This window comes from Calypte anna, chromosome 2 (genome assembly GCF_003957555.1).
Source record: "Calypte anna isolate BGI_N300 chromosome 2, bCalAnn1_v1.p, whole genome shotgun sequence".
NCBI classification, from domain to species: Eukaryota; Metazoa; Chordata; class Aves; order Apodiformes; family Trochilidae; genus Calypte; species Calypte anna.
The window spans coordinates 21,874,573-21,980,340 of record NC_044245.1 but is presented as its reverse complement, the minus strand read 5'-3'; the positions used below and the strand labels follow the sequence as shown (position 1 = coordinate 21,980,340).

Below are 105,768 nucleotides of genomic sequence, written 5' to 3'. Positions count from 1 at the left end.
CAATAGCTTGGATTAGCAAAATTCATAGATAAAGGATCCATTGTATCTTACAAAGAATTAAGAATATAGTTTGCAATTTTAAAATTAATTTGCAAACTTTGAAACTACAGGGTAATCTGGAAATCTAGTTTCATTTAAAAAATGTCTCCCTCTTTTTCCCCCCCTTCAGTAATTCAAATCAATGGCAAGCAATTTGAGAAAAACAACTTACATAAATTCTGCTGTATTACCTGATCAAGAACAATACCTATTGCACTACTACAGAGATGAGAAAAATCTTTAAGACTAGAAAGCTGTTATTACATTGTCTTTGTTTCCTCTTTTTCACTCTCCTTGAGATCTTGCCAAGAAGCACACGATGCAAGCTTCCCATGGCACTAAACCCACTATCCTTAGTCCCCATCTTTCTAGAAAGACCAATGAAACAATAAATTTCTTGTATAATGTTTGATTACCTGTAACTCAGGTCACTCAAAAGCATTCAGTGAATTTCCTCAACATTTACAAATTGCTAAGTATGCCTGATTTGGATTATCAGCTTACATTTGTTATTCACATGCAACTTCAAGAATTAGTAAGAGTGTTTCAGTGTGATTCTTCAGTGTGATTCAGACATCTCCGATGTGCCATGATAGTAATGCAAAATCTAACATTGAGTCACCCCGAGAAGAGCTGTTGAGAAGTTAAATTATGCTATTTGAGGTCCTATGCAACACACACAGATGTAAAGCTGGCTCTTTAGGTAAAATATGTATTTGCCTATCAAGACTGGCATTAAGGATTCTGTTCTGCAGGAGCTGATAGATATTAAAAAGCACTGCAGAAAAGCACCGTGGCTGGAGTAGGGCCAGGCCATTGCAAGGAGAAACAAAGGTCATGGCAGTTCAGTAGGTAATTGATTTCCAAGTGTTTCATTTTAAAATGAAACAGTCATAAGCATCAGATTATAAGTCCTGTACCTGACCAAGACCTTTAAATAATTCAAGACTAAAATAGAAAATCTGTAAATTCCTCTGGGGGAAAAAGAAGTCTGAATGAAAACTGACAGAATTTGTGAATTAAACAGGTAACTATGAAAAGAAAAATAAAGCAGCTTATTTGTAAATTTTGAACTAGCAGTCTTCATTGCAAGTCATTTTATGGAACATAATTTAAGTGCAGACAACACAAAGCTCTTCCTTCTCGTGTGTATCTCAAGATGGTGTTAAGCCTGGACTTGTCATCTCTGTTGTGGGACTTGCAAGATATTCACTTGATTTCAGACTTGTGAGAGATTTGTAGCTTGCTACTGAAGTCAGAGAGCCACAAAGACCAAGCAATGATGGAGTGTCTTCTTTCCCTGTTAAGAATGAGAATTAAACTAATTATTTTCACAGCACAAGATGACCTGACCACAAAAAATGGAAGAATAGACTCCTACACTATTAAGAATTACATATTACTGCTTCAGCAGACACATAATTTATAAACACAATCAGGAAGACATAATTTATGCCATACTTTCCCTGTCCAGGTAGTAAAGAGATTCCTTCCCATGCATCACAGGCTGGGCTATGGGCAGTCTCTTACAGGGGAAGATTCAGAGGCTCCACTGACCACACACAGAACAGAAGTTACTAATGCAAGCACTGCTTTTAGTTGATTTTATTATATATAAATGGAAGTGACATTGCTAACACAACGTCAGTACCAGAGATTTAATTTTGAATCCCTCAGAAAAGAGTAGAATTAACTGGAGTCAGAATAAATTTATTAAAAATAAACACATTCTGTTTTTTAATCCTTGGTGATTTGAATGAAGTACTCCAGGCTCCAAACACTGGAGAAAAGAGTGCAAGAGTGCAAGATCCAAATATACTTGACAGTAAACATCTCTATAGGTATAAGAGACTGCATTGGACAATTTTTCTATATATGTCTTCCCTTCTCAAAATATCCATTAAAGTTATTTTGTGTCAACTATACTATATACTATTCCACTCTAATGAATTTAATCTACAAGCATCTCCCTAGTTCATCCTTCTGTTTCACCTGCAGAAAAGAAAAGATGACCTTAAACTACATATTAAAATCAACTTTAAAAGGTCACAGGCCCAAGATTTCATTGATAACAGTCCACCCATGAATAGAAAATTTAAATAACATCTATGAAGAAGTATTTCTTAAAATTGTGTTTCCTGTTCGTGACATAAAAGATTTTATCTCATGAGAAGGATGTAAGAGAAAACCAATAGCATCCTGTCCAACAATTCATTAAGAAAAAAGAGAGAGGTAGTTCTCTTGCAACATTTATGGCTCTTATTAGCAATTTCCAGTAGATTCTAGGTCTCTCCTCTACTGAGCTATTTTGAAATGACTGAACAGTGTTTCCTAAAGAATGAACTAGATTAGCTCTTTTAAAAAGTCTTCACTTTTAGAAAAATCTTTATTCCCATAAAAACTACCCTTAAAAGACTACATTCAATTTGAGGGCACAGAATACACAAGGAGCAATATAACGCTGGGCACAGTTTTTGATTTCAACAAGTGTGAATAGAAAATTCCATTAGAGCTTAAGTACTGATGAACCACAGGAATTTAAATATGAGATGTTATGCTGCCTTTAGAGTCTTGAAATAATAACCTAAAATGTTATCATCAGTGGTTTTGCCACACTTTTTACATAAGATAATTTACACACTAATATACAGAAGATAAAACAAAGCATAACTTGAAACAATATAGTAAAGAAACATTTGAAATTAGAACTGCATAAGAGCTCTCTTCACAATAGCCGTGCTTGTTCTATTTTACTTTCTCTAAGCTGACTTGAAATAATTTACATTTTAATGCTGTTCATGATCTTTAAAATGTTCTAAATTTTACAGCCTTGGTATCTGAAAAACAAGAAATTTTACAGTTATGAACTGCTCTGTGCTATGAAGTCTATTTAAAGTTAACACTTCATCATATACAAAAGGGATTTCATACTGCAATTTATGTTTTGTACCCATACTATTTTTTCAGAAGTCTTCCAACATTTTTTCTGCTTTTCACAACTGCCCAGAAGATGGAGCAGCTGAACTATGACAGGCGTACAGACTGTGAAAGGATGTTGTGTGTTTGTATGCCATTCATATGCACCTGCAGGATGGGCAAGGGATCAGACCCAGCCAGCACGGTTTTTAGGAAGGGCAGGTCATGCCTGACCAACCTGATCTCCTTTTATGATCAGGTGACCCGACTGGTGGATGAGGGGAGGGCTGTGGATGTGGTCTACCTAGACTTCAGCAAAGCCTTTGACACCGTCTCCCACAGCATCCTCCTGGAAAAACTGTCAGCCCGCAGCTTGGACAGGAGCACCCTGTGCTGGGTTAGGAACTGGCTGGAGGGCCGGGCCCAGAGAGTGGTGCTGAACGGGGCTGCATCCAGTTGGCGGCCGGTCACTAGTGGTGTCCCCCAGGGATCAGTGTTGGGCCCAGTTCTGTTCAACATCTTCATTGATGATTTAGATGAGGGGATTGAGTCCATCATCAGCAAATTCGCAGACGACACTAAGCTGGGGGGAGTGTTGATCAACTAGAAGGCAGGAGGGCTCTGCAGAGGGACCTGGACAGACTGGAGAGTTGGGCTGATTCCAACGGGATGAGGTTTAACACGGCCAAGTGCCGGGTCCTGCACTTTGGCCACAACAACCCCATGCAGCGCTACAGGCTGGGGACAGAGTGGCTGGAGAGCAGCCAGGCAGAAAAGGACCTGGGAGTCTGGATCGACAAGAAGCTGAACATGAGCCAGCAGTGTGCCCAGGTGGCCAAGAAAGCCAATGGCATCCTGGCCTGTATCCGGAACAGCATTGCCAGCAGGTCCAAGGAAGTGATTCTGCCCCTGTACTCAGCCCTCGTGAGGCCACACCTTGAGTACTGTGTCCAGTTCTGGGCCCCCCAGTTCAGGAAGGATATCGAGGTCCTGGAGCAGGTCCAAAGGAGGGCAACCAGGCTGGTGAAGGGACTCGAGCATAGACCCTACGAGGAGAGGCTGAGAGAACTGGGGTTGTTCAGCCTAAAGAAGAGGAGGCTCAGGGGAGACCTCATCGCTCTCTACAACTACCTGAAAGGAGGGTGTAGCCAGGTGGGGGTTGGGCTCTTTTACCAAACGACTTTCAACAAGACAAGAGGGCATGGACTTAAGTTGTGCCAGGGGAAGTTTAGGTTAGATATTAGAAAGAATTTCTTTACGGAAAGAGTGATCCGTCATTGGAATGGGCTGCCCACTGAAGTGGTGGATTCTCCGTCCCTGGAGATATTTAAAAGAAGACTGGATGTGGCACTCAGTGCCATGGTCTAGCAACCGCAACGGTGGTTCAAGGGTTGGACTCGATGATCTCTGAGGTCCCTTCCAACCCAGCCAATTCTATGATTCTATGATATGCTGATTCCTATCATGATGCTCTCTATTTTAACAGAAACACCCTCAGGCTGCACCTCCCGAGATAAGTGTTGAATGTATGATGTAAGAATGACAGTGGAAGCTGCAAAACCAGTGCACCTTTAATTTTTCTTTTTAAGAAACTAAAAAAGGAAATTTCAAGAACTCTGGACCTGTCTCTGGTTCTGTGACGGAAAGCAGGCAACATATTTGAAGCTTAGCTCTAAATACAACATGAAGTCTTATAATTATTGGGTGGACCTCTTTATAAACCCAAACTTATTTGAAGCATAGTCCTTAGGGAAAGTAAAAAAAGATTACATAAAAATGAAAAAATATGCTGTTCAATGTATATTTTGTTCACATTGAAAATTCACCACATTCACAGTGCTATGAATAACAAAATAAAATGAAGCCATTGGGCTGGCACTGTACCTTCATTTAACAAATTCATTCCATCCTGCTTCCCATCCTGGGAGTGACCTGGATCCAGAGAGGACTGGGAAAGACTAACTTCTGCTGACAGTTGATCCAGACTTTGAAAACTTTTTCTGCAAAGCAATTAATACTGAATAGCAACACATTTAAAGATCTAATCAGATAGCTCCAATTGTCCTTAAAAAGTTTTCTAAAAAATAGTGGGCAGTTTAAGAGCTGAAAAATTAACTTTTGTTATTGTTCTTTTTCCCTAAGCCACTGTTTTTGCCTAAGGCAATAATTTTCCTTTTTTTTTATTAATCCAAAGGGCAGAAATTTTTGTGATTTTTTTTTTCTGCCAGCTGATCCTTGTGCATTGTAGTAGGTAATTCCAATACAGTCCCTCTCAGAGTACACTATGGGTAATGTATAATTTTGAGTTTTCCTGTTCCTCCAAAGGTGAATTAAAATAAATATTCAACTTACTCATCCCATTGTTGATTGTGCTTTCTGTAGAGCAGAGTGTCCAAGGCAACAGCATTGACATCCAGAGCTCCTGGGGAAGGCCACTGATTGGTGAGGTGAGTAGTTAATTCTTGCCTTGATCTCAAGTCATTATTCTTTAACACAGTCCTGTGAATACAAAAAGCATTAAATCTCAGTCTATTAAATGCAATTCTTTCAGGTACAGAAAGTAAAACAAGTAGATGTTCTATATAGAATAACCAAAAGACTGCAATTTTCATACAGTATCTTAAACTCTTCATTTTTTCCTAGGGGAAACAACTATGAGAATGCATAGTTTTACTGTCCAATTTTTTTTTTTTTTTTCCAGTCTGCACACCCACTTCACCAGTACTTTCACAGAATGAATTACAAACCAGATACATTGATTGTATTACATGCTTTCAAGTAAAATGTAACACCTTACGGTTTCCAGAAATTTAGATTTTTAAATTACAGAAAATGTATTAACTGACTACCTCACGTGTTCAAATTGGGTTTTGCCTCATATTCCCATGAAGCAGACCAATTTTCTAAAATTCTAAGAACAAGGAAGCCAATATGCCAATATTGGAAATCATCTGCCAAAAGTCACAAAGAAATAAGGAAAGTACATGGTTCTTCAGGCTCCAAAATCAGCTTTTTCCACTAGTGCAAGGCAACCTCCAGCCTACTCTTATACTCCTGTGGAATAACTCTAGAAACAAAAGTAATACTGCTTGTTATCTGTAATCCCAGAAATCCTTCCATTCAAAAATCCTAGGCAATAGTAGAATGCTGCTTTACAACAACTTTGACTGTGGCCTGGTGGAGTTATTGTCCTGGATCTCCACACTGAATTTATTCAGGAGTTCAAAGCCAAATGCCCTCCTGTCATCACAGAACCACAGAAACAGTCAGGTTGGAAAGGACCTCTGAGATCATCAACTCCAACCCTTAATCCACTACCAATGTGGTTTCCAGACCATGGCACTGAGTGCCACATCAGTCTCTTTTTTATCTTTATTATCTGAAATGCCAAACAAAAGAGAAAATTAAAATTCATGGTATACATATATTTATGTGAATTCATAAATAACATTGTCAACAGGTCTGTTTTTACAATACAGTTCTTATTCTGAACTGTTTAGACAAAAACCTTAGTAAGGACAAATACCACCACCCAAAGAGCCACAATTTACCACAGAATGAGGTAGGACAATAGCGAGTTCATTGGGAATTTTTTAGTAGCTGAGTTTGAAAGGACACAGATGCACAGCAATTTTGTAAGAGAAAGTGGTGGAAACACTACTAAAATGAGCAAAACTATTTTCAAGAAACCTTTCTCAAGATGATGAATTCCCCAAGCATACCTACAACAAACTTTTTCTACCCTAGGACTGCCCTCCCCCCACATCCCTCCTCCCTAAGGGGTTTGTAGGAATAATCACTGAGATACACTTTGGAATGTCATGCTGATAACCTAAAGCTCTCAATTATTTCAAATACTTTGTATGGTATTCACTTCTCCATGTCATTTCTCTAATCCCAGGGATACATGGAGCATTAAACAAGTCTGTTAAAGCCATGTTGATTTGAGTACAGCAAAACAGCAACCCAGCAAGTTCTTACGAGGTTAGTCAGTGAGACTATGTTGCCTCCTTATTCAGAAAGACTCCTTGTATGTTCTCATAGAACTTCTGTGACAGGACACAGTTTCTATTAGCAACTATACACACAGTCACTGAATGCAAATTCATGTCCATATAACACATTCCCATTTGGACAACTCCTGTATGTTATCACTACACAACTCAGCAGCAGTGCAAGTTATTATTAAATAAAACTGTTGAGCAAAGATGAGAATACCACACATCTACAGACAAGTTGCTAAGAATGGAATTTTGGCATTTTACATAGGTTTCAAAACTTGAGTCTTTTTGCACAAATCTTTATGCTATAGTAACCTGAAATTTCACCGTTTCTGTGTGGCAAAGAAATTCTAAAACAAAGCCTTGCCAAACTGCTGCAGGAATTTTAGCATAACAACTTTTAATCAACGTTTCAGTAGATCACTACTCAACCACTCAACCATACTCAGGAAGAAAATCAGGCACAAGCAGGAAACAGAACTAGCTATTCTCTTCTTAAATCTGCTATGCTTTTATTTTGAATCCTTAAAAAATGTAAAAATAACTTCAAATATAAAAAATCAGTACAAACACAGTATCCAGTACATATAAAATAGAACTCTAGACAATAGGAAGCTAGACGAAATGTTCATAGCAGGTGGTAGTAGTCACCACCCATTTTTTCAGCCTTGTAGATTATTTAGCTATGTGCTCTATTGCAGCTATTTTTTAAGTATCATGAGATTCCACTGCAGCAAAGACTAAAGGCGATGCTTGCAAACAGCAATTCTCTCAGGATAAACAAAGACAGTATCAATTTATGCATATTCTTCTTTTAAGAGTCAAACTATTAAACTGCACAGACTCATACAATTATTTAGGTTGGAAAAGACCCCTAAAATCATTGCATCAAATCGTTAACCTAACACTGCCAAATCCACCACTAAGCCATGTCCCTGTGTGCCACATCTACACAGCATACACCATCCTCAGACTCTTAATCACTGAGGCAAAAATGATCCTGCTATTCAAAAATGGGAAGAAAAAAAAAATTTGAGACAAATGCATTTACTATAGGTGTTTAGAAATGAAGGAAATATGACCAGTTTTTAAAGAATAAAAGCAGGCAGATACCAAAACACTCAATGTGAAAACATGCTGCACAAGATTATTGAGTGCTGTCCTGTTCTTGGTCAGAAAAGAGGAGCTCTTTCTAGAAAGTAAGAGCTATCAAAAGATTTTTTTATCCAAGGCAGACTGAATTTCTACAGTAGCACTCTTGTTCCTCAGAACACAACCACTGTAAGTAGGGTTGGTCAACTCTAGGCTGCTTTCCTCTAGGTGTTTACTCTCAGGCTTTTTAACTAGAAGAAGAATATTACTATTAAAAGTTATTTATCTGGTAGTATATCAAAGTAAGTTTGGCATAGAAAAGCTTTCAGAAGAAGAAATGATTTAAGAATGATGCAAGATAAAGTTTGTAGACAATATGTTAAGCCATGTAATATATGAGTAAAAGCAAGGATATTCCAAAAAGGGAAAACAAAAGCTAAGAGAGAGAGAGAAGTGCTTACTATAGAGAGAAATTAAAAAATAAGGAAATACAGCCAAGTCTGAGTGAAAACAAGGGAATGAGCATATTACAACAAGCTGTAATAGTGATAAAAACAATGGCTTCTACCAGTAATCTCAGGAAGCTAGTTGGTACATGGAGAATAAAACTGATCTTAAGAGATTGTATGTATTATTTTTTGTTAAAGAAAGGCACATGTGCAATATGGCTGAATAGGGCATCCTGGGCTAACATGGTGAGACTATGGAGAGTAAAAATTTGTGTAAAGCAGGTAAAATACATAATATTTTATTATAAGAGCAACAGGGTTAAACCGATTGGTGATACATCACCTAATCAAGGCAAAAAAAATCTTGGTTATGTGGAAACCTGTGAACTTTCCCCTCCATCCACTAACTGGTCTCTTGTCTATCCACAATCATTTCCATCTCTTTATAGTAATTTTGGCAAAAAGTATCAGAAGCTCGTTTGTGATCTACAGAAAGAAAATACATGTTTTTCTCTTGCTGCCAACATTTTTACCCTGAGCAATCCTCACCCCAATAAATATTTTTAAGGTAACTTTGTATCATGTTTAGAGCTCTGAAAAACATCACAAAAAATCAAGAAATAATGAAGGGGCGACAGGCAGGCAAAGAGTACTTCTAATTCCTTTGGAGGTGATTGCTGACTTGCTATTTTCATACTGAAGAGGGGTGAGGCAAACCCAGCAAAATGCTTTTTGTGATTTATTACAGGAAACAGGCATTGGTGATACTGGAGACAATATTTTCAAAACTTGGCTTTTAAAGTGATCAAATATCCTTTGTTACTTCACAGCATAGATTTTTCCATTGTGCCCATATATAAGGGAAGTATAAGATACACAGTCTCACCAGGTTAGATCAGGATACTTTGTTTCAGTTACATTTTAATCATGGTGGGGTTTTAAAGAAAAACTCCATACAAATTCCAAATGCAGCTGCAACTAATAACCTGAAAAACAAGCAGCCAAAGAAATGAGAACATAATAGTAGAATACATCATTAAAAAAGAACAAATATTTCGCTTACATCAGGAACTGCTATTTAAATTCATCTCCTCTTAGCAGACAAAAAGTATTCAGTGAAAACATCCTGCTAATGAATTCCTGCCTCTTAAAAATGAATGCTGATGATTCATTAACTAATGAACACTAACTGATACCCAAGTTAGGAATAAGTGTCTGCTTGGAGTGCAGATACATACTCCCCTCCAGGCCTGTAAATTTACTTAGGTGAATTCAAGAATATCAGCAACAACCAGAGTATTAATATCAGGCTTATAAAGCTATTGTCAGAAACATCTCTGCCTGGTTTTGACTTTCAGGGTTTTAACTGTGTATTTAAGAAGGGAAAAGTGAGATAAGTGAAATCTTCCAGTAAACATCCTTCTTCACTACTGTTCACTGGCCCTGTCTTTGCCAGGTATTCACCAGAATATTTACTTCCTAATTTCCTTAACTTTTATTATTTTAGTTCATATGTTTATTTAATGGTTTATTATTTAGAAGTTACTTATTAAGCACAAGCAGAATATAATTAATTATGATACACATGCAACAGTAAAATACAAATGACAAATTACTGCTCATTTCCATCCCTACTCCACAGCATGCTGCCCCTACAGTGTTGGCACAATCACGTAGAAGCCACTCTGAAAATGGAGCAACAAAATGATCGTTGGTTTTTTTTCTTCCTTTTTTTTTTAGATTTTAGAAATTTATTTAATTTATAAGGCAATCCCTCAAGTAGTTCTGTTTGCAATAGCATCGTTTTTGGCAGCTCAGCTGCCAAAGGATAAGAAATTACTCCTTTGAATTAACACATCTAAGACTTCTGCATTTTTAAAGTGTAACTTGATTCACTCCTTTGCAGTGGGAAATGGGGACAAATGACAACCTGGATGTGGGGTTTCTGCATGTAAAACAGATACTCTCTAAAAAGGTGATTATCTTTGGCCACTCACTATACAGGAACTATGTTACCTCTGGGAATTTAAGAATAAGTAAGTAAGTTTTAATCTCAAATTCAGTCCAAGCTAATACTGAAAAATCCTATCTTGGTGACCACAGAAAATTTCTGGTCTCGTTTTGGCAAGATTGAATTTTTCCAGTTTCCCTTGGATAAAATCCAGATGCATTCCATTAGAAGGCTATTCTAAAAGGCCCATTTACAGAAATTTTTTTTGTTTAATAAAGTCAGTTCTGTTTCCAATTATACCTATGAAAAACCAGTAATTTCTTACCTGCAAGTTTAATTTCTCCAAATCCAGGAAATGCCAGTCCAGTTGGCAATTTGCCCTCCTACCAGCAGATGAAGACAGGAAATAAACCAAACAGACTAATTCCCTAAAAAAGGGAATTGTATCAGATGAGTGCTCCAGTTCAAGAACTACCTGAGTAGTGAAAAGTGAAAATAAAAGCTTAAAAAAAATAAAAGAACATTGTAATAAGAAAGAACAAGCTTTTAAAAACTTTATTTAGGACAGGAAATATGGAATGCAAACTCAAATTGATAGCATACATGAATATAACTGAAATCTGTAAGAGCAACTCTAAAATAAAAGGGAACTATCAGACTGTCAGTACTTCAGCAAGACAGGGAGCTGTCTGGACTGGTATGTCATTGGACTTTGAGAAATTAGATCAGCAGGTATGAAAAGTTGGTACTTACCAGCAAATTTTGCAATGTATCACCTCTCTCTGGTTTGTGCCCTGTGCCCAGACACAGCATTGCCCAATTTAGATGCCAGAGCAGTTAGATCCCAGCAGACTTTCTAATGGCAGCTGCTGCAGTGAAAAAAAAACAGGTATGTCCTACTGCACCGCATTGCCTTACTCTGACTGACCACCTCATCTTCATGTGTCACAGCAAAGGCTTGAGTAGTGCCACAAAACAGATCTCCTTGAAGCTTCTTCAGCAACCTTTTTGTCCTCCTTTATGATCTCCTAGAGATCTTGAAATATATTTTCCAGTAAAAAAACGACTGTCATCAATTTTATACAGCTTTTGATCTCCTTGACCTTGGGAGCAACCTGGATAAACCAGTTTTGGCAGAAACACCAGAAGCTTGATACTTAAATTCCAGTCCAATTACGCTGGAGATTTTACTTCAGAATACAGACATCCAGAATGGATCAAAACACACTGCAGTATGTTAACTTTATGGGTGCTCACTGAAATACTACTGCAATGCATGACCAACACTCTTCACGTCCTTGGAAAAATAACCACACCTGATTCTTCTGGAGGAGGAGAACAGCCACAACGCAGCCAGTTTCCCCATATAGTGCATCTTGACTGAAAAAAAGAAAAATACTGAATATGATTTACAACAAAACAGTTGAATAAAATAACTCAGTTGTTCAATCAGCAGATCCTTTCTGCTGGAAAATGGAGGACTCTGAGCAAGCAGCTATTCTTTGACAGCTTATGAAACTTGCTTTTAGTAAACGTCCTCTCAAACTGAGCTTGTCATTCGGGGCTTGTTTTTATTTGTTACCACATCAGTTGTGTAAATACAAATTACCTGTCTATAGCTGAAGGCCTTCTGAAAGAACATTTCTATGGGGGTGGAGGGCAGGGGAAGAAAAATAAAGATCTTCCTTCAGAACAGATCAAAAAAACTTTACCAAAACCAGTGGTGGTCTTCATAATTTGCCATTTTAATATGCTTCCCTTAGGTCCACTAAAAAAAGGCAGTACAAACCACAAAATGGTAAATTGGGTAGACTTTGAGTTGACAGAACAACCACTTTTTAAAACTTCCACTCGCATATTAAGCCACCACGAGTCTGAGCAGAGATATCCCAACATTATAGCCGTAAGATGGCTCTTCTATCCATATGCTTGTCTTGGCAGATACTTGTCTGTAAGCCTCCTTTCTAATGCAATTTTCTAATTACAAAAAACTGAATATGGGAATGTTGACTTGGAATGACTGAATAATTTGATGGGTTAAAATAAAATAAAAAAAAAAAAAAAGGAAAAGAAAAAACAGCAAGCCACAAGAAATGTGAGTTCTTCCTAATAGCTGAATTGGAATTAATAAAACTGCCAAATTCTGCAAACAGTAAGACAGAGCTTCAAAGTCTAAAGCATTTGCAGGATGAACTGGATTTCAGAGAAAGACAAGCTGAATCCTAAATTCAGTGCAAATTCAGCACAAATACAGTAATTAAAAAAACTCAAAACATCTCAGTGGCTCTGACTTGTAAATCACCTTTCTTTAGGTAAAACTATTTGTATTTTAGAAAAACTTTTAATTTTGTTTTGAAAGTATGAAATGGATTTCTCTATTCCTTCTTAACTGAATGAAGCTCCATTGTCAATTGATTTACTGAAGCCAAATAAAACTTAAGTCTAGGATAATTTTAATATCCGTTTGCTGTCTGAAGAGTCTTTGTCTGCTACAGTGTAGCAGTGATAAAGTAGCATCTCTGCAAGCACAGAGCTAGCTTCTCACCATTTTAACCTAGCCCTATTTTTTCTAGCCTCAAAAAATATGGTTATATTTTTACTATTTGTCATTAAAGTCCATTTAGTTCGGTACTGAACTCCACATAACTCTCATTAAAAATATTAGAAGAATGTAAAAATAACTTTTTAATTCTTTGAATTTATGTACAAGCTTTATCAAATACTAGCTTTTCCCAACAGTACCTTTCTGAATATAGAAGCAAATGTACAGTGTATGAATACAAAGGATAAGAAATGAAGGAAGAAAAATTGGGACTCTCTGAAGCAAATTATATTACAAGTTTATTTATCTAAATCAGTAAAGCACAGAGATCAAATTCAGTCTCTATTATCAGAGTCCAGGAGTTAATGATTATCCACCATGACTGTACTCTACTTTTTTTGATGTTCTCCATCTTGTCCATTTTCATTAAGTATCAAGTTATTCCAACACTTTTATGAAAACAAAGCCTCAGCTTCACCCATTTTAGATGTAATTCTCTTTGTGGAATTACAAGATGAAGACATTGATGTTTGTTTTGTCATTGATGATGTTTTGTCACAATTCAGGCACTTTCTGAATTTACAGAGGAAGAAACTCCATAATCCATACAAGATGCTTGCCTACTGGGAATGCACATCATTTGCTATTGCACTGCATCAAGGCCCTCAAAGATACAATACAAGATACAATACGGTACAAAGATACAATTCAAATAATTCATTATTATTATTTGAAAGGCCTTATTCCTCCCTCCTCCCAACCTTATAAATTCTACACTGAATAAAGATACTGAAATTTGGAATGAATGAAACACTAATGTCCAAATAACTTCTTGCGTGCTACTTAAATGCAAAGCCTTTATCCACACAGGTGTAGCCATGGGAGAAAAGAGAAAGCACACCACTTTAAAAACAGACTTTAGTATTAAATATTAAAGACTCACAGAAGGGTATACATTGCCATGCTTATGTCAATTAAAAAAAAAAAAAATTGCTGTGAATATACCAACACACCTGACTTTATGACTTTGTCCTTGAAGACATCACTAACTTCAGAAGTTTAACTTTTTAAAAGTTTAATATTTATTTTAATATAAACCTTTTTAACCTCTTTTTTTAAAGTTCAGAATGATATACTAAAGCATGGGGTTTAAACATAAATCCCTCCAAATCTACTGCATCTTGGAGATTAAGACATTTTGTTCAGGCTATCAATCCAGGACCTTTGGGTTTCCCGCTGTGACCTAAACCCATGCAGTCCCTCGAAGACCAGTGTATCCTTCATCATCTTGGAGGCTTGGCTGCAATTTTGTTTAATTCTGCATAATTTTTTTTTTTTTTTGCTCTGCCTCACTACATGCTCCACTCCACATTGCAGGAGTCTGTCTGTCTGGGTACTACACCCAGATGAACTTTTTCCTGGTTTACTTTTAAGCAAAAAGGAAACTCCCGTGTCCTCACAGGTTTCCACCTCAGTGGAAACAGACCAGACTAAAATACTACGGATTTAAAACTGTTGCTGCAAACTTGAGGGAAAGCAAGGACATGGAGGAAGAATTACACACAAAAAAGCATGGCTAAAATGAATTACAGTTTGATAGCAAGGATCCATGAAAGCTTTAAAAGGAAAGAAGGATTAGCATTCTGAGGTTTGACATTCTAGGAAAGAAATCCACCAAGAAGATCAAACATTAAATTTTAATCTCCCAGTTCCTTTCAGTGACAAAATAAAGCAGCTACAACAGATTTGATTTACTGCATTTTTGCAGTTGAGGCATTCGAGTTTCTTCAAATTGAAAAAAATAGTAAAAAAAAAAAAAAGCCTTACAAGTCAACTATTTGAGAAAGAAGGTAAGAGTGCTAAAGAGAGAGAATTACAAAGGCAAGAAACTCACATCTAACATTTATCTCAGAAGACACAGAACCCAGGCTAAACTTGAAAGCCTCTGCTCAGACCCTTCTGCTTCAGTTTCCTTGAACAAATTTTTCTCTGCTTTGTACCTGACAGCACAGTTGTAGCCTACATCCTCTACAAGGAGGAGTTTGCTGTGACTTCATCTATGAGTTGCTCCTGCCTGATCTTGGGCAGAATATTTTTGGCAGCACTCTGAAGGTTCTAGAGCTTTTACAAAGAGAATCTTGACAAAGCAAGGAAAAGTACAGATACTCTTTTCAGAAGCAAGGTTTTCAATCAAATGGGGCATAGTCAATCTTTGGAAAGGAATTACCATTGCAACAAAGAATACAGTAAATCTTCCTTTAAGTACTCCATAATAGATCTGATATGGCATGCTGTATTTGAAACAGAGAAGCTTATTTTGCCTGGACTTAAACATGTATGAATTTCCTTTAGCTCTCACAGAACTATTGTGGCTGTGTTCAGGTGCTGCTGAGAGCGAGCTGATGGGCTAATCCAAAAGGCGAATGCAGATTAACTCTATCAAGTGCTAACACAGGGAAAATGAGGTGTGTGGCCAGAGCAGTCCAACAGTCAATGCCTGGAAAAGTGTGAAATGACCAGCTGTATATAACACAGGAGGGGAAAAATACACAGAACATTTACTGTAATAAAAGGGTCACTGAAACAGTCTCTCAGGGTTGCAACTAAATTGTCACTTCCTGTGTTCACAAAGACATTTGTATAATCCAGACAGGAACTCCAGTATTGCTGGATCTATCAGACAGCAGTATTCAAATACTAAGAATGAAGTACAAGTGCTGTTTTGGCTTGAAAAGACTGACTGATTCTGAAGCAGCAGCCAGACAAATTAAATAAACGTAGCTTTCAGCTTTGCTAAAACATACAAAAAATTCTTAACTATACCAACTTAACTATAACTTAACTATACCAACAAGCTGAATACAGTATAAGTCATGAATATCCCTACAATTTAATTTGAGTCTTATTTGTGCCATAACCAAAGACAGAATTCCAAACACTGAGAAATTTTCTTGACTTTCCTTCCTTCCACTTACCACTCCATGAAACACCAGGGCAAGACAAGGTTACAGGAAGAAAACAGCTTTTGTGTTGTTAATAATTGGGGGGGGAAAAAAGTGTTTATTTCATCTTCATATCATCCTTTTAAATTTCTATTTTTGTGTTTGCTTTATAATGCACATAATATAGCAGTAAGTAGTACACATAATTTATTAATAAATGAATATACCTATACCTGATGGGATGTGCTTAGAACTTTTTTACTGGGAGGGTGCACAATCAAATATCTTTCTACTCCAAAAGATGTTCAGTGCTTCTTTGTAGGACATTAGAGGAGGAAGCAATGGCTGCCTCTGTGGGCTTTGAATACTCAGGGATACAGTTCCTTGATAATTTAAGATCACTCTCCCATCAATGAATGTTACAAAATTCAGACTGTTTTCTTCAGTTAGACACACCATGGATCAATGGCTTCTCTTGGCCTTCCTCTCATGAGCTGTTATTTTTAAGCACTTAGAAGAAGCTGTTAGTTTGAAGAACTAAGGCCTTAAGAACTGCCCCACCCTCACTATATAAATACACCATTTCTATAGAAGAATGGATTCAAAAGCACCATTCTCTAATGTTCAACCACAGCCATGTCCCAGTGATGGCAAACACCTCTGAAGAAAGCAACCAAAAGCCAGAACATGCCTCATCATTTATATTGATCATACATATTACACTTGACACATTACAAGGCAATTAGTCCATCTCGAGATGCTGAAGTGTGATCAAAGAGGAAGCTGTTTTTAGAACAGAACGGAACCAGTTGGAAGGGACTTAAACCAATCCTGTAGTCCAACTACTTGACCAACTCAGGGCTGACCAAGTCAAAGGATGCTGTTAAGGGCATTATCCAAATGCTTCTTAAACACTGACAGGCTTGAGGCATTGTCCACCTCTCTAGGATGGCTGTTGCAGTCTTTGGACACCCTTTCAGTACAGAAATGTTTTCTAATGTCTCGTCTGAACCTTCTGCCTGATCACCTGTACATTAGTTTAATTATTTCTGACTGATGAACAGATTGCTGTTTCACTTTTCTAACATGATTTGCCATCACATACCTGACAGCAAAATGAGACCTCCAGTCCTCAGATAGGTGAACATACAACAGAGTAATCCAATTAAATTGAGACAAAAAGTGTTAAAGAGTGAGAAACTAATTTGATAAATTGTCAGACTCACTATTTTCCACAAACTAGTATTGAGATCCACAAAATAACTTTTAAGTAACCTGAAAACTGTGTTGTTCTCAGGATGCTCAAGCATGTAAGAAAAAACTAAGAATACTGAAAATTGTAGAACAGTAAGTTTTGCATAGCAGCTGTAAAACAAAAATTATTTCCACATTTCTCCAATCTCCTATTTCCATAGTTATTTCATGCTTTACAGCAAACTATTTTATTAAATGTAAATATGGAAAAGTTTTTCTATAGTAAATTCAACATATAACCTGAAGGCCTTATTGATAATTAGTGTTAGCTGGTTTCCAAGTCAGCAACAATACAACCTATACTGTCAGATCTCTATTCTCCACTCCCACTTTTTTCTGGAGGAAGGCAAACCTAGACATAGATTCTGCCCAAATCCATTGAAAATATACATAAAAACATTTTGACTTTGGAATCAGCAAATACTTACTTAACACAAATTTGAAACAGTAGAACTTGCTACCTTAACAACAACAGCCAGAGGAATAGAAAAGTATCATTAAAAAGACAATGTACAATGTTTATTTATAATAGTTTCCATTACACAGCAAAAGATTCTAAATGAGATCTCAGAGTTTTACAAACAGTAATGTAATATGACTTGGGCAGAGTTACAATCCCAAACTTGCTCTTAGCTGCTGGTAAAGAATTCAGAAAGATTACAGAATACATTCATTATTTCAAAATGCTAGTAGTGGTAGGGGAGCAAAACACTAAAATTTGGAATTACATGAACATTCTAAAACAGTGGGACCATAAAAAGCAATTGGCCAAAACTCATGCTTTATTACAGTTACATTAGTGATACAACATATGCTGCTGCCAGGTTAGAATTAAATAAATAAGGAAAAAAAAGCCAAGTATGTAAGAATAATTAAAAGATTTTAACTATGACTCGTCTTCACCATCAGAAACCTGCCAGAAATATTTCTTCCCTTCCCTCTCCCCAGTAAGGAACTATAAGTTCCTAATACACTTTAGGAAGTGTTTATCTGACAGTCCTGCTACACTCAGAGCAGTAACAATGCAAAATTATACCTCTCTCTCCAAGTACTTAAGTGTCCAGGTTTCTGACTGCAGTGTCTCAAACAGCTATACAAGAACGCACTGCCAAGATACAACAAAAACTGCTCCACAATTTGAGTCTTTACAGAGGACAGCAAACAAACCCCAAAGACATATCTTTAGACCAGTCTGGCTGCATATAACTCACCTAAAAATTAAAAGGAGGTCTGAACATTCAAAATTTCCAATTATCAGAGTGGGTTTACATTAACTCAGACCCCTCCCCTACCCCCCCCCCCGCCCAAAAAAAATAAGGGAGGCTAATGAAATGTAACATGAATCATTAACTGCATCAGTAAGTTCAGAAAAGAACTCAAGAACAGAAAAACAGGTCTCTCTCAAAAGCTTACATGCCACTGAAAGCAACAAAAAGAAGAAAAAAGAAAAAAGAAAAAAAGAAAAAAAGAGAAAAAGAGAAAAGAGAAAAAAGAGAAAAGAGAAAGAGAAAAGAGAAAAAAGAGAAAAGAGAAAAGAGAAAAGAGAAAAGAGAAAAGAGAAAAGAGAAAAGAGAAAGAGAGAAAAGAGAGAAAGAGAGAAAAGAGAGAAAAGAGAGAAAGAGAGAAAAGAGAGAAAAGAGAGAAAAGAGAGAAAAGAGAGAAAAGAGAGAAAAGAGAGAAAAGAGAGAAAAGAGAGAAAAGAGAGAAAAGAGAGAAAAGAGAGAAAAGAGAGAAAAGAGAGAAAAGAGAAAAGAGAAAAGAAACAAGGAAAAAGAAACAAGGAAAAAGAAACAAGGAAAAAGAAACAAGGAAAAAGGAAAAAGAAAAAAAAAGAAACAAGGAAAAAGAAACAAGGAAAAAGAAAAAAAAGAAACAAGGAAAAGAAACAAGGAAAAAGAAACAAGGAAAAAGAAACAAGAAAAAAAAGGAAAAAGGAAAAAAGGAAAAAGGAAAAAGGAAAAAGGAAAAAGGAAAAAGGAAAAAGGAAAAAGGAAAAAGGAAAAAGGAAAAAGGATAAAGGAAAAAGAATAAAGGAAAAAGAATAAAGGAAAAAGAATAAAGGAAAAAGAAAAAAGGAAAAGAAAAAGAAAAAAAAAAGAGAAAAGAGAAAAGAGAAAAGAGAAAAGAGAAAAGAAAAAAGAGAAAAGAAAAAGAGAAAAGAAAAAAGAGAAAAGAAAAAAGAGAAAAGAGAAAAGAGAAAAGAAAAAAGAGAAAAGAAAAAAGAGAAAAGAGAAAAGAAAAAAGAGAAAAGAAAAAAGAGAAAAAAGAAAAAAGAAAAAAGAAAAAAGAAAAAGAAAAAAAAGAAAAAAGAAAAAGAAAAAAGAAAAAGAAAAAAGAAAAGAGAAAAAAAAGAAAAAAAGAAAAAAAAGAAGAAAAAAAAGAAGAAAAAAGAAGAAAAAAAGAAAAAAGAAAAAAGAAAAAAAAAAGCCTTAAATAAACTTTTTTTTTCCCTTTAACTCTGAAATTAACATAACTACAATGCAAATGCTGTATTCCTGAGGATTTTCATAAAATCCATTTCAAGCACTGGCAATAAAAGGACCTACCACAAGACAGAGATCAGAAGGGGGAAAAAATTGAAAGGAAAAAAAAATACATCTTTCTTTCCAAGCTAGAAATACTTTCTACTGCATAGAAAAGATCCATCCAAATGTTGTCTCTGTGAGACATTAAGCAGAGTGAACCAAAATACCCCAAAGTCTACATTATATTCTCTTCAACCTGGACTGATTCAAAGGCCACAGATGACTTCCATTTTACTTCAGAGCCCAGACCATACAAATTAATCCAGTAATAAGGTAAAATAATTTATTTTGTAATTGTTATGAACAGAATGGAACATACAGTTACTGCAGATGCATACAAAAGCAGTCTTGTGGCAATTTATCATCATATAGTGAGCCATCCATCGCTATGAGTTTTAAGCATTACCAGAGGGGTTTCTGCAGTAGCTCTCTGCCCAACAAACAGGGCTGGGAGAATAAACTATGTAAGGATCATAAGATACTCAAATATTCATACTGGTAGTCATTTATGCTATTGAAAAATTAAGCCCTTTCTTGCTGTCTTATCTTTTTGCCTTGAATTGAAGAAAAGGTGACTAGCAAACTCCTTCATCAGCTTGAGTATTTTTAGGACTACTGGGTAAACTTCTATTGTGTCTGAGCCCCACATAAACAAAACAGAATCTCTACCAGCAAAATAATTATTTATTTATTCTCTCCTGCCTAATATTTTAAAAAGTGTTCAAAAGGAAGTTACTTCTTATTTATTTTTTAAATGGTTGCCAAGAGATCATACAATGGTTTGGGCTGGAAGGGACATTAAAGATCATCTAGTTCCATCCTCCTTGCACAAGGGGCACACCTCCCACTAGATCAGGTTGCTCAAGGCCCCATCCAATCTGGCCTTGAACACTCCCAGGGAGGGGGCAGCCACAGCTTTCCTGGGAAGCCTATTCCAATGTAAAAGAATTTCTACCTAATGTCTAACTTAATCTACCCTCTTTCAGTTTAACAGCATTACCCATTGTCCTATCACTTCATGGCCTTGTAAAAAGTCCCTTCCCAGCTTTTCTGTAGGGCCCCTTCAAATACTGGAAAGCCATTATAAGGTCTACTCAGAGCCTTCTCCCCAAAACAACTCTCTCAGCCTGTCTTCATAGGAAAGGTTCTCCAGCTCCCTGATCACCTTTGTGGCTTTCCTCTGGACTCACATCAACAGCTTTGTACTCATTCCTATGCTGGCAGCTGCAGGAGCAGACAGAGTACTCCAGGTGGGGTCTCATGAGAGCAGAGTAGAAGGGGAGAATCACCTTCCTCAACCTGCTTGGCCATGCTTCTTTTGCTGCAGCCAAAGATACAGTTGGCTTTCTGGGTAACAAACACATGCTGATGGCTCATGTTGAGCTCCTCGTCAGCCAACACACCCAAGTTCTTGTCCTCAGGACAGACCTCAATCAATTCTCTACCAAACCTGTATTTGTGCTTGGGATTTCCCTCACCCAGGTTCAGGACCTTGCACTTGGCCTTGTTGAACTTCATGAGGTTGGCATGGGCCCACCTCCCAAGCCTGTCAAGGCTTCTCTGGATGGCCTTCCTCCCCTTCAATGTGTCAGCTACACATCACAGCCTGGTGTTGGGCATGGCAAATTTGCAGAGGGTGCACTCTGTCCCACTGTCCATGTAGTTATAAAGAACATTTTATTGAAATGTCTTTAAAAATTAAGCAACTTTACTGTAAGCTGTTTCAGATCTCAAAAAAAAAAAAAAAAAAGATAAAAAAATCTAAACAAAAAAACCCCCCTCAGAATAATTCTCTTACACTACTGATTTTTAGGGGAGTAACTCTTAAAGATGAGACTTGTCAGGGAAAAAAAAAAAACAACTAAAAGACAAATTAATTTAAGAAGTTTGACTCATCTCCTCGGGACCAGAAGGTTTTCATATTGTATAGTTAAATAAATTAAGTAAATTAAGTAACACCACTCTAATGTTTCTCCATTATATGAACTTACAACTGGTCTTGCAGTTCCACAATGATATATTCCAGCTGTTCCTTCTCCATTTTATGGGCTAGATCCATATCTTCAATTCTTTGTAACATCAGTTTATTCTGTGAGACAGATTCAGATAGCTGGTTTTCTCTGAGTTGTACCAATTCTTCAAGATAACCCTGGAAATATAAATGTTAGAAAGTCTTAAAGAACATACTATCAAAAACTTTTTCATTACATACATTCACATTTTTCTGGTTTAAGTAGTGTAGACTTTGGTTTTATTGTACGTATTTTTATTTTTTAAGCAGAATAGTAAGTTGACTTAAGAGTAGTATGATATTTCCTAATAGGTACCATGAAAATCATATACTTATTTATATTACTACAGGGGAATAGAATAATGGATGAAATATTGAGACAGCATGAACCACTAGTCCATTTTTTAAAAGCAACACAGAACGGCCACTAGTACAAGAAAAAGATCAGAACTCTACATCTTAACAGATAGAGGTTGTTTGCTATTCCACAAGAACAACAACAGTAGGATGTTTTCATCTGTAAAGAAAGGAATCCAGACATAAAAAAAATACATCGTTTTAAAGTTTCTTCAAAAACTGCAATACTACATCACAACTAAAATGATAAAGTTACTGAAAAAAAATACTCGTCTAGGGTAAAGCATAAGGTATGACAACTGGTGAATGGCACACTGGACATTTACAACTGGAACATGCATGTGCATTTATGTAATTGTTTTTCCAAATGATTCTACAGAATATATAGGGCAGCCCTAATCACACTCCAACTACTTGGTGGTTTACAAAAATCCACAATGTGAGTATGTAACAGCAGCTGTGATGGCAGGCTGGTCACAAAGTACATTCACAAATTACACACCTAGTTACAATACTAAGTAGGGCTCTTATGTCAGATGCTAGTAGCTTCTTATGCATTCTTACTCAAAAATGGATAGAGCAAGTCAATATTGCAAAAAATCTTCCATATTTCTTGAAGAATGTGAAAAAATGTGTAACTCTTTCATAGGTTCTGTCCTGGTTTCAGAGGACTAGGATAAAAATTGCCTGCAGCTATACTGACCTGAGATTGCCTGGGACCCCACCAGCTGCTGCCAGAAGTACTATCTTACCACAACTATTCTGTGATTCCATGATTACATATGGTTCTGTTCACTGGATCTATTTTAGTCCCAGTACAAGTTCCAAGGAAACTTCAGAGCTTTTCAGTATGCCTAGTTCTGCCTCATCAAATGTTACTGTTATTTTGAACGTTAAGGTTCTCCTTGTGGCATTTTGAAAAATGATTCATTAGGAAACATGCCTCCCAGAAACATCAAACAAACATTTGACAAAAAGATTATAGATATGAAGCACCACTATTAGAAAAAGAAAACTATGAACAATACCTACCTGTACCTATAATAACATGGAAATGCATCATCCCATCAGTAAAAGGCATATTAAACTCCAGTATAAATAGTACTCAGAATTTAGGAGTTTAGTACAGAAAGGTGAGCAGTTTACACCATCCCAAAAGGGGGAAGGGATAACTTCCACATCAGTAACAAATGTATGAATTATGACTCATTAATCTGGACAAGAAACAATTTGGAAAAGACAAACTTATCTTTCTAGAGTGGCCTAGAGAGGGCAGGAAGAAAGCGGTTGTTCATTATTATTTAAAATACAAGAGCAAGGCAGCATGAAGTGAAGCCAGCAGAAGACAGAAAAGGAGGCAGCTATTCACACGACAGATGGTAGATATGCAGAACACTTTGCAAAAAAAGTATTTTAATGCTAAAAATTTAGAGGGAGTCAAGTGGGTATTTTATAAGTATTAGGAAGACAGGTTCATCAAAGGTTACTAAACAGAGAGCCTTATCAACTTCAGGAAGTCCTTAAGCTGATATATGTTGGCAAAGAACATATCAGAGGAAAAACAGTGCACATATATATTTGCTTTGTTTTTATTCTTCCCTCCACATCCACTTTGGGCAAGTATCCAAGACAGGATAGTAGTATCTTACTAGGCCCAGGATTCATGGTCTAAAAGGGCGTATCATTGTTGATGCAATAAATCAAAGCTAGGATTTATCTTGCTAAGATAATACTTGACCCTATACTATCGTTCAAACAACTCAGAAGATACAGACAGCTTTATCTTATCGTTTGTCATATTGAAACCCTGGTAAGCTTCAATGGCTGCACATTCTTCAGAAGCACAAAAGGAATTCATAACTTGTTTGTGCAACGTGAATTACGTTAGAGCAAAAGAAGGAATATCAGACTCACTATGACAATTACTAAAAAGAAACTATTTTCAACCTGCTGCTCTTCTGATCACAAACAGACACTTTTCCAACACACAGGATGTCAGAAAGCCCCTTTGGTTGAAAGAAAGTACTCTGTCTACGATTAATTTTGATTACTGTACTGTGACCCCTTTCTTTTTCTGTCCACTGTTTCTTCTGCATCTATCAAGTCTTCCCTATTCTCTCTGCCACTAGCTAATTGCATTGTTCTCTGTAGCTGTATTACACTTTTATGAAAAAAACCTGATAAGCACTTCACTTTTAAAAAAGTATACTTCACCTTAACTTATGGTATTTTGGATGGTAGAAAGAAAACCTACCTTTGGTTTTGTTAATAGTGCCCAATATGCCACATTAATTATTAAAATTGAATCAAAAAACACTTCCCCCCCCCCTTTCCCATTCTAGATTGAAGCAGGTCTTAAAAGTATGTATTTTCTAAAAAAACATTTCAGTATCTCTAGAGAAAATAGCTCTATTTTCATTCCTAGATGGATTACTTTGCTGATAATTTTTGTTTTCTATAAGACTAAATGTTAAATTTTAACATCACTATCATTACAAAACCCTTCAACTGGCAGTCTAACTACATCATTAAAATTCTGTGGCCTCTAAGGAAGAGGAAAATCACGTGGGCAGTCATGTTCACTTCAGCATTGGAACCTAACAGCTTCATAGACACACTGCCAATAACCCTGAAATTAGAAAAAGGAGCTAAAGCTTCTGCTTGCAAAATCTCCTAAGTGATACTGCTATTATTGTTATTTTCTTCCCCCTCTCTTCAAACCCCATTTCCCACAAATTAATGAGCAAAGATGCTGAGCTACTCTGAGGATTGTAACATACAAGATCATTTACATACAGCTAAATAATTTTCAATATATTCTTTTGCCTTTACTTAAAAGTGTATGTTGCCAGTTGGCTGGTCATCAGCTTTGGCTCCATCACCCCCCCATTTTTACCTTCTGTTCCAATGCAAGCCGATACTTCTGTTCTACCCTTTTGCATTTGTTGTACCAACTGTTTTCATCTGTGATGAAAGGAGGGCCAATGTTCTCTGGAGTGCTGCCTTCACTGCTACTACTGCCCAGCGTTCTTAGCTCTTCTTCATCACTGCTGATGCTGTCAGAACTGAAGGATCATATTTATTACCCAAATGAAAAGCTGTGGTTTTTAAAATGCAAATTCCCTTTGAAATTAAAGCATCACAGTTCTTGAAGCTATCTAAAGGCCTGTAAGCCAAAAAGAATCAAAATGTTGGGATAGCATAGATCACCAAATACAACTTCTATTTCAAGTTTTTATTTGTAGAGACACCTAAAGAATAGACAAAAATTTAGTTGTGATCTTAGTCAAATTTTCTTAGGCAAGTCAGGCAACTGTATGTGGGACACTCTCCTGGAATACAAAGGGCATCATCATGCTTTGCATATGTATCATTACAATGTGCTACCTAAGGAAAGGGTGACTTAATCTTTCCTTCACAAATGCAAAGCAAAAACCAGTATCTGAAAACCAATCATATTGGTTTCTAAAAACACATAAAAATAAATAAAAAAGCTATTGCCATTACACTAAAGCATGATAACTTTAAAGGAGAATGTACCTAGTTGTAGCTAAGATCATGGATCTTATTTCCCAGAACACCTCTCCCTACACAGTATGCAGATTCACTGTTGCAATGTATGTATTCTGCCAGAGAATTCAGACACCTCTCTCAAATACAAGAATTTTAATTTAATCCAACGCCCAATTGAAATCTGTCCTTACAGATATGCTTAAGGCATTAACAGCATTCACTACTTTTACAGTAGCAGTTCTTGCAAGGCCATGATTCTGCTGTGATGCAAATTCTATTTTAACTGGACCATGCAATTTGTCATGAACATGTAAGCTAATAAGAACTTCAAGAGTATAACAAGGATATCTCATGTTCACTTGTACAACTCCAAGACTAGTCCTAATTCCCCACTGCCTTCTTCATTTTGGCAAACATAAAAACAGAATATATCCCATTAATTTCCACACTTTTTAGAGATGCCAAATTGTTACCTGACCTGCTAGTGCTCATTCTTGTTATTATGATATAGTAGATCTGAGGAGCAAAATGTAGCTGGAAGGTCAGATTTTATATGCAACTGCTCCTGATTTTCTATTATGTGCTTACTGCTCATTTGCATACTGCTTATCTGTCACATCTTACCACTTACCAGGGCATACATAATTTTTATTTACAAAATACTAATAAGTTTATAGTTATACAGAAAATGCCCAAGAGAAAGGACAACTTAGTCTGGTGATGTTCAAAAGAAAAAAAGAAAACATTTCCTCCTGACCTGTGATTCTAATCCAAGTAAACAAAGTTAGCATTACTCACTCTGATGAACAATTTAATAATTCCACCAGTCTTAAGGAGCGAGGTGGTTGAGTGCACAGTTTTATATTTCAATGTGAATATTATTTTGAATGTGAACTGGAAAGTTAGAGGCCCAGTAGAAGTAAAACTTTGCCAATTAAATAAAATCTTACAAGCAATTGAGATGTAAAGACAAGGAGTACCTTGGGATGAACTTCAAATATGGCGTATAATCTATGACAGCTGGATAGCTGCCATCCAGTCTCTCACCCTTCAGACAAAAACTGATAAAAGAGAAACAACACTAAGATTAGAACAAGTAAATTAAATGACAGTGACAGCTGATTTTACAAATATTAAATTTGATTTTTCTTAATTTTTTGTAGTAAGAAAGTCCTAAAGTATTTAATACTGAAATCCTACTCAGCTGAGCTAGACTGTTTTAATATTAAATGAGAGTCACTTTAAATGAGAGCACACCATAATGACAACTCCAACAAACAGAAATTCTACATAATCAAGAAACAGATCAGGGCAAGTGCTATAAATCCTATTTTTTTAATATTCGCTTTTATTCTGAAAATACACATGAACTTCAAGGGAACAACAGGGAAAAGAAAGCTGAAGCAAGAGAAAAAAGAGTTATGGACTAGCTTGGAATCTTTAGTATTTAAGCCCAGTTAAAGTGTTTGCAGTGTGCCAATGTAACTTTATACTTACATGAAGTAAAAAATTAGTTTTAAAAATATTTCAGAATCTTTCTCCTTTCAAATACTTTCTGGTGTAGTGCTGCAGGAAGATGAAGAGCTCTAATGAAACTAACTTTCAGAAAATGCTCTTAAATGGCTGTACCTTTATAAAGGTCTCATATACACTGTATTCTTTTTGTACTGGATAAAGAAAGATTGTATTAGATCATGTTTAACTGTCATGGAAATGACAAAATTAGTTATGATTCCACAAGACTCATATTCCTCACTCCTCCTATCTCTGTCATAAAAAAACAAATTCTAGCAAGAGACAGTTTTTGGTAACTTAATTGCAAAGTTACAGTTTTGACACTGCAGTCACTTAAGCAGTATTTGGGAGTACATCTGAAGGTATTGATCCCTAAGATAAGCAAACGAAACAATACAAAACACCCCTACAAACCAGATTCTGTTCTCATCTGGATTCTTCCATCTCCTCCCCAAAGTCCTATTTACAATTCCACAAAGATAAGTGAGTAAACACTTAAAAGAAACTGTTTAAACTTAAAAAAAAAAAAAAAAAGAAAAAAAAGAAGTAAAAAATATCAGGCAAAGAATGGTTTCAGTTTCCCAGCTGTTCAAACCACAATACTATGAATTATATATGGCACAATTGAAATGCTCATGTAGTACTATATTCCTATTTTTGTCCAGAATATTTCTAGGCTCTTAAAAGCTGCAATGACAAGAAACTTAGATGTCTCCAACAAAAGCCAATCGTTCCTAAGCTCTCACATCAGTAATATGTACCACTGAGGCTTACGGAAGGCAAACAGTCAACTGATGATTATTTATGGGAGGATTTACATACTGCAGACCTACTTTTGCTATGCTTCTTATTCATGTATAGCTATAGTACTTCTAAATACAGTGCTAATACAGAAGCAGTTTAATTTCACATAGTGTAAAAGGCTTAAACTAATAAAATCTGGTAAGATTTGAATTTGCTGTACACCAAGCTAACTCTCTTATCATCCAGTTGCACAGGCAGATAACTAAATGCTCACTGCCACCAGACAGTACTCAATCCTTTTTAGTCCTCCTCTCTAAGCCTTACGGTCCCACCACCTAAGCCACTAATAGGGTGCTTCTGTGAACCAACCTAGCCAGCAACAAAAGAATTATCCTGTCCTCATTCTAGGTATTTTTTTTCACTCTCTAACAAGTTAAACTGGCTAATAGAGGAGTCCAATAAGCTTCAAAACTACTTTAAGGGTATGTAACCAGGAGTAAATTTCCAAAGGTCTTTTGGTAACAATCACTCTACATCCAGTGAGTCTATGAGCTGTTTTCTGCCAGTTTCTCTCTTTAATTGGTTTGTGACAAGCATTAATGTGGCTGCAGGGAATTTGTTAACAGTGTACTGCCAGGAGACTTGAGATAAGCACTACCACTCCCCAGTGAAATCACTCCCCTGTGGCTCTGTATGAGACTAAGAGAGCCCAGTCAGGCATATCAACAGGTCCATATACCAGCCAGGTTTGATCTTTTCATAGGCATGCTAGTCTTTATACCTTGCTGATGGTTTTTTTTTGGTTTGGGTTTTCATTGGTGTTCATTTGTTTGGGAGTTTTTTGTTTGTTTTGTTAAATATATTTATACACACACACATATATAAACATCTTGGCATATGCATATATACAAACATACACACCAAGATGTTTTTCCTGTTATCTAGGGTGTGCTTCCAACTTTATTACCCCAGAACACAATTAATAATGTAACAAAGCACACAAAAGCCTAGCTAAAGGTTGCAAGATAAATTCATGTAGCCTGATACTTTGCAGTTCAGCTGTACTTAACTATAACACAAATATGAAACAGTCATTTGCAGGTTAAGCTTTTAAACTTTGGAAGTGCTAAAGTTAGTGACCCACACTTGTACATACACAGTTATACTGCTATCACTGAATACCAGGGCACAACCATGTACTCAGTCATACACCTTTCCTAACAGTTTAAACAAAGCTTGGAAAAATTCAATTGTCTGTAAGTTTTACTTAATAGTTTTGATTTCTCTTCTGCAATTATACTTCCACTTCTTTCAGTGTTCTGATACCTGAAAGATGCTCTTATCATGCAGCTATGTAAACTATAGCATAATTCTGTCCTTGTCTAGAATAGCCATTCAAGATCTCTCTGTCCCACCCCTTCCTTCCCTCACACATTTTGTCTCTCAAACTATCAAGTACTTCTAAAAGTGTTTTTCATTTTGCATTAGTTTCTCTGAGAATTTTTCATGAAGTATGCAAATATATACCTGAAATCAATTGCATTGAGTCCCAACAGCATACCAGCAAGCATATTTGCTTCTTCACCAAGAACAACTGCTCCATCTTCATAAAATCTCCTTCAAAAAAAAATAGTTAAGTTAATAACATTTTCTCTCAAATAATTACGTTTTTCACAGTTACACAAAACTGAAAAAGTCCACTTTAATTAAAAACAAGTCATATGAACGCCAGTGGCTTCCTACTTCAGTTCAAATAAAGCAAACCAATAAACTGCACAGCACAGACCACCACAATCTTAGAGCACATAAAAATTTAGACATGGGCAAAAAGAATTTATATTAGCCCTAAGAAATAATAAAACAGAGTGAACAAAATGCAAAGAAAATTCTGAAGTTATCTTATGCTTTACTGCTGAAAGGTCACTAGAATTCACCTGAGCAAGCATTACATGAGGAGAAAGGGAAACCAAGAGCTGTCCAGAATCAAAGGCAAGGCTGAAAGGTCACTTAAAAGCAACTGAGAGGCACAGACTATCTGTAGATTCTAGAATGTACAACTGCAAGAAGGTGCCAGGCTATTTAATGCAATCTGTCTTTCAGACAAATATCAGCAAGAGTGCTCCGTTTCTTTTAAGAAGTGCATGAAAACACTGTGATGGCTCAGTGAGAGCATGAGTTGGCTGCTTGGTGAACATCCAGAGAAGACATATTTTGAGGCATAGTTCCAAACACTGAACTATGTTATAATGCACTGTCAGAAGTCTCACTTGTGCATTTCCATAACAGACATCTATGTACTACAAAGGAAACAAGTTGTCCAAGACCTTGTGTGTTCTCAGTGGAAGCAAGAAATCTGGAAGGCTTCCCCTGGAAGGATGATGATTACAGTCCTAACACTGAGGCTATGCTGTTCAGACTCAGCTTTCTACCCTCAGACTTCAGCAAGGGCACCAGGAGGCTGAACTGGCTACTGCTTGAGACAGAATACTGAGGTACATGGACTTCACAGCTTGATTACAGCTGATTCAGTAGAAGCTGATTACAAACCAGCTCCCTGGCATTTGTAAAATCTTTGCCAGGTACCAATCTGTACTGTGCTCAGTTTATATTGTAAAATGGTGCCTAGGATGTAATCACACAAAAAAGACAGGACATACTCGCAAGGGTATGTAGTGAAATGAGGCAACCAGGTGCCACTAATTGCCAGATAGTGGGCGTGAGCTTGTGTCAAGCCCACCTGTGCCTAATTGGGGTGGGCCCCCACTGTGCATGAGCAGGATTAGGGGGCCAATAAAAGGTGAGTCCTGAAGCAGAGGCTCAGCTCACTCCTGAGCATGCCTGCAGAGAGTTCAGTTCCTTCTCTCAGCACTGCACTGCCTTCATTGCGCCACTAGCGCTCATCACCCTTAGGGTGAGGCTCTGAGAAGTCTCGAACCCGCGACCTCGACATTGCAGTACTGCGTGTTAGCCGGCTGCGCCACTCAAACCTCAATAAAGTGGGACATTTACCTAGTCGTGTTTCAAAATCACCTAAATATTGGCAAAATATATGGAGATCTGTGGACAAATAGTATTACAAACAGAAATAATATTCTAAATGAACTGAATTTTAACAGTTCATTCAGTATGTCTAGAAGTTTTAGAGTCCAGCACAGGGTACCACAACATGACATGGTACAGACTTATAAATCTACAAAACACCAGATAAAGCATCATCTTATAATGACATCATCTAGAACTTGTCCAAAACTGCTAGAGTCTTTTCTATAGTAAAGCATACTCTTGTCCATAATAGTTTTTACCATTAGAAAGTAGAACAAAAATCTGTTAAACATTTTTGCATCAAGAATCTTAGCTATGCCAGATCAATAATTCTGTCTTTCTATATTTCTCAAAATTTTCTTCCTTTCCTCTTCAAGAAGAGTTCCTATAAAAATATTTTTTAGCAAGTGTGTAGGGTTGTATGTCAAACATACCTAACTTTGAATGAAACATTATATCTTCTATCCTTATCACACTACCATTTCAGAATTAGTTCCTTCTTCAGAGATGTTTTCTTCTCTTCTGACCTTTCAAGAATTCCAGACTTGTTCCACAAAGGGATTTTCAATTTTGCAGTTTTACCCATGCTAAAATCCAATTAGTTGATATGAACTCCAGCTATGTTACAGCTCTTCTACTAGTGACACACTTTCCTATACAAACCAAGTAGAATATTCACTTTCAAATTTAAGTCCCTCACTTAAGCAACATTTGCTAAAATATTGCTAAAATAAAAGCCTTGAAGACCTGGTTGTTTTGACGTCTCTCAGAGCTGTGGAAATATATTCAGACAAATGCTTTTCCATAAGTGCTACTCTGATCCAGGCTCGACCCTGCAAGAGATCATATATTTAAATATTATAGAATGAAACAGTTAATTTTACACTGAAAATGAATACAGTTGACTTACCTAGGTGAAATGAACAGATTAACAAAATTACCACTAAACTTAAATTGTTGCCAAGATGCACTTCATTATAATAATAAAGAAAATAGAAAATGCATTCTTACAGATAAACTTTATTACAAACTAAAGTTCTCAAAAAATTGAAGGAAAAAAGAAAAGTATTTTGCTTAAACTATATACTTGAGACTTTTGAAAATCTTGTTTAAGTAAGTGGTAGCAGATCAGGGCAGAAAGCTTTTCATTTTAAAGACAGTAGTACTGGAAGTATCCAATCAGTTCTGCTTTAAAGCAGCAATAACCCACCCTCAAGTAAGGACTAATTCTCTGCATTGAATCAAGTATTTCTGGGGTCAGTTAAAAATTATTATTAAATAGTATTAATTAAAATCAATTAAATTAAAAATATTCATTAAAAACACATAATAAAAGCATGTCACTGGTTATATAATTCACAAATTATTCCCCCCCCCCCTCAGTAAGGACATCGTTCTAGAATGTACACGTAATATACAAGAACAAAATCAAATCTAAGAGCCCTAAAACTTGTAGTCCAAAAGCATAAGTAATAGCTTCAAAAATAACCTGTGTTTACAGGTCTGCTGCATAGGATTTTAATCTACAAGAGAGAGTCACTTCAAGTGTCTGCCATATTTATGGCTTTCAGTTTGAGAACTCCATGAACATTTCTTGTAACCCGTATAAATTTACAAATAGTTATGTAAGTAGTAAGACATCTTTCTGCTTAATATATTTGGTGTTTATTGACATCTAGCTGAATATCACTATAGACATCTTACCAAAACTACCTGTAGTTTATCTGCATACCTGCCTTTATGTTGCAGTTATTTAGAACATGATTTAAACAGTCAAATGATGATGCTTAAACAGATGATGATGATGCTTAGCTGACAACTAAAGCCTATGCAGCTCCAGTGAAACCACTATCACTGACAAACCCTACTAAGAGCTTCCAGGCTGAAGCAGACACCCACTTGGCCCATCAGTAAACCTGATGCATACCACTTGTATTTGTGTTAACATGTCTCCAACCTTTTCAGATATGGACATCCAAAATGCTCCCACACAAACCTTTAAAAATTCAACAAGGCTCTCCACTCTTGCTGCACAAAGTGCAGCACAAAGCAGATTCTTTGTTCGCTATCTAGCATGGAGTTTTCCACAGAGCAAAAGAAATTTTTTATTTATGAGTATTTCAGAAAATAGCTCTGCATCTTTGCATCTTCTAAATTGAAATATTCATATATATTAAAATCTTGGAATTCAGAAATACCTTTAAAATATATCTTGAATATAAGCAATACAATGAACATAAGCTTCTTTGGGAAGTGTCTGGAAACAAGTTCTCCAAATTATCTGAATTTCCAGATCTCAACATAAGCAACAAGAAAAGCTGAAAAAATTGAATTATTACTCCAGTATGTTGAGTGCTAGGAATAGCATGTAATATTCTGGATAGAAAAAACAACCAATTACTTTTTGTCATAGAATTTCAAATGCTTCACAGCTTTCACACAAATTACAGATATGTTTATTATATGAAATTAAAACCTGAGTCTATACAAAAGAAGGAAACAACAAATAAGCTGTTCTGCAATACTAAGGATCATTACAATGGCTGCTCAAAGATCTGAGAGATTCCTGGTGCTGCTTAATCTAAGCATCACTTTTATTGAAGAAAAACAAGGCTGCATAATTAACAAGTCAAGCCCCTGAAAAAGACTAAAATGTTTTTGCATAAAACAAGTTAATAATATTTCTACTTCACCAATTAAACCAACTGTGAATAATCCAGAGTACATTAAAAATCTGGAACTACATGTTTTTTGAAATAGCCATGGAACATATCTGTGATGTTTGGTCAAACAACTGATTCAAATTAATTTAGGAATAACGGAATTAAGAACATCAATTTTTGCATGCTTTTCTACTTTCTACTTTTTTTGCATGCTTTTCTGCTTTCTACTACACTTTCAAGTCAAAAGGTTCTCATTTACCAACTGAAGTTGCCTTACACAGAAATATGAGTTATTGAGAAGTATTCCAATCTAGTAAAAAGAACTGTGAACACTGTCCAACAGTACCTTTTAAGCTATTGGCTTGTATCATCTCACACTATTAGGACTTAATGATAGGTCAGTTTAAAGCTTATTTTCATTCAGCACATATGCATATAAACACATTAAATTGTTACTTCCTCAATGTTTTCATCACATTTATAATCAGTAATATAATTTCTATACAAGTATTTTAAAACAATGTATCTTTATTAGTAAACAATGTACAACTTGTACAACTCCTGTACAACCACACCAACTCCAGAGCTGATTACACCTTTTCTATTAGTGCATAATTACATACAAAATAAAATTTTATGTCGGTTAGGGGAAAAAAAGTAATGAAATTACTACAATGTAAAAAAAATTTCAGGCATGCCCATATGAACTTGATTTCCTCCAACACAAATTTATTCAAGTTTGAAAACATGAATGCAATAATTTTACAACAGAGCACACTCACTCTCAAGAGAACTTGAGATTTATTCTAGCGAACAACAAATTTAAAAGGAAAACCATTCAGATTTAAGTGAGTTTTTTTTTAAAGTAAATATTAGGTACATATTATGTATTATTAGGTACATACAAAAAAAATCATAATTTCCAACAATGAAAAATTCTGTGGGGCAAGCTTAGTAATATGTTTTTCTTCTGGGCACAGAAATGTCAGCGCTATTTTACACAGAACAATGTAATTAAAAACTAAATTTGACCTTTCTTTTCCCTACCTTAGCTCTAGAAGAAGGGACATTCTCCATGTTCTCAATACTGCAGATGCAATTGTGAGAGACTTTTCGGCAAGCTACTCGAATGTAGTCCCAGAAACTACGAGGACTTTCATAGCCAAACCAGGTGATCTGACCTTAAGTCAAAATACAAGATATGTAAAATTTATTAACCTACCTCTCTGCTTATTTGAGATAAACACAGTTATTTCCTTAAAGGGTGGCTGCACCAATGGGATTTTAGAAGAGAACATCCATTAATTCCTACTGAAAACTAGCTCACAAATGTAAAAAATAACTGCATAATGCATTTCACTCTGGCTTAAAACTGATGTACAAAGGCAAGATTTGGGCTTCTGTGTACATATATGTATTTTGTTGTATTCTTCCTTGCTAGCATACAACAATCATACTGAAGAGCTTTTCAACTGACTCTTAAATCACAATTGAGCCCACACTCTTGTGACTTAAAAATCCGATGCAAGAACTATTTGTCATTTGTTTTAGGCAGTACCACACATTTCATTAATGCAGTTAGGTGAAGAGAATTTTGTCCTTGAAAAAAATCAATTTTATATTTATATACACGCATACATACAAAAAACTCTCAACTGTACAGATAAGTTTTCTTCAGAATTCCCTATTATCTAGGTCACAGAAAAGTTTTCTACCCTGCAAAAACTAATTTTACTACAACTTTTTGGTCACAAACTGGTATATTAGTCTTTTGAGGAATTTCTGCGATGTTCACTCTCATTTTGGGCCTACAGAACAGGTCATTTAAAAACTACAGTAGTTCATAAACCAAGTATTCCAAGATGATTTCAAACTCAGTTAAGGCTTTTTTCCATAAGAGAGAAAGGCAAATGTGTTAAACTACAAATTACACAATAGCCCTTTTTAGCCAAAATCATAATAAGGTTACTGACGTGTATAAATATTAAAGCTAGTAACAAAAGGTGTTCTGCTGATAGCATGATTGCACCAAATCAAGGACCGATACAGCTATACGCTTAAACTCTATTTCTTCCTGACAGTGGTGCCTTCAGCTCTTGTTTCTTAATCTACCTTTTTCACTCCCATTATATCTCCATTACCTCTATTTTAACCAGCAGACTTGTTTCTCTCAGGATGTGCAGCATCACAAGCTGCATTTCATGCAAAAACCCCTCCTGTCTCACCTGTGACCTAGACCTGAAAGCTCAAACTGTCTTCTGCAGACAGAATTCATACCCTTTCCTTTTGTAACCACTGCTTATGTCCAAATTATTAGAATTCAGACAATTCTGTGTAATAGAAAATATATTAATCATTTCTTAAAAAAGAGAAACTCCATTAAACAGCAGGTAGTGCTTTTTTCCCTCATAAGTATCTTATAAAAGTACACTAGGAAAAGTAAACTTAGCCCTAATGCAAATGAATATTTCTTTTTTGTGTTTTAATTCTTCCTTCCTTTCCCAGCACTTCTGAAAAAAGTCAATGATTAAAAATCATTATTTGCCATCGCCTTAAGACAGTAAAGGTCTCTATACTCAAACTCTCAGATCTGGATCATTCGTTTAACTACACTGCAAGGAGATTATCCTGACAACTTTAATACAATGAAGCCATTTATCTCACCATAGACAAACCGATCATAATGTTCAGCGTGCTTTAAAACACTTTGTACAACCCACTGCAATCACCATTCTGCTTTTATAGTGTGCTCCTACTGACATCAAGTACATATTCAGAATTTATCACTCACTTCCAGCAATAAAATGCAGTTTCTTTCATGCTCTAGATTGTATAATATATACCCTTTTAAAAATTGAGTTGCCATGGTCCATTTTTAATGTTTCCCTTTCAAGTTTTTAAAGAATAAAAGAACTACTTGCAGTGACCTAGCTTATCTCCAAATCATTCCCTGTTTCCAATAGATTACCCTTTTTACATATTTTTATTCAAATCTGCAAACCTAGAAAATCCTACTGATAAGTGCAAGGGGGAGACTGAAACAACATTTTAACTTTGGTTTTTCTTTATTTCTTGTTTGAAATAATTATTTACTTGCAAATTCCATTTGCCAATCTGTCAAGGTTTCTCCTCTGTATTGCTGGTCCTGAGTAATTGACTGTGAACTAGCAGCATGTTGGGGGGGAAAAAATAATAAAAATCATTTTTGCTCAAACATCACTGAAGCTGGGGAGAAGGAGAAAAAAAGAGCACTTTCCCTGCAGTGTCAAGTTGCTAAGTACCATTAATCACTCCAATAATCTTTGTCAAAATGTGACAAACCCTATGTTCCCACCCCACTGCGTGATTTTTTTTTTTACCTTCTCTGACAGAGCAACAGCAGGTAGTAATTCTGCTACTCAAATGTCAGCCTACACACAATATTGTTCACAAAGCTTACTTATGAATATTAAAAAGCAGAAGTATGAAAAAGGAGTAGATTATCATATTACACATCTATATATAGATCATTATGATGTTCCTCAATTTCAGAAACTGTACACATTACTGAGAAGGAGAAGAAGCTTCCACAGTCCTTTTCTAGAGACTTTTATTGCTAAGGCATACTCTATACTTTTAGCAAAGCAGCTTCCTCTACAACAATCAGAAAATGCAAGCAGACATTTTTTGAATTAGAACAACATCTGATCAAATACAAGATAAAAATCAACAACTGATTTTTCTCAAAAGCAATTTAATCCAGGTCCATAATATTTCAGTAACAAAACCCAGCTTCTCTAGAGGGACTGAGGGGCAGAAATTAAAGGAATTAAACACACTACCTGGAAAAAAAAGATGACAAAAGCAGGGAAAGTTGAAAGAAAAGGGAACAGCACCACAAATCCATTTTCTGTAGCTTCTCTAAAGCAGAGAACACTACAGATGTCATTCAGACTGAGACTCTTAGGACATAGCCTTATCATAAAACAGCAAAGCAGACAGCGCTCAGCACCATGGCAACATTCACTTGCTTAATTACCAGCCGAGAAGGCTTGCAACAAGAACACTGGAAACATCTTTCACCAAAAAAATCTCCTTTATAGTAATGCAAAAAATCAGGAAGGCAACAGCAAAACAGCAAACACACAGGAAAGCCAGCACCTTCATTTGGCATCAAGGAGTTTCTACAGATGTACACTGATTTCGTATAAACAAATTAAAAACATCACCAAAAGCATCACAAGTAAGAAAGTTAATCAACATACCTTTCAGCCGATGACTTAGAATCTGTTCTAGAACTGCTGCAAAATTATTAAATTCAGGGGAATTGTCATCTACAGTCTCAAAACAGGAACGGTCAATCAGAGTCTTGACTGAAAACCTAGCAAAAAAAAAAAAAAGTACAAAAAAATGGCAAATTAAACTGATATTGCCCCTTTAGAGCAGGACAGTATAAATGAAGTGACCAAAGAACCAGAGAAACACCTTGATTTCAAGAACAATCAAAACAATACAAGCACCTACCACATAAAAGCCTGGAAATATATTCATCATTGTTGGTCTTAGGAATAAAGCCTTAAAAACAAAGATAAAACAAAAAACCTCACACTTTCTGCATAAAAAGGAGTTAATTAATTTCTAATTTCTAATTAATTTCCTCTGCTCTTAACTATGTTACTGAAGCTGTAGAAAAACTGAAAAGTACCCAACATAAATTCCCCTTCACTATCCTTCTTTTTGCCTGACATTTCATCAATGCCCCTTTCATTCCCAAAATCCAAGCCCAAGAATCAGAAGTATAAACTTTATCCTGTTGTGAGGCTGCCTAGTGAGGTTGCAGAGTCTCCTATTCTAGATGCTTTCAAGACCCATCTGGACAGGCTTCTGTGTGACCTGCCCCAGGTGATCCTACTCTGGCAGGTGGTTGGACTCAGTGATCTCCAAAGGTCCCTTTCATGTAACTATGCCTGGTTTTCCCCTGTTCAGTGCCCTGCTTAAAAGATCACTGGTTCATACTGTATGGGATGTAGATATACTCAAGAAAAAACACTTAAAAGCAATTCACATGCACTACTAAAAATCACATAGAGGTAATTTTATTTGTTTTCATGCAACCAAATTGAAGAAAAAAAAAAAAAGGATACCTAAAGGTATCTTAAACATTCAATAATTTTTAAATACCTAAGATCTGATTAGCAAAGCCAGCCTATCATCATTAATTTTAAGGGCTCATATTACTGCTACCCTGCAGATACATTTTGAGGGATATTAAAAAAATTCTTTAGCAAGAAATCGTGTGTTGCCTTTTTTTCTCTTTTTCTTCTCCAGTAGTACAGAGAGGCAAACCTATCTCTAAGTGTAAGTTAAAAGTCAAACCCTTTTTGCATGATATTCACACTTAAACATGTTTACCACACAAACTGGGGGGAAACAAAAAAGGATTTAAGTTATGTAGAAGTGATACCTTTGAAAAAAGGTAACCCTGGAAACATTGGATAAGCAATTTTACTCAGTCATTAAAGATGCCTCATAGTTTTTTTCCGATGTACGCTACCACCAACTCCCTTCCCACCCCCAAAAAAAGAAAGCCCATGTTCTTACACAGGTACATGAAGCCACCTGGGGACTGAAAGTCAAGAAAGAAAAGGTCAGGTCTGAAGTACACAAGAGCTATGAAGAAAAAATGTCCAAGTACATAGAGTTAGAGTAGCTTTCTTGTTTCACTTAGTTGCTCCCAACTTCATCCTCTCTCTACTAAACTGTTACAGCAGCATTGCCCTCTAGAGCAAGTGTAGATAGACTTCTGAAGAGAGAAATTTTAGTAAAAGGGTATGAAAAAATAAAGTGGCTTAAAACCAAAATTTTAGAAAAGGAAATTTTTGGTGGACTATAGGAGCAGTGGAGTAATCCAGATGCAATGCCTGTTGATTCAAGACTCTAAAAAATCTCTGGCTTTAATCCAATCATTTCCCACTGTGTCTCTGCAACAGAAGGGTTGTTTTGGTGGTTTTGGGAGCATTCATTTTTTTCATATGGTGAAAAGATTCCACTACCAGTTTGTTTCAAAACAAACTTCAAAAACTCGGATGCTTTCAGATTCCAATTCCTACATGTTGTTCTCTGTCACAAATCTAATCTTGCTTGAGCCAAGAAAAAGATGTAGAAACCATAGTATCCTCTTACCTTGAAAAGATCTGAGCTATGCAAGAAGGAAACATTCTTGAACAAGAAAGATCTATAGCAACCATTCTGGGGTAGGTTGCTCCACTGTTTTGCAAGATGCACAAGACCGTTTCCCAGATTTCTTGAACTCCAAACCAAAGATAAATCTTTTGTGGATACAACCTTGGTCCACAGGGTTGGAAAATAGGCTTATTTGCAAAACAGCAACAAGACTCTGATCAATAAGCAAACAGGCAGATAAAATTACTGCTATCGGATTTTCACTTTTCATTGTCAGATTCTCCTCATCCATTTTCAAATATATGGAAGCATTTTTGTCAAATTCATTTAGCTTACAATTTTGAAAATGTCATTAAGATATAATTTTAAAGAATGTAAACTGTTAATATAGAATAATCCCAGAATTATAAACTAATATCCCTTATACTGGCAAATGTGGCTGGGACATGAAACCAGGGAGTTCAACTAAGGGTCAATGTCACTGCAACAGAACCTAAGCATATTACCAAATCACTATTTTAAATACATTTCCTGACAGTTCAATTCTAAGTTAACATTCCCTATTTAAGCTATTACCCTCACTTCCAAGGCCCATCTCTACTTTTTGCTCCTCCTGTATCTGTTTAGAATATTAATTACTTATTGTAACAAAAAAAATCCTAAAAATTATTGCAATTTATATAATGGCTGTGCATTTACACAAACATAACCATGTATCTTCACATGCTATTTGTTTATGAAACAAATTAACATTATTTCCCATGGCTACAGTGCCACTCAACATTTTAGTGGAAACATCCTGCTCTTTCCAAAGCTGTATATATAAGAAACTACCCACATCCACATGAGTTAGGTGTCATCACTGTAAAAAAAGAATAAAAACCCAAAGCCTGGTTTAACTATTAAGTAAAAATCTGCTAAACTGAGCTTTAACAAAATTAGTTCCTTGAATTACCAGAGACCATTAACAGGTGGTAATTCAGAAGACTATCTTCCTTGTGATCTCTCCTCCACTAGGTAGAAAGCCACATCATGCAAATTTGATCAAATAGATTAATTGGAGCTATTTTTAGCAGAAATATGCCACATTCTCATAGGACTTTAATAGGAAATAGCTATGAATTTGGCTGTTCCCAACAATAAAAATAATAGAAAATATGTAGTAACAGTAAAATACAGAAATACTTTAAACATTTACAACAGCATAAGAATATAAACAATGTATGCACATCATAACAATACTTTTTCCTCATAACCATTTCCAAATTTTAAGGTGTATTCACAAACCACGAACCTCAAGTTTTGTGAATATATAACAAAGTAAAGTGCTTTACTGAAAATAATGAAAATTCACGAGTTTCAATAGTTTTTGCCATAGCTCTTTATTTCATACGTATTTGAGTGAATTCCCTCAGATTTCTAAGCATCTTTAAATATCTTACAGCATCATTTCAACAGCAGGACAAGGACATAAAGAAAGTGAAAAATAAAATATAAGAGTACAGAGTACAGAAGAGTTCCACTCAAATGAGAAGGCAGAAAAAAATAGCAAGCTCTGTGGAATACAATATACCTCTTCGAAAAGAACTGTTTGTATCCTGTACGATTATGTCATTAATTGATAAAGCTGTTGTTTCCCCAAGCCTGTACACTGGCAATATCTTTATCACTGTAACAATAATGAAAATGAAAATTTCTGTTTCTTTTATTTTCTCTGCTTCACCAAGTTTTTTGTTTAACTTTTTTGCATCTCTTTATCACAGGTAAATGCAGAGGTACGTATAACAGCCTGGAAAAACATAGAATAGTACTGATGTCACTCTGCAATCCAGATACTGTGGCTTGAAGCAAATTCCAGCCAGCAGAGAGATGATAGTTACACTTTGGAAAACACATTATACAATGTGCAAGGAAAAAAAAAACCAAAACCAAACCAAACCAAAAAAACAAAAACAAAAACAAACAAACAAAAAACCCACAGAAAAATAAGAAATAAGAGGTCCTCAACTGTTTTTAAAAATACTGCTGCAGCAGCTGTCCTGGTGCATGATTAAAATTTGTGAGACTTAAAATTATATCATAACTCACATGAATTTGTTGAAGACCTCCTCCAAATAATAGTCAAATTAGTTTGATAACTGAAAAATTTAGAAATTGAAACAAGTGAACTACCAGCTATGGTACTAGCACATTCGTGTATTTAAAAGTTTGCCATGATACAGTGGGCCAGTACTGCACATTTAGCAACACTGCATGAATTTAACGACAGCAGTAGCAATATTTAGATTAAAAGCTACGGGAAGTATTATTAAGCTTGTATAAGCTCAGCACCAAAATGCTGAAAAAAAAAATTTAATACAGTAGATCTAGCCTGTACTGCAGATCTCCTGATCTAGATTTTGGAGATAAAAATACCACCTGAACGTAGCCTCCTCGGGACTCCTCTTGCGGTACCAGCGCGTTAGCAAGAACGCACGGTCAGACACTTCTACAGCAGCTTGGAAGAACAGTCTCAGGTTTGACTTTACGTCCAGGAACTAAGTCTAAATTTTAAAAGCGGCCGCACCGTGGCAATTCAAGAGAAGCAGACGCTTCACCAATTCTATTTGAACGAAGATGAAAACCTCAGTTCAACATTGCTGAGAGCTCAGTCTGCCCCGCCTTTCGCCCAGGAATGCAACCAAGGTGCCTTAAACAAACCTCTCCCTCCCCTGCACAGAAAAAAAAACAACAAAACCCACCCAAACATATAATGCTCCGACGCACCGGTGCGGCCAGCGGCACTGCCAGGTGTGCCCCGGCCCCTCGGCCGCCTCCGGAACACTCCTCACACGACCGCTCCCGGAGGAGCTGAGTCAGGATGGGGGAGGGTGCTGCCTCCCCGCTACGTGCCCCGGAGTCTCACAGCCCCTCGGAGGCCGACACCCCCTCACGCTCCCCCTGACAGGGCAGCCGCCGGCTGCGGGGATCTCCGGCTGCGGGGATCGCCGCCCGCGCTCCCGCCCTCGAGCGGCAGCCAGGAGCAAGGGCCGCGCGTCCCCTCAGGACCGCGGAACGGAGCCCCCATGCAGGGCCACCAGGCTGCCACAGCTGCGGGAGGAACTGTCCCCTCAGGCGGGGGCCGGGCAGGGCCCGATGCCTCACCTGCAGACCGTAATCAAGTTCCGCCTTTCCACCGCGGCGTTGCGCGACGAGACGCTCTTCCTGCGGAGGGAGACGTTGAGCCCCCCTAAGCCGAGGGACGCCATCCCCGCTGGGGACAAAGTGATACCGCCGGAGCTGGCGCGAAGCCTTTGTTCCCGGCCTCCCGGTCTCAGGGATGCTGCGCCTGCCGCCGCCGCACGCGGAGGAGGCGGAGGCCCTCGTGCTTTCCCCGCCCCTCCTCCGACCGCCCAGTCCGTACCGGAGGATCTCCCCGAGGCAGGCAGCGGGTCTGGCGAGGAGGTGCCGGGGTCCCCGTGGCGGGGGCGGCTCAGTCCCCCGCCGGCAGCCGAGCATCCACAGCGCCGCAGAGCGCCGGCGCCGCTAGCCAATCAGCGCGCGGGAGGGGCGCGGCGCCGCCAGCGGCCGGGGCTCGCAGCGCTAACGGTCCGAGGGCAGGAGGCGGCGGGAGGGCGGCTCCGTCCCCGTCCCTCTCCTCACCAGGGAAGGGGGAGCGCCCTGTCAGGGCCGGGCCGGGCGGGGTGATTATAAGAGACCTCCTGCCGTCTTCTTCAGCCCAGCGTCCCTGTTCCCTCTTTTACCTTCCCGTCTCCTCACTCGGTACCTGCCTATGGGGCTCAGGACCTCCATATGAAATCGCCGTCTGTGAAATGTTGGGCTGCTGTCCTTCCCTGTTCTCAGCAAGCCAGCTCTTGGGTGTGAGAACTTCCCCGCGTGTAGCTCGTGGTGGCTTTGAGTGAAAACTGGCGTGAGCCACCGGACAGTGCTTTATGGCGAATGTAACCCTGAGAAGCTGTACTTGTGGAAATATGTGAATAAAATGGTAATGCACTCCACAGCCAAAGTAGCCACATCTGCCCCTACTCCAATCGGAGGCATTTTTGAGTTTTCTTAGAAGAGCTCTGGGTATCGGGCTTTGCCTTCCAGTTGGACTGTGCCAGATGGTCAAAGTCATCAGAAGATGGGATGATACAACACTTCCAAAGAAAACCTATCAGTAAATTAATTGCTATTTATGGGGGTGAAGGATTGGATTTGGCTGGTTAACTGGGGAGATGTGAAGCTGTATGGATTTGTTTGCCTTTCTTCATGGGAGGCAGTTTCCTTTCTGCTTAAGGAAATGGATTTATTTGTGTACAAGGATAAATAGCAACATAAATTATGGTGTCACTATTTTACTAGGTTATGCATATGGAATCACTAAATATGTCTGTTAAAGTCTAAGCTATCCATTCTATTAATAAAATATAAAAATTTCTACTTATTTACATCCAAAGTGCCAGCAGATTGTGGTTTCCTTAGAGAATATAGCTTGTAGATATAAGCTATTAGAGATACAATCAGAAAGCCATGTATAGTTACTGACTGTCCTATAGTTACTGACATTACCTAAGGTGGAATTGTGTTGACTTATGAACTTAAAGTAGATTTCCATTTGGATGACCGTATTTTCATATGTAGTACCATACAAATGTCTCTTTTTTGATTAATCAGAAGATATTTCATAAATTATTTCAAGTGTTGCTTCCACTTACCAAAACTTCCAAGATCATCATGTATACTTGACAGGCTACATCCCTACACCACTCAGCATGTAGCTGAGTAAGTTTAACTACACTGTATCTTCACTAAACTTGCCATTACATGGCAAGTAAGCTGTTTTGCCTTCCCTTCATGTGCATTTATCTTTGCTTGAGTGCATTTTTTTTCCCCAGCATATTTTAATTCAAATTCACTATGAGGTAATAACTTCGTTTTCTGCCTTTCTCCCCTCTCCAGAAACAGAATTAAAAGTGTGGGCACAGATAAACCTAAAGGAGGATATACATTCTCTTCCTACTCTGAAAGCAGAAGAAGCACTTTGTGATGAAATGGCTGTACTAGAACAAGAATTAACATGATATTGTTTGTCACTTACTCTTTCAGACAATCAAAGGGAAATGTTGAATGTGTTACTTGTTGACTCTCAGAAATTAAGAGCCTGCCTTTAGCTATTCTTTTGCTTCTCAGAGTCTTTGTTGAGGCCCATTGTCTCTGTAGCTTCTAATAAGAGATTTGTGCAGCCTGAGTAATCTTTCCATTAAGTTAAACTTGAGGCTGAAGAAGATTAATCACTGCTATGAGCAATTTCAGCTGCAAGGTCTGTTGTTCTTGAATTCATAATAAACATAATGGATAAATACTAAGCAAAAGCAAACAAAAAAACCCGCAAAACCCGAAACTTTTGTATATATATCAAAAGCAAAAGTATCTCCATGCTTCTTCTCTGACTTGTTTCCAAAATCTGTAACCTTTTTTTTATACTTGAAAGAGATTTAAGATTAAATCAGGCTTATCTGTTGGACCAAGCTTTGGGTTTCAATATTGATATGTTTTAGTCCTCAAGTAAATGTATTTTCTCAAATATAATTGCTTTCTTTCAAATGTAACTTATCTTCTACTGCTGTCTTATCTAAGCGGGAACTGTATAAAGGTCCCAGAAGACTTTAAGAAAATAAACCAAGATAAATTAATAAATTGAATACCCTCCAATGCAAGAAAGCTCAATAAATTTATGAGTAAGTTTACTGTGGTAACTCCTGCATTTTTAACATATCTCTGTAAGAAATCAGGGTAAGTGAAAATCTTACTGTCTTCAACTACTGAATGGGAAGACAAACCAAACATTCAGGCTCTGCTGAGGAATGCACAGCAAAAGGACAAGGGGCAATTGTCATAAGCTGCAGAAAAGGATGGATACTAGGAAAGATTCTTGACAGCCAAGATGTTCAAACACTAGAATGGATTGCTTATGGCAGCTGTGCAATGTTTTTCTTGGAGATACTCCAGAAGCAACTCCTGTGCAGAACAAGAATGCCATGATCGAACTTCAAAGTTGGCTCTGCTCTGAGCAAGGAAAAAAATCATAGAATGGTTTGGGTTGCTTTCTTGTAGGTCCCCTTCGGGTACTGGAAGGCTCTTAGAAGGTCTCCCCTCTCTTCTCCAGGCTAAACAACCCCAGCTTTCTTTGTTTTCTTAAGAGAAGTGCTCCCGCCCTCTAGAGAATAGAGTAGAGGTGGGGGGAATTACCTCCCCAGACCTGCTGGCTACTTCTATCGATCACTTCCAGCCCAAAGTGTTTTGATTCACATCTAACAGTTGCATCATAGAATTATTCTTATAATTAATAAGAGAATGTATTTTCAGCTCTAAAGTTTCTTAATACAGAATGCATAACATGGATGCATCATACTAGTGACAACACCATTTCTGTTTGAGCTGATGCACAGACTCTGTTTGCCTCTAACAATGTTGTTAGGGTTAAAACACTAATGAGATGCCAATTGCTTTGTGTGTCCACGTACACAGCTTCATTGAGAAGTCAGTCTCAGTAACACACAGGCATGTCTAATGAACAATTCTAAAAAAAAAATGCATAAAATCCAACCAAAAGCCACACCTACTGGAAACTCACTCATGTTTGATTTCAACCATGTGAAGTTGGAATGCAGTAACCACTATGACTGAAGCAAGAATTGGGAGTATCACTCTATGAATAAACACAGCAGCAATGACTGCCACATTAATTACTGCTATATTAATCGGAGTATTAATTGGTTGGAATCTGTTTGGGTTTATTGATAGCAATTCCTGTATGAAAATCATAATGTTTCAAAGGATAAGACTCAGAAATGTTCTCTAGATTTACTGCCCTTCAGTGAGGCGATGACTTATAAACAGATTGATTGCATAACTGAAACGGCAAAAATTCCACTAAGGATACTCTTAATTAAAAAAAGCTGTGACATGGTCTCCCTTTTCAAATTTGACAGTGCTCTGTTTTGAGCCAAAACAGAATCAATTTTTAGTAAATTTACTTTTCAGTTAAGTCTCTTCTAAGTAACCGTACTTTCTGAAATTAACAGCACGTTTCTCAGTGTCTGCTTCTAGGACTGATAAGGCTCAGCATTTATAGTTATTGCTGGAAAATGGTATGCAGAACCAAGGCCACTGCTTGATTCCACTAAACATTTTATCTGCTGGAAATGCAAGAGAGGAAAAGGGGTGACACACAGAATAGACAGGTGACCCAAAATTGAGCAAAGTAGTATTCCATCTGATGTGTCATACCCAGTATAAACGTAAGGAATCACAAGGGTCAAGCTCTCTTCTTCCATGGCTGGCACCCCGGGAGGACTTTTGCTTCTGATCCTGATCCATGCATTCCTGCATCCAGTTCCCCTCTGCCACTGAGCCCAGTCTGGGGCTTTCCCAGGGCCTTTCCTGGTGATGTGAAGATTATTGTTTTTCAGGGGCCTAGCTTTTAGGTATGTGGGCATCTACATGCCATACCTTTACCTCTAATTTCTCTAGCTACGCAGTGACACCTTGCCACAGGGTGATAGCCTAGGCAGGCTTCCCACTGGGCTGCCAGTTGACCTGTTTCCATCTTTCCCATGACAGACATATGGCATTTGCTGCCATCCAGGACTCGTTGTAGAGGTACAGTGCTGGCCACTACCTTCTATTACTTCAGCAATGTCCAGGGCTAGCTGAATGGCTTTTTGCTGGACAGCAAATTGTCTCAATTCATCTCCCTCAGCTGCTTCCATGACTCGCTCCAAATGTCAGCTTTCCACCTCCACTGATTTCCTACAAGACAGCCACATTCATAAGTGAAAAGAGCACCTTGTTTCTCATTATCTGGGTTCTTTATATGGAGGGACTTCTTCAGTACAGGTGGCATTCTGAAATCTTTACCCTCTGACCAGTTTGTAATCACATCCAGGATGCTTGGGTGATTAGGGCTCCCTATTCAAGCACATATGGGGTTGGTTAGCAAATTCATTAACACACTGATGTCTCTGCCATGTAAAACATGGCTGAGGAGTACAGAACCTCTTACTAGAGTTTAGTCTCTCCGCCCTCTACATCTATCACTATCAATTCCATTGTCTCAGCCCCATAGTAGCCATACAGTTAGTGGCTCACCCTCATTATAAGCAAAACCAGAGAGTGGGCTGGAAAGGACTTTAAAGATCATGTAGTTCCAAACCCCATGCCATCACCAGGGACACCTTCTGCTAGACCAGGTTGCTCAAAGTCCCATACCACCTGGTCTGGAACACTTGCAGGGATGAGGCACCCACAGCCTCCCTGGGCAATAGTCTCACCACCTTCACACTAAATAATTTATTCCTCATGTCTGACCTAAATCTATCCTCTTCCTGTTTAAAGCCATTACCACCCCTTGTCCTATCGCTACACACAAGTCCCTTCCACAGAATCACAGAATGTCAGAGGTTGAAAGGGACCTCTGAAGATCATCATAGAGTCCAACCTCTGTGCCAAAGCAGGACCAAAACTAGGGCAGGTCACTCTGAAATGCATCCAGACAGGTCCTGAAAATCTCCAGAGAAGGAGACTCCACAACCTCTCTGGGAAGCCTATCCCAGGGCTTTGTAACCCTTACAGTAAAGAAATTCCTCCTCATGTTGAGGTGAAACTTCCCATGCCCTACCTTGACTCCATTGCGCCTTGTCTTCTCACTTGGGCACAAGTGAGAAGAGGTTGTCCCTTCCTTCTGGAAGCCCAGCCCTCATATATTTACACACATTAATTAGATCCCCTCTCAGACTTGTCCTCTCCAGACTAAAAAGCCCCAGGTGTCTCAGCCTTTCTCTGTAAGGCAGGTGTTCCAGTCCCTTAATCATCCCCATAGCCCTCTCTTATACTCTCTCAAGTTAAATCTCTATCCCTCTTGAACTGGGGAGCCCAGGACTGAATGCCATACTCTAGGAGTGGTCTCACTAGGGCAAACTAGAGGGAGAGGAACACCACCCTCTATCTACAAGACATACTCCTCTTAATGCACCCCAGGATACCATTGGCCTTCTTGGCCACAAGGGCACATTGCTATCCCTGGATAACCTGTTGTCCACCAGGACTCCAAGGTCCTTCTCCATGAGGCTGCTCTCTAGCTGACTGCCTCCTAAGATGCACTGGTGCATTTTGTTATTCCCTCTCAGGTGGAGGACTCTACACCTGTGCTTTCTTAAATTTCCTATCTCTTCCACATAAAGAGTCTGAACACTTCTCTCGGGGCCTGAGTTCCTTTCCCGTGACTCTCCCTGATCTCCCTCCCGGAGTCACCATTTCTCACCGGGAGGTCCAGCTCACTTAACTGCTTTCTGCGAGCCGCTACCGGAGCAACAAGGCGGGAGTAGTTCGGCCCGAGCCGGGGTGGCTCCGCTCGCTGCCGCAGTTCCTCTCGACACCGGGGCAGCGGCGCCGGGTGCGGTTCGGCCCCCTGCTGACACCGGGCCCCCGGGGCCCGCAGCGGCGTCAGCGTCTGACGGTGGGGAGAATGAGGGGGGGGGACCCTTAAAGCGGCAGCGCTCCCACACACGCCTAAAACACCTCCCCACCCCGGAGCCTGTGCAGGCAAAGCAGTAACATCAGGTCATAGCAGCCGCTCCCGGGGGCTCCAAAAATAGGGCCGGGAGTCTTCTCAGCAATGGATGGAGTTGGATTCTGAATTTGTGGATAATTTAATATTTACGAGGCTTAGTTCTGCTTAAGCAAGCATACTATATAAGTTATGTACAGAGTCAGGAAGTGATGGAGTTAATTTTCTTTATAGCAGACAGATGTTTTTTTGGGATTTTTTTTTTCTTATTTCTTATTAAAACAGTTTAGATAAGACACCAATATTTTAGCTATTGCTGAACAGTGTTTATACAGTGTCAAGGCTTCCTGCCTGCAATGCACAAGAAGTTGGGAGGGGACGGAGCCGGCACAGCTGACCCGCCGCTGACCGCAGGGATATCCCACGCTATATGACGTCGTACATTGCGTGGAAAAAGCTCAGGGGGAAGCGTGGAGAGTGGAGTTGGTGGACAGGAGAGCTGGTGGCGTTTGTCTTCCCAAGTAACTGTTACGAAAGATGAAGTCCTGCTTTCCTGGAAATGGCTAAACATCTGCCAGTCAAGATGAAGTAGGGAATGTATTCCTTATTTTGCTCTGCTTATATACCTTGCTTTGCTTTGCTTCACATATTAAATGTACTTACCTTAACCCAATTTTTTTCTGTTCTGCTCTTTCGATTTTGTCCCCCATCATACTAGGCAAAAGTGGGTGGCTGCGAGGGGTTTCACTGCTGGGCAGGGTTAAGCCTCAACATGTTGCTTCTGTATTGTGATTTCCAGTAGGAGAATGGTAACTGGGTATCGAGACATCATGTCAGACTTTCTCATGGACAAAACACGAACTGGTTGTGGTGCACTTAGTAGGAAATGTGATATATTTTACTATTGCACTTTCAAATAGTTTTGAGTCTACTAACAACTTGGAGCACTTCTCGTCTTTTCAGGAAGTTGCTTAGCTTTGTGTACATGTAGGAGGCATACAGGCTTGCTGTTTTAAAAGTTTGTGTTTTGAAGGGCTTTTGGCTTCTTATTTTGTTGTGCTTCTTATTTTTTTTTCTTGTTTGATTTTTTGTGTTTTGTTTTTCAGCATCCTCTTCATATCTAGGTACATTTGATTTGCCAGTGTATTTGTACTGAAACCTTCTAGGTGCCATTGGGGGTTCTAGTTACACTTTTGCAGGTCACTTTCCTACACGAATTCTCAGAATCACATTATTTTTAGAGGTTGCAGTTCAGCGTTATTGCTTATCCTTATGTCTTACAAAACCTATACTGGATCCTTTAAAAAAAAAGGTTTAAGGTGGTTTAGGAGATGGAATTCTGTCCACCTCATTTTTTTGGTATCCCGCTGATACTTAATTCTGTGGAGGAAGGGAAAGGAATTGTGGAAAGCAGAGTACCATTTGCCTTTTTTAGAAAATACTTGGATGACAGTCATGAACAGAAGGAGAATAAGAATGAAACCTGACTTCTGCAAAGTGACATAATCATAGCAGAATTTGCCAAGAAAAATTAGATCTTGAAATATGAAGCATGTTTGGGATTTAGGACAGGAAAGATGTAAATTTCAACCTAGAAATTTTAAAACTTGTTGCAACTCAGTTTAAGGTTGCTTGCCTGAAATGAATAGGAAAGCAATATTTGAAGGCATTGTGACTTCAACATTGGAAGAGAGCTTTTGAAAGTCATGCTTGCAAACCATAAATGAGATTACTCCTTTATGACAGGTCATATAATATTTAATCTATGTTCATATATCTTGTTTACTTTCTGTATATTCTAAAACTATTAAATTATTAAAAGGTATTACACTTTTCCATTGTGGCTCTAAATATTTATATTACCACTTGGTGGCCTCATTTGATCAGGTAATAGATGATAAAAATATAAGTTAAGATCCTTTTTCTTCACAGGTGTGCAATTCAACATTGATACATAATCTTCCTATGCATCCAGGGACAGTAAATCAGTTTTTGCAACTGAATATGTGTACAAAGTACTGACTGCTGTGACTCTTGAGGACCTGTATCACAGATGTTGAGGTTGTCAGACTTTAGAGCTCTTGAGTAAGGATAAAACTTAAGATTACTCTTCTCCCCATTCTTTCTTGCTTGTCCTTGATATTTTAATGCTTCTCACCCCTTCCCAACCAAAACAAGCAGAGGATCTCATCTGCTGACCCTAAATTGATGATAAATGCCAGATGTATTTCTCTACACAGAATACAGTTTTTCAGCAATTTCTGCTTAAATTGATGAAGAGAAACAATAAAATGTAACCATAGCTGGTGTAATAGATCACAGAATCATTAACTGCTAATCAGCTTCACAGGCAAGTATGGTAACTGTAGGAGTAATATTCTGTTTCCATTATCGTTGCTTCCTGCAGAACAGGCCTCGGTGGCTATAATCCCATTTTTTATGGTGCTTTATTACATCTGCTAATGCACCATCAGTAAGGCTATTTAGCTTCTATGCAGTGGCTGATTGATCTCCTCAGAAAACAGCAATTCAGGTGGTGACTTTGCTGTTTTACAATCATCCCTATGCCTCTTGGATAGTATACTGGCCTTCATTTCTCCTAAAATCACAGCTCTGTCCCATTTCAGTAGCTGAAACTTTGGCCATTCAGCACACCTATTGTCTCATAACTTGTGTGTTGATGATTCTTGCTGATAAAATCTATTCTGCTATTAGTAGTTTAATGATGTTTATTCTGCTTTCTAGTTCTGTTACCTTGTTGGGGTTTTTTATAAAAATAATATTTTTGCTAGTTCTATACACATTTTGATTCCCATATGACATTGTTAAATCACAGGTAAGTAACATTCAAAGATGTGTTTATATATATATATTTTTTATCTATACTTCATGGGTTTGGAATATCACATGTAATATGCCCCAGTTTTGATAACTCTTGTCAAAATCAATGATGTCCAAAATTCCAGCTGCAACTTTTACTTTCTCAACAGTGATATTCCTAAACCTTCTTGGTATGTAGTACTTAGTCACATGGGATCCATTTCATAGAATCATAGAAATGTTTGGGTTGGAAGGGGCATTAAAGATCATTTAGTTCCAGCCCCCCTGCATAGGCAGGGACACCCTTCCACTAGACCATGTTGCTCAAGGTCCCATCCAGCTTGGCCTGGAACACTTCCAGGGTGGGGGCAGCCACAGTTTTTCTGGGAAGCCTGTTCCAGTGTCTCACCTCCCTGAAACTAAAGAATTTCTTCCTAATGTCTAACCTAAATCTGCCCTCTTCCAGTTTAAAACCATTATCCGTTGTCCTATCGCTTCATGCCCTTGTAAAAAGTCCCTTCCCAGCTTTTCTGTAGGGCCCCTTCAGGTACTGGAAGGCTGCTAGAAGCTGCCCTTGGAACCTTCTCTTCTCCTGTCTGAGCAGCCCTAACTTTCCAGACTTTCCTTATAGGAGAGGTGCTCTGACTGGCAGGAGAATCATCTCCCTTTACCTACTGGCCATGTTTCTTCTGCTGCAGCCAAAGATACAGTTGGCTTTCTGGGTAACGAACACATGCTGATGGCTCATGTTGAACTTCTCTTCAACCAACACTCCCAAGTCCTTCTCCTCAGGACTGATTTCAATCCATTCTCTACCCAACCTGTATTTGTGCTTGGGATTTCCCTCACTCAGGTTCAGGACCTTGCACTTGGCCTTGTTGAACTTCATGAACTTCATGTTGAACTTCAGTGGCATGGGTCCACTTCTCAAGCCTGTCAAGGTCCATCTGGATGGCTTCCAATCCCTTCAGTGTGACAGCCACATCACACAGCATGGTGTTGTTAGCAAACTTGCTGCGGTTGCACTCAATTCCACTGTCCATGTCTCTGACAAAAATGTTAAAAGAGTACCAGTTCCATTCCGAACCCAATCTGGGTCAATGTTACAAGAGTTCCTTTAAAATAAGGAGTAAATCTGTTGTGTCTTGGACAAGTCAAAGTAAAGGCTTTGTTCACAGTAATATGCACTGTAATAATTTGCTGCCACTTTGTGATAATTTGCATTCCCCAAATCATAAATTGTTACTCAACTGGAAACTTTGGATTAAAAATGTAAACAAAAGCAACCACAAAACTCTGTGAACTAAACATGTTGGACCATGTTTTGTTTCTTTTATGTGGTTTCAGTTTCTAACTTGTTTCTGGCTTTCACATTTGTTTTAACCATCTCTGGTGTTTTCCACTTGTATTTCAGTGGGTGTGGTTGTTCAGGTTCCATCACAAGTGTTACAAGTTATTTTGTTCTTTAACGCAGTAAGTAGAAATAAAAAACCCAAATTAAATTTGTATTATTCTTCAAGCCCCATAATACATTGCCTTAAAATTGGAGATATTAATTAAAATTATAAGATTGTTGTCTGTATTCAATGGTCATGATGAATCAAAACACAGAGAACCAAACTGATCTCCATTATCCCTCACCCCACCAGGGAAGATAAAAAGGGGAATAATAAAAAGAGACTTAAGGTTATTATTAGAGAAGTTCAATGCAATAGGGAAGGAATAGTAACAAGTGGGAAAGGAGTGAAAAATATACAAAAATAGATACACAAATTCCAATGTTAATTGTAGGTGATATAAGTCTGAAGTTCCCTCATGGCAGAGCTGACATGAAAAAAAGGACCAGGACTCTTCTCAGCAATGGGTGGATTCTGCAGAGCATGTGGTGAGCTGGAGACAGAGTGCTAGGAACCTCTCTCTTTCCAAGATACCCATCAGAAGAGAGAAAGGAACAAGGCCCAATTTTGCCTCCCTTCTGGCATTTTATAGGATATGGGTCATGCAACCCTTTTCTGTTCTGCCCCATGATCTCCTTGGGGTCTTAAGTAGTGCCTTCTGTCTCTCTTGGGCTTGACCATCAGAGGTTATCACATCAATGCCATAAAAGTAGTTTCTGCCTCCTTAAACCATAACAGAATATTTGTGACATCATGGAACATTGATGCTATTGTTTAGTCTTCACACTTGTCACCCATAATTTTAAAGTAGTGGGGAGATGTATCCAGTGTTTTCATGATCTTTGATACAAAAGACCTTTCCATTACCACTAGAGGTAGAATCTATTGTCAACAAAAAAAAAAAGGGTGCATGCTGGTCCCCTGTAACACAAACAAGTATGTATAATTTTTAACTTAGCATAATTATAATTATATAATTATTAATAAAAATAGAAATGTGCAAACTTAACTTGGATATGAGTAATGATTAATTTGTGCTTCTTTAACAGCCTTTTCATTGGTGGTGATTCTGATGAGGCTTCCCATACACCTTACTGACTGTTAAATTTTAATAGCAACACCTATCAAATAACATTCTTCCATTTTGTTAACTTATCTACCTTCTCATAATTAAAATTGAAACTGAAACTACTTAGGCATTTTTCATTTCTGGATGCACAGACAGTCCTGCCTTATTTGTAATGGGAGCTAATCCATTCCATTTGCAATTTAGACTGTAAACTTGTGTGGAAAGTAGAGAATGTTATTTTCCATCCTTCTTGCTGTTCTGTAGAGTACTTGTTTCTTTTTGTTTATCCATGCATTGGGCATTAGTTAATTTTTTTCTGGTGTTTAGCCAAGGTCTGTATCCATTGATCAGCTGAAATTCTAGGCAGTCCTTTCTGTTCCAGGTGCAGCTGTGAATCACATGAACTTGTGAGAAGCTGTTGTGGCTCACAGGTTATTAAAATACAAGGGAATGGGATATCCCAGACTTTTCTGTATATTTTTTTTAATAGTGCTATTTTATAGTCCCATCAGGTCATTCAATTTACCTGGAAATGAGAGTTCCCAGCAATGTGGAATCTTTCTTTTCTTCACAAGCCTCCATAAAATTCCTTGATGACTTGTCCTGAAAAACATCTTCCTTGCTCCAAACCAGTGTTTTGGTTTAAATCCCATCTGGAAAATGCAATGTTAAATGGAAACACTGTGACAGATGTGGCTGTAGCTTTCTTTACTTGAACTACCTCAGACCATTTTGCCAGTGAAGCTGGTATTAGTGGACAATACTTAATGCTTCTTTGTATGGTAGGTGGGATTAGGGTGGGAGTACATGTGGTTTGGTACAGGATATTTGTATCCTAGCCTGTGGTTCATGAATTCTCTAATGTAAAGTTATTTTTCTCAGAGTGGGCATGTGCACCACAGTACAAGTTAAGCAATTATGTACTCATCTGTCTTTAAAATCTGGCCAACTTGCTAGCTGCTACTACGCACTTTTGCATTCAGGCAACCTCTACATGATCTTGTTCATGTATCTATTGAAAAGGGTCTGCTTGAAGTGTATATGGTGCTCTCCATCTGCAAGTGTTTGTTACCTGTCCACAGTACTGTCCCTGTGCTTCACCTCTCTACAGGCTTCTATAGTAATTGCCCCTCAAATTCATAATTTCCATGTTGTAAAGTGGGTAGGTCTTTGGTCCTTGCTTTGTACAATTTTGTTTTGTTTCTAAAAGGATGTTTATTGAAATGTTAAGTCTACTGGGACCACCACAATCTTGGCAAGGGCATCTGTTTGACTGTTCTGGTAGTGCTGTTTATGTATTTTTCCTTTTGGTATGCTTTTGCGTGACCTGTGTATTTTTTTCCTCTCCGCTTTTTTAAAACTATACCCAGAATTTCCTTCTTATGATTGGTAGGCTACCAGATTTCCATTTTGTGTTTGTAGGTCATCTTTATTCTGCATTGGTAGCCAAACAGTTAAAGCTTGATATATCCGGTCTGAAACTGTGTACAAAGCCAGATCATTTCCTTCATGTTCCTCTTCTAACATTCATAGTAGAGCTTGTAGCCCTGCTGCTTGTGCAGAGTGAAGGCAGGCAGCTCTTTATTTTTCACAGGGGTTGCAGAATATCTAATTAAGGATTTTCCATCGTTTTGATAAAAACGGGACTTACTGTGAACCACACTGAATCCTGTGGCACGAAGTCAGCAGCGGAGTTTTTATCTGGTGAGAGACACATCAACAGGTAAAGAGCACTTATGTTCTGTTCCATTGGTTAAAAGCCATGTAGAGATGGTGGTAAAAATCTTGTTTTCTTCTACAGAAAACTTAGTTTATAAAAGCCAAGTTCTATCCAGCTAACCTGGGGTCTTATCCATATCCAGTTTGTATTTTTCCACTGATAATCTATGTCAAAGGAGTATGTGTGATTATGTACTACTGCAAAACATCCTCTAATCTTGTATGTCCAGAGCTTAATGTCTATGCCAACACAAAACCTGGTTTTTAATATGGAGTACCTTTCTTTCCCTCTGATCTGAAGACTATCAAAGCAGAGGCTGTAACTTGCACCTTATTTCTGTGTTCTTGAAATAGCACAGTCCCGAGGTCTAGATTGGCAACAGCCAGCTGAACACAAAACAGTTTACAGGAATGTGGGTACGTGATGATCAGGCTTTGAACTAGTGCAGTTTTGCTTCTTTCTGTTCTTTCCATTCTTGTTTATGAGAATTCTTCAGTAATTTGATCAGTGGTTTACTGATTTCTGAAAATACAAAGATATTCTCACAAAAATATAAGCAATTCCAAAAGTGAATTTAATATAGTTATGACTTTGGAGTAATGGATTCTCATAGTCAGCTTCACCCTTTGGTGATACCACTATATCCCTCCGTTCCTGAGCTAAAACTATTTCTGAATATTTCACTTCAGACTGTGCCAACTGCATTTTGTCATGATTTACTTTAAAGCCTATTTTGACCAATGCTGGTTACTTCTTGGGTATATTCCTGGACTTTCAGTTGAGTTTTTCCATGTACCAATGCATCACTCATGTATAATATGACATAGCACATTTTGATGTTAATTTCATCCACATTTGTTAGATTTGATCTGAAAATGTTGACATACACAGATAAAACAGTATTTACTTTCTCTTATAGGTAAATGCTTTTTTTTAAGGGTTTTGCTTTGCTCATGGAATTGCAAAGAAAGCATTGCCTAAGCCAGTAACAAAAAAGTGAGAGATTTCGGGCATCTTTCCACCACAAACAACCTGAGAGATGACTACCTTATTTAAATGTTGAAAAGCACTTTTAGACTTTTTTCTTTGCTTTCAATCTTGGAAAAAAATGTGATTTTAAAATTATAGGTGTCTGTACTAGAACTTTGTTTTCCAGTAGAATTGTAGATGGTGGGTTAGAGTCCTTCCTCTGCTTCTTGCAGGTGTTGATACAGTGGTTTTGGAAGGAGTATCTGGAGCTTCAGTTAATACATAACCTCTATTTTTACACATTTTCACTTACATACGCACAAAACCTGAGGAAATTCTGTTACCCAAATATCCACTGTTTTAACTTCCTCCGGATTCTTAATAACAAAGCATCAATTACTTGCAGGAATCACTCCACCCTCACCTCCCACTGGTCAGCTTCCATTCCATGAACATCCGTAGCAAAATCTGCAGCTAGTCCACTTTGTTTCATCAAGGCTGAAATTTGTGCCAATAACACCCTGCTGTTTATAAGAGGGATACTCCCAGTCCTATACTCAGAAGGAACTCCTGAACATGGCAGCTATTTAACTGCAGGCAGAGATCACATCTTTTCATGCATGTAATACAAGTTTTGCCATTTGTTCCAGTTCCAGCTGGAAGAAATATTAGTTGAATCACAGAATCATTTGGGTTGGATGGGACCTTTAAAGATCGTGTAGTCCTTGGGCATGGCCATCCTCCATTAGATCAGGTTGCTTAGAGTATTGACACAGCAGTTGTATTGACACAACATCATAGCACTGGTGGTAATGTTCTTTTCCTGACCAGCCAGTACTAAACATTATTATAACATTGTAATATTGTAATTTTACCATGAGGCCACGGGCAGGTAGACAGCAGAATGTCCCTAGACTTTTTATTGAGAAGAAGAGATGACATCTGAGAGTTTCACTGGGAGGGACCTGTTCTATTCTGTAATTTTCATTTTTCCTTCTCATGTTCTTTTGTTAGTTTGACAAAACAAGCCAGCAAGGAATTGATGGATCCTGTCCCATGTTCTTATATCTTAACCTTTTTTGTCTGAAGTGTTAACCATGTTGCTTTCCTTCAGCCCCATTGGTGTTCCCTAAAATGAGTTTTTATCAGGGTCTTTTGCAATTACTGTTATACCACCCCTTTTTACACAGAGCTAAACCCACACTGAGGATAGTTTTCCCTTCTCTGTTCCTTTGGGTCTTCATTTTTAAATGGAGCCTGTGTGTTCTTTATGACCATATTTCTGAAAATTACATTATGTACAAACCTTTTGTCAGATATCCAGGACTGTGATTTTCCTGGCAGTTTTTATATTCTTCATTACTTTGCCCATTTGTTGAAGCTGAATGTGTGGTTCCTCCCATTGTATTGGTGACCAATTCACAGGTCCTGGAATTTCTTTTGCTGACTTAGCCCTTGCACCACTGCTGCTTTAGAAGCACCATGGTTCTGTGCCAGTTCCAGCAATTTTTCAGAATTCGTATGATTTTACATTCTCACTGTAAAATCTCATTGTAGGTGGACTAACCTGACAGCCAGATCTCCTTTCAGTACTCAGATAAGTGGTCTGAGACATCTGTTTACTAAATTAGTTTTATGTTTGGACTCAGTGATATTAAGGATCTTTTCCAACCTAAATGATTATATGATAAATTTCCTACAGGAGATTCTTCTTGCAGTGTAGCTGATAATCATATTCCACTCTGAGGCAGGGTTTTTAAAGGTTGTGCAATCTTTACTAGTTAAGGAAAGCTAATCCTTAAGGCCTGAAAGCCCCATTTTACAAATTTCTGACCTTGGTGGCCTCAAGGTTTAAGCAGTTACTCTTGTTTGCTCTACAGTCATATCAGTTGCTATTGTTGGAGCCTCCCAAGTTGTGGGAGCAATGTGAGAAAGCAGAAGTAGTCAGCATTGTGAGTTCTATTTTTACCACTGTGTAACCGCAGCAATGGATCATAAAAGCCTATTTTGTTCTCACATTAACATGAGTTTTCATTATAGTTGTGGGCTGAGTATTACATGTATCCATTTTTGATTCTATGTAGAGAAATGTTAACATATTAATTATGTATACTTGACAGTTGTGTCCTAGGTGACTGCTATTGAAGCAAAAGGGCTCTGAAAGTGTGCAGAAATCCATCTGCAAATAAATCTGTCTTCCAGTTAGTAAATGGTTCACTGAAAAAACTATATAGTAAACTAGCAATCAGAAACTGAGAACCTACTCTTAAACATCATTAGACTAATATTCTATTCCCAGATCTGAAGAAAAACAAAACTCTGACACTTTTTAGTATCATCTAGAGCAAACTTGATGCACAATGAAGGGTTTTGGTAACATTTTCCATTACTTCCACTCACAGTTTGATGGTACAGAAGATACATATTCCTATTGCTTTTTTCTGTTGTTCATCCCACTTGTTTTCCATAAATTTATATAAATATATGAAGTAAGGGTTTTTTTGTAGATAAACAAGATCATTACAGTTTTCTTGTATTCCTATCCTGGTTTGACACTATCATATAAGTCACCTGATATGGCATGGCAAACAAGTCCTTATCTGTACACATGTGATCTGTTGGGAGGAAATCAGTTTACTCAGCTTATTATTATCAGAATAAGCCACTACCTTAATAATGTACAAACATAAAGGATGTTTTAATTGCCGCTATGTGCTGGCAAATAAAAAGAAACAGGATAATAACTTCTACCCATTCTTGGGCTTAAAATGCTTATGAGGAACATCTTACGAAATCCTGGAGTAAGCATCACTCTGCCTGACTGCCTTCACCCTCTTGTTAACCAGAGGAAATTATCAGTGCAGGTGCCAAGCTTCACTGGAAGAAGGTGAACTCTGTAACAAATTGTGTGATCACCTTTTCTAACCCCCAGCATATGAAAAGACCATATATGTACTCACAATTCTATTTGCTTACCTTGATTGTTAGGCCTTACAAAAGCATCTACATATACTTTCCTTGAGAGACTAGTTCAGTCTACTTGGAATGTAGGTGGCAATCAATTAGGAAAGTAGGTGGTGGTTCTGTCCTTTGAAGTCATTTACCTAGTCAAGACTATATTTAAGACTTTTTTTTTTTCCTAAAAGAAATTAAACATTCTAACGGGTGGAAAATTCCTTTATCCCTAAGAAACACTGGCTACTGTATATTTATCAGTAGCTGATTAACACTTTATGAAAACATATATTGTATCCAGGATCTAGAAGCAGAAAATTATACCTGGTAAGAACCAGTGCACAGATAGTTGTAGTGAGTAAGCTTAGAGAAATGTATGTTGCTTGAGATCACTGTAGATGCGCTTACTTCTTCCTTATCTTTTCCATCCTCTACCATCAGCTTCAGTTGTCAGTAGCCTCTGTAGTAAAGATGGCTCAGAACTGCAAGCAAAACGGGAGCTTATACCTGGAATGCCGGGAAAGACAGAGGTCTGATTAGCCATTGGGTAGGACTTCATGAAATATATCTGTGAAAATTAAGATTAATTAACATTTATGGAATGAGGGAATGAGTTAAGAGGAGATACAGATAAATAAATGATACAGGAGAGCATCTAATCTGGGTGAATAGAATGACTTAAAGTGCCTTTTCAGTAACTGTTGCCAAAATGTAGCTGGTCACAGCATCCTGAGGTCTGATCTTCAAATGGCTCAAGCCCTGCATGATGAGAGAGTTAATTCCTCGAGTCTCTCTAGAATTTTTTTCTTGCAAGGTGATCACATTCAGGCACATCTTGATATTGTAGCAGGAATCTTCCCGGTGGGTCTAACTGGACTGTTGTCGGGGATGCTTTAATGTTGAGGTGTGTAAAGCAGACAGAGCCGTGGGATGACAGAACATTTCTGGAAGCAGAAGTGATTAGTGAGGGGAAGCATTATCCCTGGTGTCTGTGGGCATGGCTGTTCAAATGGTTTGGAGCTTGTGAACAAGTATGTGTCTGGGCTGCATCCGATTGCTTATGCAGCCACATGTCCCTTAGAGTGTATAATTGTTTGTTTTACAGTAAACATCAGAAAGGAACAAAGCAATTTGGCTTTGGTCAAAGACTAACGAGCAGAATGTGGTTGTAGTGCCATAATCAATCTCTTATGAGGTGAACTGAATGAAGTTATTACTTTTAGTCATTTCACTACAGTAGCAAAATTATATATAAAAGATTAAGTAAAATAAGTATATTTCCATTCTGTAACAGTACAAGAAAGTAAAATTAATTATAGAAATTTAGAATATTTGCCTATTTTTAAAATAAACTCCAGCTTGGGGCTACTTTCCACAAAAAATTCCTGTCCAGGAAATTTAGGTCCAGATGAAAGCAATTTCAAAGACCAATAACACAAACTATCCAGAAAAGTTATAGGAACTTTTTTTTTTTTATCTAGAGAAGAAAGACAACACATGTAAAAGCGGTATTAAAATTCCAAAAGTACTGCAAAGTGTACATGGAAGAAGTTACTATTTTTATTTGCTGTGGATAGAAAAGGGGTAACAGGTCTAACCTATCTCAAAGGCAATTCAGGTTAGACATCAGAAAAAAAAAAATCCTAAGGTAAAAGCAGGGATTTGGAAGATGGCAACTCAGTCACACTGAGCATCCCTTCTAAGGGTAGCAGGAACCAACACTACCCTACCTCTATGAGTAAATTCCCTGGCAAGCAGAGACTTTTTCTGTTTCTTAATCAGGGCACTGAACTCAATTTAGTATTTCATTAATTCAAGTTATCTTTTATGTGTAGTACCTAATCAGTAACTGCTGAATACTTTCTAGTTGTGTGTATTCAGCTTACAAAGGCCCTTTGTGCATGGCAAAAGGTCACTGAGTGAGTGAGGGAAGGATGAAAGTTCATTGAAGTTCCTTGATTACCTGTACTGCTACACTATGTTATCAGGCATACCATTGGCTAGAAAAATGATAAGAAAACAAATTGATGTGTCTCTGATAAAAATGCTTTAACCTCATCAGGAAAAAATGCTTTCCACCTACACAACAATTAGTTTTTATTAGTGGTTTTTCATAATTTTTCATGTAGCATATTAAATACAGTAACCTGTGCAATAAAATCCTGACCAGTTTTAAATCCCTAAGGTTCTATATTCTATTTCATTGAATTAATAAATCTTGGTTTTGCAGATTCAAAAGGCGTCTGTTTTTCTAGATACGCTGAGGGTGAAAACATCTGCTCATGCTCTGTAAAGATGGAATTTCTTTTTAATTCTTCTTTAAAAGTTTTAAGAAATCTTTCTAAATCTAAGAAAAATGTAAATATAATGTAAATGCCACTTCAATTAAATACATTTTTCTATTATAACAGTAGTAAGAATCCTTTTTCAAATGAAGTTACAGAGCAAGCAATGATTATGAAAAATATTATCTCCTCACACATTAATGCACTATCAAATCCCATTTAATAACTTCAGGAATAAAAAAACACCAATTAAGTTGTTTTCTGTATATAGAAAATATCTCTCAAAGTGCACTGTAGATTTTTCTGGATTTTCTGTTGTTTAAGTAAGCCAAAAAAAAGTTTCAAGCTTTCAGAAAAAAGGCTGAGTTTGGAAGGCCAAAACCAGAGATATTACTAACAGGAAGCAGAGACCTTGCTTAGTGTGTGGCAGGGCAGTCTCCCCTCACTAGAATGAACAATTAACTCCAAACCAGATCACCAGACAATGAAAGTGGAGCTTTTTAATACCATTAAAATACTATTTTCAGAGTAGGCTAAATTATAAGCAAATAAAAATGTAATTCTCAGAGCAATTTAGTTTGGCCTCATGCTTAGTCCAGGACAAAAGGTGTTGAGCGATTCCGATAGGCCGTATCCTGTGGCTGAGCATACAGGGAACACAAAATGGTCTTTTCTTGACTCTGTGATAATTCTGTTCATGTAGGACAATTCTGATTTGTAGAACTGGCCAAGCTGGCAACATTCCTAGACAAAGTAGTATTCTTTTTCCAGCGCTGATAACAGGAAATAAGCTGCTACAATGGAAGCAGGAGATACCTGAATATCATAAATCAGAGCTTTTATACATTTGTTCTAGCCTACTCCAGAGCTGAATGTCAATGAGGAATCATTACAGGATTCCTGCGACCCTTGCCAACATTTTGCCTGCCTGAAGCTTACTTAAAACCTAACTCTCTGACTTTTAAGGGAATAAAAGAAAAATATAGTTTGTTTTCTTTTCTCTGGTTATAATATATACAGGCTTTGACATATTGGCTTCAATTTCTTGTCTTGTTTGCTATTTTAATTGATAAGCATAAAAAATGGTTAGTTTTTCTTGATACAGTTCAAAACATTTTCACTCTGATGCCATCATTTCACAGTGGTTTGATTCTGATGTCAAAGTTAGATTAAATTTTCTGTATTAGTTGTTTATTCCAATACCATGTGCCAGTTGGTCATTTCCTTTGCTGGCCTACATCAGATAAAAAACCCCACATAGATCCAGTGTGTGATCTGTGGTATTAGATTCTCTCAACACATGTTCTTTTCTGGAAGCATAACTGGTTAAAACTTCATCACAAAACATGAAAGCCCTGGATGCCTTTTTCTGCCATTCCAGAAGCTGATTAACCAACAGTAAAGAAAATGTTAAGACATTTTGACATATAGCAGAAGGTTGGATAAGTAAATTTAGGTAAATAAATGTGCAGAACTATGGAATAATTAATACCAATGATCTGTGTTACATAGCTTGACTGCATTCCAAAAATTGTTATAATCATGCAAAATACAGTTCAAACACTTTTGTGAAGAACAGAGCTATATTGACAAGACTGGTGAATGGTCTGTAATAGCAATGGCTTAGGGATATAGTTTATTTTCAAGCAAAATCTGTCCTTGCAGTGCCAAAGAGTGAAGATTCATATGTTTATATCAAATAGTACAGGGGAATAAGTTGCGCCTCAGTCTACAGTATTACAATCTTTCCAGAATATTTCAAAGGACCCAGTGGTCATCTTTGAAAAATGCAAGAAGTTCTCATGCTCAGAATTCTAAAAAAGATAAGTGAATATAATCTAGGTGCTGTAAAATGATGTCAGAAAAAAAAGGAAATTCACTACTATCCTAACAAAGAGAGAATTGAGTAAAACTTACTAATATTTATAAGTGTATCTGAAGAGATACCTGACAATGAAGTTCCTCATGGAAGTAATAACATCAAGAGGATATTCTGTCTTGGTAGTTCTGTCTTGAACTAAACAGTTTCTGTGAAGGAAAATGTAGCATAGAAGCAGGTAGTCAACAGGTGCAATAAACTTGTGAGCAATTGCTATTGTTCAAGTGAAATGATATGTTTTTCTTGTGTATATGCTTTTATTTAGATTAGGTCAACTTTCCTGATCCTATGAGTCACTTTCCAGAATTTTCAACTGGCTAAAACATCTTAATGCATTTACAACTTAACTCAGTAGAGGCAGATCTTCAAGCTGCAGTTGTCATCTTCATGGAGTCCCACTGAACCACTGTGGGATAGGACTGAGATGAATGTGTAGCAAAATTTTGGAAGATCCAGATGCATTATCAGCCATTTTTTACTTGCTTATACAGCAAGGGTTTTGAATTGTCCAACAGTTCCTGTATCAGATAAGTGCCTCTTTCTGATCATAGGATAGCAGACTGGTTTGGGAATTAATTCTGAATAGTCAACGGTCATGATTGGTCATCTCCATTTAAATCCATCTTCTGTGGGAGATTTTGTGACTAGTAAGTAGAAGAAGAAAAAGAAAGGTTTTCTTTGTTCTTGGGCTTTAGAAGGAACAGGACAGTCCACTTTTAAGATATTCAGAACATCCTGACTGCATGTCCATTTGATACAGGCAATGTCTATATGAGATTTGATGCTTCAGGGCTTCAGCCCACAGAATTAAAAAGTATTCTCCCTTGATGTTGTCAAAGATTGATTAAAGATGGGGTTACGGTATTGATTTAACCAAATAACTGATCTGAGGGAATACAGAAAGGTTTTTTTGAACACTGGGTTTACGAATCCTGAATAAATATTTAGAGCAAAACCAGTTGCCAGACACTAAATGAGAAAGTATTTCTCCTCAGGTTAGATTGACTGACACCTACATTGTGTCTGGGTCCTTTCATACATTTTGGGTGGTGAATCAGCTATATTTCCTTATGTATTTTTTTGTATACTCAAGAGCTGGTAATGTGCAGTGGTGATGCCTCAGATTCTTCTTTTTCTGATCTCAAGTCCTGTGCAGCTGTGAAGCTCTATCACTAAAAAATCAAGCTGTAGAGAAATAGAAGAATTTTGTAGTCTACCAAGTAGATGTAAAGTATTGTCACAGTTTTCCCAATCTTTTCAGTTTAGTTTGTTCAGCTTCTGGTATGATAAAACTATCTGTAAAACAGCCTTTGATTTTCTTTGGACTGTGGTAAGCAGGCAATAAACACTCTGGTTCAAATTGCTATTCTAATTTATTTCTATTTCACTTTATTTTCATGAATGTACTTCAATAGCATTGAGTCATTGCAATGAGACAAAAGAACATTGTGACAGATCTTGTAGTTTTATCCATTTTTGCTTTAAGGTGAAACAATTACACAAGACATGCATATACTATTTCATTTGTCTAAATTAAGTGGCATTTCTTTGGAGTCTCTCATTCAACTTCGTTCGGTTCCTACTGAATAAATGGACAGAGTTTAGCTGAAGTTGGAGCAGTCCATTAAGGTGAATTCCAACAAAACACTCAGGCACCCAGAAGAATTGCCATTAAATGCTGGATAGAATTTTCAACATATCTCAACAAAGGGTGACTTTTCATAAACAGATACTTATATTTACTAATCCTTTATATTTTACTTGACTCACAATAGTAAACTACCCATTCTAAACTCTGATGAGGGTCTTAGCCTTCCAAAACATTGTAAAAGTACTCCATTTTATCAAAATTTTGACATTAAAATATGTATGACTAACAGGAACAAAAATTATCACTTCAGATTGATTATAAGATAAAGTAAATTTTTGTTTGAGTAACATGGTAGAAGACTTGAAGAGAAATTCAATCAAGGATTTTCATTTAACCTTCATTTAACCTAATTTTGGTTCTCTAAAGGTGTTAAACATATCTGGTTTACCGTACATATTGAAATAGCAGTTAAGAAGTAAAACTAATTTCTTTTAAATGTTTTAAATATTCATTATTTTCCTTGAAGTAATGCCTACAGATACTGATAAAACAGTAGAATACATGATAAAATAAATGGCCCGTTTCAAACAACTTAGAACCTGAATATGCATTAAAAAGTCAGAAGGATTGAGCAGATTTATGCCAACCATAACTATTTCCAAGCCATTTCTAAACATACTCTGAAACTTACCTTGGTGTTCTGCTGTTACTGAACTGAGAAACAATACGCACTATTCTAAAACCCTTTTTTCTTTCAGGCTCTATGGATCATGTTTTTCTGGATTAGCCTTAGAAGAAGGGAAAAGAAGCAAAGGAGTGGAACACTCCTTTGGATGTATTTGGTATCATTCTCCCTGTTTGTTCAAGAATGGATTCACCCTTAAGTGTATCAGTTAGTTGGAGCACTCAGCACATCTGAAATAAGGTAAAGAGGAATTCCAGGGACTTTTACAGGGCACGATTAAGCCAACAGTAGATAAAGTAGATATAGGGAACTTTTCTTTGTGGAAAAATAGACTGTTCAGTTTTGTTTTTCCATGTGACAATGCAGTGAGCATGGATTTAAGAGCCTTGTTTGCTAAATATTCCTTATAAGAACAGGCAGACAGAGTCCAAAGAGCATACACTTTACTGTCCAAAGTAGGTAAGTCAACAGGAGTAGGGAAAAAAAAAAAAAAAAAAAAAAAGAGAGAGAGAGAGAGAAAGCTGTTCTTCATCTCCGTTTTACACAATAGGACCAAAGTCCAATCATGCTGCATGTCCTTAACCATATTAATTCTGCCGATTTTTGAATAATCTTTCAGAGAACTAGACACAAACCAAGAACAAACTTCACAGTAAGTCAAGAAAAAAATTTTTTAGAATAGGTATTTTTATAAAAATACTACTAATTGAAATTGGGAAAATTCCAAATAACTGCATGTTCTTTTAAATAAACAACTATTTTCTCTTTATTTTGTATATCAGAATTGCAGAAAATATAATGCTTGTATCATTCAATCAAAATTAACTTAAGGACCCACAGTTATCAAATAGGTACAAAATACAAAATGTAGATGTTTGTAAGCAAAATCCAAACAGCTGGTCTTGTTTCAACATGTATAAACTTGCCCATTACTAGGATTCATTTACACTGTATAGCATTAATAGGTTCAGTGTTTTAATAAGTACCTGTATTTTTCTTTCAAACAAATGGCTATTGAAATTACTGTCTTTGGCTTAATGGTTATACATTTCTCAGTTAAACAGTATTTTGCAGGGAGCTTTCTTAAACAAATTTAAAATGCAGCCTGAAGATGACAGGAAGCAGAATTGTGCTGCTGATGGAAATAGTTACGAGATCACTGCATCCAGCCAGAGTCATGAATCTGAAGACAAACAGTAAGTATTTTTAAATATTGTGAAAATGTTCTGTACTGAAGCTTGTAATATTACATTATCTAATTATAGATTTTATTTTCCAATTTGTTTGTTGGGGTTTTCTTGCGTAATCAGAAAAGCCTAATTATAGAAAGCTTTGTATCAGCCTGAGAGAAGTATTGACACATTTATTTGCTGCAGAAAGACCTTTTATCTTTTTCTGCTAAGAGCTAAGTGTCCACAGTACTGTCTACAGTTTATTGAAAAACAAATCTAAAGTATGACAGAAATTATGACAGAATGGACATACTGGATAGAATTATGTCATCAGCTAAAACTTTTTACATAATTTTTGGTATGATAGGGAATCAGTATTTTACATACCTTGAACTTTTTATTTATTCCCCATGTCCCATGTAACAAAGATTTGGTTTTATAAATTATGTTCCTCTTTCCAGTTTTGAAAGCTCTATACCACTTCAGTTCCCAGCTCCCTTGATAAGATAGTGGAATCACCAGCCTTTGTTGGTGTTGTTATACTTGAGAGGAGTAAACTGGGAAAAGCCTGAGTTAAATTTTTAGCAGTCAGGAGCTGATGCTGTTTAAATACCTGGAGTTTTAAATACAAATATTCCAAGAAAGCTCAGTAGATCATGTTAATTTCACAACTTTTTCCTGTAAAATTTTTTCATAATTATATATTAATAGAACTTTATTAATACATTGCATTAGCATTTTGGTGAAATGTCGCTTTTTAAATGCACTAAAATTATTATACCTTTCAAGCAAGGAAAACAAGAAGAAAGCAGAAAAGGCTAATATGGTCAGCCCATTTACAATGGTAAGGTTTATTCTCTCTTTATACTTATCCATGCATATTCATGCACACACAATAAAAGTGTAAATAAAAATTTGTTAAAATTGTGTTATAACACTACATACATGGTTTTGTCTCTACCAAATAGTTTGAAACTACAGAATTTTGATATAGTATAGCAGTCAAGCAGTTCTTTCTGTAATTTTATTAAAGAAGCTGTCCTATTACTGCTATGGATTCTTAGGATTCTTCCCTTACTTAGTTATCATGGTAAATATGCCCATGCTATACTTAGTTCTCATGGTAAATATGCCCATGCTAGTTCTATGTTTGCAAAAGGTGGGGATTTCCATGTTCAGACTTCCAAGATAATGAAAAGGGCATCTGTGTAGCTAAGGTTATTTGTGGTCTTGTCTTCTAGATTGCCTGAATTAAACAGGTGCTAATCACCCTAGTTAGCCCTGTTAATCATTATTAACTCAGTCAGTAGTAAGGGGCAATTCCATGGCACCTATGAGACAATAAAAAGTTGTGTACTACAAAGTGCTTTAAGTTCCAGATTTTTTTCTGTATATCTACAAAAAAGTTGGTATTTCATCAAAGTAAATCTTAGGTCCTTTTTTAGCAATACTGAAATGTTTTACATTTTTTTAGATTTTTTTTTTGTGCTTAATGCACCACAATATGGCCAATTACAGAAATAAAAGCCGTCCCATGATGCTGGCTAATGCCTCAGTTCTTCACTTTGCTATAGCAGCTCGCACTTATACAATTACATGATACAACTATAATTTACAACAGCAAGCTTAGAATTTTACAGTACAGAATAAAGCCAGTAATTTTGTGAAAGGTGAGCTCAAATTTTTATTAAGTTCAGCAGCAATATTTATGATGTCAGTACTTTTTGATAATGCCTGTGCTACGCTGGAAGCAGTTTTTCTGACTACAAAATACTGAATTTACAGTAAAAGTGATTATTGCCTTAATTATCAGCTGCCATTAAAATTTCTTAGAATTTGAACTTAAACAGCAAATTTAAAAATGGAAACTTTGCTATGCCTTGTTTTCATATGGCCTTCGTTATCGGGATGCAATTATTAATACATTGAAATAGTACACTTTTCTCTTTTTGAGAGTTTATAGTATGAAATTGCTTATATTAGAACAATTTATTCCTCTACACTTAAACTGTTTTGTAAACTTAATTTGTAATCAGAAAAATAAGAATGATACCTTTTTCTTGGCCTTCTTGAGTTTGTAAAAATAAAATTGTGTTATCTCTCTAATGCCACAGTTAGAATTACTTTCTCTCCTCACTCAGTTTCGATACTCCAGTTGTTCAGATAAGTTACTAATGATACTGGGCACTCTCCTGGCAATAGCCCATGGAAGCAGTCTCCCTATTGCAATGATAATTTTTGGTGATATGACTGATAGCTTTGTTGATTTTGGAGGAGCAAATTCTACAGGTAAGAATATATCTATGACTATATCTATGACTATATGAACAATGACTCACATTTGGAAACAGCCAGGAAGATACTGATGTTAGAAAGACCAGCTTGCTACTATACTGTGATGCAAATTAGTAACTCCTGTGTTTGCTGTAGTGGACATACACCATGGCTTATTATGTTTTTGCTCATGATTCTTAGTTTCTACAATACTGGATTTTCTTTTTACTTTTTTTTTTTCTTTTCTTTTCTTTTTTTTTACCCCCCTCAACATTATCTTTAATAGTACACATTTGACAATGGCTGTGACAAATAGGAGACTGGTTTTCCATCTCCTGAGCATCAGTTCCTATTAATTCCCTTGCATCAAGTCTGGTAGTGATAGTTTATGAGGTGAATCAGGTCAGTAAGTAGATTCAACAGAAAATTTGCTACCAAAATAAAAGTGCTAATTTTCTTTTGGATCAATTTGTTGAACAATGTCATTTGCTACATCAGAAGAATAAAATAAAACTCAAAGGAGGGCAGGCATGCACAGCTGTATACAGAGGGGAGGAGTGATACTGTCCCTCTGGTATCAGCTTGTGCTTAGACCAGATTACATTGTCCTCTGAACTCACTCATTAGACTTGAAACTTGTGAAAAAGTTTGTTGCATTAAATGTTGTATAATTAAATTTTATTAAACATTTTAATAAATTTCTATGGTAACACAGAAAAAATAAAGTATGTGTATGTCTTCTACATCCATTTTTGCTCTTAGTATGCTGCTTTAAGACAGAAACATGGTCACACTGCCTTAATCAGGACAAGTAATTTATGATTTCCTCCTTCTCAGATACAATATATTGATCAGATTTTTATGGTGCAAACACAAAGTGCTGCAGGTGTAGTCTTCTCAGACCAGTTGTCACCAGAGTTCTCATGTGGGGGAATAAAATTTTGGAGTCAACAGCAACATTATAGCCAATGTTTTCATAATGGGTTAGACTACCTAAAATTACTGATTTTGTGTCAATGTTTAGGACTGTACTTTTAATGGGCTTTGGCATTATACAAATGCCCTGCATTTTCAGAAATTAAAAACCAAACAACGTTTAATGAATGCTCAGGAAGACCTTTCAATCTCGTTACACTGGTGTAGTTTTGTGGTCAGTGGCATTATAACTAATCTTAGCATAGTCATTATTTTTAATAGGTAGAAGCCATGCTCCTCTTTTCATTAAAATCAACTTGATTTGAAAGGAGAGGTTGCAACTCAAAATTTGCTGAACAGCATACAGGGAAAAAAAAATGTTAAAAATTGCTCTGTTAAAAGTATTGATTCTCTTCTTTTTGAAGGAAACATTTCTGCAGTAAATGCCTCAGAGTTTTTAGGCACACTGGAAGAAGACATGACAAGGTAATTAGAATTTTGTATTTCCTCTTCTTTTTATCTTAATGTACTCACATAAAATTTCTAGTCAAGCCATTCTTCTCCCACAGCACAAAAGCAGTGGTTGATTTAATAAGGTATGTAACTAAAGATTTGCACATGAGATCATTGGAGGCATGGGAAAGATCGTGGAACATCCCCAGCTATTCTTGACAACTTCCCTATAATCTTTTGCTCTTTCTCTTGGCCATCCCAGTTCCTTTCCAGCAGTGTTCTGTGTCCCAGTGCCATCTGTATTTCCTTCCTTTTTTCTTCCTCTGGATTTATGAATGGTAATAGTTATGCTGAAAAGCTTATTATCATCCATTGATTCTTTGAGTTACTTGTTATTCACTGATAAAAAATAGAATTAAAAATTTCAGATAGCATCAACTTTTCTGCCAAAGCATCAAGTTCAAATAAATTACCTGGACTACAGAAAATAGAGCATTAGATTGTATGCGACCTTAAACTTAGTATTTTGGAGCTGGCAATAGCAGAAGACAATGGTCAGTAGGTGCTTCTGCTGCAAAACTTCATAAAGAAATGGTCAAATAAGGAGAAACATCAGCTGCCAATAAATGTGGGGGCTTTAAGGGGGCTTATTAGCTGCTGTTCATGGACTTAATTTACAGTGTCTCAAGTTTGTGTTCATTTTCTTGTACCACTTCAGCTTCTCCAGGCTCTTTTCCTCATAAGGTAATGAAAAAATCTGACACGTCAGGAGTTCTGATGTGGTCTTCAGGGCAATTGTCTTTCCTAATGAGAAGGAGGAGAGAAGGCATTAGCCCTAGAAACTCTTGGTGTTTTATATTAAAGTGCATTGTCCTTTCTGGGTAGCAGTGGACTGCAAACTTAAAAATCATTTAGATTAACTGCTTAAGTTCCCAATTTTGAAAAAATCTGTTTACACACAAAACCCCATTCTTTACCCGAAAATAAATGAGCAAGAGCGAGTTAGGAAAAGGCTGTTACTTTGGAAATGAGGAACTCATCTGAGAATGAACTGTCTGGAAATTCACTATTTTGTTTGCTAAGAGAGCATGGACACACAGTTTCTTACTCCTGCAGCATTTCTGTCGGTTTTGTGACATGAATGCAAGTAATGCACACACACCTTCAGCAGAATATACATGCACCTAGTGATCTAAATGCAAACTTGAAGGCAAAACTGCAGAACAAAATAATTTGTGTATGGGTGAAGTTACCCTAACTGTTCTGTGTTTAGTAAATACCTGATACTTAGTTGCACAACATTTTGTATGTCTTTTATACTTATACTAGGATAAGTTTTTAAATAGTTGCTCTAATTATATATGCAGTTATAGAATTCCTTTTCTGAAAATCACTAAGATCTTAGTCCCCAGCATATATTTTGACAAGTCAAATAATTTTATAAGGTCATGTAAACAGCAGTTCCTGTTAAAATGCAAAATGATATAATTTAAATCTAATTGAGTGTTCTGTTATTCTTGCAAACATAAAAAATATCTGAATTGTTTTCTCTACAACAGTTAAACTCTGTATTTCTACCTGTGTAGTTATTTTTCTAGTAACAGGTCTAATAGTTACATTACCTCCAAAACTGTATCACTTGCTGATATTAAAATAGTTGTGTGTCTTCATTTTCACTTTGAAATTAAAGCAATGAAGTCAGCCTGTTAGTACCTCAGCACTTCTGTTTCCAACCAATTTAAAAAAAAAAAAAAAAAAAAAAAAAGGATATTTTCTATTTTTCCTACTCAGGCATATCCAAGCTGTATTTTAAGAGCAAGATGTGCTAGGATTACACAAGGTATTGCTGGCTCTTACAGCGTAAGTGTAGTATGTAAATCAGTGTGTCATTGATAAGTCTTTTAGACCAACACCCAGTCAGAATTATTTTTGATTAATGGTTTGAGATTCTTTTAGTATCTTCATTTCTTCTAATGTTTTAATTATTTTTTGTCACATAATCCCAACTAAAACAAATAGGAATCCTCCCACTGTTCTCAGCGAGCTGTTGTCTGTGGGTCACTACTGCTTAAAGAACAGAGAGTACAGAAAAACAGGGCATGAATATAGATGTACAGTAACACCTAAATGTTGAGAACTGTGTGTTCTCATGACCCCAAGAGATTACGTATTTGAGGAAGATCTTTTGTTAACATCATTCATCCCACTTTGTATTTTAAATGCTAAGTCTGAAAGTACAAATATGAATAAAAAGTACTCAAAGTTTCTCTTTAGAAATAAATTGTTGCATGAGGAATTAATTACTTAGAGCAGCACAGGAATAGCTTCTCTTTTCTCAGCTTTCTATATAAAGCCTTGACGTAGTGTGTACACTAGTTTGAAAAAGCTGCTTGTAACCACCTCTTGTTTCTCCAAGAATGCCTGCCAGCATTCAGATAATAGTAAAACTGTTTACAAGGACAAAGTTCTTGCACAGGTGTGTTCAAGAACTGAACTACAGGCGTGGGATTAATTCTGTGTGTTATTCAAATAACAGTTTGCCTAGACCCCAACTATTTATCAAAATCAAAAAACATTGTTTCACAATGCAGCAAGCATTAACTTTTTGTTAAATGTGAATTTGCAGAATATGGTTCATCAGTGTGGAACCTGGGAAAGATTTCAATACCTTTTGGTAAAGTTTATATTAAGCAAATTCCAAGCATAAAACAATTGTTTCAAGTGATGTAATATCATAAAGTTATCATCTAAAGTAAATCTGAGTTTCAAAACAATGTTCTTGGGTTTAGTTTGTTAATTTCTGTGTGGAGCTTTAATGAAGATGAAGATGATTCAGGTTAATATTCAACTAACCAGAAATCAGTTAGGCATTAACCCATTTTTATTAAGCAGCTTAGATAAAGTTCAGTTCATAATGAGTATAGTTCCAAAGTCCCTGACTAAACTGTATGGTATCTTAGCCACAAAGAAAACTGAATTAAAATCTGAGAAATTTAATCTACAAAGCCATTCTCTCCTTTTTTAGAGCAGGGCATTTGCACACAGATTTCTGAAAGTTTCTCCTGCCAAGTTTCATGCTGCATTTCTAAAGAATCAGTATTCGTAACTTACTTCATGTGAGTGGAAGTCCTAAGAGTTGTAAAGCTTTTTTCTGATTATTTACTTTGTATAAATGCAGTAGTCTTACATGGACACCACAAATATTCAGCCATTGGTTTTGGTCATGTTTTACAAACAAGGAATCTGTTAAGTTACATTTTTCTAGTTAAGTTCTGGTTTAAGTTCACATGTGACTGACTCAAAACCTGAACAGTGTAAGAGTGTGACCCAGATTCAGTTCCAGTTTGAGAAATAAGCTTGTTCACTCACTTGTTGGTTTTGATCTGACACCCTGCTTGTGGCACAGAGCTGAACTAATTCAAAAGTAAAACACCAGTTATGAATAAAATAGAGAGCAAAAGAAATTTTTATCCAATGTGATTTGCTTGTAATCGATGTGTATATAGTAAAGCTATATTCTCAAATTGGGAAATTATACTGTGCATCCATACGTATATTATAAATATAATGTTATGTTGTAAATAAAATGTTATATTATGTAAATTTGTGCATGAATATGTACCTGTGATTATGTCTGCCTATATGTGTTGAAACCAAAATGTTACAAAATTTTTGGAAATTACACATTTAAGTGAAAAGGATACTGTATCTACAATGTAGATCTAAAATAATCTTTTAAGAAAATATATAATATATTTACAAAAAGAAAAAGTAATTCCTGTCTAACAAGAGCTTCATTTAGGTTATTGCATATCCAAAACCTGATATTAAATTGTACTTCTAGAAAGCCTGGCAAGTTTTACGAAGAAGTGGAAACTCTAGTATAAACATATTAATTCCAGGTCTGAGACAGAAGAAGTATGCATTAAGCTAAATACAGACTAATGGGGTAATTAAAACTAATATCAGAGATTCTTGCCTTTTTTCTTTCTTTCAGATATTCATACTATTATTGTGCAATAGCAGCTGCTGTTCTTCTTGCTGCTTATGCCCAGACTTCATTTTGGACCCTAGCAGCAGGCCGGCAAATAAAAAAAATCAGAGAAAATTTTTTTCATGCAATTATGAGACAGGAAATTGGATGGTTTGATGTAAATGATGTAGGAGAGCTTAACACTCGTCTGCTGGAGTAAGTATACTATCCTTTTCCCAATGTTATTTTATCTTGTAAAGCATGTATATGTTACTTTTTTTTTTAATCTTTAAATTGAATTATCTGGTTGTGAGATAAAGTTTCACTATGAAATTAAATTTAATTACTTCATTGTGAAATGAAGAGTCTCAGAGACTGAATTTCTGATACTTCTGATACTAGACTGTCACTGTGATATCAGAAAAGCATTTCAGTAAGTCTCCTTCAACTCTGAGGATGACTGAAGCCCAGGCTATGAGATTACCTCCCTGGGGAGAAAATGTTGTTCAGTTCTGCACACATTGAGGACTGAACAAGGTACTGACTGGTCCCAACAGTGAAAGGTTTGACTGCTTCACAAGCTGTCCCTTTCTCTTTGCCAACATGGAAGACTTTATCTTGTCTCTCCAGATATCCCACAGTCTCCAAACAACTAAAAAATGTGGAATTAAAAAAGTGACAGTGACAGCATTTGCACTGTAGGCAGAATTTCAATCTTCTTGGAAAAAAACAGATTTAGAACATTACATTTTCACAAGAAATGTGATATTTACCTTGACCAAGCTATATAGACCTCTGTCTTGAAGCAAACTGTTTTTTGGAAGTCATTGAATAACAAAAGATTATCCTCTGTAGAGATGACCATGTGAAACTGAAAACGTTTCTGTGCTTTCTACATTTTCTTTCCTCACTGGTATTAATTTGTTTTTCAGTGATGTCTCCAAGATTAATGAAGGAATAGGTGACAAAATTGCATTACTTATTCAATCATTAACAGCATTTCTAACAGGATTTGCTGTTGGTCTCATAAGAGGATGGAAATTAACCCTTGTAATACTAGCAGTCAGCCCTGTCCTGGGACTTTCAGCCACTCTCTGGGCCAAGGTAGGTTATCATCCTTTCAGTGTCAGGTTTTATACGAATGAGACATAATGAAATAAATCTACATATTTTTAATTCTTGCTGTTAGTATATATTGCTTAGAAAACTTACAACTTTAGACAACATATATGTACATAAGTTATTAGATGAACTGCATATAAAGTACTCTCATGTAGTTAGAGTATTATTATTCCCATCAATTGGACAGACTTGTTTGATTTGAAGCTGATTATACCAAAGCATATTTTTGTACAGAAAAGAAAGAAAGATACATGATTAGAATTCACATCTGTAGTTGTTAAACTTCATCACATGAGTACTTGTTCTGTTGAAAGGAATAACTGCCCCTCCTGAATAGTATGTGAATAAATTCAAGTAAGCCTTGGTCTCAGACACAGAGTTTCTTTTTAAGGTTGTTAACATCTTTGGTAAGAAATTTTTGGACAGACTTAGCTGAGAGAAGTACTAATTTATCACAGGATTGGAGTGACTTATATTTGTAGTTTGGAAGCCTTTGGATTTTTATAATATTTTCTTTCCTTTACATTTCAAAGATAATATAAGCTTTTTCTGTCTTGACTATTTTGCTAAAGATGTAGGAGTAGAGAAGCATGCACTACATACATCTACTGGCTAAAAGTTTCTATGGAATAATGCAAGCGGTTCAGAGCCATCTGGCTAAAGGAACCAGGGATAAGCAGGGAGAAGCACACGAGCTCAGTATGAGGAGTCATCTCATCCTCCTGCATTGGGTGAAAGGAGAGTGAAAAATCCAGCCCATAGGTGTTGCAATTCAGTCATGTTGAATTAATTGATTTAATTAGTGATGTACTTTAAGGATTTTGATAGTGAAAATTTTGCACTTATATCTAGTGTAATCAAAAGGCTTCATATCAGAATAAAGTACCTGTGATAAAAGCTGTTAGGAAGTTCTTGAGCTCACTGTTTTTCTTAACTCAAAATATTTTATCCTATATTAGGTTCTCTCTTCTTTCACTGACAAAGAGCAAGCTGCATATGCAAAAGCAGGTGCTGTTGCAGAGGAAGTTTTGGGAGCAGTTCGGACTGTAATAGCTTTTGGAGGACAGGAAAAAGAAATTAAAAGGTAAGAGTAATGTTGGCTCTCATCAGCTGTTTTTAAAGCACTTGTTTCATATGATTTGAAATTTTCTTGTATATTTGCAATTGAAAGTCTGTGAAAACAAGCAAGCCTTGTTCTTCCTGTGTTTTTAGGTAAAGGGAAATTGCCTGTTACAGAGGATTGTAAGTTTCACTAATGTTTAAAGACAATGAGTTATTTTTCTAAAAAATGATGGTATAAGTTGATATGTTGTTGTTCCTTTAGAAGGCATGTAAACTACATTAAACATCACTCAGGAAGATCTTAAGACAAAAAAATAAAAAAAAAAGGCCCTGCCATGAGAAGAGATGATAGTATCCTTGGTAGTCTTATTACTTAGTAGTTGTGGTGGAGGTGCTAATAAAAAATATCTCTTTCCACTATAATGTAAAACAGCATTCTAATGATATATTTTAAGTTTTTATCTTAAGCTAACGATTATAATCTCAAAATCTGTCATGAACAGTTCATGATCAAAGTTCACTGACCTGCAGGTTGTTCAAGCAACCTGAATGTCAATCTCTGAACTGTAATGTCCTTTTTTTTTTCCTATATACCAAGTAAGCTGATGTTGGCCTTTAAGGAGTAACTTTAAAGTCTCTGTGACTGACTGCTAGGCTTGCCTATGCAGAGTCTTAGTTTTATATGTTTTATGTATCTTGTACTTTGTGAATGTTCTTTTTCTAATTAATCCACAGATTTTGGTGCTATGTGTTTGAATCTATTTTGAACTGTCCTTCTTTCAGATACTATAAAAATTTAGAAGATGCGAAACAGTTAGGAATCAAGAAGTCTATTACAGCCAGTATTTCTATGGGTGCTGCTTTCTTACTGATATATGCATCATATGCACTGGCCTTCTGGTATGGAACTACCTTGGTCTTAACTGATGATTACACTATTGGCAAAGTTCTCACAGTAAGTATTTATGAGTAAAAGCCCAATAATAGTGAGGAATACCAGTGAAAATACATTAAAGTGTATTTTAGAAACTTACATGAGCTTAAAAATAATTGTATTCCAGAGCTGGCGAAATATCATCCCTTCTTAACAAAGTTTCTCACCACAAAAGTCTATGTCGGTTTCTATAGTATCTCAAAATCTACATAAAGCCAAGTAATACGTATTTTCAATGGTTTCTATGTATTTTCTGACTTCCTTGGGATCATAATAATATAGAAACAGTTCAATCAAGAACAGTACAGTAGCCTTCCTAGTTGCCATTTATTTTCAGAATTGTGAGGCCGAGTATATTTTTAGATGCAGAAGCAAGGACTTTTTTTGGGGATGGTGGTGGTATTGGTTTTTTTGTTTTGCGTGGTAGTAGGTATTCTTATTTCTTATATTTTGGACCATAAGAGCTTGGAATCACTTCTAACTATTTATAAAAATTGAGAGAGAAAAAAATACATATCTGTGACTAGGAAATGTGTCACTATCTCACCAGAAGAAGAAAACCGTAACTCATAACTTAAATTCTTCTCCTGATGTGGTAACCATTCTAATTTTGAGTGAGATATCAAATATAGTAAGAATAACAGCTTTGTTAATCATGATGGAAAGCAGCCAGAAAACCGTATGTGTGTATTTATATCTTCTTTTCACCCCTTGTTTTTTTTTCTTGTTTATAAATCACTGTTTGTGAAGTCTGTGAAAAACATGGCAGTTAGATGTTTTTTGCTCTTTTAACCTGTCTGTTAAGGGCAGGCTGGCATACAGAACATCTCAGTGAGATTCATGCCCTTGTATGCAATTTTTTCAGTTCAAAGTATTTGCTATTTCTATTGACTGTGTTGTAGTTCATTGGAATGGTGTTTCTATAATGTGAACAGGAAGGTGTTGCCTCATAAGTTATCACATCTGTGATACTCCTGGACAAAAAAATGATGGATGTGATGGACCTTTGCTCTGACATACTATGGCTTTCACTATGATTTCTGAGCAGTTTGTTTTTATTACTTTTGGTTTGATACTACCTGAAAGCATAAACTGTGCTTCTCTGTGAAAAGAATGTGGGTTTATTAAATTTTTCTGATTTTCTTGCTTGATGACGTGCAGCCTCTTTCATTCCGGCAGAGGAAACCCGTATTAATTTGTGATGGAGAAACTGAATTTGAATAATTCTATTTCACTATCACTTTGAAATCAGAATGATGGTGCTTTGTATATCTGTCTTTGTTCCAGTAGAATGAATTAATACAAAAAGTCTTGAGACATCAAGTGCAATTACACAGTTTTTGGTATAGATTTTGCAGGTCTCAGTCTCTTTTTCACTTATCAATATATTTGCAACGTTCACATTGTACAGGAACTCAGTTCTCAGCTGAATCTTAAAACAGCCCTTTTCTTATCCTCTGTATGAGAGACACTTTTCATTTCTTTCTTTCTTTCTAGATTCATGAAACTACCATAGCAGGCATGGAGCCTCCTGGCCAAAATATATCTAATGTAAACAAATAAATGTAATTCACTGCTTATAAGAAATTACATGTCACCATAAACATTTCTTTCAGGTGTTTTTCTCCGTATTGATTGGAGCTTTCAGTATTGGACAGACTGCTCCAAGCATAGAGGCGTTTGCTAGTGCAAGAGGAGCTGCCTACACAGTCTTTAATATCATAGACAATGTGAGTACCTTTCAGTATTTGAGAACTGAGTTGCCTTCTTTTTAAAGTACATGCATTATTTGTTGCAATTAAATTAGTAAGTAAATAACAGTGTGTAAAATAAAGAGAAATATAAATATAAAAGCAGGTAGATACAAGTATTATTCAGAGATCAAGTACTGGATCACTGAACCACTTGATGCAGGAAGAATCCTGTAATGTTTTTATCATGAAGAGAATGTCTGTGGTGCTATACAGATAGATGATTTCAGCTGGTGTAGGTATATGAGCATTACAGTTTCATGGTAGCACAGGCACTCCCAGCAGCATGAGTGTCAACAAGCCTAGAACAACCTGGTAAACCTGGGGAAGTACTGCCAAGTCAAGAGAGTCTGAAATTGGGGAAGCTGTTGTTTTTCTAGCTAATGAAGCTCTATGAAATGCAATTGAATGTTTTGAATTATTATTAAGACATACTTCAAGTTCTGTATCCACCATGTGTGGAAACAAAACCAGTGAAAATTAAGAACCAGTAGGTTCTTTCTCACACAGATTGTTTCAGCAAAGCTGGGAATGAAGAGCTCAAAAGAGATGATCTGGTCAGGTTAATTATCTGGCAGTGAAATGAATCTCAAATTACAGCTAGCTGTGGGTACAGTCTTAAAGACAATGCAGTGAATTCACACAAAAGCTTAAACAGGGAAATTCTAAAGTTATTCTTGCATGAGCAGATCATCAGTATAGTAATGAGGCAGCAAAACATAATGCATTTTACTTACTCCAGAAATCTCACTTTTTAAATTATATTTAATATCTCTGCGGAGTAATGGTGCTCTCTAGAACTTACTTATGAAAAATCATTAGGATATAAGTTTGGTGGGTTTTTTAAATTTTATTTTGCACAGGAACCTCAAATTGACAGTTATTCAGAGGCAGGTCACAAACCAGACCACATTGAAGGGAACTTGGAATTCCAGAATGTTTACTTCAATTATCCATCCAGACCAGATGTTGAGGTATGTACATGAAACTTTATACATATTACAGTTAATCACGTTGATGATTGGTTAGGAAAAAAAAATCACATAGATAAAATTTTGTTGAAAATATAACAAATCCAAAAATGAAGAGGTTCCATAACCCAGGATAGTTAATTTCTGCCTAAATTTAATCTACCTGTCTTTCAATTTAATTCTTGAACAGGATTGAACTCTTGAGCAGAGCAGCAAAGTAACTGACAGGCATGATGAATACCACACATTCCCTGTATCACTGAACAGATTTATTTGTTGTCCTTACTCTCTCTCCTTTTGGTTTTATTTGTTATAAACAACCTAAGTGGATTTAATTATATATTTTATTTTGGCATGGGAAAAAGGTTGTGATCGATAGTCCACTGAAATCTGTGGTAATCTACAGGTTTTAGATAAACTTCAGTTTGGTATTTTATGTACATTAGATTCATTTGAATTATTCTGTAGTCTCTAGACTAATTGCTCTGCAGCATTATAACCAGAAGATTAAATAAGGCTACTTCATACATGATTTCATTTATTATTACTTATGTTGGACTTCAGACATACTGAAATTATGATTTGTCTGTGCCTCTTCTTCCCAAACAGTGGGATATTTTTTCACTTGTAAAACACAACTATATTGGTACTAAGGGTGGAGAGGCAGCAGTAGTTCTTCGGGTAGAAATTTAGGAAGAAAGAGACGGTGACAAGAACACAGGGCTGCAAGGTATTGGGAAGTACGTTGGAGGAGTATTGGAATGTATCAGTGCATGTCTGTATATTTAGAATGGAAAATTCAGGTGTGCATCGTTCATTTAAGCCTACTCCTTCTAGAAGACTGATGAGCAAAAAATACACTTTTCTCCATTTCAATATACATTTCCAACCACAGAAGCTGTACAAAGTCATCAAATCTGTACTGACTCCTTTACATCTTTTGTCTTTGTAAAGTAGAAAAAAACCTACTTTATTCCCTTTTTTTGTGTTTTTGTATCTTTTTACTGCTCAGATAGTGAGCAGAAAGGTGTGCAACATTAAATATACATGGCACGGACATGCTAACCCTGGGTCTGTTCTCCAGCTGCACTACAGAGCCCAATACAGGATACATTCTAGAAAATAAAATGAAAGAGCAATTATGTGGCACCAAAGAGCTACATTTACTCTTTTTAGGAGTCCTTAGGAAGGTAAAACTTTGTCTCTTCCACGGTTGTGAAATGCTATATTTTATGCTGACTTGTTTAAAAAAAATCATATATTGTGCAATGAAATGTCACAGTTGTAAAGAAGTCCCATCAGCAATTCCAATCAACAGGGAAAAAATGAAGGAAACTTCAAGGTTAGTAAAATTACATTCTCTCTAAAACAACGTAAAGAGATATTCTATCCCTTTTAACTGTGAATTTTACTGCACAATAGTTTTCCTGTAGTTTGCACGGTGCACTAAAGGTGAGGCAACTTAATATAGAAATATTGCATCATATTATTTCTATATTATATTTTAGTTATACTTAATAAGCATTATTCTTGTTTTGTCATATGAACTGCTTCATGTTATGGGTAATTGTGAAGTGTGTCATATAATACACTGACATTAGACCAGTTGTTATGTAAATCTGAATAAAAGAAAGCTCAAGTCATTACATATTCAACACTTAAACTGCTGGGTTTATAGGTTTTTTTTAGCAGATTCTGCTACAAATATGAAGAATATTTTTGTCTTAAGAGTTCCTTCAAGTGTACACTGACATTTTTGCATATGGTTATGTTTCTGGTCACCTTTGTTACGTGCACAGATACTGAAGGGACTGAATCTCAAGATTAGTTCTGGTCAGACAGTGGCTCTGGTTGGTGGCAGTGGCTGTGGGAAAAGTACAACTGTTCAGCTCATCCAGAGGTTTTACGATCCCAAGGAAGGCACGGTAAGGTACCTCAAGTGAGATGAGTGCTCTGTGTGTCACAGTTGTTGGAAGTCTGGTGTGGTCTCACTGCCTTTGCTGCAATGACCTGGTAAAGTCTCCCTGTGCCAGCCCAAGGGAGAGCAGGGCCCTGACCAAAACGCTTGGTAAAGTGGTTTTACCTGCTTGCTTTTATTTAGGTTACCATTGATGGGCAGGATATTAAGACCTTAAATGTAAGATATCTGCGGGAGATTATTGGTGTGGTGAATCAGGAGCCCGTGCTCTTTGCCACTACCATTGCAGAAAACATTCGGTACGGTCGTGAGGATGTCACCATGGCAGAGATTGAGAAAGCTACCAAGGAAGCAAATGCTTATGACTTCATCATGAAGCTACCCAATGTAAGCAAACCACCTGTCCCTCTGAAATAATTTCTCCCAAACTTTGTTGTGCCAAATAGTTGCTTAGAAGGCATTCCTGTAAAGAGAGGAACCTGTTTGGTAGAGCTGTGAATATGCAGAGCTGTGCAAAGATGCTTTATAAGTGTAGAGAATAACATTAATTTTCAGTCTTTAGGCCATGGTTTGATGAGCATTTGGAGAACTGCTAGAATTGGAGGGACACAAAAGGTCATGCAGGTGTATCCAAGTGGGTGTTTAGGTGAGGGAGAAGCTGCTGTTGTGGCTGACAGGGGAATGTGTTTCTTTACTGGAAGGACTGTGCCACTGAGTTTATGGAAATGTGTGTGGTTGTCTTGTAGAAATTTGAAACTATGGTTGGAGAAAGGGGAGCCCAGCTGAGTGGAGGCCAGAAGCAAAGAATAGCAATTGCCCGAGCTCTGGTTCGCAATCCTAAAATTCTTCTGCTTGATGAGGCAACATCAGCTTTGGATACTGAAAGTGAATCAGTTGTGCAGGCAGCACTGGACAAGGTCAGTAATGTTCTAAAATTAAGCAGGACCCTAAAATTTACTTTTTTTCCCCAGATGTTTATAGAAAGAGCTGCAAGGTAGAGCCTTAAAGCACAAATGGTAAACTTTCATTTGGCAAATATTCTTTGTATAGAGAATTTATTACATCCTGCAGGTACTACACAGAGGAGTCTTTCAAGACTTTCTTCATTTTCTTGGTGTGAATCCACAACTTCTCTGGGCTGCCTGTTCCAATGTCTCAGCACTCTCATAATTTCTTCCTTACATCCCATCTCAATCTACCCTCTTACAACTTAAAATCATTGTCCCTATTGGCCCTGATAAAAAGTCTCTCTACATTATAAGCTTCCTTTTATATACCGAAAGTCTACAATTAAGATCTCCCTAGAGCCCTCAGTCCAGGCTCCCCAGATCCAGGCTGAGCAGCCCTATCTCAGGATACAAGAAATTTTTTAGCCCTCCCAATCATTTTTGTGGGCTCCTCTGTTCCTGCTCTAACAAATCTATGTTCTTCTTGTACTCCAGATCTGAATATAGTACACGAGATGGGGTCTCATAAGAGCAGAGCAGAGGGGCAGAATCACCTTGCTCAATCTGTTCCCCATACTCTTCTTTTGATGCAGCCTGGGATACAGTTGGCTTTCTGCAAACAGACATTGCTGGCTCATACCCAAAGTTTTCATCCACCAGTATCCCCAGGTCCTTCTCTCTGCTCTCAATCCCTTCATCCTCCACTCTTTATTGATACTAGGGGATATCCTGATTCATGTGCAGGAACCTGCACTTGGCCTTGTTGAAACTCATACGAGGTTCACATGGGCCCACTTCTTGAACTTGTCCAGGTTCCTCTAAATGCCATGACTTCCCTCAAGTGAATCAACTGTACCACTCAGCTTGGTTTCCTCTGCAAACTTGCTGAGTCTTGACTCAGTCCCATTCAGTTATGTCAATGATGAAGACACTAAATAGTATGGATCCCAGTATCGACCCTTGAGGGACATCACTGAAGAGGATCTCCAGGTTTCAACAGCATTCCATTGCTTGGGATAATTACTTTGATTATTTAAACTAAAAGCCATTTGATTATTTTAATACAGCCTGGTAAATTAAATGACAAGCTGTGAACATGTGATGCAATTTATGTACTAGGCTTGTAAAAATCCAAACATAGGTAATTAGTTGAAATATATTCCACATGCAGCTGTAGAGAATTTTGTTTTCAGTGAAGCTGCTTGAGCTGGCAATCACTTAGAGCTTAAAAAATTGTAACTTTTTAAATATCAATGTGAAATATTTTCTTGTGCCTCTGAGTATAAACTATCCTTCACACATTTTTAAGGATTACCTGAACAACTCTGGGCTTAAATATAAAAAACCTCTTGCATTTTTTAAACTTTAAAGGTTTGTAACATTGTAATATTAAAAATTTCTAAATACTGAGAATTTTGTGTAGATATTATTACTAAAATTTGTTGATTTGATGTACCACAGTGAAATATTGTTTCTAATATTAATTTTCAAGCTAGAGATTACATATTTTTAAAGCTACTAATTGAAATCTGTATTTTAGGGTTTTTTAAGTTATATTTTTTGTGAAACGTTTTCATATTTCCTTTAGCTCTTCTTCAGCTCTAATATGAAGATGCAATTTTTTAAAATGTACCTAGAAATACTCACATTACATATTGTTGTTTCTAGGCAAGGGAAGGACGCACCACGGTTGTAGTAGCTCATCGCCTGTCAACAGTCCGAAATGCAGATCTTATTGCTGTGTTTGAAGATGGAGTTATCACAGAACAAGGCAATCATTTTACATTGCTTGAGAAAAAAGGAATCTACTACAAACTCGTTAACATGCAGGTACTTTTTTCTTGGTAGCTGTTGCCTCATTTTCTTTTTTGAATTCCATGCCCTTAATTATTGTATACTATCAGAAGTATGCAGAATTCTGCAGCATATTCTGCCAACAGCTAAAAAAACATGTACTTTGAAAGAAGAGCAATAATTTGAGAGGGAAGGCCACTAATTTTGATACCAGACCTAGTTAGCCCAGGGTAGTAACTTTTTGATACTCTAGCATATTGCATGTAAAGGATTATTTTATATTTTCCTGTTATGCAATTTATGTAGAGAAGCTGACTACAATAGTTTGCTCTTCCATTGCTTAGTCTTAGCCTATGATAAAAGGTAAAATATAGTTGCTGATACTGGGTTAACTGAGCACACATAATTTAAAGTGTTTAATTATAATCCTTCATACTGATTTCTTTCTAAAGAAAAAAAAAATGACGAGGAATAGAAGAAAAAGAGTGAAAACATATGTACATTTTGAAAGTTGTGGAGCCAGAAATGGAGAGATTGGGAATTAATATAATAGCAGAAATATATCAGCTCTTAAGTGAAGAGCAAAATACTTCAGCACATCACACTGTTCTCTGTGATAGTTGTGTTACGAGTGAGCTTCACTGTAGCCTTCTGTGCCACTGGTGTTTTACTGCATAACTGCAATGCCCATTAAAGAAACTGAATCTGCTGTCTCAGAATATCAGACTGAAAAGTATAAACTAGGCCAATTAAAACATTTCATAAATAACTATGAGCATGCATTTAGATACATTAGATTCAAAGTAGCTTTATATTCAAGCAAATGTGATAATGGTAAAAACTAGGAAATATAAACCAAAGAAAATTTAAAATAAGAGAAAATGGCAAAAGTTGGAAGAAAGCGAAAGAAGTTATTTTTATTAGTAGTACAAAAAGTGCTAAGAAATAAAACTTTCTGGAAAAGAAGAAATTCGTGTTAAGGCAACTTTATATCCTATTACTATTAAATACTTCAGTGGTGAGTAGGTATTTATTTATTTTGCCAGAGACTACCACCAAAAGCAGGACTCTTTTCCAGACTGTTCAGGTTTTTCAATCAAAATTGCTTTTTGAACTGTTCTGTCTTGAACTTTCTTATTACATCTAAAGTCAAGAATCATTAAGTATTTTGCAGTAAAGTGTTTGCACTGAGAAAAAATGTCAAGGTAAGTGCAAATGGTTTAGACCCTCAGTTTAAAACTCTGTTAGAAGTTAATTCATAATAAAAAAGCACAGAGGGATTAAAGTATCTGCTCTGCATTTAGAATAATTGTTTTCTGGAGAAGTGGAATAGTCAGTTATGAATCAAGCTCTGCAGATGAGATCTATTAAAACATAATACAGATTTTATGTCTGCTTTATAGTAGTATATATTTTTCCCATATCTCTTTCCATTGAAACAGTTACTTCTACTTTGCTTACCTCTTAATTTCATAAATTCAAAGTAATACATGCACGATTAATCTTGGCAACATGTTCTTCCCTCTTTTAGGCAATAGAAGCTGAAGTTCCATCATCAGAAGATGAGAATGGACTTAGCATCAAAAAAAGTGAATCTGAACCAGATTTTGAAGAATCTTTAACAAAAGGGTTGATACGACGATCAACTCGGAGAAGCATGAAAAAGCCAGGAGCACAGAATGATGATTCTAACAAGAAAACGGGTTCACCTGTAAGTATCCTTGCAGAACTATTAGAAAACTCTGTTTCCTTTCAATAAAAGATGTTCAAGTTAATTTTCCTGCTCTAGAAAAGTACAGGGGGGAGAGGGCATTTGATACAGGTGAAAAAAACATGCAGATTTTCTAATTCTGAATAGTCTTTGTGAATTATTATACAAGTGATGTGGGATTTTATAACAAGGATGTGTTTATTATTGAAAATCAAGTTGCTATAAAAACAATGTACATAGATATTTGCTTATCATACTACATAGTCCATAGTGGTTAAACATTCATTTTTGGATCAGAAACAGAACATGTGGCTAAACATAATGCTCTTACAACAAATCTTACAAAGAAACCAGACAACAAATATTACTCCATTCATATTTGCAGCAAATATTTTGCCATTATATGTCACTTAATGAAAAATTACTTGATTTAATCCAATCATAGATTACACACAGAGATATGCTGAGAATAAATAGTTCAGTCACCAAGAGTATTGATCAATGAAAATTAAATGGACAAACTAAAATATGATGACAGGGGCTGTAGATATATTCTAACAGCTCTTTCTTTCTTGTATTAAAATAAGAAAAATAAATGTACAATCAGTTAATTATTCATTATTAAAAATCATACACATGACTTCTCTGAAGTAAATTCTGGGAGTATTGACTATCAATTTTTCTTTTTCTCCATATTTCTCCAAATACATACATGTTTATCCTAACAGAATTCCCATTTTCTAGGATGAAGAATTACCTCCAGCTCCATTTCTGAAAATTATGAAGTTGAACAAAACTGAATGGCCATACTTTGTTTTTGGAATTTTTTGTGCCATTATCAATGGGGCTTTACAACCTGCGTTTGCAATCATATTTTCAGAAATTATAGGGGTAAGTTTGGAAAAAATGTGTGAAAGACCTGTGCAGCCCACAAAAATTATTTCTAATAAAATGAGATTTTAAACAATCACTGCATAATTAAGTTGAGAAATGACTGAAGCACTATTATAAAAAAATCTGAAGAATTATATGAGATTTTAAAAATCCTAAAGATCTTACTATAACCTAGAATTTGCTTTTTATACCCATAATCATATGTGCAGTGTGCTCAGTTTTTATATGAATGCAAATTACCACCAAACATAATTATTGAGAATAATGGGAGAATTTCATATTATTGGTTGATTTTTTTAAGTCATTGTTTTAAATATTATTTTATAGGTTTTTACAGAATCTGACAAGAGCATTTTAAGAAAAAAAGGTGACTTATATTCAGTGCTGTTTTTAGTACTTGGGATCGTTTCCCTTTTTTCCTTCTTTTTTCAGGTATGTTTTATTATTATTATTGTTGTTATTCATGTTTGAGAAAATAGATCTGAAATACACTGTATTTCTTTATCTTCCTAATGTATGCCTCCAACTCCAACTAGAACCTGCATTTTTTATTCTAGTTGTGCCTTGTGCTGAACGAAATCTTTTCTGACCTAGAGTTACTCATCTGTTACAGACCTTCCAACCTATTCTTACCATTTCAGAGCTTCCCCTGTTCTTTTCTGGTCAAACACACATCTCAAACATGAAACTCTGGATTCAATTAGTCTTTTTTCCATTGCCACATAATGGCCAACTCCTCCAGCCTTTACACAATACACTTCCTTCTCAACCTCAAGCCAGTCCATTTTAATCTGTATGGAATTGCAAATTTACCAGTCTCCTGCCTTAGCTCCCCAATTTTGTACTCCTATAACCCCTTCAAGTCTTATCTTATGTGAGCTCCTTGAAGATCCTCAGGCCCATTTCCTCATGTAGCATCCATCATGCTGATACTCAGCTCCTCGTGCTTAAATTCTAACAACTGAAGAGTAATACCTGGCCCCTGCTCTCACAGATCTCTGTAGTCATCTATACAAGAACAGATATAGCCTCTATATAGACATCTATACTACAAGAAAAAAGTCCTTTAAATTTACCCTCATTCTTATATGTATATAAGTGCTACAGAAGTGCCACATTTAGAAAAAAAAATTTAAAAAAAAGGTTAGTAATCATAAAGTGCCAACTTTGACATTTAAATATTTTAATGTATCGTTTGGTTTTATAATTTCTGAATATGTTTGTATAGTTGTATTCATTAAATAAGCCTCCACAGGGAAATACTAAAATGCCCTTGGGACAGCACCATGAACAATCTCTTACAAAAACCTCCTGTTTTTTTTCTGGAATTGTCTCATTGCACAAACATGCAAGAAGGCCCTGAGAATAGAAGACTGAGTTGTTGGTGGCTATGATAGGTTTGCTCAATTTGAATTTGTTCAGATAATGTTTTAGATATGAGTGGGAAGAGTTTTCTGAGATGTAAAACTGCCAAATTAATGAGAAGGAAAAAAACTTTACAACATTATAATAATCTCTTTATATGGTGCCCAGTCTCTCATGGATGTCACTGATGAAGTCACATACTTGTGCAAATTTGTTCACTTGAAGCATGCTGGTGGATTTTTTTTTTTTTTTTTGAGAAATAATATTTGAATGTCTGTACTGCAAATCTTCTAGAATTTATTATTATTAAACATGTTTTTTACATTTGTTCTGTGCAATCAGGACTGCAAAAATTTGTTCTTTGACACTGTAGAGAGGATATATCTTAATTATTTTAATATTAAATGTACACATGGTTAAGGGGCTGGAACCTTATGAAGAAAGGCTGAGGCATCTGGGGCTTTTTAATCTGGAGAGAAGAGTGAGAGGGGATCTAATTAATGTGTGTGAATATCTGAGGGCTGGGTTTCAAGAAGGAAGGGACAACCTCTTCTCACTTGTGCCCTCTGTTGGGACAGGGGGCAATGGATTCAAGGTAGGGCACAGGAAGTTTCACCTCAGCAGGAGGAGGAATTTCTTTACTGTAAGGGTTACAGAGCCCTGGGACAGACTTCCCAGAGAGTTTGTGGAGTCTCCTTCTCTGGAGACTTTCAAGACCTGTCTGCATGCATTTCTGAGTGACCTGCCCTAGTTCTGGTCCTGCTCTGGCAGGGGGGTTGGACTCAATGATCTTCAGAGGTCCCTTCCAACCACTGACATTCTGTGATTCTGTAATGGAATAGTATGCTAAGCATTGTATCTTCTCTTGAATAGGGCTTCACATTTGGCAAAGCTGGAGAAATTCTTACAATGAGGCTTCGATTCATGGCATTTAAAGCAATGCTTAGACAGGTAAGGGTAATACTTTTATTTCCAGGGTTTTACAAATAGTTATTTGTATAGATATCATAAAACACCTGTATTAAACTTTATTCTATCATGTTATGACTTGTCTACAGAGAAAATGTGTTAAGTCAGTCTAGAAACCAATTTTGTTAGTTATGTGTGGCTAAGAGAGTTTCTTAGAGGGACAGTCTTGAGTCAATACAATACAAGAGGTTTTTTTGTACTCCTTGGAAGGACTTTGATTTATAGCCAGTTACTCTGGCCTGACAAGTTGATATGCACCAGCAGTACCCCATTATGTGATCATTTGCCTGTTTTGCATTCTTAGTACCCTTTCTCCCCTAAAGAAATGCAATGCGATGTATCTTATGTTGTAGCTCTTACTTCAAGGGTCTGGTTTAAATCAAAATATATACTGATTTTTTATTATTATTTGTTTAAGGTCTCTTTCAAAAAATTACCAATTGTTATTGGCCTTAATCTTACATTATTTCATTATTATTATTATTATGTTCAAATTTTTATATGTTTATATGTTCAAATTATAATACTTCTGGAATGTTATGTCTTGCACCTAAAGCTTCATGTGTACACAGAATTTGATTAATGCAAACATGACTATCTCGAATGCAGACAGAAAGCTGTTGTCTGAAAAGCTAGGATTTATAGATCAACTTTACTAAGAATGTAATGAAAAAACAATCTTACAATTAAGTCTAGAGTTCACAAATGCCTCTGTTACACTCTTCATTTAATGCATGTTACACACAAAAGTCTAAGTGAGGTAATTATTTAATAGTTTCATTTATTCACATGGTGAATAAATTATAAACTGTATACCTGACCCCAGCTGTTGACTGATGAGTTAGACCAGTTTGTTTTGGTTTTGTTTAGGTTTTGAGGGGTTTTTTTGTCTGTATCTCATAGTTTCCAAATAAGCCTCTTCAATCTGGGGAGAAACACAGCAATGAAGTGGGATTCTTTTTATCTTGAAAATGCTTTACTCTTAATTCATTCCTAAACAACTTTACTACAGTGAAGGAATGTGACTGAAGAGTCATCTCCTCTAAGAAGATGCAGTATCAGCAGTAGTGGCAGAGGGTAAATGTAGGGCTTGGGAATCCTCCAGGCTGCTCTGCTTCCTTCTCAGCAGTGACAGCAGATACATCAGATCCATCAAGAACACACTTTTTTTTTTCTAAAAATATTCATTGAGCAATGAAGTAATTACACTTAAATATGCAGAGCTGATGCACTTCCACACACACAATTGTCTGACACTGAACTCAGTTATATCAAGTAGACCTCAGTTTTACTTTACAGTTTAGATGAAATGTCAAAAAAATGGTCCTAAAAAAACATTTGGTATTGTAGGACATGAGCTGGTTTGATAATCCTAAAAATACCACTGGAGCATTAACTACAAGACTTGCTAATGATGCCGCACAAGTGAAAGGAGTAAGTAAACTTCTGGTTTGGAATTTTTTCAATTTGGTTTAGTTTACAGTAGAGAGTCAGCTTGGATTTGACTGATTGAATAACAGTCTTGACAACTGAAATTTAGTATTAAACCATAAGCAGTATGGAATTTATTAGCAATTTTTATATCAATAATGATAATATATGTTTACAAAATAATTTCCATGTAAACATTTTTTTTTTGTTTACTATTGTGCTGTATTGTGATCTTCGTTATTAAACAAGTTCTTTGGGAATCTCTTTATCTAAGAAGTCTGTTTAGTGATACCTTGTATTCCTAAAGATATGCATCTGAATTTGTTCACTTTATCACCTGCTACTTTTTTTTTATTATTATTATTGTACAAATTCCTAACATGAAAAAAATTAGACGTAGTAGTAATAGACTTTATTTTCTTTGTTACTTTTTGGAGATCTATTGCAAGTAATTTGTAATTTGTCGATTTATCTGACTAAAGAGCACTGAATGTAATTATACGGGTAAACTTAAGTAAATTGATACATGAAGGTATGTGGGGGGGGTTTCTGAACTGAGGAGTCCTGTAGTATCTTTAGTTTTATTCCTACAGCAGCAGTTAAACATGTAATTTTCTTCTTGTGCTCTGTGTGATGACTTATCATGCTATTTGCATGATGTACAAAATGTAACAGATTTTAATGTTTAGCTGTAAATATAAACGTGATAAGGTTAAAGCCTGTTCAAGAGAAATTGCAGTGCAAATTTAAGTAACCAGAATATGAAGGAAGAAAAATTAAACATGATCTAGATACTTTCTGCACAAAGTCATTTAAGAAACTGTCTTATTTAAGATGCAGTTACTTAAGTAAAAAAAGTCTTCTTTCTTCCTCCAGGCAACTGGTGTCAGATTGGCATTCATTGCCCAGAACATAGCTAATCTGGGAACTGGAATTATCATATCATTAATTTATGGCTGGCAGCTGACTCTGCTACTGCTAGCTGTTGTGCCAATCATAGCAGTGGCAGGAATGATTGAAATGAAGATGTTGGCTGGGCATGCTAAAAAAGATAAAGCAGAGCTGGAAGTTGCAGGAAAGGTGGGTCTAGAGAAGTTTATCTGTTTCTCTCTAATATACAGTCAAGTATACCAAAGCATTGTTGATGGATATATTACTTCCAAATACAGAACATACCATAATAACTTCCAGAGACAACCAGACTCTATGCAGTTACACTGGTACACCTACAGAACATAACATATCTTCAATCATAATTAAAGACTAACATTACTAACTGATATTTATTTCTATAATTGTGTGAGGCACTATTCAGTCACATTCTTTTCTCTTTCCTGTTTTCTTCATCTCTAATTTCATTATTTTGCAGCCTTCTTAATTCTGACATTCTCTTTTTTTTTTCTCTTTTCTCTCATCTCCTTTTGGCATGTCATCTGCCTTACTGCCCCTTTTTTTTCTTTTTTTTTTTTTCTTTTCTCTTTCGTCTTACTAATGTTTGCAGGGATAATATGAACTGATTTCTGAGTTGGTTTACCATCCTTTATTTATTTCTTGGAAAAGAAAGATGAGAACTGAAAAGTGAGAATGCTAGACTCTTATTTAAGAAATTAGATGAAAGCATTTAGTGTCACTTCATCCAAAAATCCTTTTGGGACAGAACTATTTAATCACTTTCCAGACATTGGCTTTTTCAAGGTAAAACTTTTTCTAAAATATTTTTCTATGTCCTGCTGTTTTTAAAAGTTACTGAGCTGAAAATAATTTATCTAGGGCCATGCACACAAGGAATGGTGTTAATCTCCACATTTGGTGTTTAAGTGTATGTGTCTGCATAAGTGCTAAGAGTCTAATGTCCCCTTATGGAAATGCTCTTCTGGGTGGCCTCCAGCTGCCATTTCAGAAGGGATGGATCTACTCTATGTTCTATGTCATATCTTCCAAAATCCCTTGAGTATCTGAGAATCTCCAGTGGCACAAGCCATCTGCATATGGTCAGCTTGAGTCTTTCCCACTCCAGTCAATGTTCCTGGAGAAAGAGCCTATGTAGGCACATAGGGCTAGGCAGCAGAATTGCTTTCTACTTCTGTTGGACTGTTACCCATCAACTACACTGGTAGCTTAGATGCCTAAATTCAAGTGTGTTTTCCTGGATCTGAACATCGTTCTGAGTACCTTCTATTTACTAAATGGATTTCCTTCCATTCTATCTACATCTGTAGATAAAATTGCTGAAAAACATTTTTGTCCCTCCAAGTTCACAGGAAACTGTGCATAAAGATCTTTCCATGGGCTTTTTTTGTACAAGTAAAGGATGCTTTTGCTTTCTTTTCATCTGACTACATTTCTTCTGTTTCTTCTTTCTAATGGCTGAAATTTTATTTCACATTGTTTTGCTGTAAGAAGAAGTTGGCAGTTCTTGGAACAGGTACTAGAGATTTTCCTAACGCAGCAAATTGTGAATTAGGACAAGTATTAAAAAAAATAATTTTTTTTTAAAGCTTGATAAAAAACCCTCCCCAGCTTCAAATATTAGATGCAAAGACTCAGAGGACTCAGCACACCTGTGAGGAAAACCCAAGTGTAAATAGAAACGCAGTTCTGAAAAAACACCAGAATTGTGTAAAGCTCTTAGTTTATAACCTAATTTTGCATGAATATAAGTATGCAAGCAGATTTACCTGATTTCTCACCTTTTTCTGGGCAGACACCATCTAGTGGCTGACCACAGATTTGTACCTTGGGTTATCTACAGCAGTCTGATCTTCTAACCCATGGCCAGTTCTATTACTACAATGAAAAGTTCCTCATTCTTGAGTCTTTTGTCTGGGTATACTTTCTTTTGATTATATTTTTCCTTGACCTTACTTGATGATCTTTCTTAGACTAATAATAGCATGAAGCATGAAATGCATATTTGAGCAATATATCTTAAAGCCTTGAGGGTCTTTTGTAAACAAAGTCTGCAAAAGTCTAACTACATTACTGTTGGCATTGTCTGAATTCATCTCCTGCTAATGTATACTTTCCTGTATGTAGAATTCTCTCCATCCATGAACAGATATTCCTGTGCATTTGTTCTGTATATATGCTCCTAAGTGAGATCTCCTGCTTCAGTACCCATCCTTAGAAATGACTAAGTTTAGCAAATCAAAAGAGTCTGGGTATTGGTGTTTAAGGCTCTTTGAGATGCATTAGGAAACTGAAAAAAAATCTGTTCCCACTGGATTGTCAGATATAATACTGGACATGTGGAAATGCCTGCCTTCCCAGAGAAACAGCAGCTGAGGCCAACTGGAATACCCAACATACCACATTTTGCACCAGTAGCAATGTGTAGGTCATGGACTCAATCAATTCAAACAGAAGTGAATAGAGTGATGCAGAACTAGTTCTGGTGTTGAAAGAACTGTGATGATTCCAGGTGTCTTCTGTTGGCCAGTTCCAAGCATCATCCTCTTCTACATGCATATGGACTGAACTGAACTTACAGGCTCCTAACCTCACTGTATGGCAATTAAGGAAGGCTTTCTGGGCACCCACGTAGCCTTAACAAACTACATTAAAGCCTTGAATCAATTGCTCCTACCTAGGTGTACATCTACTGCCTTCAGATGTCACTTGGCACCTTTGTGTATGCAAATGGCTCCAGGAATATGCAGACTTAAAGAAGGTATTATTGATTAGGTCAAATATTTACTGCTGAGGCTCTAAGCACATAAATGATGTTCTGGTTAAAGGCAAATTCAGTTGACTGGAAGTTGAATGTTAAGTTCCTGTTTTCCTTACTGAATATATTCTCCATCTCCTCAGTGTTTTCTATCACTGCAGTCTAATGGTTTGTCATTACTTGTCTAGAGGAAGCTTAAGAGGTTTTATCAGAAGATTCTGTGCATCATCAATGCACAGACAATATTGCTGTCATAAAAATAAAAATGTAAAATGATAATTTTTAGAAGGTCCATGCTTTTAATAACAGTTACATATAAAAAGAATACTATATTCCAACTATATTCCATATATCTTTCATTGGTTTAGAATCAGAAACTGCAACACAATCTTAACATTTGATTACATTTGTGTTTCTATTTCAGGTTGCCACAGAAGCCATAGTAAATATTAGAACTGTTGCTAGTTTGACCAGAGAAAGAAAATTTGAGTTGATGTACAGAGAACATTTGGTTGTCCCATACAGGTATCATAAAAATAAGTAAAGTAAAAAAAGATCTGTATTTCAGTTACACAAATGAAAAACGTGTAACATCTTTTGGGTTTTTTTGTTAGTATGCATAATTTGAAATAGTTTAATTATCTCAGCATTAATGTAATTTTGCATATTCTTTATTAACAAATGCAACAACCAGCCAAAATTTTTGTTCTTTGATTTAAATAATTTTTTTATGGTAATATTGCTATCTTCTGTTGCAATGTCACTCAATTTGGAAAAATGTTAGTTTTAAGTGATCTTTGGAAGTTATCTACTCTAACCTTCCACCTGAAATGTTTCAGATATTTAATTAAAAACGAAAGGAAAGGAGATGACAGCAGATGTTCACAGATAAGATGTGAGACAAACAGGGGAGCTGCTAATACATTCACCATAGTAACTGAGTGGTTAGAACACAGCGTGGAGCATAGAAGATAGTATTTCAGCTTTCTTAGGCTGCAAGGTTTTGATTCCACATCTTAGAACTTGCAGGACAGTGCCTCAGTGCCAAACCATTCTCAGGGTTACCACTTATAGGATTTCTCCGAGGCTTTAAGCTTGATGATGCTCTAGTATAAATAAGAATTCATTGCCCTAAGGATCAATTTGTCTGGAAGAGACATATTGCTAGGATACACATTTCTCAGTTAATATTTCACTTCATGTTAAAGCACTGATTAGTGCTCAGCTGTTTACTTTATTAAAGCTCAGCTGTTATACTGGATTAATGGAAAAGTCAGTTAAGTAAAGGAAAAGTCACAATGGCCTCTTAATAAACAAAAAAACTAAAAACGAAACCAAAAAAAGCACAACTTCTTAACCTGCCCCTGTTTCTTTGGGGGGCTTGGGGGTTCTTTCCATAAGGAACCATACAGCTGTGGCTTAGTAATAGCATCAGTTAAATTAAAATGTTTCTCTCTTTTCTTCTGGTATTTTTTTTTATCTCTGCTTTGCTTTTATGTATAGGCACAGTTTTATCATCCAAAATCCAATTTCTCCATCATACATGCAGGCTTAGTCTTATTTGAGAGAGCAATTATGATTGATTAAATGGAAAAGAAGCAGATCCTCAAATGTATGATATTGAACTGTTTAATATCTTAGTATCTGATTAACATAAAATTTTAAGTAAGGAAACAGACAGAAATTTAGCTTTGGCTGAAGGTGAGCCAGTTCTGCTCTTTTTTCCCCTCTTATGTGATGCAGTAGCACAAATTCAAACTTGTTACTTACATGTTCAAAGTGATAATCATGGACTGAATTGCAAAGTATTTTAACACTCAAGCTATGAGATGGTAAGTCAGTAATTATACATAGCAGCTAAGGTATCACCTTTGCCTGCACATGTATTACAAGCTGGTTTTGGGAGTAAATAAGATTCTGGCAACAAAACTAACTTTCTCTTAGGCACAGTCTAACAGGAGACCAGGGATGTGTTGCTTAAACATGAGTACGTTTGCTGTGGGTAACATTATCATCTGAACTCAATTCTTTTTTTTTTTTGCATGCTAGGACTTAAGAATGATTGCACTTTTTAAATGAAAATAAATGTTCTTTCTTACAGAAATGCTGTGAAGAAGGCACATATATTTGGATTTTGTTTTTCCCTTTCACAAGCAATGATGTTCTTTACCTATGCTGGCTGTTTCCGTTTTGGTGCCTATCTAGTGGTACATGGATACATGGAGTATAAAAGTGTGTTTTTGTAAGTATCTCACTTGCAATCTTTTCTCTGTCATCCAGAGTTCTCTGTTTACTGCTACAAAATCCACTGAGTGAGCTATGGGAAAAAAGAAAGACTTAGTATATCTAACCACTATTAATAATTAAAGAGATTAGTGTTAATAGGTAACAAAAAATTGAAGTTGGCATGGACTTTGGTTCATCTCACTTCATTAAAACAGGGTGAAAACAAATTTCTGGAGCAAAATGAGCAATTAAAGCAGTAATAGATGCTTACTGCTACATTTTTTTTAATTTAGTCCCTTTAAAAAGTTAACTGTAGCCTCATTTCCATTGTCCCTTTCTTCATTGCCTATTTGTTGATTTTATTTTTTTCATGGATTTCTTTCGTAGAGTGTTTTCAGCTGTTGTATTTGGAGCAATGGCATTAGGACAAAGCAGCTCTTTTGCTCCAGACTATGCCAAAGCCAAGATATCAGCAGCCCACTTGTTTATGCTGTTTGAAAGTGTACCCTCAATAGACAGTTACAGCGAGGAGGGAGAGAAGCCTGTGAGTAAGCCATGTGTAATGGTGATATTATTTATTGACAATATGGATAATACTCTTCTTACATCCTTCAAACTGATTTTTTTCTCCTTCTCATTACTTCCTTATCTCAATATATTCTTGACAGTTTATCAAAACACAACATGGACCAAGTTCCCTATTGTGAGTCCAACTTTTGTCCATGCTGTCTAAGGGTTATTTGTTTTGAAAATCTGGTTAAAGTACAATTTGCATGGAATCTAACCAGCAAAATTTTTAGCAGTTTGAAGTATTTTGGTGCTGTACTTTGATTTTATAGATTCACAAAGATTCAGACCACAGAGTCAGTCAGCATTCCACCGAATTAAAAACTCTATTGTTTTCAATGAAAAAAAAAGAAAAAAGAAGAAAAAAAAAGACTTCTGCAATTATATTATTCATCTGTCCAATTGTCTTAAAGATATAACATTGCTATTATGTCAACTACAGGAAACATCTGGGGGAAACATAACGATCAAAGATGTGGCATTTAACTACCCAAACCGACCAGAGGTCAAAATCCTGCAAGGTTTGAATCTACAAGTAGAAAAAGGGCAAACTCTTGCTCTTGTTGGCAGCAGTGGGTGTGGAAAAAGCACTGTTATTCAGCTTCTTGAGAGATTTTATGATCCGCTTGATGGACAAGTGGTAAGTATTTTTTTTTAAGAACATGTCACATGTTAAATGAGGGTGTGCTTGTTGTTTTTATGTGATGTGATAAAGTGTAATACGTATTTCTAGTTTTATTTTTTACAATATTTTTAATGTTAAAACGTATCTAATTGTGTAATACCATCTATGTTCTTTCTTGAAACAGTAAACATTGAGAAAAATAAGTATCAGAATTTTTACTTGTCAGAAACATCTTTCAGACTGTGCCCACTGACCAAGCAATAGATTCTAAATACTTTTAGTAGTTTTGGTTTAACAAACACTTAAAGTTTTGCACACTACTTATTCAGCAAAACATAAGAGTTTTGTTTATTGACATTTTCTCTTTAATGTGCTCAGAGATTTTGTTTGAAAAAGGATCCACATGAATAGGATGAGGTGAGAATAAGGTTTTCAGAACTTGTCTCTGCAGCTACTCACAAAAAAAGAAAGAAATACTTAAATAAGGCCGAGATGCAATGAGCAAGATTTTCTGGGGTCAGGAATGCCCATGCAAGTCCAGTGTAGCTGGATGTACTGTAACTGATGTGTAGCAAGAAGCAGTGTAGATGCCCCAACAGTCTGTTTAACCATTAGGAATGTAATCAGCAGTATTTCGACCTTGTATCCATGAATAACCAACCATGGTTTACTGAAGGGTACAGAATACTTCTGTATTACTGAAGCACAGAGCTCTGCCATAGAAATCACAAAAGTGGTGTACTAATTAATAAAGTTAAAGGATCCAGAAGTAAATTTGTCCATTGTTAGGTATTACATTACAATTAAGATTGGATGCTGGGCCTCTGTACTAAGAACCATACTAATGAATGAATCCAACTACTCCTTTATTTTAATGGAATACTACTGCTAATCTGTTCCTTGAGCAGGAAGATGTATGCAAAATTAACGAAAGTTTTACTGACGAAGAAAGAAATGAAAGAACTTTACAAGTTCTTTTAAGTTGCCTCAGCATATCCTGTCTTTCACTGTCTTCAAAATTCTGTTAAAATCTTGAAGCAGAGAAAAGGGATGATGCAGCAGAAGGCACTATCCTCACTTTTCCATAATATCCCTCAGAAAAATTTGGAACATAAAGAAAGAGGGGAAGAGATTATGTGAGTTTTTGATGATATCTCTAAGGAAAGAACTGCAGTTGCACAACTTCTGTGTACAAGCTGACAGTAAGTCTCAAATATGCATATAGCCATGTGACTGAAATGTAAAATTTTGGTTTCTCAGCTTCTTGATGGCAAAAATACAAAGACACTGAATATCCAGTGGCTGAGAGCTCAGATTGGTATCGTCTCACAAGAACCAATCCTGTTTGACTGCACTATTGCTGAAAACATTGCATATGGAGATAACAGTCGTATGGTGCCACATGAGGAAATTGTTAATGCAGCAAAAGAAGCCAACATTCACTCCTTCATTGACTCTCTGCCAGATGTAAGTTGTTCCTTCATATTCCTACTGAGAACTACTGAGATGGTGACCACTTGTGGTAAGGAAAACTTGTATCCATTTATAATTCCCTGGGGTACAATAATTCCCTGAGATGCAAATAGATCTGGACCTGATTCTTAAATCTTACCTTTTCTTATTTGTGTTTACTGTACTTCCTTTTACTCTAGGAAACTCTCTTCTCAGATAAGAGCTGAAAACTGAAGATAATCAGGGGACAAAATCCATAATTATAAATAATTGATACCTGCACGTGTGGGGTGGGGTTTTTTGAGTGATTTCAACATTTCTTCTTAAGCTCCTATTTATCTCAAGTGTATGCTGAAGAGTCTTCTTGGACTGATAAGTTTTTTATACTTTTCTTCTAGTTATACCTAGTCAGAATTTCTAGTATTCCTACAATTAAAAAATTACTGAGACAGTACTCGAGATACATATATATATATATATGACCAATCATGTACGAATGAACACCTTGGGTCAGATGAAATGTCTGCCATGCACAAAATTTTTTACTAGGAAGTGATGAGCAAGACTTGTTTATTATGTAAGTATTCAAAAAGGCTAAACATTTAGTCGCATTTTCCCTGAACTTCATCTAGTTCTATGTAATTTGTAAGCCAGGAACCTTCTAAGACAGAAACCATGTTTTATTATTTAGTAGTCCTCAATGGATTTTTCTTCTGTGCGTTTGACAAATCAATTCCTAACCAGTGTCAAGTTGCATCCAAAACTTCCTAAAGAAAAGAAGTTGCTGGCTTAGTTTTGTATTGTATTCAGCTTAGTTTCAGGCTGTTAACTTGCTTTTTGTATTTCTTGATGTCATAAGAAACTAAACATGATTTGCAAAAATAATGGGCTTTGACCTTTGTGTTTTTTCAAGATCAACTCTTTCCAAAACTTTTTAGAGAAATCTTGTGTTATTTAATGATGTCTCAAAAAATTTTGCCACTTTTTGCAGCCAAATATAGAATACCTCAAAAGCTATTGTGACCTACGCATGAGTTTGTCCGGAGACCTGACTCGTCCACTAAATTAAAAGCATAACTGTCCAAAACTGTGGTGTAGGTTCAGATAAAGAGTATGAATGTCTTTCTCTATATAGATACCGTATATAAACTGGAACATCTGAAATTGATACTTCTTATACATTGGGTTTTTTCTTCAGGATAAATAAATGTGGATTAGAATAACTGATTGGTTAGGATGCTAAGTTGGAATGTTGCTAGGTCAGGGTTTGATCTGCAGTGTTGTCACAGCATTTCACTGAGCCTTGGTGTTCTGTCTCCTGATCAAGAATAATGTTGCCCTCCAACCTTAGAGGGTTTGTTGCTGTGGATTTATGAAATTCTTGATGCTACAAAAGTCATCTCCCACTAAAAAAAGATGTACAACAGATTGTAATTCTGGTTGTCTGTTTTCAGAGAGCTAATGGCATGGTTTTTGCAGTTCATGGATGGCTGGTGTCAGGATCAATATGCTTAAATTTTATTCAGAATCAACCATCATTTATAGTCTGAACTTTACATCTTGTTTCTAGAAATACAATACCCGTGTAGGAGACAAGGGAACTCAGCTCTCTGGTGGTCAGAAACAACGCATCGCCATTGCCCGAGCTCTTGTACGTAAGCCCCAAATTCTGCTACTGGATGAAGCTACGTCTGCCTTAGATACAGAAAGTGAAAAGGTAACTTGATTGTGAACCAGAAGTCTGTGGTCTTAAGCCATGGGTTTTTTTGCATTATGAATATGGTTTTCACTTCCACAGATAAAAGCCAAAAGCTGGAAATACGTTGTTTTACGAAAAACATATATTGATGTTAATAATAGAGAAATATAAAAGTCTCACTTCTTGATAAAAAACCCAAAATCTTCCATCTCTATGGCAGTAGGCAGACTGATGTAGCAATGAGAAAGGCATTTTGTTGCCTGAAATTCTTCAGGCTTCAATTGGCAGAGTTCTACCAAAGTTCTGTCAGGAAGCACACACTTCAGAAGCTGAAAAAACTGAGGATACTGCCAGAGAACTTTTTCCTGGCAAACTACCAAATCTTGCTTTCATGATTTTTTTCTCCCACTGCTCTCCAGTCCATGCTGAATGTTCATGGCTAATATGCAAAATTCCAGTGAAAAGATTGCTAGAACACTTGTTTTTTTTAAAACGCAGAGCTACAGTCTTGATATAGAAGAAATACAATTCCACTGTAGAAAATCAACACAGATTCTACAAAAGTACTGTTAATGAGGCAAATATTATAACAGATATTATAATATGAAAAGCTCAAACCATATGAACTAAATTTTGATCAATTCTAGGCATAAAAGCATAAGAATTAGCCAGAAAATACCATTAAAAAATTCTAGGACTCTTTGTTTTCATAATTATGTGCCAGTTAGGTCCAGAAATTTCACTTTTTATTTTATTCTGCATTAATAAACATAGAGCATGAAGACAAGATAGTGGAGATTTTTATTAATATTTTTCTGCAGGTACTAACTTTTGAGAAAAACACGATTCACAAGACTCCCTGCAAAATAATGAGAATTAATATGATAGTAGCTGACCCAAGATTATGGATTTAACTCCCATATATAATTAATCAGTCATGGAAGGGACCTCTTCAATCAAACCTCTTCTACAAACAAGGGGAAATATTGGATTCAAAATAGTATTACATCCAGTAGGGTCCTTGAAAATCTCCAAGGAGATTGAACAAGCTCTCTTTTGTCCCTGTTTCAATGTTTAATTATCCTTTCAATTTATGCTTTTCTTATAACCAGTCAGAACCTCCATTGTTACAATTTATGATAATCCTCTTGTTCTCCTACCACACTTCTCAGTAATTAACCTGATTCCATATCATCCTCTTAGCTACCATGGCATCATCCACTATGACAGTTTTGACTTCTTCCCAACACAGACTAATTCTAAAACAGGAAGCTAAAGCCGCAGATATTTCCTATTACTCATTGTCAGATTGCAACTTACTTCACAGATGGCAATTGAGGTACATCTCACAGCAGCTATCTGAAGAGTTCATCTTTTGGTATGTTCCTTGTGCAGATTGTCCAGGAAGCACTGGATAAAGCCAGAGAAGGTCGCACTTGCATCGTGATAGCTCACCGCCTCTCCACCATCCAAAATGCTGACAAGATTGCTGTGATCCAGAATGGCAAGGTCATAGAGCAGGGGACCCATCAACAGCTCCTGGCTGAAAAAGGCATCTACTATTCTCTGGTCAATGTACAAAGTGGGTCAATCAACATGTAAATTAAAGGCAGTACGGATCTCTGAACTGTCACTGGAATTATTTCACTACCGGTATTTTTGTCACTGTAATTATAACTAATAGTCAGTCTTGATACTTTTGGTTTTCTTCCTTGCTTCTGTAAGTCCTATGAAAACAAGAAATACCAAGTAAATATGTACTGGTTTCTCACTACTGTTTCTCATTATTCACAGCACTCTACTATGTAGCCAAATCAGAGGCCTGTTGCACTCATAAAATTAAAAGCATGCTAAGCCATATGTATATTTAGCTTGCTTTGAACTCTGTCAAAGTCATGCTAATCAAGACGTGTCTGGTAAGCAACCTGTAAACATCTTAATGCTCAGAAAAAAATAGTTTCCCTATTGCTAGGAAAAAAACTTCATGCCTTAACCTCGCTGTGCCTGTGTAAGACGTGATCGGTCCTGCCCTATTGGGCTTGTACCGACTTGTTATGAGAACTTGAAGGTCAGGTGGAGCTTTGATGACAGATATTCTTGTTATTATGTGGAGTTTTAGTGTGGGTTGACAGCAAGAAGTCTTGAAAATATGGGCACAGGCTGAAAACAAAGGGCCTGGAACTGTTGGTCACTTTCTGATCATTGAAGAGGTGCAACCTTAATGACTGGGAGAAGATTGCTTGAAGTGTAAACACAGAAAAGGAGGAGCAGATAAGAAAAAACCTACAACGAGGCAAGACACCTGCTGCAGCCTGGGCAAGTAGTATCTACAGGTATCCCAAAGTCCTAAGCTTCAGGGGTCAGGGACAAGAACTCTCAAAGACTGCAATATTTTATAGAAGGTGAATATCTTGAAATTGGGTCTGGAGGAGGAAGAAGAAAGGCAAACTTTCAGTGTTAGCTTCCTTCAATGAAGAGCTCTTGAACTTGTTCACACTGATGACAGACTATCAAGACTATAACCACTGATACAAATTCCATGGCATTGGGTCTGTGGTATTGTATATTAGTTGCTAACTTAGGATGACTCTTCAGGAGTAACTGCCTTATCAAAAATTATTAAGAACTAACTATTAGCAATGTATATTTTTAATGAGTATGTGTACAGTAAAATTTTGTTTTTAAGTTTTAAAGTGGCCTGATTTATTAGTCTTCCACACTTTCATCATAAAAATTCTAGTTCCTTGTGTTTTATACATACCATCTGACATTATCTACATGTAGATCTTTAGATGCACACAGCCCAGCTGATAGGCTGTTAAGTTCATCAGTGTGCAGAGAACACTCTCCAGAATGTTGACTTAGTCTCATTGTATTCCTCTTCAATCACCTGTTTTGTTCACTTTCCTGTCTTAGATGGAAAACCAATTTAAATAGCAATTTTTTTTCCTATTAATGTATTAATTGATACAATGAAATTTCTATCCAAGAGTAAGGCCATTAGTCTGCACCATAGTCTGAATAAGTTGTACTTGCAGTTGCAAGAATGGAATGGGTATTCTTTAACATCATAATCTGAAGATTCAAGTTAGAATATAATTGATTTTTTTACTAAACTCTGGATTTTAGTCCCTTATTTTTAAAACTAGGCTTTTTAATTTTGATGCTACAATTTACAATTATTGGATTGTTTCTCTAACTTGTATGATTTTTAAAATGCTTGATTTACCAGACTAAT

General features: G+C 36.5%; 2 protein-coding genes across 6 annotated transcripts; one reads left to right on the top strand and one right to left on the bottom strand.

Annotated features, from left to right (window-relative positions):
- Window positions 1-1,193: 1,193 nt before the first annotated feature.
- Window positions 1,194-43,074, bottom strand: RUNDC3B (RUN domain containing 3B). Of its 2 annotated transcripts, XM_030445382.1 has the most exons (11): window positions 42,863-43,074; window positions 37,801-37,916; window positions 34,604-34,737; window positions 31,641-31,726; window positions 29,379-29,468; window positions 26,573-26,653; window positions 24,976-25,144; window positions 21,703-21,860; window positions 5,308-5,454; window positions 4,840-4,955; window positions 1,194-1,339 (listed from the first exon to the last, which is right to left on the bottom strand). In XM_030445382.1, the coding sequence occupies exons 1-11, from the start codon at window positions 42,964-42,966 to the stop codon at window positions 1,194-1,196; spliced, it is 1,347 nt and encodes a 448-aa protein (XP_030301242.1). In that variant the 5' UTR covers window positions 42,967-43,074. The 2 variants fall into 2 exon arrangements, with proteins under 2 accessions (XP_030301242.1, XP_030301243.1); XM_030445383.1 differs by lacking the exon at window positions 5,308-5,454.
- Window positions 43,075-56,072: 12,998 nt separating this feature from the next.
- Window positions 56,073-105,223, top strand: ABCB1 (ATP binding cassette subfamily B member 1). Of its 4 annotated transcripts, XM_030444568.1 has the most exons (30): window positions 56,129-56,277; window positions 66,712-66,878; window positions 67,258-67,290; window positions 67,713-67,834; window positions 68,600-68,654; window positions 69,952-70,099; window positions 71,425-71,485; window positions 75,450-75,641; window positions 76,358-76,529; window positions 77,507-77,631; window positions 78,393-78,564; window positions 80,160-80,273; window positions 81,158-81,268; window positions 83,065-83,190; window positions 83,367-83,570; window positions 83,930-84,100; window positions 85,799-85,960; window positions 87,456-87,635; window positions 88,380-88,526; window positions 88,857-88,961; window positions 90,768-90,845; window positions 92,214-92,297; window positions 93,171-93,374; window positions 96,386-96,486; window positions 98,063-98,203; window positions 98,575-98,731; window positions 99,197-99,394; window positions 100,640-100,846; window positions 102,402-102,548; window positions 103,926-105,223. In XM_030444568.1, the coding sequence occupies exons 4-30, from the start codon at window positions 67,737-67,739 to the stop codon at window positions 104,130-104,132; spliced, it is 3,867 nt and encodes a 1,288-aa protein (XP_030300428.1). In that variant the 5' UTR covers window positions 56,129-56,277; window positions 66,712-66,878; window positions 67,258-67,290; window positions 67,713-67,736; the 3' UTR covers window positions 104,133-105,223. The 4 variants fall into 4 exon arrangements, with proteins under 4 accessions (XP_030300427.1, XP_008492348.2, XP_030300428.1 ...); XM_030444567.1 differs by lacking the exon at window positions 67,258-67,290 and having other exon boundaries at window positions 56,073-56,277; window positions 67,695-67,834; XM_008494126.2 differs by lacking the exon at window positions 67,258-67,290 and having other exon boundaries at window positions 56,100-56,277.
- The last annotated feature ends 545 nt before the right edge of the window (window positions 105,224-105,768 follow it).

What these genes read in the sequence shown, in the direction of transcription:
- ABCB1 (XM_030444567.1), top strand. Translation starts at nt 67,737, where the DNA reads ATGCAGCCTGAAGATGACAGGAAGCAGAATTGTGCTGCTGATGGAAAT. An exon ending in ACAAACTCGTTAACATGCAG is followed by an intron (nt 85,961 to 87,455) that starts GTACTTTTTTCT and finishes TCCCTCTTTTAG; the next exon opens with GCAATAGAAGCTGAAGTTCC. An exon ending in TTAAAGCAATGCTTAGACAG is followed by an intron (nt 90,846 to 92,213) that starts GTAAGGGTAATA and finishes TTGGTATTGTAG; the next exon opens with GACATGAGCTGGTTTGATAA.
- RUNDC3B (XM_030445382.1), bottom strand. Translation starts at nt 42,966, where the DNA reads ATGGCGTCCCTCGGCTTAGGGGGGCTCAACGTCTCCCTCCGCAGGAAG. An exon ending in GGCTTGCATTGGAACAGAAG is followed by an intron (nt 21,861 to 24,975) that starts GTAAAAATGGGG and finishes TTATATTTCCAG; the next exon opens with GGTTATCTTGAAGAATTGGT. An exon ending in CACAATCAACAATGGGATGA is followed by an intron (nt 4,956 to 5,307) that starts GTAAGTTGAATA and finishes ATTGCTTTGCAG; the next exon opens with AAAAAGTTTTCAAAGTCTGG.